General features: G+C 44.9%; 5 protein-coding genes across 7 annotated transcripts; 4 read left to right on the forward strand and 1 right to left on the reverse strand.

The window, feature by feature from the left end:
• The first annotated feature begins 5,528 nt into the window (after positions 1 to 5,528).
• On the forward strand, positions 5,529 to 48,730 carry EMCN (endomucin). 2 transcript variants are annotated; one of them, XM_084285923.1, is made up of 12 exons: positions 5,529 to 5,637; positions 18,535 to 18,594; positions 20,091 to 20,204; positions 20,590 to 20,712; positions 25,327 to 25,446; positions 30,499 to 30,531; positions 32,602 to 32,667; positions 34,075 to 34,170; positions 35,850 to 35,874; positions 36,742 to 36,803; positions 45,794 to 45,867; positions 47,048 to 48,730. In XM_084285923.1, the coding sequence occupies exons 1-12, from the start codon at positions 5,577 to 5,579 to the stop codon at positions 47,051 to 47,053; spliced, it is 840 nt and encodes a 279-aa protein (XP_084142049.1). In that variant the 5' UTR covers positions 5,529 to 5,576; the 3' UTR covers positions 47,054 to 48,730. The 2 variants fall into 2 exon arrangements, with proteins under 2 accessions (XP_084142049.1, XP_084142050.1); XM_084285924.1 differs by lacking the exons at positions 45,794 to 45,867; positions 47,048 to 48,730 and adding an exon at positions 37,627 to 37,952.
• A 30,310-nt stretch (positions 48,731 to 79,040) lies between these two features.
• H2AZ1 (H2A.Z variant histone 1) lies at positions 79,041 to 81,216 on the forward strand. Its single transcript, XM_084285934.1, has 5 exons — positions 79,041 to 79,199; positions 79,568 to 79,645; positions 80,027 to 80,140; positions 80,554 to 80,683; positions 80,801 to 81,216. Exons 1-5 carry the CDS (start codon positions 79,197 to 79,199, stop codon positions 80,860 to 80,862), a joined length of 387 nt encoding a protein of 128 aa, XP_084142060.1. The 5' UTR covers positions 79,041 to 79,196; the 3' UTR covers positions 80,863 to 81,216.
• Positions 81,217 to 81,651: 435 nt separating this feature from the next.
• DNAJB14 (DnaJ heat shock protein family (Hsp40) member B14) lies at positions 81,652 to 107,177 on the forward strand. The gene is made up of 8 exons (XM_084285849.1): positions 81,652 to 81,889; positions 86,756 to 86,930; positions 95,382 to 95,527; positions 98,716 to 98,901; positions 99,312 to 99,406; positions 100,048 to 100,157; positions 101,363 to 101,535; positions 103,841 to 107,177. Exons 1-8 carry the CDS (start codon positions 81,757 to 81,759, stop codon positions 103,963 to 103,965), a joined length of 1,143 nt encoding a protein of 380 aa, XP_084141975.1. The 5' UTR covers positions 81,652 to 81,756; the 3' UTR covers positions 103,966 to 107,177.
• Positions 107,178 to 108,570: 1,393 nt separating this feature from the next.
• On the forward strand, positions 108,571 to 111,955 carry LAMTOR3 (late endosomal/lysosomal adaptor, MAPK and MTOR activator 3). Its single transcript, XM_084285747.1, has 7 exons — positions 108,571 to 108,621; positions 108,791 to 108,838; positions 108,955 to 108,989; positions 109,088 to 109,146; positions 109,907 to 110,040; positions 110,949 to 111,012; positions 111,150 to 111,955. The coding sequence occupies exons 2-7, from the start codon at positions 108,830 to 108,832 to the stop codon at positions 111,221 to 111,223; spliced, it is 375 nt and encodes a 124-aa protein (XP_084141873.1). The 5' UTR covers positions 108,571 to 108,621; positions 108,791 to 108,829; the 3' UTR covers positions 111,224 to 111,955.
• Positions 111,956 to 112,416: 461 nt separating this feature from the next.
• DAPP1 (dual adaptor of phosphotyrosine and 3-phosphoinositides 1) lies at positions 112,417 to 136,029 on the reverse strand. Of its 2 annotated transcripts, XM_084286748.1 has the most exons (9): positions 135,912 to 136,029; positions 126,671 to 126,793; positions 123,911 to 124,044; positions 119,894 to 120,024; positions 117,788 to 117,835; positions 117,542 to 117,604; positions 115,999 to 116,084; positions 113,818 to 113,905; positions 112,417 to 113,400 (listed from the first exon to the last, which is right to left on the reverse strand). In XM_084286748.1, exons 1-9 carry the CDS (start codon positions 135,971 to 135,973, stop codon positions 113,350 to 113,352), a joined length of 786 nt encoding a protein of 261 aa, XP_084142874.1. In that variant the 5' UTR covers positions 135,974 to 136,029; the 3' UTR covers positions 112,417 to 113,349. The 2 variants fall into 2 exon arrangements, with proteins under 2 accessions (XP_084142874.1, XP_084142875.1); XM_084286749.1 differs by lacking the exon at positions 117,542 to 117,604.
• Between the last annotated feature and the right edge of the window lie 5,422 nt (positions 136,030 to 141,451).

Here is a 141,451-nt window from a genome sequence, read left to right on the forward strand (position 1 = left end):
GCAGAGGAAGGCAAATGGAAAAAGGGAAGCCGCAGAAACTCAGCTCGGCAGAAGGTTAATGTCCTTCAGCATCATGCCCAGGAAGGCTGACGAGTGCAGCTGGAACAGAAGGCACTGCTCGCTTCTCAGCACTGAGGACCACTGCAGCCTTGTTCTGCTGAGTATTTTCTAGCCGGGCCCAAGCAGGATGAGCTCGTGGCAGTTTACCGCAGTGAAGGCGAGGTATGCATCTGGAGAGATAGCGGCTGGATTTATTCAGGCTCTTGGAAAATTAAGGCATGGTTCAAAAGCATATTTCTGTTTTGTTTCCTCTGAGACAGCCAACAGTGTAATCACTCCATGCGTTTCAAATAACATGAGAACCTGGGACTGACTCACTGTTTCCCATTTCTCTAGCTTGGGACAGGATGCAAAGCTTATAAACATATTCCGTGTGAGTCTTTACATGACATGAAGTTCCTTGCTCAAGTTTGCAAGCCCACATTTTATTTTTTTTTATCCCTAGAATGACTGTTTGTGGTCTGTCCTCCAGCTCTCCTCCAGCCCATACGTAAGGACTTGGGGCAGCAGTACGTTTCCCCCCCTAGCTTTCTTCTCTCTATTTCTACAGTTATGCCTAAGCGTCTCTCTGACCCACAAGATGGAAATACCTGTACCTCAGTAACTCACAAAAAGAGAAGGAATGGACCTAGAACTGGACCATCAGAAGGACCCTTGTTGTTAAGGAGCACACTGCATCTCCAGGTAGGGACCTCACAAAGTTAAGGGACAACCACAGCCAAAGGAAACAGCCAGGTATAGCCTTCAGGCACGCTGGTGGGATCTTAGTAACTCCTGAAGCCAGTGAACCTGGTCAGCAGGTGTAGGGTAAATTGCTGCCCTAATAAAATTGCATTGTCTGCTGGCTTAGGAAAATAAGGACTGGGCACAAAAATTGGACTGTTTTCAGTGATACTCATGATTCACAAGACTGTGAAATAAACATGGCTCAGGATGGAAGTACGGTTTTCAGGGACAGGATGGTGAACAGCGTAAGTGCAGAGCCTTCTTTCTATCTCAGGCTTGTCTGGCAGCAGCAATGCGAGTGCAGAATAAGAGAGAGATGCACAGGGGTAGCTCAGGAGCACAGATCTGCTGTGCCCACTGACAGTGACGTGTATCCACATCACACATACAGCATCCTTTGAAATCTGGCACTCAAACAGAGTGGCAACTGCATTCGTTCAAATATGTTCCTGACCTGAATCAACTGCAAGTGAATAAACATTGAGCTAGTTCCTTCAAGCACATTTTCACTCCCTGTAGTACATCAGTAGAGTTCCAGGTATGAAAGAAGAGAAAAAACACGCTCAGCAGTAACAGATATCCTTACAGAGGCTGTTGGTATTGGAAAAAAAAATTCACACACACAGAAACAAACAAAATTCATCCCGCAATACTCAAGTGTGATAGCTAGTAATTATATTAGCTCTGGTCTTGAACATATCTTCTGTGGAAAGAGTACTGAAGGCTAAATGTGTTTTGGTCTTTAGTGCCTACATAAAGGGATCCAGGCACTTAGAGATTTAGTGGAATTTTTCACATTATTGGCTGGCTCTGAATCAAATCAATGACATTTAAACATTTCTGTGCTACAAAGGAAAGGTGGCTATCTTGGTTCTTAAGTACTTAAATATATTTGCAAGCCTGATCTTTAATACTTGGCAGTTGGGCACTGACATTTCTATTCGCCGATATGTTCCAGTGCTTTCATAAAAGATTCAGAGCAAAATATCTACATTTTAAAATGTCCCCTGGCATGAATTTTCTGAGTAACTTCTATATATGACCATCAAAATATCTTGGTTTAGTACAGCTATATTCAAGATCTTTAAAGTTCTACTCTATATTCAAATATTAATACATGTAATAGACTAAAACAAGTACTGTCCAAAATGATTTTTAAAAGAATGGAGGCTAAGTAATGCATTGAATGGAACTAAGTATCTTTATACTGTTTACAACTGCATTTTTCAGTGTAAATTAATCCTGCTTATGGGAGTATAAACAAACACAAAGGTAAGTAATAGGCAAGTCATAGGTAATTTCTGATAAAATATCATTTTAAATATATTTGCTGATGTGTAGCAAAGCAAAAAAAAAAAAAAAGTGATTATCTTACTTTTTTCAGTGGAAGGAATAATAAGCATTAGTGAGAAAGGCTGGCAAATTTGGTCACTGTGTTTGTTTCTTCACTTTAGAAAATCATTGAAGGCTGTGTATCTTTTTATTTTTGCTTGCGTAAAAACTTTGACAAATTTACTCTTCGTACTCACATTGGAAATTGCTCATAGCCCAGAGCAATGCAGCATGGCTGTCCATATTATTTCCTGTTCTACGCAGCCGTGCTTGGAGAATATTGAACAATATGTAAAACTTTTACATTCTCTAAATCTGAAGGGGATTATTTGAACCTCGTAGGAGAACTGTGCAGAAGAAGGCAATGTTTTGCTCCAAGCAATGTGAACTAAGAAAGAATATATAAATACAGCCTGAGACCAATAAATCTCTAACTGCAAATCCACTGTGGCAGTAAATGGTTTCCCTTTAATAATGAAATACCACACTGGCAAAAATAAATATATAACGTAGGCTACCCAACCATTACTGGACTACAAAATAAAGAGACTTTAAAACAGAGAGTCCTTTCATTCTCTAGAGTACTCTGTGGTCATGTTTCAAGTTTTCTTCTGCAACTATGAGGGCTAAAATCTTACTTGAAAAAGTGTGGAAACTGAGACTGTCACACAGACACTTGTACTGGGGCTCTAAGTGAAACTCCAGATAGTCCAAAACTGGCAGTAATAGCACAGTTGGCAGCATTACCGATGACCAAATTTCTCTTTATAAAACAAAGCACACATTGGCACTGAAGCTAAATTTCTCAGTTTGAGCAAAGAAAGAAAAACATTTATTCAATCAAGGAAAACTTATTTGCTGTTAGGGAGGAAAATAGAAGTTTTTTTCACTGTACACAAAGAGGAATAATTTTTTTGCTACAAAGATCTCTGGAAGATTTTTAAAACCTTTGAAAAAAATAAAAAGTGTTCCTTTTTCAAGAAAAAAAAATATGTTTCCATTGACAAGAGTAGTGAGAATCTCTCTTCTACACGCCAGATACTTCAAGACAGAAGCTGCAACTCAGCTTGGCCAGAGTTTTTCTTTTGGTGATTTCTTTCATCTGCTCCCTTTCTATTCCTATTATTGCTCCTTCATGTTCGTGCCAATGCTCGTCCTACCAAGTCTGACCTTGCAAATGCTGTCTGCCTTTGCTGTTGATGTCAGGGGGTCTCTGAGGGGGCCACACAGTGCTCTTGAAGCTGCCTTAGGATCTTCTGAGGTCCAATTCAGGTTTCTTGACTCAGCGGAAGACAGCTGTGGTCCTTTCTCTCCCATTCCCTTGCATGAGTTTGGGGAGCTTGCTCCACTCTGATATGTGCAGTACCTACTGCAGAGATGCAACACTTTTTGCCCTCATTGAGTTGCAGGTAACCACCACCATCAGCATCAGCTTTGAGGACTCCTTTGGATGCTGCTACTCAACATGAACACCACTGAAGCAAATCAACACTCAGCTTCTTTGTTCTCAAAAAACAGGGGAGGCATCCTGTCCTCAAGCCTCTTAGATTTTGCTAAGGAAGTTTCATTACAGCCACTAAAATTCCTTTCTGTATCATTCCTTAGAACGAACATTTCAGGTTCTATTTTGGCAGTGGAGTAAGTCGAAGGTTAGAGCTCCTCTTACCACATCAGAAACATCACTACCCTGGGATGAGTTCCATCTCCAAGTTCAGATTTACCTTCTTGGTTGAAGGCTTTCTGCTGCAGTGGTTACTGTTTTCTGGGCCATCCAAATTCACGTCCTGTGTTGGCACAAAAAGAGTATAAAAACAGCATGCTGGCTCTAGCTCCCTGCCATGTGCTCCGACCCACTTGAGAAGTGTCATTGTGTGCCCACCTCTGCTCTTAGTCAAATCTGTATTACGGTGAGATCCTTTCCAGTGATGGAGAAAGCTCAGCCTTGCTAAGGACAACTTGCAGATTTTCATTTCTCCTAGAAGCAAATACGTATCCAGATGAATTGCCAGAAATTCAGTATCTACCATCGGATTTCTACTGAGCACCAGCTTCTGCCACCTGCAATAGGCAGGGGATGTGTCACAGTCTTACGATGTAGAAATGTAATTTCTTTAACTAAACAAAAGTTATTCCATACACGAGGCTGATCTGCTACTGTTTTCCTCATCACATGAATAAAACAGCACCACTGTTGGAAGTACTGGCTTAGCTCCTGGGAGTTCCTGCATGTGAAACAGTTCCAAAACTTCCCCTTATAGTGAGCAACAATCATGAGGAAAAAAAAAAAAAAAACACACAAACAAAACACTTAATTACTACAGTAAGTAGAGTTAGTAGAGCTGAGTATTAACAAGTCAGGCTGTTTGTGAGGTCAGGTTTTCCTCTTAATTTTCCTGAGAGCTGACAGAGAGGGAGATGAGCACACATGCTGCATGGTGTTCTCATTGGGTTTGAAGTTTTGTCAGTAATTATCGTCAGCTGCAGAAAGTCATTAAGGCACAGTATATAAGAGCACTGCAAGATGATGTTTTGATAGCTATTGACTCCAGAGCTCTGCTGAGGACTCTTCTATGTCCTCTAGAGAAGAAAAAGGGCTGCCACAGTTTCCTGGGTCAGGTGGACCTGAGGAGAAGACATAGATCCTACGTGGGTTCCCTAGGGAACCCAGCTGGGAGCCACCTTTGAGGACTTTATTTTCACCACATGGCACAGCAAGTCAGCATTGCAGGTACCTCTGCAGAAAATTAAATATATATATATCTTTCCTTTGCTAACAAACCAGGATCTGTTACAGCTAGTTGAAATTTTTACACTTTATAAAGTTGTTCAAAGAGGCGTGTGCAGGCCTGGAGCCTGTCCCTCACGGGGCACGTTGCTCAGTGCCCGGCCTCGGCCTGGGCCGGTGTCCCCTCAGGGCTGGCACACATCCTCTGCTGGCTGTGTTGTTGCCCAAGGCCACTTAAAATGACACGAAGAGGAGGCAGATGGGGGCTCTTGCAGCCAGCTTTGCCCCTCCATCCCCAGCATGTTATCCCCTATGAACCAGGCTCCTTCGCTGCTCCTAAATGTCCCCTGTGACAGTGCCCCCAGGTGCAGTACGCAAGGCGGTGATGTATAGCCTCTTCTAAAGAAAGTTCTGCCTCTGAGAAACTTTCCTGACCTCTTGGCCGAAGAAGAACAAAATAATGTATTAACAAAAACACAGCCGGCTGCCAAAGAAAAGGAGTTCCTGTAAGGACTGAAACAATAAATCTCCTCCGTGCTGAACTCCCAGAGGGAGTATGCTGTGTTTCCTCCTGTTCTTTATCAAAGTCCCCAAAATAAGCAGGAATGGGCAGTGACTAGGCACAGGCTCTACACACCTTTTTCCATGGAGTAATTAAGGCCCGCCTCAGAGCGAGGGAGCACTCCCTGCCCAGCTGTGTGCGAGGGCGCTGCCCACACCGCCACCACCAAGCATGAACCTCCTGAGGACCGCCTGCCTTCTCCTAGCTGCGCTCTGCGTCTGCACCCTGGGACGTAAGTTTTTGGCTGTTTTCAGCTCAGCAGGCTGTTTTGTGAGCCAAAGCTTTTCTTTCATTAGATGGGTGTTCTCTTCTTTCTTTTTTTTTTTTTTTTTGAGGTGTAGTCATTGAAAGACTGCATGCTGGAGGAGGAGAAGGTCCGAGCTAGGACCTTCTAGTTGAGCTGTGTTCTAGGAAAAACTTCCTTGCCATTGTGCTTTTTGCTGTAGCCCTCTTTCTGGACATTGTGAAGCTCCTCTATCTGAGACGAGTTAAAAGAGCTGTATTTACAAAGCTTTTCTGTTCTATGTGTGTGTGTGTTTTTTTTTGTTGTTGTTGTTTTTTTTTGTTTTTTTTTATTCATTGAACTAAAGCATCTGTTGGAGAGAGAGGGCTTTAAGGGGAAAACTGAAACGTCTGTCAGGTTTTGTGAGCATTTGGAAATCAGACCTGTCCTGATGGATGTCCCTGGCTCTGTGCCAGCAGTAAGTTTGGCTGGGGGTGTCTCTGAGAAACAAGCTTGGGTTTGCCCCAAAAAGATAGGGGGACTTAAGGCATTTATCAAGTGCCAGATCATGAGGGATGCAAGCCTGGGGGCAATGTTGCTTACTGAGTGCGGTATCTTTTTTTAAGTGATTCTGAGATTCACAGATGTAATCAAGCTTCACTGTGTTCACATGGTCATTGAACTGCTGTTTTCATTATTCATCGGCCTGGGAGATCCTGCTTTTAAAGGGGAATTAGCTAGAAAATCCTGAGAGGGTGAGAAAATCTGTAATAAGGACCAGAATCTATCATCACCTTTGTCAAAAGATGCATTTGAAGTCAAATCTGCTTTTTATCTGCACTTTAATTTGCTGGTCCTCTGGTGTGCACACTCAGAACCAGAGCTTCCATAAATGCCTATGGATTGCCTGTAAATGATTTTATGAGTCAGAAGTAAAAATAAATAAGTAAAATACCAGGTTAAGTGATCAATTAATGAACCTTTGCTTAGATTATGTGGTAAAATCTGGACACATCTTTTGTGATGTAGTTTATGTGAGCCTGGGCTCACAACTTTTTGAAAAGAAATATCAATACAGGAGATTAAAAATAACGTTGTGCCAGAGAAAGAACTGCTTTTAAAACTATGTTAAGTAAGTACGAGCCACAAAAGTCTGTGTTGAGGTACTATTTATTCCCTGTCTGCTACTCCTAGTAAAAATAGCCTTCCTGTCATTGTTGAACCTCTAATTTCACAACTTCTGAAAAGCGAAGTGGAGTTGGATCAAAAGGAGCATATTTAACACAGAAGCCCATAGAGCTTATCAGAAGGCAGCATGCGGGGTGGGAGGAATTCTGTCGGTTTTCCACTACCCTTCCTTTAAAAAGGGTTTTCCCCTCCTCTGCGTGATGTGAATGGGGCAGAACTGATGACAGAGAATAAGCGAATTGCACATAGGATACGTTTGCTCTGAACAATTTTGGCTCTGTAGAAGTATTTTTGAAAACGCTTTATCGAAAGGTAAACATGGTAGTGAAATTCTGTTGGCAAATTTACGTTAGGAAATGAAGAATAGTTGCTTGTATTATGTGTCTCTGTCTACGTTGCCCAAGTAAAAGAGCATCATCGGGTCAAGCTCCTGTCTTTCTGTGCCGTCTCTAAAAATGAGTAATTAAAAGCAGGTTACCTGGACTTTTCCCACGCATCACCTGTTAAAGCAGGAGCAGTTTTACTGTCTGATAAATGAGGCTGGACCAAAGTCTTCGGATTTCCACTATTTGTGATCGTTGCAGTGTTCTGTATGTCTGGGCTGTAACAACAGGCTCTGATCCTCTGAAGACCACAAGGAGGCTGATATCAGCCTCCTGCGTGTTCAGGCTCTCTGTTTTGAACACTGGAGACAGCAGCAAGGCATTTCTCTGGTTGCTTGGAAACACCTTTAGTATTTTAATATTAAGCTCAGTAAAATATAGAGAAGGTCAAATCACACCCCAGTGTTTTAATACTCCCTCTGCCAGGTTTTGGGGTACTTTGTCTCTGTCTTCAAAGTTTCCCAAGACAAGTAATAATGTGGGTTTGCAGCCTTATCATGTAATGCACACAAACTGCCTGACCCTGCTTTTTTTTTTTTCTTTTCAAAGCATGCAGAGGGGTGTTTCTAGTAGTAGTACTACTGCTCTGGTAGTTTTCTAGCTTGTCTTGGGATCTTGCATCCTCAGAGTCCCTACTTTTTGGTGGGATCTGCCCTCTGCCAGCAAGTTACCGGAGGCCAGTACAGACCAGTATGTACTGGAGACCAGCCTCCAGTATATGTGGAGGCTGATGACCTCCTGACAACCTGCCTCAGCTCTCCAGGCTTTTCTCCACCCTTTTAGAGCTAAATGATGTGCTGAGTGTAGGAGTTCCCTCGTGCTCATCTCAGGGCTCTCAGTTCCAGCATATTGCCCTCTGTTCTTCACTACGAAATAAAACCAGGGTTCTTTTCACTTTTTTGGGAGCAAGACTTGGCATTGAGAGCCTGGTCCAAATGCCATGATTTGGAGCTGCTCCATTACAGCATGGAGCAACCTGAAGTGAGGCACTTCCCAACCCCTTCCTCATTAGGGGCTTGCTGTAGCACCTGGGCCATCATCCCAGCCCTACAACACTGTGGTTTATGATAGCCTGAGGGAATGTTTCACCAAAGCAGGGTTCCTGTAGTGATCATATACATTTGCAATCACCCTAACTCTGCTATTGTCAATGTTAACTAGAGGAGATGGATAGTCTTTCCCTTTCCTGCCTCCCGTGCTCTCAGCTTACAAGTCTTCAAGTCCTTTAAAGAAATAAATTTTAAAATTAAGCACTAACTTAACCTTTCTGAGCAGTTAAAACTTGCTTGTGGTCTCCCCTCACTCTGGGTTATTATTCATGGCTGTGCTCTGGGAGACACCAGCAATGCACAGGCTCTCGTAGTTGGATCGCTCTCATCTCTGAAAATTTGGGAAACGTCAATAGGGTTTAGATAACCACCTGCCTTTTTGTGCTTTTAGCTTGCTTGAACCCAAACTCTGAATGTCTTGAGAGTTTTCCTGTTGTGAAAAAAAAAAAAAACACTTTTGGATGTTCCCACCACTCCTAGCAGTTTGCAAGCCCAGCTTTCTCAGAAATCAAATTGTGGTGCTGGAGCTTATTGTAGCCTTTAATCGAGTTTTTGTTCCAGTACAGACTTTTTCTCCTCCCTTCAATCCCTCCTTTTTCCCCCCCCCCTCCTCCCTGCTGCCACATCTATTTCATTTCTTTGGGCTGTCTCATGGTGGGCCAATTTTGCCTAATGGGTTTTAAAGGTGTATTTGCTACTGGACAAAAGAAAACCATTTATTTTAGCCCCACACCCAAATGCAACTTTACTGCATTTACTGAGGTTAGGAGCAGATGGCTTAATACCTGCTTGATAAGGAGATGATGATTTGCAGCCAAAATAAATAGAAACTGAATTTGAAGGGCATGTTGCCTGCAGCTCCAGACCTAAGGATGCATAATGCCATATAACAGCACCAACAAATGGTCGTCTCATCTGAAAACTTACCAGCCTATTTTTTTTTAATTTATCTTTTTATTTCATCTGGTTTAAAACCAAAATTTCTTATTAATCTTCAGTCTTTTACAAGTTAGGATAAAAGATCCACTGAGGCTTATATTGTGTTTTGTTTTCCTAAACAGGAAAGGACCTTGATTACGGTGTCCAGTCACTTCTGTATCTGTCTGATCTGTGTGAAAAACCTGCAACAATACACATGAAAATAATCTTTAAGAAACTTTCAACCTGAGGAAGAGAGCAATTTTAACTGGTACCCTTTGGTAGCCAAGCTAACACACCAGGCCAAAGGTGAGTCCCCAAAATCACGTGGGGACAGCATCATCATTTGTATTGCTCATGATGGGGGCTCTGTCTGGTACAGGTGAAAATCCTGGTCTATTTATCAACAGAGAATTTTTACAACAACTCTTAATCTCTTTTTCTAGTGGCACTACGTGCACCTGGGTGTTAGCTGTGCCTTGTAGATAGCACCGTGTCTCAGGTTGCTGAAACCACAGAGCTGGTGGCACGTGGTCGTGCATCATATTTATCTGCTGCAACCTTTCTGCCTCGTCTTGTCTCTCTAATGAAATTAAACGTTTTGCCAGGATAGGAGCACTACGCCAGCCTTGCTCTCTGAAGACTTCTCCGAGATATATGATCATTTCAAAAAGCACATCCAGCCCGTCTTAATGCCTTGAGTGCTCAGGGTCGTACTTGGTTTGAGGAATGTCAGTGTAATCAAAACTTTAGGGTTAAATTAATTAAATCCCTGATTATATTAATGAGATGCTTGTGCTTCCTGCAGATTTCTTCTTTCATAATCCTTAGCAGGAGATTAATATCATATTTGGGCTTGACAGGCTTGGTGACTGAAGCAACAACTGATAAGAAAAGCAAAAGGTTTGGATTTTAGTTAGTCTGAGGAAAACAGTGCCAGCATGTTTACTAACCTTTCTGGTCAAGAATTTGCATTATTTTCCTCTATAAACACACTACTTTTTGTTGAGGCATGTATTCATTGCATGATAATTATTTGCAGTGACCAGGGTAATTTTTTTTACTAGTTTTCCCACTTCTTCACAATCTCAACATCGAGCCTAGGCTTTTATTTGAAATACAGCATTGATAACCTTCTAAATGTTAATATGCAAGCTGTTGTTTATCCCAGTGTGAGGACACTCTGAAGTCATCTTTCTTTGATAGATGAATTACCCGTCCTCATCTCAGCATGGATTATATATCACACCAATATAGGTGAGGTAAATATCAGTGTGAACTCATTCAAAGGCTGTGGAAGCAAAAACACCACCAAGCATTGCGAGATGAAATGGGGAACAAGTCGGGGATTGCTCTGACAAAGTGAAAAATTCAAGCGTTTTCACCCCAGATTCTAAGCTGTGTCACATCTGGGAACGAGCAGTGGCTTTGGGCAGGATTCATGATTGATCTTCCACTGTTATTCAGGGTCCCCAGCAGCCAAAATACTGCCCTAGATGCTCTGAAACTCCTACCCAGCCATCCAAAACTCATCTCACCTTGACATCTACAGACAGTCATAAAGGCAGAAGTCTGTGGCACGACGAAGGAAACAGTTGGGGCCAGCATACAACTTGGTAAAATTTACTCATTTATGCACCTGACTGTTGAAATTTCTTTCTGGAAGATGCTTAATTCTTTCAGTTATGGAGCTTTTTGGGCATTCTGCAGAATTAAACTCTGCCTTGCCAAAAACCACACAGGTTTTGGAAGTGATAGATGTCTGGCTGTAAGGCTGCTACAGTAGAGCAGCTTCAGGTTCACTTTAGGAAGCTTTTTCTTACTTGAGCAAGTACTTACAGTCTATGAAGGTCTTTGCTGTGGTGCAGAAGGCAGCAATGTATTTACCAGACTGCGGGCTTCACTTGGAACAAGTGACCAGTGTAGTTTTCAGCACATAACAAGAGGAGGAACTCATTGAAGATGAATGCCAAATAACCCTACCCATGAGATGTGCCGATGACAGAGAGGGAAATGCACAGCACAGGTACTAGAGGTGAGAGCTGCCCAGTGCAGGACTGTTTTTCTTTGTTCTCAGCCCATTTTATCTGCTCTGGTTCCAGTGGCTCCAGAGGAACCCATCATTTCCCTTGCATGCTGCTCCCAGTGCGAATGGAGTCGTGTGGCTGGTGCATCCCGGTGCTGCTGGACTTGTGAACTAGTGTACAGTTTGTCTTACAGCAACGCTTCCTTGTAGTGCGCTGCATCCTCCCTAGCTGCTTTCACCTTGCCTTTCCGTGAACTGGCAGAAAGCATCATTTTCAAGGGCAAATCCTGGAAAATGAGGATTGGTTATTTACGGAAGCCAAAGGAGAAGACCAGAAGGATCTGAGTAGGAAGCGCACAATGATTTGCAATAATCATAATCTTCAGAGGGAACTAAATTGCACTATTTGCCCATAAAAGTGCAAGAGACACCTGCAGATGTTCAACACCATGAGGTGATCAGCTCCCGGCTCTCTGTGACTTCCCAGTGCATTGACTGGGACCCAGAGTTTGGACAAGCCTGAGCACCCCAAATAAGCTGTACCAGGAAGCTGGTTGTAGGTGTGGGTGCTGGTGGGGCTGCCGGTGCAGTTCCTGATGCTCTTTGATAGCATAAGTCCTTGGTGTTGAGCCCTGCCTCAGGTGTTCTCCTACTAATAACTTAATTTCTGAGGTCCTGCTTTGGAAACTAAAGCACGTGAGAAAAACAACTGGGTTTCATATCCAGATTGTATCAGATTAAATGCCCGTGTTATTTTGGATTTCTATCAGTCAGCTTTGTGAGGTGCTTGCAGATGAAGGGCTCTTCCTCATCTGTGTGTGCACCAGTTACAGAAACCAGATCTTTCCGAAGCACATCTTTCATCCTTCCCTGTGATGTGACTCCTGTGAGACCGTACTGCCATCCCCATTTTGGGCTTTCCTTTTGGGGTATTTCATACATCTGGTACCGCCCAGCCTGCCTGCTGGGCGTTGTGGTAAAGGTGAGGGAGGGCTCAGCTGAGCGTGGAGTTACATTAGCGACTGAAGCAACTCACCAGTTTCCACAGGGGCTTTCTGACAGGAATGGGTTTTTGATGCTCCGGATGTTTTTGGACCTTTGTCAGGACCGGGTGCGGCTGGAGCGAGTGCATGGGCTGGGCCCGGATGTGCTAAAAATGAGTCCGTGGCAGCAGAGGCATTTTCAGTTCCTGAATTACACCATTAGTCACGCTGCTGGGGATGAGCTGGGATCTTAGCACAGGGCTAAGAAACCACGGAGCCATGGCTTTTCCGATGGCCGCACCACCGGCACATCACAAAGGAGAGCTGCCCGTTGACCTGGGCTCAGCTTCCCCTCGTGCTCTTTGACATCTGCTCTGCCCAAGCACGCTCTGTTCTGGAAAACAAAAATAGGTTTGCAGATGGCATGGTAAGGAAAAAGCACCGTGAGCATTGCCCAGAGGACAACATCACTTGCTCTCCGCTCTCTGGGCGGGGGTGGCTCGCACCGACGCTCCTGCTCTCTCCTTTTATCCATTTTCCTTCTCTCCTCAGCAGTGCACAACATGCAAAAAGCTCTTTCTTATATAAAACTGCGCCCATTAAAGACGTTTTCAAATTGATTTGGCATGACTAACGCAAGGGGGGTGGCAGCTGGGTTTTCATCCTGTAACACAACCCCTAGGAACTCCTACCTTTTATCTCGCACACGGACAGGCAAGCGTATCACCATCAAAGGGTGACAATCTGGTGGTTTAAATAGCTTTAAAGAGTTTAATTAAAACCTACTAAATAGGTTTAACAGGTTTAAATAGAGGCACAGAGCTTGGAGCCTTTGTCCAAGGCAGGCTGGGGTGCCGGTGATCACGCTGAGCACAGTTATTACTTTATGGAGTGCAAACAACATGCTCATCCCTCGTTAGCACACAATAATGAAGACATCCACCAGGTTTCTTTGCAGGAGCAGAAAGCGCCATGAGGAAAACTGCAGTTAGGTGGGCTTGGCTGGGAGCCTGCAGTTCTTCTGAGCTTATGGAAGAAGCGATGAGATGAAACTGGAGCGGAGTTTGGTGGCCGCATGTTTGGGGAGGTAAAGCTGGGTGTGTTTGGATTACAGGTGCTAGGTGAAACACGGGGGCACTCAGTCAGACCCCTGCCACCACGGCGTAGCCATAGCTTGGTGCTGGGTCGTGCTTGGTGCCTCATTCGGGGGAGCGGAGGAGCACCGGGGCAGCGCCGGCACCAAAGTTTCGTTTCCTGCCTTCGTCCTGTTCCCGGTGGGAGAAATTGTGGCGGCTCCCTCCCTTTCCTTCCTCTCCTGTGGTCTTGCTGCCAGCCGGCCATACCAGCCTGCAGCCCAGGGGTCAGCAGCAAGCCCGACTTGGGGCAGCGTTGTGTCAGGGCAGCATGAGGCTGTTCATCAGGGACACGGCTTTTCCTTCACCAGGTGCTGTTGTGGTGGGGATGGTTGTGTGCAGGTACCTTTACAAACACGTCCTGTGTCGTGTATTGCTTTAACACACCGAAGAAATAAAAAAAGCCGTGAAGGCTGTGCGTTTTTCTCAGGGCTTACTTCAATTTCACAAAATTTGCAAATGGTTTTGTTAAATTGAAGACCACCTTCGTCGCACACTGTTACCGGCTCTGGCCATCCCCTGGATTGCATCAGAACCGGAATTCCTACAAAGAAAATAGCTGACGTGGTCATAGGGGAAAGATGTGAGGTATGAGTCATGAAGAGCTGTGTATATGAAAAGGGAATTAGCTATACCAAATGAATTACTTTTAAAAAACAGGTTTGCATTTTCTGTGTTTTTAATATTTGTTTTTAATTCTCGAATGTTTAAGTTACAGGTTTTCTTAATCTTGGTCTTAATGGTACTGAATAGGAATGATTGAATTGATGTCTTCAAACCATACTGTTAAAATTGCCCCTAAATCTCTTCCAAGGGAAGGTTTTGTGTTATGGAAGCACCTATGTTTCTGCTAAAATCTCTGCTTGCTGTTTTCTTTTAGTTAGCATAGTATGGCCTAGCCATTTATAGAAAACCCACAACTAACCCATGGCCACAATTCAGCGCTGTTGTTTGATTTGGGGGAAGTTTTGTGTCCTAATTTCAATCTTAACTTCTTAACTTCAATCTTACTTCTGATAAATTTGGAAGTACTGCAGGGAGGACTCTTCTTAGGATTTATCCAAACAGAGCAGGTAAAATTCTCTGTTCATAAACCCGTGCCCGACCTGAACCTGCAATTTTCCTGGCAATGCATTTCTCTTGGTACTGGGTAGCTCTTATTTGTGCCATTTGAGTGGGGGTTGGACTGCATCTAGTGGAGTTAAAATAATTTCCAGAAACGGTGAGGGAGGACTGAAATAACAGCAGTTACTGGAAATGAATCCCTTTCCTTGCACTGTCCTCGGTTACAGCTTTCTGCAGTGTTTTCAGAGGCTTGACTCTGCACTGAACACGTGCTCCAAACAAAGCCAAATACTGAGGAAGCTGTAAATGCAAACCGTGAGGCTTGCATCCACGTTCTTGCTGTCTGTTCAGGAAGATCCACAGATGCAGCTGAAATCTTGAAGTGCAGATCTCCCCGTTTCTTGCAGAACTCCTTTAATGATAGCACATGGTGCCACTGTGTGATGCAGCTTGTAGGGCTCTAGGACAGAATTGATTGGAAAATGGGGACACTTTTGGTGTATCTTGGCAGAACACTACCCTGAAATGTGCAGGAAGATGTGCTCAGGATTCCTAAAAACCACTTGCAGTACTCGGTCTGAACCCCTGGACATTCCTGAGGAGGAAAGCCCCAAACGGTGTAGCTGCTGAACCAGATAGAAGGCCCGTGTTGAAGGCCTTGTGGTAAACCAAGAATTAAAGCCTAAGTTTGACCCCCAAATTAATACATTTAGGTGCACTTGAGTCTGTTTGGAGGGGTTGAGCAGTACCCAAAACTTGTTTTGGCTGTGGTGTTTGTGCAATGGATGGTTGGCAGAAGATGAGCTACTCGTTTGGGCAAAGCACTTTTTTTTCTTTGGAGGATGACACAAAAAAAATTCATTACAGAAGAAGAAAGAAATTTATCTCAAGATTTAGGGTAGAAGGCAGCGAAGGAGGAAAGAGAAATGGGTAGGAGTGGAAAGAGAAATAAGAAGTGCAAGAACCACGCCAGGCCCGGGGAAATACCAGGTAAAAGAATGAAGAGATGAGGATTATTGTTTGCTTTCTGGAAAAGTCTTTTTTTTATTTTTATTTTTTATTTTTTTTTATTATTTCTAGCCTCCTGGTGACTTTTGTGGTCCTCTGTAACACCCCCACCTCCAGGCATTCATGCTCTTCTCAGCATGCTCCCCGAGGTGCACCGAGTGCTTCAGCTGTGGCCTCGCCAGGGCTCATCTGCATGGAGGGGGTTCAATAGCAACATCTCCTCCTGCCTGCCTACTGCAAGGTCAAGCTAAAAAATGTTTAAAAGTTAAAAGTCAAGTTAAAGAGGGGCCATTTCACTGTTTCTGTGCTTATAGCTTCTTTTCCAGTAAAAATCATTTATTTTCAAAATCAGATACTGATACCGAAGTGGCCAGCATTCGTTAATTCCTATAATAAATAAAATCAAGATGTATATTGAGCAATCCATCTATCTCTAAAGATGTTTACACTTTTTTTTTGGCATTCACTTCTGTATTAGCTGTTGTATGTGGTGTTTTAAACTCACTCAGTGCTCTGTGCTAGTCTGTAACACACAAACAGAGCTGCTGGTGTAGTATCATGCAGTCCTTTCTGCCTTTTTTTTTTTTTTTTTTCCTGTCTTGATTGCAGCAGTAGCAGGCACCTAATTAACACAAGGTCAAAACCCTCTTATCTCAGTCTTCCCGGTGTAAAGTTTAAAATAATGAGATAGAGGGAGGGAAGAGATGGTGAGAGCTCCAGGCTTGGAGATTGAAGCCTACATCAAAAACTTGCAGATTTAGGACAACTGTGGCTGTCGGTCAGTTCTGGCTGAACTCAGGGATTCCAGTGGAATTTTTAAAGAAAGAAACTTCATTTAGTGTTTTAGTTGGATGGTTCTTAAATCATGCCTGAAGATCAGATACAATTGAATTTACTATTGTTTTAATTTTAGTACAAATGAACCATTTAAATCCGAGCCAGGGAAGACAATAAAGGCACATCCTGTGAACCTGAAAGGAAGAGAAAAAATAATTTAGTTTCTCTTTTCTCATTTTGGCCTCATGGCCAGGGGTCAAATGCTTATCTGCTCTTCTTCATTCATTTGTATCTTCCCCTGCTCCCCTTATTGTCTCCCTGTCTCTGGGCCTTCCTGCCCAGACCTCTCATCTTCTTCCCATCCTGTTATCTTTCTTGCCCTTCTGACTTCTCACTCTATCTACTTTTAGACATGTTTTTCCTTTTCTTTGCGGATCTCCCACCTGGCAGCACCACCAGCACCCTCCTTCATTCAGCCCAGTGTCGTGCCTTAGCACCTCCCGGCTCCAGGCGTGTTCTCCAGGCACAGGGATGCTGCACCCCAGCTCATCCACGCTATTTTGGCCGAAAAAATAGGTTTAAGTGAAGGAACCATTGCCAAATAGATTTTGCGTTCTCCCACAGCAGAGTGGCTCTCTCATATCAGAGGAATCACTGCATCGAAATTTGCCCAAAACAGCGCAGTTGTAGCTTTGGTTGGTTGTCCTTCATCTTACACAGCAGTCAATCTGACACGAACAGAAAAACAAATCTTTTTTTTCCTCTTTTTTTCATCAGCCTATAGTAGGTCAGAGTTTTGTTCTCAATCTCTTTTCATCTCCTTCTTCTGTGCCCCCCCCATCCCTCTTTAGTCACAACTTAACATTGCAAATAAGAGCATAATAAGCCACCAGCTGTATCGCTGCTTTTAATCAACCAATTCTCCCAAAATCTTGGCTAGTTTTAAGCATTTTTGCATGTTGCTTTCAACTTGTTTTTAAAGTGTACTTAATTATCCATCATTTTAAGGCAACAATTAATTCATAAAACTCCACTTTATTCTACTCTGCTAATCCAATTTATCTTAGTTTATCTCTAGACTGGGATAAAATCAGCAACTTGTGATTCATAACAAAACTGCGACTTAATTTATCACTTTTATTTTTTATTTTTTTTAGTTTTGAGGAAATCCCAGCCCATCAACGTGGTTATTAACTGGAACGTCTTTAAAGGATGAATAATGAACGTATTACAATGGGCTTTCTGCAAAGTTTTGCCGGCTTAGGGCGCGAGCTAATTGGGCAAGCGGTGCGTTTAGCTGGTGTTAGACATCGTGGTTGCTGGGAGATGTTACAACAAACCCTATGAAATGTAGGCACTGTGGAAAAAACATTCTGTTTTCGTGCTGTGGCCTTGTGGCACGGGGAATTACACGAGCTGAGCTTTGTCACCGGATCTTATGAGAACGGAAAAATGTTCAATGTTTAGGGAGGCTCCCCAAGCAAGGCTGCTTGGGGAAGCCCATGAAGGGACAAAGATGTGCCCTGGCACATCTCTCTCTCTCTCTCTCTCTCTCTCTCTTTATATATATATATATATATATATATTTATTTTTTTCTGCACAGCCAGGAGGTCTAGAAATTGTTTTGCTTTTGTTATGATGATTTTTTTGTCTGTTTTGTAATACTGGAGATTTTCATCTGTTAACTTGACCTAGGATTTTTCAAAGTGCCATCATTTATTGCAATAATAAAATCCCTGGAGCTGGAGCACTGCCCGGAGGGTAATGTAGAAAATCAGTCGTTGCTCAGCCTGGTGCTTCCTGAACCATGTTCTGTGAATTCTCCTCTTACCCTCACATACAGGGATTGCTTTGATGCTGAAGACCCCTCCTGAAGTGTTGTCATTAGCCAGGGAACTACTAATGACATTTAATTGCTTACAGCAGCAGTTCTCCTGCTCTAGGACAAGAGACTGGGTGCTCACGCCAGCAACTAGTTATTTTTGTTAACCCTCCACCCTGAAGGCTCAGAGCAACCGTGGTGGTACTCAAGGAGAAGAGGAGATCAAAACCCTTCAGTTGCTCCAGTGTTCTCCACACCACTCTTAAGAGATGCTAACACTTGTTAAAAAAGCAACCTGTGGCCCAAGGAGGGAGGCCGTAGTAGATGCTTCATATTGGAGCAGCGAGGGCAAAGCCAAGAGCCTGAGGATACAGCTTGTAGAGGTTGCAAGCAGAGTTGTATGACTGGGTTGTTTCTGCTACCAAGCTTCTGGACTTGATTTCCAATGAGGTCCCATGCTGCTCTCTGCCTTGTACGCCTGTGTCATGCTAAATAGATCCAGATGATGACTAAACTAATGTTTCTTTTTTTTGTGTGTGTGTGTTTGTTTCAGAAACTGAAATTCCACAGGGTAACGTCGGTGTCAGTACTCCTGTAACAACATTAACCTCTGGTAAGAGTCCAAATTCTCTGTTATCTGGTATTCTGAAGGTCCCATTGCCTCTCTAGCTTTCATCTTTTCCAGCTGCTGGGACAAATCAGGCAGATTGTTTCCTCTGCGGTGATTGCAGAGCCGTGTATTTCCATGGGGCTCTTACATAAGCCTGTCGAGAAGAAAAAAGGATTGAGGAATCTTAGCGAGGAGGGGGTTAACTGGGGCTGGGGCAGGTTGTATTTCTTTTTTCTTTTTTTTTTTTTTTCACATAAAAAAGGCTTTAATTCTGTGAGCCTGTATGCTTAGGGAGTGGTTAAAACATGATCAGACATTAGCAAATGAGCTAAATATTCATAGTTCAAAAAGTTGCCAGAACAATTTGGGAAATAGCATCAGTTTGGGATATGGTACCGGGGAGTATTCAGTTTGATGGGTGTAGACTGAAGAGGACATGGACTTTAAGAGTAAAGAACTAGACAGTCTGTGTCTGTGTTGGGCCTCGGTTAAAAGATAATATATGTGCATAAAGCTGTCACTTCCAGAAAAAGTTATCGGTAACTTCTTGAAACTATTAATGTCAAGGTTGACGTTTTGGGGTGAGGCAGTGGAACCAGTGCCCTCAGTTTCAAAAGACTGACTCTCTTGCAATTATTTTTTTTAGCTAGGTCAACCATAAAGTCCTAAAGCTATGAATTAACAGAGAAAAAACTGGTTCAGAAGGTGAAGCCTGGCTTAACATCTTCAACTACCACATTAAATTCTCTTTACTCTGTAGTTATGAAAGTAAACTACTGACTACGTTGCATTCATGTGGGCCAAATACCAACTCTTTCATAAGTTCAGCTGTCAAAGATTGCTGTGTTGAAAGTGATGCACATGAGGAAGAAAAGTTGGAAATGGGACTACGTTTCTTGCTAACTAAACATGCAAAATAATCTGTTTTGGAGCTGAGAGTACTGATATAATCAAGATGAATATACTCAAAGTGCTAGTAATGGAAGTGAGTAAGGTGCAGCCAGAGGAATTGTGAATGTTCTGTTCATTACACGAATTAGTCCTGCTCAAATTGTGCTGTAGTTCTTTCATGTTTCTAAAACCCTGATGTTTGTGCCTGTTCTAAAAACATTTAATAAACGCCCAACGCCTCTCGGTGAATGAGCTCTTCAAACGTTTCACTGAAATTTCTCCTACAGCTTTTTGCCACAGAGGAGAAAGCAGTAATGCTATTTATGCCTCTGGGGAAAAGCATCAGAAGCCCACTGTGAGGGCACCTCTGTGTCCCTCCCACAGGGGTTGACTGGTGGGCACCGCTGCTGATTGTGTGGGCACGGGCCAAACCCTCCCTCTGACCCAAACCAAGTGTGCTCTGAGCCCTCCTGAAACACTCAGGGGCAAGAAAGGTCTCTGAGGGCCAGACCCCAAAGATAAATTGACTGCCTTTGTGAGAGTCGGCAGCTGGAGGTATGCGATGCTTATTTAAACGTGATAAATCAATAAAAATGCTTCTCTTGCAGTGTCAGAAGCTGTGTCAGAAGCTGTGTCCATGTCCTCTTCACAAGTGACATCACTGCAACCGTCAGTGTTAGCGAACACTGCAGCCAAAGCTACAACTACGTCTGTCACAACTGGTGAGTGACAATTACTTTGTGCTAATAGCTGAGGCTGTTCCAGAGGTCAATCAAGGGACTGAGCAGCAGTGCCTCATGGCCTGGGGACTGACTTACACGTAGTCCCTTCTTTGGTGAAGCCTTGAGAACCGTCAGGCTCCAGGAAGCTCCAAGCCTTGTCTCGTAATTGTGTTATCGCAGATTTATGTTCAGGGGGGGTTTCCCTTAGAGGGAAGGGGGATTTCCCTTAGAGGGAATGAAGACCCCATTGATCTTCAATTTAAAATCAGTATTTAAAGCTAGACTGCAGGCAAGGCAGGATGTGCGTTTTGTGTGTTTGTGCATGTGTGTGTATTTAAAAAAAAAAAAAAAAAAGGAACTATTTTGAATGTCCTTCCTTTCGTAGGCTCCATGCCTTCTTCAACTACAGCTAAACAAGTAACAACAGAAGGTACAACAGTGACAACAGTGCAGCAGACTACAGCACCAACCCTTGCAGCAAGAAATGAAGATGACAACACAACAAGCAGTAAGTGATGGTTTCACAGAGCCATTTCTGATTCGTCATACGCTACGTTTCTGTAAAAGTGTGGAGCAATAAAAAAAAGAGATCACAAACAAGTAGCTTGTGTAATGGGTTTGGATCTTTGGAGAAGTAGAGCTCTTCATCCTGCCCACGGATTGCATATCCTAATGAATCTTTCCCCAGAATCTTACATGCAGAATATTAGACCTTTAATTTGTAGTGGAGATTATATGAAACTATGACACAAGATTTAAATCTCCCTGTACTTGGCAGAGATGTGCTTGGAAGGGTTTGCAGTTTTATTTATTTTTATTTTTTTTATTTTTATTTTTTTTAAATGTTATTTCATCAAAAATAAATGATTCAATGTGATTGGTAGTGTCAGAACAGCCCCTCAGTTTTTTATTTTATATATGTGTATTCAGCGTTACAAATAAGTCTGCTCTGTATTATTATGAGTCATCATACTGAAAGCAGCGAGGTGTTACTAATTACCCTGCATCAATCTTCCCCATAAATCTTTAGAATAATGTGTGTGTTGAGCCAGTACATCACGTAGGGTTCTAGGGAAGGGGGGGAAAAAAGAAAAAGAAAAAAGAAAGAAATCCTCTGCATCCAGCAAGTAGCTGGAATAATTTAAGCAAATATAATAACATGCAAAAGGAGCTCAGTAAAAAATAAACTGAAATTGAATCTCCCTTTTTTGTCTGTGAACTACACTGTAAATGTTTGCTCAAGCCTTTTGCTGAACCAGAGCTCTGAAATACTCCATTTTTTGTATTTAATTGAATCAAGCTAAATTTAAAAATAATTGCAGAAAGTATTTAACTCAGCAGTCAGTGATACAGTGATGTTCTCCTAGCTGATGTTTAGAGCGGAGTGAAGCCTGTGACAACTGGTTAAACCTTTGCTTCTCTTCCTGGGGTTGCCTCCTGGTGCCACTCTGGCCCAGACACTGCTCTGAACCCCAAAAAAATCCCAAAGCAGGTCATATTGCAACCCTCCCCTGAATAGTGTAAGAAAGAAAAGGTTTTCCTGTGGGTGGAATAGGCCACCATGAAAATACACAGGTGTCTGGAGCACCAACACGTCTTCTCTGTTCCTCTCCTCTTCTCTTTCCAGCAGCTAGCCTTCAGTCTCTAGCATCTTGGATTGAATTGTTTTGAAAACTCCCCATGTAACCAAAATAATAATTAAAAAAACAAAACGAAACAAAAAAAACCTTGAAGCTTGCAACAAAAATAGTTAATGGACCTAAAAGCAAGGCCTACTTGATTCTAACTCCCCTTATGTAAACAGGAAAATTAAAGACACTGATTAAAGCACCTCCTCACAGCAGGACTGGGAAGTTGCTCTCCCTGGAAAGAGCAAGATTTTGCTGTGAAAAATTGGTAGAATGTAAAATTTGGCTGCTATCTCCTTTTTTGTTGTTGTTATTGTGGTGGTTTTTTTTCATTGTGTTATTATTTAGCAGTCAGCTTTCCCCCCCTCTTTTATTGGCCTCAGAGAACTGAGGCAGGAATTGATGGTGCCTCTAAGAAATTTCAAATCTTCCTTTTGCTGCACCTGGTTTCTAATGAAAACCAAGCATCTCTGGTGTTCTGTAATGCAGGCCATCACTTTATCTACTTCAATCCTGGCTAAAAGCTTCAGCAAATGATTGCATCCTCACAGCAGGGGTTTGACAGGGCTTCCTGTTCCTGCTGCAATTTCTGTGGCTGTCACCTTCCATTGCAGATTCGGAGAAATACCCCAGTGCTCCATAAACTGTGAAGTCACGCACAGGAGTTTGTCTTTTATTCTTTTTCTTAAGTCTTCAGTATTTTTTCCTCTGCAGGACATAAATACAATCTCCCCTCTTTCTTTCCGTGCTCTCTTACCCTGTGTATTATATAGGAAGCCAACAATTAGACTTGCCTCCTTAGTTTTCTAGTACGAGGGGTCAAATCCAACAGTTCCCATTTAGTCAAAAGAGTGACCTCACTTGTGCAGTCCAGGCTCAAACCAGGAATTTTAAGTGGTGTCACGCTACATCAAGTCACACCTGCATGCAGGATTTCACGTCCTGGGACACTGGCTCTGTCGAAGAGAATATGAAATGAAAGGCAACGCAGGATTGTGTTCTTCCTTCCCTGGCCGTGGAGCAAGTGTCGTGGGCAAGGTCAGCACTCAAGTTATTAAATTACGAAGTCAGAGTGGGTTTTTGGCTGTTGTGTTTCTGATTTATCTCGTGCCACTCTCCTGGAGGATGATACATCACACTGCAATGAAATAGGAAACATTAAAAAGAGAGAAAAGGAATGAATGGAAGGAAGACTCTTTCTCTTCGTCATATCAAGCTGCTGGTAATTGAGAGGGAAGCTTTACGAGGAGGGATAAGCCAACAACATGTTGCTTGGCTGTCCTCAGGTCCCCGCTGCATGCTGCAGGTGCTCTCTGTATTTCTAAGACATGTGGCGTAGTTGGCTGTGGGGATGTGATGGTCAGAGGGGGGAAGGTTTCCTTTGGAATTCGTGCTCTGCAATTTTTCAACACTTCCATTAATGCAGTCGCCAATGCAAGCGGTTTCTCAGGCTGCTGATTTCAGGCAGAGACTTGCATGTGAGTTTATATTCAAGACGTGAGCTCTAGGGGAAGGTTTGGCTTTCCCACATTTAGCAATGTGGGTTGTAATGTGGTCAGTGTGCCCTGTAGAGGTGTATCCTGGGCTCGCTGACTGGCTGAGTGGTGCTTGTACACCCGTGCAGATGGCTGCACTCTCTGTGCTGCCCGCCTGCTGCTTGTTGGAAGCATCACACGATGCCAAAGCTTGTTAGGCAGCAGCCTGCTGCAAGGAAGATTTAGAGCACTGTTGGGAGATGCTGAAATGCTTGTGGATTATATAGAGGTTAAGCAGAAAATCCTGCGAAGATCAAGTGAGGATGCGCGTCAAATATCAGTTGGTTAGAGAAAAGGAAGGGCTCTGGGAGGACAAAAGCAGGGCAGTAGCTGAGGCTCAGGCAGCAGCTCTGCAGAGCAGCTCCAACCTGTTTGGATAAGCCCTGGTGTTGCTTATCCCTTTGACCACTGCATGTTAGGCACCGTCATTTATCTCATCACAGCACCCGAGGGGAGAGTGGTGTCACCTCTGGGGAGCTCTGCCACGCCGCTGGACAGCCACGTTATGATCTTTACCCTTTTATTTTTACTTTACCCTTTTATCCATCATCAGCTGATGGCAGCAAACACGCTACCAGGTGATGTGAGTGCTTTCCCTTGTGCCGAAGCACAATGGGTCGCTGCAGGGACCTGCCTGCCTCCCTCAGCTCTTCCTCATGCACGATGAGCTTTGCATGGCTGGCAGAGCGTGTTCGTGTACCCGCCTCCCTGCATGGGAAGGATCGCTGCTATTCTAGGTTGCTAGAGGTTCATTCATCACTTCTTCAATGAGAATGCGGAAACGATTCAGGCTGGTAGATCTTTGCTTTACACCGTGGTCAAAAATGGTGTACAAGTTGTGTTTTTCACTCATTTCTGCTGCTGGTTAGACTTACATATTGAAGGTGCACAGCGCTGAGGTTTCTGAAGGGAGCTGACAGAGAAATTATGCCTCTCCTCACTAGAATGCCAGCAAAACTTTTAGATATTTAAGCTTGTTCTGCATGAAATTCATTAGTTTCCTTCCCTTCCCAATTCCCATATTTGCACTGAACCCCCAGGCTCCTGTGGCTTCAGCTCACTCTTCCTCAGCACGTTGATCTTTGAAGCCTGCCTCTCCAAGCTATTGCACTTGCTGAACAAGAGGGGAAGGGAAGGGGTGAGTTAAAGGTGTATGGTGCTAGGAAAGGGAGCTTTGGGTGTTGGTTTTGTTTTCCCTGAGTAAAGGGCTCTCTGGGAATGCCTAGTTCTGGTCCTGCTGTGTGCCATCCAGGCTCACCCTGGACTGTGAGTCTCATGACACAGATGGCCTCTATCCTCACAGAATTTCTAGGTTGGAAGAGACCTCAAGATCATCGAGTCCAACCTCTGACCTAACACTAACAGTCCCCACTAAACCATATCCCTAAGCTCCACATCTAAACGTCTTTTAAAGACTTCCAGGGATGGGCTTCCTCTGTTGACTCTGCAAGAGCAGCAATAAGGCTCTTCAATTTTTCATATGTTCATTCTCGTGGCTATGTTATTTCCCAGACCTTAACAACACAGGATGAAGTAATTAACTCTGCACTTAATTGCAATACCTAAAACTTGCCCAAATATCCCATTATGTGACTGTTGCAGCTAAAGCTTTATTTATTTATTTTGTTATTAACTATTTTTTTTTTAATGAAGGTAAGAGAGAGAGGGCAGTAAGCCATCTTCTGCTCATGTTGCCATTGCCATGACTGCCCTGGGCTCCCTGGCCAGTGCTCTCAGCTGTCTTCTGGCACAGGCTGTGTTGGACGTGAAGGATGTGCTTTAAAGATGCCCCAGCTGTGCCAGTAGTAACAACCCCATAGGGATTGCTTGCTGTTTGAATGCGTTGTGCTTTCTGACCTGAGATCTGTGATGGAGAGTGCATTTGTCTGCAGAATGGCCGGGGATCTAAGGCAGCACTTCTCCTGCTGTACCTTACCCAAATGTTTGTCTCGTTTCCAGCTGCTCAAGTGAATGGAACGCAAGCGACACAAAACGAGAGTGTGGGTGCTCCGTCTACTAAGAGATGGCCTTTGCCTCCAACAACCTCTCCACAAAAAAACGCTTCTTCTGAAACCTCAAGTAAGTCTTGAAAATATACACTCCGTTTTCCTATGCAACGTGTTCAAAAGATCTTGAATCTCTCCTTCATTTGTTGTTCGTTGTCCCAGAATGAGGGCCACCTCCTTATTCATGCAGGGTACAAAGTGTTCGTGCCATCCAACTATGAAGTTCTGATAAGTGATGAGCGAACTTCAAAAGATTCCGTTAGAAAACTCGATGTCATTACAGGAGGATATAAATTAAGCTAATAGAAATCTTTATATATGCTGGATGTGGTCATTGTGTAGCACTGACTGCCAGAGGAGGTCACCAAGATAAATTCTCTGGCTGCAAAGCAAAGGAGAAAACAGCTATAATTTTTACAATTGTTAATAAATCTAGAGGGCAAGCTAAGGCATATCACCAATTAAATGGCATTGTTCAAAGTACAACGTGGTCACACGCAAGGTCAGAAAGATATCAATCCTTCCCAATGCCTGGCTAGCTATAATGTTTTTCAGGGTGTGTTTTGGTGTATTTAACCACTAAGCAACTCTGTGGCAAACGTAGATGCTGGGTTGTGAGAGTGATCATTTATTATGTGTCTACCAGGCTTAATTTTACCCGGATTTTGAAGAATTGCTTACTTAGGTCTTCTTAAAGTTCCCTGAGCTTTCACTCAATACTATGTAAGCCTAATAGGGACACTGACTTTGTTTGCATTTCCCTATTAATATTAATGTTTAACATTTCTAGAGGAATAAGACTCTTTACAGCACCCTGGATTATGTTTGTAGGAGATAACTGTGAGTGCTCAATAATGGTTTTTTTTGTGGTACAACAGCACAGTGAACGGGATTCTTCTTATGGAGGGTGGGACTGGATATAAAAGTGTAGTAATATCATATCCTCAGTACACACTGAAATGCTTAAAAGCATGCAGAAAGACATAATAATAAGCATTTTAGGGAAGTTGGGATTTTCTCATTTTTAAGTCATGGCCACTGATCTAGAGAGGAATCTCTCATTATTTTAATAAGCTTACGCCCCATAATGCACACACTGTGAGCTGTAGTTACTTGACTGTCCTGTCACATTTTGTGTCTTTTGGCAGACACGTGGACAGTGAGGAAGCCTTACCATTGGCACCCTGCAATAAACCAAGAAATTGCAATGCTTTTAGAGAGAGGTTCTCACAGGGAAATTCTCCAGGTTAAAATGAAATCATAACACATACACGGCCGTGGATCCTATGCATTGAATTACCCGTTACATTAGTTGTGCAATTACACTTTCTGCTTAAACCTTGCCCTGAAAGGTTTACATTTTTCCTTGGGTCTGTTTGTGAAAGTCATCGTCTTACTCAGCTCGCTCTGCTGGAAAGCCAATAAATCTTCTTTAGCTCAGGGACTACCCAAGGTGCCAGGGCTGTAATTGCCTGGCTGAGGAAGAAAGGGCCCATCTGTCCTGGGGGATTCAGCCTCGGTCCTTGGCATAGCCGCTGCTTCGAGTTCCCATAAAACTGCCCTGTCAAAATCATTTCCTCCCTCACCAGGGCTTCATCCTTGCACCTTCCCTGCCTCCTTGCAGGACCAGCTCCTTGCTGCTTTCTTCCAGCTTAAATACACAAAAAAAAATCCCATTACTCACCCTGCTGAGTTAGGTAGCTCATCCCTAATGGGTGCACCCTTACGACACCCTTACTCCCTGATCCACGTGCAATTGCTCAGGGCTGAGGAAAGCCACAGGCTGCACCCTAGTTACTTTTGAGCCATCAAAAGCCTGAAGCCAGTTGTTTCAGGCTGTACTGAGACTAGAAGAAACGCAGACTCTTGCTGCCATTGGACTCCTTCTTTGCAACACGGAAATTTCATCTTCCATGGGGGCCTCCCGTAGGGTCTGGATGCCTTTTGTTCGCCAGAGCAGAGGCTGGTACACGCGGTGTGGCTCATGCTGCAGCCCACAGGGGATCACAGAGCTAAAAAGCTGAAGGCACCCAAGCCACAGCTTCTGTGTGGGAAGACAAATTAATGTGAAATTCATCCAGAACAGAACGTTTCTGTTTGGTGTGCTGAACCAAAATAATTCAGATGGCTAATCTCAATCCAAAACAATATGGGAAATGGTCTCAAAACTAAGCATAAAAAAAAAAAAAAAAGCCATTTTTTTTGTGAAAAACTCTTGCTGCAGGAAAAGAGGGGAAAAAAAGAAAAAAAGAAAAGAAACATTTTGAAGAGAAATTTGCAATCAGCCATATCAAAAGATCAGGGTGTGGGAGGAGTGCCACAGAGAGCTGGAGAGCAACTGAAAGGAGTGCGGGGGGGAGCCTGGGAAGGAGCTTGGAGAAACATCAGAGAGCAGCAGCGCTGTGTTGGGGAGGCTCGCAGCCAGCAGCTGCAGAGGAGGGGCTGCGTGGTGCTCACCCAGGCTAGCGGAGGGAATTGGGGCTGTTTTTAGCAAAGAGAGCAACCGGCATGCGTGCCACTGACACGTACACGTCTTCAACTTTGGCTGTCATGTATAATACGCCTCCTGCTCCACCTCTGCAAAGGATCGCTGGCTAATATTTAATTTTTTTCTCCTTCTGTTTAATTGATGAAGAACTGGAGATTTCGTGGATCAGTCTAAATACCTCAGAGAAAGTGCAGGTATCATAGCTTCTTATTCTCTGACCTGAACAACAAGAATCCAGAAGGCAGCGTGAGCTGAAGTCCATCCAGCAGGCTGGTGAGATCAAATGACCTGCTGCAATAAGCTGACAGGTGAATCAACCTGCTGCAGATGTTGATGCCTTTATTGCACTCCTCAAATTGCAAGTCCTACTCACTTGATTCACAGGAGGAATCTTCCTAAGAAAAATTGCTAGGAGTAAGACGGGGAGGGTATGACTCTTGCCGTGCACAAACTGTATAGGAACACTGGATAGTGATATTAAGTAAAAATTGCCCTTCAGCTTCTTCACAGAGAGAGAGACAGAAATTGAAGCACTGGGGAGATGGAAAATACCATGAAGCCTCAGTTAACACAATTTTAGAACCACAGCACAGTCAGGGCAAGGAGGGTGTTTTTTAAGGTTCTTAATTTCGCTGTGATTTATTTCGTGGTATCCCCTCTGAGTAATCAGCCAAATTTATTCGCTTGTTTTGCCAGCGAGCGCAGTTCCACGTGGCTGCCCTCCAAAAGCAGAAGCAGCAAGCCGCGGGGTGTCCCGGCTGTTCAGGTAGCGGAGGTTTGGGAGAGGTGAGCTCTCGGGGCCTCTCTCCATCTGCCAGGCTCCTCACCAGCGCTGCCTTGACTTGGGCAGGTATTGTCAGCTCACCTGGGCGTACACCAGGCTCTTTATCCTTGCCTTCTGTCTGTGCAGCCAGCGCTGTACACCTCGAGATCCTCTTGATGGATCTGGAAATCTTCCTGGATTATCTACGCTGAGCATCTGCCCTCCAGCTCACAGCCCCAGGGGACGTGGCGGGGGCCAAGCAGAGAGCCAGAACAACACGATAAAGGTGTTAGCAAGCAAAAGGCCGCCTGCCTTTCTGTCCTCTTTCCCTAGAGAAGCAGTGCATGGCCCTGCCACCAGAAAGGGTGCTGTGGATGGCTATGTGGGAAATGCAAGCTGCAAGCACCTGCTGAACAGCTCCAATGAGCACAGCTGCGTTTGGGTGGCAGGGCTGAGCAATCTGAGCAGAGGAGAGCTGGCACCTGGCTTGCTTACTGGAGACCAGGGGGGAGAGAGAAGGGTGTGTAGCTTTCTTTCACTGGCCATTTGATTTTTCACACTCTAGCAGAACCCCAGTGAGATATCTTTTATCGTTTATCTCCATAAACATGCACACACGTGTCTTTGCATTTGCTTGTTCGACCATTGCTGTGTGCTCACGTGGCACTTGTCCCACTCACAATAAGAAAGGCGGGATTCAGGTAAAAAATCCTGTCACATTTGAATGTTCCCTGAATGCCAGGTGGGTGTCCTGCTGCTTTCTGTGCTTTTCACCGTTCTTTGACAGGAGAGTTGTGAACTTCCTGAGCGCTTTTCCTTGGCTTGTGTCATTAATGCTGCTCAAACATGCCATAAACATCAGCTAACGAGACATCACAGAGATCCTCTCTGAGCAAGGTGATGCTGCTTTGCAGCCGGACGGATGAGATTGTAAATAGCTTAGGAAAAACATCTCCTCTGCGTTTTGGGAAGCCAGTATGAAATAACTGTGTACCCTCAGAGTACTTAGCATGGCTAATATTTACTATGTTCAAGAGCAGCTCTTGCTGCTGACTTTCAAGTACTTGCCTTGTCAGCCTGAACATGCTTTTCACGCCCGTTTGTGATTAAAACGTCGTTAAAGCTCCGTCACGTAGATCACTGGCAAAAGTGGCTGTTTGCACGCCAGCGGCTCAAGTGATCCGTGCTTTTAATTGCTTGTAGAGAGGAGGGGAAACAACAGCAGCTGTTCCTGTTCCCAAAACAGCTCTCACGGCAGTAGGACAATGTGTTTAACTCTGCTGCAGCTCCTTGTGCAGGAGCTGTCCCGACCAAGCACAGAAAGCACCATGGTGGGTCACGGCCTCCTGAGGAGCTCTTAGGGCAGGGCTGGATGAGCCCCACTCCTCGCGGACACCACAAGACAAGCCAGTCCTGTATGGACCCACAGAAAGGTTTTTTATGGTGCTATCCATCCTGGAGGACGCTGACCAGAAGCTGTGAGGTACACCTCAAAATAAGGAGGCAGTGCTGAGGATGTAGCACGAAGATTCACGAAGATTTATTTTTGAGAGGTTTCATGGCACTTGAAGACGTGTCTCAATTAGGCACTTGAGTTTCTTTTATTACCATACTTAGTTGTCAGCTGAACGCCAGCTATTTGCCCCAGGGCAATTGCTTGTTTTTGGCAGGCAGATTTTTATTCATTAATTTATCTTTCTGCGTACCAATTAATTCAGGATTTTCTGCCCTGCCCCATCCTGGGGACAGTTTCTTGCACAGTTACTGAGCCCATTTCTGGAGTCTCAAGACCCCTCTTGCTTTCCCCTCCAGTAAGCAAGGATCTCTAGCCCTAAACCAGTTCCTAACAACCCTGCTCTTCTGTTTTATTGCAGGCCTTCACATGATCACCCTGACAGAGCCATCAAGTAAGAGCAATGGCCAAGCTTGCTCTTTGCATGCTGGCTGAAGGGCTGGGGTGGTGAGGGGAAATATTTGGGGGACAAAGGGGCTGGTGGGGGTAGAATGAACCTGATGTGTGGTATGGAGAAGCAGGTAAGTGATGCTCAAGTCATGGCAATAAGTAACTTTGCTGTGGACGCAGGAGATGCTGCAAAGCAAACAGGATGGGAGCGTACTGCGTGATGCCATGGGCAGCTGATACCAAAATAGTGCTCACCAAGGAGCTAGTCCTTGTCAGCGGCTCCCCTGCCTCGTCCTGTGGTTGGAAGCAGCAGGTCCTGGGCTAAGTCAAGGTCTTCCTGTGCTGGTGAACCAGCATTGTCTTATTTCCCTTCCTCTGGGCTTGTCAGGAAGCAGTGGCTTCTGTGCAGCTCGCTGCAGCCCTTGTGTCTGCCACCAGCAGCCTGTTCCTCGTGTCACCACAAGGTCTATTGCTCCAATTAATTGTTATCTGGATCCCAGATCATTCCCTAGCTGGAAAATGTCTTCCAGATCCAATTTTCAGATCCAGAGAAAGCAGACAGGATGGGCTGGCTTGTGAGAAAACTTCAGTGGATAACTGAGTTGATGTTTTTAATTCCTCAATCCATTTCACTCCTTCAGCAGTGCTTCCTTTCAGCTCTTGGGTTTCTCATTGATGGTTTCACGTAGTTAAAACAATAACCTGTGGATTTGTCTTTCCTGCATTATTCTCATCTTGGCCATTTAATAGACAGCTAGGGAGATAACCAGTGCATTTGAATCCTCAGTTTTATTCTCCTGGGGAGACACTGCACAAGTGTAGAGATTCACATTTTTCAGAGCAATTTGTTTCTGTTGACATTTTCGGCCAGTATGCAGGATAAGTCATTGCTGTGATAACTGTCTGCCTTCCCTTTGTATCCTGTATTCGATCAGGGAAGGCAGAGAAAAGGGCAGTAGGATTTCTTTGAAAAATACAAAGCGATCACATGGACGTGGAGTCATGAATTCATGAGGATTATTTCAGTCATGTTATGATGGCTCACGGTTTCCACCCTCACGTTGTCGCCCCTCAGCAGACAGGCACCATGGAAGAGAGAACTTGACAGAGACATGGTGATTTTTCAGGGGCAGGGGTCACAAGCAGTGATGGTTTCGATGCTTGGATGCATCCAGTGCCGTGGTTGCATTGAGCAGGCCCCATCCAGTAAGTAGTACGTGAACGTTTCTCCTTGTGAGGCCAGTCTTTGGCTGAAAGAACAAAACAAAACAAAACAAAAAACAAACAAACAAACAAAAAAAACACAAAAAAAGGAAAGGAAACAGAAGCTAAACAACTTGTCCAAAATTCACACAGCTTTGCAAAAGCAGAACAAATTGAGAACACAGCTCTCAAAACCTTTCCCTTTCCCTTAAAGCACACAGTGTTTTAAGTAGGACCATGTGGCTTCTCGTTATCTGGAAAACCAGTAAGCTGGCATAGCTGGGGGAGAAGCTGGCCCCTGGCTTTTCTCTGCTTTGCTTCTTTTGCAGCAGGAGACAACTTACTCTTACACAGCAGAGCTGAGCAGGATGTTGTGAGACTGGGAATAGGGGCAAAAGAAGAATAACAGAGAAAAAACAATCACCAAAATATTTTTCAGGACATCCCTGCGGGTGCAAGGGGTGTAAACGTGTACTGGAGCAGTGGGTCAGAGCCTCCCTGCCTGCTGCTGTGCTATTGCAGCTTGTACACAGAGCTCTACCCCTGCTGGTACCCCTGCTCGGCAGGCCTTCTGCCTTTACCTCCTAAAAGTGAAAATGTTAGCGAGAAAGCAGATGATCCCAGAAAAAATGGCTGTAGGGGAGCAAGTGCAAAGCATGCGTTTCTCTTAGGCCACAGCAGAAAAGCTTTTCCCCCCCCTTGTGCCAAATTTTTCAGGTGTTAACTGAGGACGCACCATGGCTCCAGAACTGGGGACTCCAAAGTTGCTTAGGGAAGGTTATTTTGGGGAGGCTGAGAAGGGTAAATTTTTGGGGAAGTGCTGGCACTTTTATATGTTGACCTGAAAACAATATTTCTTTTGCACATCCAGATGTTGTCGTCACCGAAAGCAGTCCTGGAAACACAAAAATGCAAGAGGGTATTATCCGTTACTCCAGTGAGTATTGCTACTTTGTTGTCTGTCCTCTGAGTTTTCAGTAGATCAGCGTGGTTTTAGATGAGCGATTGGAGTAGCAGAGAAGTAAAACTGGCAACGTGATTTCTGTCCATACCAGGCTGTGCACCCTCTTACAAACCCAATTTAACTGCATGTTGTTAACCTCATCCCAGAGAGAAAGAGAACTTGGCAGGTTGACACTTTTCTCTCACTGGAGAGTGGTGCGATTATTCCCAAGGACTGAAGTCAAAGTGATAAAATAGGAAAAAAAAAAAGTGAACAGAGTCATCCCCTGTGAGAGGAGACAAAAGGAAACATGTGAAAATGTCATTCACATACCAGTATGAATACTTATTACACAAATATGTTGTTATGACTATGCTACATGAATGTATTGCCCATTTTGTCACGGGAGGTTGGGTGGAAAGAGAAGGACTGGAAGTCCTCTGCAAAGTCCTCGAGCACTCAGTATTTACATGGTGCATGTCACTTAGTTTTTTATTTTACAGTTATGTACCTCTGCGGCAAGAGTGTTACTGCAGATCCGATATTTCCTACCAAAAGCACTGGCTCAGCAAAATACGTTTGATGTTTTTCTACTCTGAGCTTGTCTCCAGGTTCTCCCTCTGGTTCCAGGGACACCCTTCTGTGTGAATGTTAAATATTAATTGCATCAAGAGCCAGTGGAGATGCCACTTCAAAACAGGGGGGCCAGCAGGAGGGATGGTGCTAAGGCTTTGCAGCTTCCCCAGCATGGGGCGGAGGCCACCAGGCTAAATACAAACGTGGTCGATGGCTGCCAGGAAAAAAAAAAAAAAAAGAAAAGACAAATGGGGAGAAACTGGGCTTTGATATTTCCCCAGGAAAGCTTGTCTTCATGACATAATTCTTTCCTTTTTGCTTCTTGGCTGGGAAACACCTGTCAGGAAATGGCAGATGGTGGGAAATAATAAAAGGGAAGAAATGTCCTCATTTGAAAAGGAGATCTTGCATTTTCTCTCCCTGGAAGTGAGTGCTGTGGGGAACGTTGCTGAATTATGTAACTCCTTGGTCTCTTTCTGGGCGCACGATGCTAAAAGAGAAATAATAGCTTTAGTCGCTGAATTTCAGATCAGTCTTGCTTTCCAAAACAAAAAAAAAAAGAACGCCAAAAACCTTTGCATGCATCCAAAAATTGTTCCTGCAGCAGGGCAGTTTCACTCACTCTCCTACCTGGAGCTCACCCAAATCCTCCCCTGGGTGAAACCAGCACCCTGGGGTGTGGAGTGGATGCTGGGGGTGGGCCGAGGAAATCAGTGGGGTTTGGTGAAGGGGATGCAGCAGAAGGTGCGGGTGGTACCTCTCCCCCAGGTGCACAAACGCCAGGGCAGAGGCGAGCAGCAAAATGATGTTCTCCTTCTTTTGCAGACGTTATCTTGCCAGTCGTCATCACGTTGATAGTCATCACCTTCTCTGTCTTCTCTCTGGTGGCTTTGTACAGAATCTGCCACAAGAAAGCTCCAGGTATTTGGTTTGCTTTCTCTCAGCAGTAGGAGGAGAAAAAATAAAAGAAAAAAAAAAAAAAAGCAGCATGCTTCGAATTACTCTAAGATCTCTGGGGGCTTTTTAGATTACTGTAACCATAGATGCTGCAGCAGTCTGACAGGAAATCTTGTATTTCAAAGTATTTTGCCTAAAGTGGGAAAGTAGCACTTTATTTTCCAAATCACTAGGAATAACAGAGGGAGCAAAAATGTCTGTGATTTTCTGGAGAATATATAATGCTGTAAAGCTTTTTGTTCGGCCCTTTGCAGCTGCGAAGAGCTAACAAACAGCTGTGCTAACACAATCAGTCAATCAGGTAGAGAAAGAGGGTGAAAATAAGTTTGGAGATACTGTTCAGCAAAATCACCTTATGTTCATTTTATCTCTGTTGCAAATACAGGCAAAGAAACATCAGTGCTTTCTTTTAGGAAATACCTGATATACAAGTATAATTTTTTAGTTACGGTATATGCATGGGTACAAAATTGCTGAGCAAGCAGTACTCTCAGAAATAGTCATTTTTGACAGATAGCTAACACCAGCACAGGCTTTGCTGCTGTCCATGAAACGTTTAAGGTAATGGGGACATAATCCCATTAAATTCCAGTTGCCAAGTTTTTCAAATTGTTGCCAGAGTGGGCCACAGGAGAGTGCAATTTTCTATTAAGTGGGGGGAAAAATAAAGAAGAAAAAAAAAAGGCAAGCGTGTCTGAATTCAGACTGTGAGCTGGCATGAGTTAGGAGATCTGTGCAGAGCCTCAACAGTGAAATCACTGGGGCCTGGAAATACAAAATCACGATGGGGTGTGGAAGCTGCAGAGCAAGGTAAGCAGCGTGCTGCCGCCAGTTTAGCCAATGGCAGGGGAAACCAGAGCCAAGCAGAAAGCAGAAGGTGTGATGCCCACTGAGGAAATTACCGAATATTCCGAGGGAAGGGGTGAAGACATGAGGAGGTGAAGGAGGTTTCCTTGCCAGCCTCCCCCACGCACAGCCGCTAGTGCTTGCAGTGCTAGCAAATTTGCCTGAAAAGGAGAGGAGGAGGCAGCTATGGCTCTCTGCCGTCCTGCCCACGGGGCTCGCTCAGCCTGGCTGGTGTGCAGCCCCCCGTGCCTGGGGATTAGAGCTAGCTCCACGCCTCCCGTGCAACCCCTGGCCCCATCCATCTGCCCACATTCGGGTGTAAGAAGAAAAACTGCTTGGTGGGCGCTTCATTTTGGGGAGAAACGCGTTGCTTGCTGGCTGGGATGACAGACTGCCCTCCCAGGGGTGAGAACAACCAGGGCGGGCATCCCCCCTCACCCTCTGCCTTTTAGCTGGGTTGTTACATGCTCGAGAGCTGCTGCCTGCTCACCTCCTCCGTGCCTGCAGATTTGGGAGCTGCAGGGAAAAACGTGATTTCTGCAGCTCCTCCGCCTGCACCGAGGGGTTTTCCTCTCCCTGCACAGTCACCACACTGATGACACGTGGGGCATGGTGGTCTTTTGGGAGGGTGCAAATTGCCATCCAGGCTGGCTGATCGGGTTAATGCGCTTAAAGAAAGCAACACTGCAAAATCACAGCTAAGCCTTCTGCCAGCAACAGCAATAGCTACGTCTAAGTGTTTTGTTTAATCGAGTCCTATCAGCCACAATGACCCTAACTCTTTTTTCTTCTTCCAGAGAGACAAGAGAACGGCACTGAACAGTAGGTTGAATCCTGTCTCTGCCTTGCTGTGGGGTGCTTGTGAACGCAGCAAATTCTGCATGCGATTCTCTTTGGTCTTCTTCTGCTTAACCATAATAAGCAGTTGCTGTCCAAAGAGAAATATGCTGTTGAAAGGGATGTGCTTGTAGTTGCTGTACACCTGTACGCATGATAAGTGGCTGTTCCAGCATGGACAGAAATTGCAAGGGATTCCTTTGAAATGGATAAACGTACCTCGTGTTGTGCCATCTTTTTTTTTTTTTTTTTTCCCCTTTCTCTTGCTTTATTCTGGATTATTTTTCACTTTCTTTCTCTTCTGTTCCCCATCATTTCATATTCCTCTGTCCCATCTTCTCTCCACCTGTCCATTTGCGCAGGCTCAGTTAAAATGAAATTGGCATTATCAGTTTTAGGGGAGTGAAGCTGAGGAAGACCCATTAGAAGGTATATACCAGAGGCCATTGGGTCTGGATGTGGCCTCTCTCTTTTGTATGACTAAAAGCATTTGTGCTGGCAATTTGCTTGCTGACCCTGACTCCCTGGACCTCTGAGGTGGTCCTTCTTGCAGTGTGACGTGGCTAAAAGCCTTGCATGGGCAGAGGAAAAAGATGACTCTCTCTCTTTTCCCACAGCTGTACTTCTGTGGAGCACTAGATTGAACGCAGAGCCATACAATCTATCACCTATTTTAAGAGAAATGTCCTTTCAAAGAGATTGGTGTGCATTATTTGCCATCTATAAGATTCACGCATGATCCCAGGGAAAGGCCGTTTCAGGCCTCCAGATCGTGATCTTAGAGTTGTGTTTAGCTGACCAGCTTCCCAGAGCTGCACACTCACTGTGTCTAAATGTCTCTGACTCCAACAGGGCCCAGTTGGATAAAGAAGGTGTCAAACTTCTGTCTGTGAAGATAACCACTCCCGAGACCGGTGAGTGTTTCTTCTGTTTGTCCGTGTGTGTGCCTCAGGGCCTGGAGAGGAGCAGTTCTGGGGTGTCATTTGCGATAGCAAAACCATCTTCAGTTCCTCTCAAGCCAAAGTCACTCAAAACAATTCCTCCACAGTGCAAAAACGAAACAAAACAGGCTGGGAGCCTGCCGAGCTGCAGTGCAGCTGCACTGTGTGTGGTGTCAGTATTTGGGAGTGAGAATACTGCCATTATAGGGAAAATCATTTTATTAACTCTTCTATGGTAAGTGACCTACAGCTGTGCACGTTGAGGAGTAACTGAGATTGTGACATTTATCGGCTGGATCTGGCTAGAGAAGGGCGTCTGGGGACTGTTAATGTTCCTGTGGCCAAAAAGTTTGGGAGCGAGTGCTGCCATCCTGCACCCAGCCACCCTGTGTATTCAAAATCCTACTCTTATTACAAATTCCTCTCTTCCGTGCTCAACCAATCCAGTTTCTTACAAAATGTGTGTGTGATAAAATAAAGGGAATAGAGGTTATAGTTAACATACACAAAGGAAATCAAAATCTCATCTCTGGTATCTAAGAGAAGGAGATAGATATTGGTTCTGAAAGAAAGAAAGAAAGAAAGAAACACAAAATAGGACTGAGGCAGAACAAACTTCTGACTAATCTGATTCACAGCTATCTAAATAACAAATCTGAAACTTCTCATGGTAATTCTTCTCATGGTAAAACCCATGGCAGCTTGCTTCCTCAGCTGCGTAGTCCACCCTTGCTCCCACTTGACCTGTAGAAGTCCTCCGGGAAAAACAGTCTCTTACTTTATCCATCTTTTTAAGGTTTCTGCTCCCCCGGTGACATTTCAGAAGTTGCTCCATAGATGCTCTCCTCTTCCTCTAAATCCTCAAGAAGTCTGCTGAAACACAAATGTAAATGAGTCTGGTGGATGCACTCTGTAGTTTTATGATTTGGGAAACTAAATATTTTTTCAGTATACATCTTTGGGAACGGATGTTTAGCTCTGTTTTAAGGGGCATGAAGTGGGCACATTTACTCTAAAGTCATGATATGTCTTCTGAAAGCTGAATGTAGTCTGAGACTAGAATTCAGAGACATTTTTGGACTGATACTGCCCTCATACAGCTTTCAACAACAAAGTAACTTCACTGGCAGCAAGAAAGTTACTGTGTTTTGCAGCAGTGTAAATGAGAGAGCGCCCAGGCACAGTTTTTCACAAGATGAGGTCTGGTGCCTGTTAATCAGCTGCTGGTTCACCAAGTATCTGAATTTCTTCCATCCAGAGGATGCTTGATATTCTTCTTTACAGAAGTGTGATGTATGCATGCTATAATTGGAAGGTATGAGTCAGAGCCACTTACAAGACAAGATTCTTGCCCTCTTCTCATTAATACAATTCATATTTAAAACAGCTACCATTTTCTCTTGAATTCTTACATCTTTACAGATTTCAAAATTAAACATGCTTTCACTGAGTCCTGCTTTTCCACAGCTTTTGAGAGACACTCGGCTTCTTAAATTAAAAACACTCTGAAAGAAAGGCCTGTTTCCTTCCAGAAATATCCCTCTCTCATCCAGATATTTTCAAGTTATATTAGGGTGCCTGCCCGTTTGACTAAGATTTACTTGCTTCGTTAAAAGCTCAGGGAGAAAAGTAATCATTTATTAATGGTACAGGTGCACCACAACATGGGAGATGTCCAACTCATCTGGTCTCTCTTGCAACTAGTGAAACAACCACTTCTCTACGTATGCTCCTCTTTTTCCTTTTTAGATATATAAAAACCAGCTCAACTGAAGGGTGAATTCATAGCCTAACTATTTTGGAAGTGTTACAGCTGCCTCTGGTTGTATGTACAAACAAAATTCTAAAAGGTTTTGGCTAAATTGAGTAATTTCTTAAGAAAAGCCTCACCTTCACAGCTAGACCTTCATCATCCTCTTGCCATCACTAGGCTGCTCCTGTTTCCTGAAGATGAACACACACACAACAAAGGTCTGCACTGTCATGTACTCAACTGAAACTTTATTAACCAAAGTCGTATTTTTTTTTAATTTTTACTTTTATTATTTCAACAGAAGGTTTTGTTCTTGTATGAATGTTCCAAAAATATTGAGAAAAGACTTATGTACAAAACATGCAAGGACGTAATCAGCAACTATGCTCAGACAGGTAACCTAGAAATACCTTGTGCCAGTGATGTGTGTGGCATAGCTTGATCAAAGCTTGTGGCAAGTTTAGTCTTGCCTCACCTAAAAACTGATTTAGCTGCAGATAGTTGAAGGAGATGTGTGTGTCCGAAGGGCTATTTATCCCACCTGTCTGGGACGTGTACCTTGAACTGGAATGAGGTGACCTATGGAGGTCCATTGCCTACTAAAGGATCCTATTTCAGGACTTCTAAAATTAGGTTCTGACTATAAATTAAAAGAAAAAGGCTCCTTTTTCAGAAGCATAGTTGAATTGAATTTAATCGAGGATATTATTTCAAATACCCACAATTAATGTGAAAGAATACAGGAAAAGAACAGGGCCGATTAAGGCTGGGCCAAAGTAATGTATTTTAATGGAGCAATATCGGCAGGCACATCACTAGGTAAAAGTGAGCTTTGTTATTCTCATTGCTTAAAGCTCTCGTTAGAAAGATGAACTTCCTGATGGCTATGAGTTCTAAGGCACTACTGGTTAAGAAGTGATGTAAAGCAAATAAAACAGAGAGACAAAACTAAACATTTTGATTTTTATTTTTAATTCATTTACTTTTGCCAGTGAACTTCAGCACCCGATGCAAGTGCCTGTACGTTCATCGTATGTGAAAACTCAGCTTGGATAAAAATGCTTAGGATTTTTTCTCAAAAGTTTTACACTAATATGCAATTATAGGGCTTATTACAGCCATTCCGTGTTGACTATATAGGCAAATTTAGGGTGGCTCTTTCTGGGGAAAATAAATGGTCTTCTACAATACAGAACTCCCAAAAAAAATCTACCTGAAAAAATAGTTCTTATTAGGGATTCATTATAGCCCACAGTCCTGTGTGTTTGGCTTACAAGTGGTAGATATACTTGCTGTGAATGTAGGATGAAGGATTTGACGTGATGACTAAGAGATCAATGTCACGTCCATGATGTTAATGATAAAGTATTGCCTATCACAGAAACGTACCTAGCTTTTGCTGTAATGGTTTTTGCATATTTCACTGAAAAACAGAGTAGGTATTGACTACCTTTTGGGACTTACACAAAATGAGGAACAGAAATGAGGCTGAGGAGTGAAATTGGGGTAAAGCTACTCCTTACATATGAATTATGCACAACAGAAATATTGCTACCGGAGTAATGATTTGACAGTTTTCTTTTCTGGCCCTTACCTGGAGTACCCATTCTGAAATGTAGCAAGGGCAGTATAACAGTTCAACATAAAATCTCACAGGAATGTGGCAGGTGACATATTTTGGAGTTGTTAGGTCTGATCCCTGGTGTCTTTGTATAAGGTGATTCATTAGGACATGTTTCATAATCGATGTGAGTTTGTTTGTTGTAAGATGTGGCTCACGTGGCTTGTAGGGATATCATCTGTTCTGTGTTGAACTTGCTGGAAGGATATTAATAGTGTGCCAAAGACGATGTGGCACTTTTGGTGACACACCTGCAATGGAAGTGATCTGTGCCTCTTCCAAACGGTGCTGCTGGTTAACAGTAATACCACTTCAGATCTGTTTCTGTTGCTTCAGCTGGGTGTACTCCCTGCCTGGAGCTTTTCATAACATGTCTTGGGTGCGTTCCGTGCACAAGACGAGCTACCCACCGTGAAGATGGTGGAACCCATGACATAGATTAACTGGACCCCATTGCTTCAGCCACTTTTGAGATGACCCTGCATGTGCCTGCAGCTGTTCAGTGTTCCCCTGCACTCCCTGAATTTCCAAATCCCCCTCTGCCAAAGCTTTGAGGATTCCTAACCTTCCATGTCAGCAGATGATGGCTGTGACCGAGCACCAAAATCATCAGAAAACAAGGAAAAAACCCTTGTTCTCATTCAGCACAAGAACTTGCCTTTGCCACGGGAATACACGTGAAGTTCAGCACCTGATGAGACACCCCGCTGTGTTGCTGGGGTTTGGGCCTGGAAAATCCCATGCTCTTCTGATGATGAGGATGAATGATGACATCTTCATCAGCGTTCTCCACTGAGCCCACCAGAGTTCAAGAAGCTTTTGGGCAATGCTCTCAGACACAGGGTCTGATTTTTTGGGTGGTCCTTTGAGGACCCAGGAGTTGGACTCGATGATCCTCTTGGGTCCCTCCCAACTGAGATATTCTATGACTCTGTGAACTTCTGAATGCTGAGACTGTTTAATCATGCTATCTCACACATCAAACCATACTTCTGGCTGTGGTAGAACAGGAAAAATCTCGTCAGGGAATTATTCCTCCTTGGTTTCTGATATGCTGAGTACATCAGAGCATGGACTGTGGCTTCTAAGAAGGTAAGAAACCTATTTTTGCCTCATCAGTGACTCAGCCCAGGGAAACTTACTCCTGCCAGAGGGAGTAGGGCATGTGTAGGGTATGGCTCCGCAGGGGACTGTGGGGCTTTTCTGCATGCATTGGTAGTTTCATCTCTCTCTCTTTTTGTCTAAGATCCAGGTGGATGCACCTAGGAGCAGGTGAAGAAGCCAGGTCTCTAGGTCACAGAAGCTTCCCTTGCCACCTCCTCTCACTTGCCAGATAAACGAAGCAGGTCAGCAGAGAGCAACCTGCTGGTATGCTGTGTGCTTGGAAGTGGTAAGAGCTGATGTTTCTTCTCATTTGGGGATAAAATATTGATTATTTCTTTGTCATATTATCAGCAGTACTCTGTGTCCTATCTTTTCCCTGCAGGTAGAAAACCTAGAAGCTGCTTCATAGAAAAAGGTCCCCTCAGAACAAAAAAAATAGAGCAAGTATCTGCTTCACTTTCCTTCTCTTTCTCATTTTCTCACACTTGACTTTTTAAACCTTAAATTGTGCAATGACCTGAAGTTGTGATTTCTTTCTTTATAGAAATGGAAGAACAAACTTCCCCAGCTCCTTACTACTCATGGCTTGACTCAATGTGTGTTTATTTGCACCACAAAGCTCCGACTGCACACAATTCCAGCTGAGACTTTTGGGCAAAACTGTCTGTAGTCAGAAACATTAAATACCATATCTTTCCTTCTCTGGTTACACTTCTAACCCAGTTTGCGAGCTATGTATATTTGCAAGAGTTTTCCAGGCAGCTTCTTACAGTCAGAGGATGCTGAGGGTCTGACTATATTTGTGTCTGTGGAGCATTTACTAGCTTTGCATGTTGCTTTCCAAGATTATTCCCCAGCAGGGGAACATCTCTCGCCCCTTCCAATCGCACAGACCCCTCTGTCCTGCTGAATGTGGCCAGGACAGCTTGCAGGTAGCAATGGGGGGCCCTGCCTGCCCTCCTGCACCACGACTGCACCCCAACTCCTCTTAGTTCTGCATGGTCAAGACAAACATCTCGATTACTGGATCTATTGAGGTAGTTTCCTACTTCCACATGTATGAAAAATAGGATGCTTCAATCAAATTTTCTTCAAAATGAAAAGCAGGCTTTAATTCTTTGCTCCAAACCAGATTGTCACTTAGAAGAGATTTCTCAGCAGCAGAAATTACAATGAAATTGCGGTGTAACTCATTTTTTTTCATACAACGTAATCTGAGATGCAGTGCAACCTATTTTTTATGTCAAAGCCTATTTTTTTTATATCCTTTCTTCCAGCTTTCAGAAGTCAGAGGGGCCTTTGCCCAGGTCAAAGTACTTCTGTACTCATGAAGATATGACCTGTTAGCTCTCATTTTATATCACCCTGCTCCGTGGTGTATGTGTATTCTGAATATTGCGTTCAGTTTCTGAATCTAATGGGAATAATTTTAAAAGTGTGGGATTAATTAAACAGCCTGTCACAAAGGTGAGAGAGAGAAATGTTTTTTTTCAGGGTTTTAAAGCTGCATGCAATCTGTGATTTCAGCCCAGTAGTTTATCACATATACTGGCATCAGGAAACAACATAATGAGAAATCAGTACGTTTGTGAGAGTAAATAAAAAATAATAATAATTAAAAAAAAAAAGAAACAAAACTAAAACAATTATGCATAAGTGAAATTTTAATTTATCAGAAAGTCTTGCATTTTCATTGGAGTGCTATTACTTTGCTGGTTAAAAATTTAGCCTTGCAGAGGCCCAAGTATCTGTGTAGTCAGTCATCTTCCCATGGTTAGGGGTGACTCCTTGGAGGAGGATGTATGCAGAGTGCATCTGGTTGTGCCCACTGATGAGACTGTCAGCTTGCCTTGGTGTCAGGTCTCCAGGAGAAATACCTAATGGGTGCCACCATGGGAGGTTGTGTGTCTGCAAACCCCATCTCTGACAACAGCTAGCATGAGATGTCCAAGGAAGATAAGGAACAGAGCAGAGGCACATTGACACATCCTCTGCTGCATCCTTGCAGCAATCTGCAGCTTGGGAACGTCCCGAATCAGAGGCTGTATCTCTTGTCCTTAATAGTTCTCAGTGGCTTTTACTTCCATGAATTTATCTTATCCCCTTTGGCATCTACAGCATCCTGTGGCAATAAGTTGGACAGTTTAACTACAGATCTGTCTGTGTTATATTATAGTAATGTTTAGAGACTTCGCTGTACCTATGTCTTTGTGTTTACAATCCAATTTCAGACAAAACTGTACAAACAGATGTAACGTTGGAGGATGAGAGGGAGAATAAAAGGTTTAATAGAAGGGTTCATTTCTCACTTGTCAACAGAAACTTCCATGTCGGTATCGGTATAATTTCGTTTTCCAAAATATTCTGTTGGGGGCCTCTTTCTCAACCTGTGTATCATGTCTTTCAGTTTTTGTAGAAGCGCGTGATATATTTGAGGTTGGCTTCTCACTGCCCTCAGCCAACCTCTCTGAGCTCACAGCTCCTCCGGCAGGAGAGGTCTCACAAGGCAGGACTGCAGGTAAAGGGGGTCACGCGGGGCTTGCAGCTCCGCAGCTGCCAGCACATGGTTTACTGCACCAACCTCTTTCTGAGGGGTCCCTTCATCTCTCAGTTACTCGGTGGCTTAGCAGAGTTGACAAACGTGCAGTGTCTTTTGCAACCTGTTATCATAAATTATTGACCTAATACGTATCAAATTGCATCAAGTGTCTCTAGGCTACCTTTTATGCAAGATACTGTATAACAATATCGTGAGAAGCTGGTGGTTCGTGTCTCTCTTGATACCTTCCATCCCCTGATGTGCAACACTGCAGTTTGGGGGTGTCACCCTCCCCTCAATGCATAACCCTCAATCAACAATGCCGGCTTTCCACTGATTTTGGTGTCCAGCAATTATGCTCTTGTTGGAGTATTTCGTGCAATTCTACTCTTTGCCTCTCAGCAACAACCTTCAAAGTGTGCAGGCAATCTGCTAAGACTAGTTGAGCACCCTCACTGTGCTGCGCATTTTCTCCATCAGCCACAATTTGGTGTGAACTAATTCCTTTGGTCGATTTAAGTATCATCTGTTCTAGCAAAACACTGAACGCAAATGTTTGCTTTTGCTTTCCCTTGTGGGAAACAAGGTCTAATCTGTTGTTTTTAGTGGGTGATGGTTTGGGGTCAAGTTTGTTTTTCAGCAGTCTTGGAATTTATTTCTGTCACTTAAGGCTATTTTGAGATCAATAAAAACGTCTTCCCACACGCAACTAACCTGAATGTTGTTCTTAATTTGCTCTTTGTGCTGCGGCTGGATATTTAGCACAGCATTGAACTGCTGAGCCATTAGACTCCAAAGTTGTCCTAGACAGCTCTCCGCACAGTCTCAAGGTGTACTGCAGTCCTGTATCGAACACAGTTTGTTATCTTCGTTACTCTTGATCAGGGAGCATTTGTGTGACCAGTTTCACCCCTCTACATCGCCATTCTGTCCTGATCACTGAGCTGTCTGTTGGCACTAATTGTTGTAGACACCACAATGCAAATATATTCAGACACATTGACATCAGGCAAGCCCTGATAATACGTGGAGACACTGACCCCAGCACTAGCTGATGGTGTTTCACCCTTTCCATGGACTACGCATATAGCACTACCAAATCCAGATGGGATGTCGTAGCCATCCCTGCCTCACGTATTTTATACTCTGGTCTGTTGACATTGATGGGAAGTTATCCAGGGAGTTGAGCTGGCTCTGGAGCCTGTCCTTAGATGTGTTGCTTGTGGCTCAAAGTACACATCTTCCATGGACGACTACCTGCTTACAGCCCAGGCAGAGCAACCAGGGTGGGGCTGATACCAGCTTACTGATATTTATTACAGCTATTGAATATTATCTTCCCCGTGGTGATATATTTCCAACTGGTTTCCCCTGCACGCTTTTAAAAAGAAATTTCGCTAATTTCTCCTTTTTGCTCCCTATTAAATACTCTGCATCTTTATATTGAACACGAAAGGTTCAAGCATGCAGAAGGAAAAACTAACAGACAAAAAATATTTAAAATGAAATAGAAAATATAATTTCTATTTTACTACAAAACATTACAATAATTGGAACCGGTTCACTTTGTTTTAGCTTTTCAAAATAAGATATTTTTTTTCTAATAAAAAAAACTTTTCACCTTCCAAAAACGTATCAACTTCTTGAAATGTTTCTTTTTTTTTTTCTACCAGAAACTTATACTTTCTTGTTCTCTGAAAATCTGTTAGGAATTCTTGAAGTAGTTGCTGAATGCCTTTTTACCTGAAATTTAACATCATCAAAACTTCTGAAACACTAATTTAGCAGCACTTTATAATGTGTTTTGAAATAATTGTATCCAAAATGTAAACGTGACAAGGAGACGGGTTAGTTTGTGCAGTGGCCAGTGATGTGCTGGTGCTGGACTCGCGTATCCTCTCTTCATGTTTGACCGAAGCACGATGTATTTTGTTTTTTTTTTTTAGGAGAATATTCATCTCAGGGGAAGAATAGAACTCAGCAGTGCAATGATTCCTCTTCACACCTCAGCAATAATTATGTAAGTTGATTACTTTTGTCTCGTGTCGTGTAATGTTAGTCCTTGTTAGTCTCAGTACCACTTGTTAGTCTCAGTATTTTGCCATGTAAAGGGGTTAAAAACACAAAACAAAGTGAGCAATAATCTCAGCTGAGGAAGCCTCAAGGAGCAATGGCTTAAACAAAGCTCAGCTTGAACCAGTCTCAGGCAATCCGAGGCTGCAGAAGCCCGTGGCAGATGAAGGAGCTGCCACCTTGCAAAGGCAGACTTTTACAGATTTAGCATTTGGCTTTAACTGTTCAGTATTCATTTCCTGGATGTAATTCCCTTGGCAAATTTCTTTTTTTTTTGTTTGTGTTAGAAGTAAGAGATTTCTTAAGAGAGTTGTCTATAAGAAGGAACTTGATACTCACAAGCGTTCAGCTCCTTTTGTTTCCTGAAAAGGATTTGTCTGTTCCACCTCATGCAAAAGCAAACACTCTTATTGAGATGGTTTAGCATGGCTTCAATTTATTGATTGCCAGCATGCAAAACTAGCAGGTGTCGCACAAAGTTTTTATATGTTCAAGGGCAGGGACCATCAGAGCACCTAGGAAATGCACTGTTTGAGGTAAGGGTGTTGCATTTTCCTGCACGCGTGAAGCTTTCTCAGGCACCACAATCTGTCCATAGAGTTGCTTCTCCTGTAGAGGAGGTAGAGGAGAAAGATGGCTTGAAGAAACAGGTATCAGATCATACTGTGGGATGGACTGGACAGAGGCAGATATGCTGGGCCCAGACTTGCACCACCTTTGTGGGGTGAAGTCCCCCTAGAACAGGTCCCATCACTGTCTACTGAGAGAGATGCGGTTGAACAGAAACATGGAGAGACCCTTTTGCAAAACATCTTTGAAGTTTTCGGCCTGTTCTTATTTCCCCTGGGAATGCCCAAAACGCTCTTCCTGGATGCAAACAACAAGGAAAAAATAAACTAATTTGTCCCTTGAATTAGAGCATCAGAATCCAACTCTGCCTACATTACCAGAAACTCAGAGCTTGCTCTGTTTGTGTGAATGCAGGACAGTGTCCTGGATGATGGATTTACTCCTTGTTGTCTGCTCCGCATAGGATTTACTCTGTCTGTCATCTATTTCAGTTTAGTATTGTGTTTTTGAGCAGCCTTACCTGGAATAATAATCTTGAGGTATTTTTGTCATTTCAGGTGTGAAGCAGCCTGTTTTATCACAACGTGCAGGAACATCCCATGAAGGTTGCAGTGCTGCAGGAAATGTGGAGTAGCTGAAGCTTTTTACCAGGCAGGACACTTGTGTTAATGACCAGCCCTTGACTTCTAAACCTTGAGTGTCTCCTGTCCCTTCTGGAATGACATGTGCTTTTTTGGTGGCTTATTAACTGATATATCATATGTATTTATTATTTTCTTATATAGTAAAGGCAGGGAAGCTTTCAAGAAGGTTCAAGAAGAGCATGTTTGCGTAGTAATTATTAAAAATGTTTTCTGCACATACAGGAAGGAACATGTTAGCATACTTTGTTGAACTAACGGTAGGTAAGGTTCTTTTAATTGTATGTAGCAAAATACAAACAGGGCCTGACCCTTGAAACAGTACTGGGCATATTGCCACGATGAAAGTTAATTCAGTGATTTCCATGAGACTCCTCACTGTAGCACACACTTTACTTGTCATAAATGTTTACAGGATGGGATGCCTGGGTGAAATCCTGAAGTGTGTGCTTTATTTCTGTGAAGGGGGGGAATATACCTTGCACTGAGGGGTTTTTGTTTTCATTTTTTAGTTTATCTTTTATTTTTTTAAAGATCTGTAAATTGCTGAATATGGTCCTTCTAATGTAGCAGGCAACATAGTTTATTTTCTCCTGTTCCTTGGCTAATCACTGCATTATGCATGCTATAAATGTCTCTCCTACAAGCTGCGGTGCACAGTGGGGATCAGCAGGATAAGAAATTTTGCAGCCGAACCCTGTGTTCAGAGTAATGCGTGGGATTCCTGTTGGCTATTGAATAACTCCGGAAGTTTAAAGAGTGTTTCAAGTGATAATTACAGACACTTGATTTGTACAGAGCTGGCACTTCAAAAATATCAAGTAGTGCTTCTACCTGCATGTATCCTATTTTGCTAGAACTATAAATGTTTGGAAATTATATTCTTTTGAGCGTCTGCTCAGCCTCAATCCACTGACTCTGGCAGTGTGCTGAGAAGCTCCATGGTTTTATTGGGGAATGAAAGGGAGACAATTAGTGGTGTAAGTGCAGGACCAAGAGCTAGGACAGTAATCTGAGTTTTAATACCTACCGATACAGTGCTTTTGAGGAACTTCTCTCTCCAGTTTCCTTCTCTGGGGTAAGAAAACTTACCTAGCAATATGTTAAGAAATTGAGCAGATTTCTTAGGTCATGTTTATACACAAAGATAAAGTGTTTTATTCCCTGTGTTTGACCATTGCTCTTATTTCATCTGTGATGGATCTGATCCTCTGTCTTAGCAGCACCAAGATAAACTTTTGATGAAGTTTTGTAAAAGATGGGGAACCAGCCAGGGTGCTCCATGATGCAGCTGAACTTCTATGGTTTGTTCAGGTGTTCCTGAATCACTTGGGTTGCTCTGGAGCAGAGGAGTCTTGAATGCCTGCTTTGGAAAAGTCAGGCCACCTAACACATGCCGTTTAGCATCTGCACCTATTCAGATTCTTGATTGCTGAAGTTTCCTATGAAAAAAGCAATCATTGTGGATTTTCATATTGGTAAAAAAAAAAAAAAAAAAAAGCATTTCATAGAATATTGTGTCCTACTGAGAGTATAAAAGAGCAGAGAAACATTGTGAAAAAAAATGTATGTATAAAATTTGTTAAGAAACTACCATGATGTGTCAAAAAAAATAATAACAAACACTTCCTATTAAAAGTTATTCTCTTTATTAAAAGGCTCTTCTTTTTCTCTTTGCAGAAAGGCAATTCATTATGCATACCTAGTGCCAGTATCAGCCATTACACTGCACTGCTGTAGCAAAGGGTGAGCTGAACTCATTCTGGAGAGCCCAGAGAGCAGGTTAGATGTTTGGGGCACTGCGGTGGTGGGGGAAGCATCAGGCCTTGCAGAAGACTTGCTGGGGGTGGAGTGGAGTACAGAAATCTTCTTACACAAGTTGACAGGGAGAGAGAAGGGCTTGCTGCAAATCCAGGTATTAGGAAAGTGAAAAACACAATGGGAGGGGAAGGTGCTCGAGCTTTTCATGATGCAGGGCACAACAGGTGACCAAGCTCTTGCCAGAAGGCTGGGAAATGTGCCACAAGGTGACTGGCTTGTGTGAGCCCATGTGAGGCAAAAGAGGTGGATTTAGTGGAGAGCAGAAACGAAGAACTTGTGAGCCTCCTAACCCCTGAGGTGACAAAATTAAACTTGAAACCCAAAACGTTTCTACAGCTGCTGCTACTGATAGTGTTAGAGTTAAGCTAAGAAAATATTTAAACATGGGCTACACTTGGAAGAAAAAGATTTTCTATGCCTGTGATGCAAGAAAAGTGCTTGCAGTGTGCCAGTAATTTTTTTCTCTATGCAAGCTCCTAATAATGTTCCAATGGAGATGAAGACTCTCGTACAGTTAATTCAAACTTGATGACAGGGGCCTTACTTTCTTCTCTTTAATTCACTAGAAACAGTCCATGGTACCTTTAGGGTCCGCAATTCCAGGCTGTAAAAGCATTCTACTGTGTCATTGTCAGAAGGGAGCACAGAAGTCTAATGATTATCCTTATCTCAGAGGCATTACAGAAGTCTTGTCAGTTCATTAGGTTGCCAAACCAACTAGAAGGGGGGGAGAAGGGACAAACAGGGACCATGTCAGTACTCACTAAACAATAGCCTGGAAAAATCTTAAGCAAATAATCTGTTATCCCTCCTGAGTAGAAGATCTGGTGGTGAAATGACTCTTACTGAAGTTTTTATAGCTCAGCTGTATTCAGTGAAACAGGAAATTGTAATACAATGTAATACAAATAACTATCCTTCCAGTCCCAGATTTCTTTTGTTAATAGGAGCAAAAACCATGCTGGTACTGAAATAGCACGCACCAGGTGGCAAAGGCTGCCCGGGAAGGCTGAGCCTTGGGCCAGGCGAGGCTCCATAGCACATCTAGAGCCCTGTGGCCGAGGGCAAAGCCTCTCCAGCACCATCAATCACAGCTCTTCAATTTCTTCACATTAGGACACTATATCTAATAAAATAAATAAGCTTAGAGATTACTCTATCGATTCCCAATTGAGGCTTCTTTTTTTTTTTTCCACGTCTGGCCAAGGGCAATCCATAAAGCACAGGCTTTAATTCACCTCGGCAAATGCAGTGGACGTGAAACTGGTGCTCATAAGATACACGCCACGCACGGCTGAAGAATCTTCTCAGCTCCCTCTTGTCCACCCTGCAGGATCGCCAGTGCCAAGAAGAGCAGTAAGAAACCTTTTCTGAGGTCAACAACGATGGAGCTGCCAGCTCTACACTGCAAGCCTCTTTTAGCTCCTCCACATAAAAGTTATTCTTTTCACAGCTTTAATGCACGTGAGCACGTTGCCCGACTGCAGCTGGTCAGCTCTGCCCTGAAAATAACCCGTGGGAGAGACAAATCCATCACCAACCTTCATTCCCCAGGTACAGGGGGTCAGCATGAGCCAAATACCACCACAGCCCCCAGCACTACATGCTGCTTGGTCTGGTCACCCTCGGGTGCATTTGAGCTGTTTCCACGAGCCCCATGAAGGCACAACTGCATCTTTCCAAAGAGGACGTAGGCCAAGGGAGTGCAGCAAAGAGCTGCTACTATCCACAGAACAACAGTAATAATAATAATGTACAACTGGAATCTGGGATCTAATGGGTTCCCTCAATATTACCTGACAGAAAGGGCAGAGAGGAGGTTGTCCAGCCTGCCATCACCCCCTGATCTTCTTTCAGTAGGAGGACCACGCTTGGCCCCAGTGCTTCACAGGGACACTTCCTACTGCTGTGGCTGGTTTTGCTCCCTCTTGCACTGATATTTCAGTGTATTTCAGTGATATTTCAGCACATGCCAGGTCACCAGGAGGAAGAAAGCAGACCGATCAGCTGTGGAAGGATGCTTTCCCTCAATTCCCAGGTCTAAGGTGTGCCCTCAGGGCTCCCGGTTCCAGGCCTACCAGCAGAGTCTGTGGCAGGCAGACGCAATTAGGGAGGATGTAAAGCAGCTGGGCATGCACAGGTCCAAGGAATTAAAGGGGGACGCATTCAAGGGTGCTGAGGGAGGTGGTGGAATTCACCATGAGGGCTTCCATCTGTCTTCTTGGAGAGGTTATGATGATCAAGGAAAGCTTTGCACCTATCTTCAAGCCAGACAAATAAGAGGATCCAAGAGGCAACCAGCTGCTCACCCTCCCGTCATTATCTGGGAAGACCTGGGCCCCCGTCTGCCAGGGGAATCAGCTGAGGGGATCCTCACACTCAGAGCCTCCTGGAGGGCTGCGTTCAGCTCTGGGGGCCCCAGCACAGTTAGGACATGGATGTATTAGAGTGAGTCCAGGGCAGGGCCACGAAACAGAGCAAAGGGCTGGAGCACCTCTCCTGTGAAAGCAGGCTGAAGGAATTGGGGTTGTTCAACTGGAGAAGGATCTGGGGAGACCTCCGAGCTAGCGCCCTTCTAGTACCTATCAGGGACCTCCAGGAGAGCTGGGGAGGGATGCTTTGTCAGGGGCTGGAGGGGTAGGACCAGGGGAAATGGTTTAAAACTAAACGAGGGGAGATTCAGAGTAGATACAAGGAAGACATTCTTTACTCTGAGGGTGCTGAAGCAGCAGGATTGCGTCAGGTACGGTGACATTTTCTGTCCTGAGAGAGGCCGTAAATCCAAACAGAAGAATGAGGAGGAGGAATCCGGGCACCGAAAAAAAATCAGTGGGATTGCTGCCTCCTTGGGGAAGGTGTGTGCGTATTTATGTACCCATATGTAGCCAGAACAAAAGTAATGCATGTGGCCCTGTATATTTTCTTGGTGACATTGCAACCATCTCTCCCAGTTGGAAGTGCAGATACCATTGCAAGGACAGAGGTGTGATTTGGGAAGAGGAGAGAAGGACCATTGTTTCCTTGCACTCGAAAAAAAAATCAATGTCCTAAAAGCTTCAGCTTTCTGAGACTTGCCATGGTCTGCAGGATGAAGGTGACTTCAGATCCAGAAGTATTTGATAAAAATATTCTGGGTGCTTTTTTTTTTTTTTTTTTTTTAATTAAATGAGGGCACCTAACCAGCTGGTTTACTGTGCCAGTTTTAGGAACATGATCATTAGGATTCAGCTGCAGTGCTGAGGCAGTGCACTAACTTTAGCTGAGCCTCAGTCATTAAGCACATAGGGGTTTTTTATTTATTTTCTGTAGCTGGGTCTGACATACAAAACAAGTTATTTTGCCCGTGTGTGTTGGAAGCAGCAGGAATTAATGCGGAGCATAAACAGCCGATCTGACAGAGCAAAATAAGGAAAAGTTAATGGATGTAATTACCAGAGAGAGCATTCCAGGTATTCAAGGTGGCATTCGGGGAAGAAGAAGAAGCCCTAATTGCAGTGGATAAAATAGTTTCCAGGCAGAGATCCCTTTCACGCATCTCATGTGGCCCTGAGAAACACTTGAGCAGCACCTGGGTGATGCCCAGAGCAGAAGCTGACCTGTGAATGTGTTGTGCCAAATGCCATGCCTGTTTGTTCAAAAGAAAAAAAACGAAGAAGGCCATGAAAGGAAAACGGGAAAACAAAATCCAGCCTAATGGTGGAGAGGGGAATTTGGGAGAATTCATCTCTCTTCTTGACTTTGCAGGAAATGAATCTGCTTTGCCCTCCCATCGGCAATTTTTATCTCCCTCTCCTTCAGGAGAACTGATCAGAAGCAGTCTCTGGCAGCCTCCACGCACTTGCATGGGAAAAACATTTCCCCATCAGCATCTGCTAGCGATGGCCCCAAAACCCTAGCAGCTGAGCCTGCAGCTTGTCAGGTCTGGACTCTCCGTCAGATTGATTTTTCTTAATTATGTGTTGGGTGTTAAGCAACACGCAACCCATAGCTATGAAATACTCTGTTGCTAAACACCCGCTGCATAACGAGGACCTCAGGAGCAAGTCACAAACCCGGGCACCCTCCGTCCTCCAGCAGACAGAGGGGAGGGAGGGCACAGCACTGCAGTGTTTTTAACACGAACCAGAGCATTTCCAGCAATACTTCCCTCGGCATGCCAGTGGCGATGCACGGGTCCCAGGGATGCTGGTTCCAAATACGGATGCTTGATGAACCAAAAAGTTCTTGCCTTGGTGTCACTGCGCTGTAGGAAAAGGCAGCCAGGGCAGGATTTCATCGTTGCAGGTAGAGACCAAGAGCAGTCCCTTGCCAACGTGCTGTCAGGTTGTACAGGGCCAAAAACCAGTGCTGTTCACTTTGGCAATGCGAGGCATGTGTTGCAGCAGGTGCATTCGGGTTTTCCCAGCCTGTAAGCTGCTTTGGAAAGGCTTTAGGAAAGACTCTACACCAGGAAGCACCGGGACACCCGGAGTGGAGGGAGCACCAGTCTTGATATTCTCCATCAGTCTGGGTGTTGAGCACCGCAGGGTGCTCAACATACCCTTGTATAACCGCAAGTCTAAGAAAACCAGAATTCTTGTGTCTTGCAAAGGAATGTTTTAGCAAGTTGTGTCAATAGAGAGCTTGAAGGGAAATGTATTTGTAGGCTTTTCCTTGGAGTCTCTGATATCCGGGGGGGGTTCAGAATAACTGCTAGCTATTATGACTATTGCATGGGACACTATGCAAGTCTCTGCTATCTGGCCAGGAGATTAAGGAGACGGGGAGAGCTGAAAAACAACTAAAAGACAAAGCTTGCAGGGGATGTTGCGCAAGTCTCTGACATACAGCCAAGTTGGACAAAGGAGAAGGACAAGAGGGAGGAAGACTATGAGCCTTCAGCACGAGAGACCCCCAGAGCGACCACCGGAGACTGATGTGCATGCTCCAGTAGGAGGGTTTGGATTCCAGAAACTAATTATAATAACCCTGGGTTTTTTTAGAAGTAGTAATGAATATGTATCAGCCTAGGAGCATAAAAATCAGCTGCTTGATGTAGGTGGTGTGCGTCCTGGTGGAGCAGAAACTCCCAGCGCACCCAGCGCTGTTTGCTTACCTCTCTTCCTTTAATAAATTGTAAACTTTGATTATAGTCCTATTTTGAAGACTGGACATCCACCAGGCCTCACAGGCCATTCACAGGGACAGTCACACCTATAGCAGTGCTAAATCAACCACAAAGAAGACAAAAAAGGCTGTAACTGTTAGGAATAAGAGTTCGGAATAACAAAAGCAAATAGGCTCATGGATTTGAGGAATATTTCTGAAGGTTTGATAATTTGACTATAATGAGGGGGAGACTGGGACACTGGGAGGAAAGGGAAGAAACCACATCTGTGGAAGAATTAAATTGCCAGTGCAGGACCCAGAGACAGACAGAACTGCTCTCTATTGACACGAATTCCTTTGCAAGGTACAAGAACTATATACATTAACCATTCTGTTTTTCTTAGCCTTGTTGTTATACAAGGGTCTGTAGAACAGAAGGTCACATTCATCATACCAAGCTGCCCTAGCACTGTTCCATACTGACACGCATCCGATGAACGTATATAACAACCAGAAACATCAATGTAACCTTACAACCATCCTCCATTTATGTTTCCATCAAAGCAGAGAGAAATTTGGCGTCCTGATTGCAAGTGCCCTTTATGCCAGCCCTCATCGTGGTGCATCCAGGAGCGGTGGGTAGGTAACAGCTTCTGAAGGCCGTGTTGGTTTATTTTTTCCTGAGAACAAATGCATCCATCCCCAGTACAGGAAAACCCTATTGATGTAACAGAAAAAAAAATAAAATTAAATTAAAGGAGAAATGAAAAATGTAAAGTGAAGCCAAAGGCTCCCAGACAGGAAGGCTATTGCAGCAGCGACAGCCCCTGAGCTGCAAAGTGCCATGGCCAGCTAACAGATGGAGATGTTCACAAGCAGCTAAACCAGATCTTGTGAAATGTGTAGGTCTCGCTTAGCCCTGCAGGCAATTGGAGATAAGACCTCTGCTTTCAGTGTGGTGTTTCCTTCCAAAAATACGGACCAGTAGATGCTGCGGTAGCTGTGGCTCCCTGTGACTGATGGGACAGCTTGCTGCCAGCCCACGTTATGAGCACCCTGGGTTGTGAAGCTCCTGCTGGCTCCTTGTTCCCTCTGGAAATAATTCCCTGTTTCAGTAAGGAAGGTAGCTAATGGAAATATCTAACCCTAGAGGGAAAGCTCTGGAGAAAGGTGCGCCTTGTTGCCATTTGGCTTGGTTTAAATCTCAGGCAATGCCATCTTCCTACCTAACAAAGCCCCCCAGGTCTTTTCAGCCTCAAGATCCTCCACATTCCCCTTCAATAGGAGAAATCAGGGGTGAGTTTTTAGCAGGAAGCTCACAGCCCAGCTCTTCACCCTGCCGTGCTCCCTCATGGATTGCTTGAGGCTTGCCCTGCTCCAAGTTTCCTCTGTTTGGCATCCTAAGTGTTGAGCACACCAGTTCATATCGTTATAACCTTGTGACTGCCTTTAAGGTTATAGGCTTTTTTGATGGGGAAGAGCTTCAGGGGAGCTGGCTGCACTGTCTCAAGGTAAGCTCACGGTTTCTGTATTTACACAGATTTTGTTTTGGTAGCTAAAAGGAAAAAAAAAAGTAAAAAAAAAAAAAAAAAAAAAAAAGCCCTTCCCTATCCCTTCTTCTGGATATTTTTTCTTCTATATTCATTATTTTCTTCTGGATATTATTAGAGTCTGGTGCTGGAAACTCTTATGAGACTGTTCTAACTTTCACCCTACTAAATAGCAATTAAAATGAAATCAAAGGATTTGATATTTTATTTATTTTTTCCTAACTGGTGAAAAACTAACACTATGTTCTTACTGAGAGTCTGGCACCCTGAAGAGCATCATTTCCAGCTGGAAGGCCACTCCTCTGCCCATGCACTGTGGCTTGCCTTCCCCCAGCTCTTCCAAGGGTGTTGGAGGAGTTTGTATGCCCCTGTGGGGACAGTGCCCTTCCTTCTGCCTGTAACCCTTCCCCAAATCTGCCCATTGGGTCAGAAAAAAGGGGACGGAGACCCTCCAGGGACCCTCAACCCAGGAATGTATACATTCAGGCTGATGTTATTCTATAGAAATGGGATAGGGCAGGAAGAAGTATTGTGAAAGTCCTTGTGTGGTTACTCGTGACCTGCAGTGGCTTGATTTACTAAGACAAAGATCAAATATTTCAATATAATTAATTGTAATTAGCACTCAGTGGCTTTAGGAGTTCATTTCCAGCCCCAGTGATCAATCAGCAGTCACTGGGACTCAGCGGGGCTGCCACAAGACGTCCTTTGAAGCCTTTCCAAGCAACAGCTCCAACCCCCTTGCACAGACCGTTCAGTAATGGCCTTCTCTTTTCAGTGCGGGCAATACGCTTTGTTTGAAGGAGCTCCTCTGCCATGCTTTTTGTGGGATTTTTCATGGAAAAACGCTCCACAACACATTTAGGGAGGAGGCCTACAGGCGCTGTCTTTCACGGTGAAATTTCTGGAGGGTGGCTGAGAATTTTTTCTTCCCTTTTTCACATCCCTCTGTGGGTTGCATGCCGACACAGGTGAACTGCAGATCTCACTGCCAACAGCTGAAAACACTTGGTGGTTGGTGCTTCCAGCAGCTCAGAAAGGAGCTCCGTTTGGTGATGGAGGCCCATGAGGTGGTGGAGGAGGTCCAGAGAAGTAGCCCAGTCCTTCATCCCCACAGCCTTGCCTGTGGTTGCCCCAGGGAGCCTGGCTAAAGACAAGTTGGTTGGACTACAACGGGGACCCAAACAAGAAAGTTCTGTGTGGCCGACAGAGAAGTATCTACTAGGAATGGTTAAAGTAGAATGAGACTCTTTTAAGGCCCTCTGATTGTAGGCAATAGTGGGTTGATTGGTCTGCAGGACTGTTATGTCTCAGATCTCTTCTTTTTTTCTTTTTTTTTTTCCAATTCTACATAGGAGCTTGAAGTATTTCTATGGAGTCTACATCAGCTCAGAAGCCATGCAAAATCTGCAGTATGCACCAGATCAGAGACAACTTCTGTGAGTACACTTGCAGAGAAACGTGTGTAAAAGGCTCTTTGGGCAGTAACCAAAATTGTATTATTTTTCTGTAAAGCCTATATTGCTTTTTCATACACAAAGCCTAGTGTTTGGAAAACTCATCTTCCCTAAATTGCTTTCTGTGAACGCAGGTATCATACAGTGTTTTATGCAGCGCTGGGCAAAATATATTTTTAAGGATCAGGTCACTATGGTAACCACTTCTTATCTCAGAATCAAAAAGCAGTTATGATTGTAATTAAAAAAAAATGTATGCTGTCTACCAAGAATTACTCTGAATTATAATTCATTTTCTGTCACATATTGGAGTTATTTTTATTGCTCCCAAAGGCATCGATTTTTATTATAATTCAGCAATGCAACCCTTTATACAGATAGACTATACCCTGCTTCGAGCAGACTACCAGAAATCATGGTCAAAGGCTTCAGCCTCGGAAATATTTCAGCAAAACACCAGGAACACTTTGTGCCCTTACGAAGGGGAAACTGTGAGAAAAATACAGCCTCCCTGAAAGCTCATGCTTCATTGCGAGTGGCCGCATGTCCCAAGACCAGTGATGATGAGTTACAGACGTGAAAACTATGAAGTAAGAGCTCCCGCCTAGTTATTGATGTCTCCTGTTGCTGGCAGCTGGCGGAGAATTTCCTTCAGCTTGCTCAGAAGAGTTCTCCTTTTTCTAAAAAAAAAAAAAAAAAGAAAAAAAGAGAAAAAAGAAAAAAATAATAAAAAAGATACATGAAGAAACCCTTTTTCTGCTTTTCTTCCTCAGGCATTTGTGCCCTTCACTTCTGTTCCCAGCACCAGGGCCACGTGTGGAAGTCTTGGTGAAATCGCTGCGGCTGCCTTTAACAGCCATAAAGTAAGTAACACAAGCATCGTGCTCCAAATGGTCCCGAAGGAGCTGCCTGGGAGTTCAAAAGTGCGTCTTGAATTCGACAGGAGCAAAACTGGGCTCGTGAGTAGGTGACCTGCTCCAGCTGGCTCTCGCAGGGCTCAGCCCCACGCTGCTTTGTGGAGGAGAAAATTACATTTTTTTTATTAGATTATTTTAACCATTTTCAAATAGCACCAGGGTGGCCCCATGGCTTCCTCCCCAGTTTGGGTCTGCTCGTGGCTGGGAAGCCAAGAGATTGTTAGCGGGATCTCTGGCACTCACCCCAGTATTTCATTTTTTTGGACTACAACCTATTCATCCTTCAGCTAATATGCTACAGAGCAAATATCTGCTACATTTTATGTAAGCAGTAATAGAATTGTTTACCTAAATTGTTTTCTTTTCTTTTTTTTTTTTTTTTTTCCCTTTCCAAGAGGGAGGCAGAACAAATGTTTATCTTCCCCAGACCTGTACCTTTAGACGCTTTTTTTTGGTCTCATTTCTCCATGATACAGTCAAGTGTCCCCACAGATGACCAAGCACTTTCCCTGAGAAATGGATTTACTGCTTGGTGACTGCAATTCCTCTAGAAGCACACCCTGGAAAGCCTTTTTAGTGCCTAAAGTGTGGGATTTACTCATCCTCGTGTGGGGAAGCGTGACGGGGCAGCCTCCCGATTAGGAGTAATCAGTCAGGTTAATGAGCCAGGAACTAATCCTTTGTATTCCTCTGGAGCTGCTCCAGCACCCCAAACGATGTGAGGTGAATGGGAGGTTTGAATGAACTAAGGCCCCCCTTTCTCCTTCTTCTTCCTCCATCTCTTCATCCTCCTTTTCCCACTCCTCCTCCTCCTCACCAGGCCCTTGCTTCATGGTGAGAGCAGAAGAGCTTTAACTCCCCCCTAAATCCCTGATGCCCTAAATCCCTCCCAGAGCTGGCAGTGGCAGGGAAAGGTTTGGGAGTGGTGATGGGAGAGGGTGTGGAGGACCTGCACAGGTGGGCAACGAGGGTGGCAGGGTATAAGGAGCCATGGCTGCAGGGTGGTGGTGATGCTTGCTGTGTGCTTTATCTTCATGGGTTTTGTGTGTTTATTTTTTCTCTGTTAAAATAGCTTCCTTCCACCAGAGCAGAAAGCGACTGTTTCTATTTCCCTGTATTGCAGCAGTGCTTCTGCAAAGTTTTGGGTGTTTTTTCCCTCCAGCAGGTAAGATGAAACCATACGCTTTTTCTAGGCAGGATTAACCCACTCTTAACTGCTCTGGAAGGTTTGTCTGTGTAAAGGGAGCGATGTGCTTTCCTTTTAGTAACCCAGAAGAGCACAAAGACCTCCTCACCAACACCATGGCTTCCTCGGGTGGACACTGAGAGAAGAGGAATACTTCACAGTGGCTATAATGTAGTTGAGTGGCAAATGACTTCATTAAGCCAGCAGTGATAATTAGTTTAATCAGCTGAAGTGCGGCTCAGCACAGCACACTTCAGAGGTGCGTGGTGTGGCAGGGGCTGCTGCTGCTGGCTGGGAAACCATCCTCGGCCCGATGCGTCTTCAGGCAGGGGGCCAAGCAGGGGGTCTTCCTGCTCCTTCCGTCATCTTTGCAATTAATTTCCTGCTTTAATTAATTCCCTGATGCCACTCAGTGAGGCCAGGCTGAGCTTCTGGGAAGAAATTGCAGCTTAGCTGTGATTCAAGCTACAGGAAAATGTCCCATTCACCCCCAAACACCAGTGACTTCTCTGCCTGAAATCCCACCGTGCTGTGAGCCCATCCCAGGCACCTGGTGTCCCTGAGCCCCACCAGGGAACAGCATGGGTCTGTGGTTGCCTTTCTCTTGAAGGTAGAAAAAATACAGAATAACAAACGCTGTTCTTCTCTTACTTCTTTTGGGACCAGACCCAAAGGAAACGTGCTGCTTTGGGAGCGGCTGAGGCAGGTGCCCTTCTTCTGCATGAGAACTAAAGGGGTCCCCTCATGTTGATGGTCAGATCTTTATGAAAACTGCTTCAGTACCAGATGTCACAACTGCATTAACGTGTCAATGTAAGTTTTTTGACCTCTTGCACCTATCCTGTTTGTCTTTTATTTTTTTAAATTTATATTTATTTTTATTTCACTTCTTGTTTGTAAAGGATGGAGGGTGTGTACAATGCAACCCTCGGGTTTGCAGCACCTCCCTAGCACCCAAGTCTGTCTTGCTGGGATCTGGCTGTTGTAACCTGCCTTGGGTTTTGTACCTGTGATGGTTTTAATGTCCGTCATCGCCTTCTAGTCTGGCAGTGCTTGTGGAGGTCAGTTTCCAGCACCACCGTGGGAGGCTGACCTCCTCTGCTGCCCTTTTGTCTTTCTAGATCCATGACAGCAATCGCTTGCTGTCGTAGCACTACCCCTAAACAGACAATTTTATAGAATGAAAGGGGCTTGTCTGTGTCAAGGATAAGGATCCTATTTTTGTCTTTCGTTGTACTGAGCCTGCTGTGAAATGCTCCTCGCCATGAAGGCCGCGCATTGTAGTCCCAGCCAGTGGGGATCTCAACTCCTCCCTTCGTGAACCGCTTGGTGAGCAGTGGAGACGAGATGTGCTGCAGATGAGGGCAGAAATGTGCCTCAGCACCACAGCCTCAAAACAGGAGGGCCGGCTGGGCTGCTTTCATGAAGGAAAAGCTGGATCTCAAGCGAGTGTAACTCCCTTTGCTCTTGAGCAAACTCACCTGGCAGTGCCTGTGCCACCTCACCCCAAAGAGCCCACCATTTTGGGCGGCCTGCTCCTTCTTGGAGCCACCGCAGTAGGTGACCCACAGCAAATTCTCCTACTCGGAGGCAGGACGCCCCAAGGCAGCTGCACCAGGCCCACATGGTGTCACACAGACTGGATGGAGCCCAGGGACCTCCCTTTTACCCACCACCCCCTCTCCTTCAGCAGGAGCCTTGTGCAGTACGGTGGCTCCAGCCGTCCTCACGCTAAGCCCAGAGGAGCGCTTGTGACTGATAATTATTCAAGATTAGAGGCTACAGCAATCAGAGTGATGCTGAGCTTACAAGAGCCTACTTCAGCTTGAAGTACGCTGACGTGCCTAGTGCTGGAGAGCAGAAACCAGCGTGAAGCGCCCAGCCTCGCTTCGCAATACGAAGAGCAAATCCTGCTGCTGGAGCTGGCTACTGCAATAATCAGGCCATCCATCTGTTTTCTCAGCCTTGAATTCATTTCCTCATCCTCTGGAGAGGGTAGGATGTGATCATCTTTGCCCATGAGACCTCAGAAAGAAAATGACCTCACGGAAATGGAAGGGATTCACTCACACGACAGAAATAGCGTGTTGCTAAGGTAAGACCAGAGCTCCCTCCAACCCATCTGTTCTCCTCCAGCGAACAGAACAAATAAAAACCCTCCTGGAGCTCCACATCCACTGCTTGCATCCTCTACCTATGGCTCTGAAGCTAAGTATGTATCCTTAAGAGCTTCTGTGTGCAGGAGGACCTGCCCTGCAGCCTGCTGGTGGAGTAGCTCAGGAGGCCGGGGCGTCACGCTGCTTGGACTTCACACAACTGCCTCCTGCCATGCCACTGCCTTGTGGAGCAAGCTGGTTAGTGGAGTCAGGGGAGAGGAACCAGGCTGAAAGAGGTGGTCAGGAGATCCAGGCAATGAAGCGTTGTATCAGCAAAGTCTTTCAAACAGGAGCCCTCGTGGATGAGAATGGAGGTGTGGAAGCCCTGGATGCAAATGCCTCCAGCAGATGTTGCATGTGAGCTGATTACTTGCCCCAAAAGGCAAACACCTGAAAGAAACAGGCTTTCGTGGTTCCCTGGATAAGTTCAGTTTTCCATCCCTGTAAATCCACCCTGTGAATAAAAATGAGGCAGAAATCCTGTGAGGCCATGAGCTTCGTGGTAGAGCTGGCCAAGGAAAAGCAATGCTCACACAAAGCGGGGACAAACCAGTCCCACCTCCCTGCTGCTCCCACCAAGTGCTGTGACATGGGATCCCACGTTGATAGGCTTCATCTTTTCTTTATTTTAACCCTGCCCTTCCTTCAGAGGATCACAAACGTGGAAGAAGAAGGTTTTCCAGAGCTCAGGACAAAACTGTTGAAAAATAACAGTTGTACTGCTGACCACAAGGGCTTCCTGTGTAATGGAAACCTCCGCTCCAGAAACTCACTGGGCACCTTCTTTGCAATAAAAGAACAACCCCACCCATCACCAGAGCCATGGAGCACCTAGGTGATGGAGCTGTGATGTAGAAAGAGGGATGCATGCATGTCTTGGAAATAGTTTCAGGAAGCTTCTCTCTGCTGGGCTCCCCACACCTCATAAGAAGGGAAATGTGTGTGCTTTTTTTTTTTTTTCCCCTCTAAGATGTGAGCTGTATGATGGCTGTGGCTGCTGTTTTGTGACCAGGCTGTGGGCATCCCACCTGAGCACAGCTGGAGGTGCTCTGCAGACCAAAGATCGCAAGTCAGTCACTTGTCCTGCTTTATAAAGTAATTTAATACGAAGTAATTCAGGCAGGAACTCAAGTCCTTTGCTGAATTGGGGCTTCGGGGGAGAACGTGCTGGATTTTTTTTTCTTGTGATAAAATCCCACTTATCTTAAGCGGGTATTTATAAGAGCTTGGGCAAAACCGCTGACATGTTGCTTGGAAGTCTTTCACAAAGATCTCATTGGTGATAACCTGGACACCAGCATGCGGGCGTTTGGGGGAAAAAAAGAGCATAAACCAGCGCTGTGTGGGTGAGTTAAATGGGAGAGGGAGAAATCATCCAGTTTAGCTATTTTTAGGCAGACAACTGTGCAGATGTGAGACACAAATAGAGGAGAGCCGGGTGAGAGCCAGCCACGGTGGAGACCTTGATGGCCAGCTATTCATTTCAGAAGAAAATTGGCAGTGAAAGGGATCTGGTCAGCATTAAGCTCTGGCAGCATTTGCTCTAATCCTGTTGAGCTGACTTCTTGCTGCCACTCAATTAAATGGCTGCTTTACAGGGAGCAGCAGATAACCCAACAGTGGGACAGCCGCCTCCACCTGGTGTTTCTTTTGAACACCAAGATTGGTTTTCAGTAGCACCCAGGCAGTAACCTTTTGCTAAATAAGAACTGAGTTCTGGACCCATCTTGGGTCTTCAGAAGATCTCATGGCAATCAACTTCTCAGTTAAACTCCATGCAGTGCAAAAAAAAAAAAAAATAAATATATATATATTCTATATATATTTTTTTATATATATATATATGCTTGCAGATTGGCAGCCTGATTATTTCATTGCATGCTCCTCACTTCAACAAGAGTCACCGACTGACTGCTTCAGGCAATAGGTGAAGATTATCTTTTAAATACAAGCAATGAAGTTGCAACTGTTTATGTCTCTACCTATTTTTGGAGGAGACTTGGATGGTGTATGTGTATGTTAATGCCTCTCGTTAACCCCGTATCAAAAGGCAAACATAGTAAAGCTGTGGACAAAAGTGGTAGTTTAATCACTTTTTCCCTGAGTTTCTGTTTTCCTGTGCCTGGATTTTTCATAGGGTCTCAACCCATTATGTTCTCCATCTCACAGTGCTCTTTCGAAAGGATTAAAAGAAACTTGAGAAGTATGAGAAATGTGGCTGTTCCCATCTTTACACCATTAACTAAGATGCAACGTTGGCTCTACAGCACTTAAAAGCAATGTGTTGGTAAGTCACGTCTATGGTTGTGGTGTCAATGGGGCTGGAAAGGCAGCGCTGGAAGGTGGGTCAGCAGCTAGATGTGAGTGCCTGGGCACCAGTCACAGCCATTCTGGATCTCCGTGTTTGTCTCTGCCTTTAAAATAAATTAAATATCTCTTCATTGTGGCTGGCAAGCAGCCAAGGATGGCTCAGCTGCGATGCTCCCCAGGATGAGCTGTGCGCGCTGCGTGTGGATGGTTTTGCTCAATAACCCCTAGGCAGAGGAAGACAAAATTGCCAAAGCCTGGAAAAACGGGACTTGTTATCCATAAGACCCCTGAGCTAAAACATTGTCTTAGCTCAGCAGAGGAGACTCATTGCTTTAAAGCAGGATCTCCTCAGCCCTAGGCGATGAGGGAGGACGGATGGCCTCTTGTCGGCAGTGACGGGTTACTTTTTGCCACGGGATTACTTTATTGGGAGGCTCAACCCTCAGCAGAGGTTGAGTGTGTGTGTGTCCGGGAGGCAATAATGCTGTGCTGATGTTCTCCCACGCCGCCAGCCCCTGGTGCAGTGAGGTGTTACAGGCAGCATTCATCTTTCCTGAATCACTGACAACACGTCCTCGCACCGGGAGCCGTCTCTCTCTGTATTTCTTCAGTATGACCAAAGAAATTTCAGTCATACTCCATGAGATACTGCTCTAGCTTCCCCCAAATCTACCACTAACCTTCATAACAGAATCCCATGTGGATGGACCTGTAAAACATTCCCCACGTTGGAAGCTTTCCATTAAACCTTTCCCATGTTTCCTTCGTACTGCACACGTTGCATCTCCTTGGTGCTCTGCTGGCCAGTGAAAACCGTGGGGCTTCAGCCAGATTGCAGTAGAGGGAAAGGAGCAGGATTAGATGCGTTCGGGTAATGACTTGTATATGCATTAAATATTTTCCTGATTATGGTTTTGGATAATTGGGGGAAATTTCAAAGTAATTAGAAGCCACTAAAGGGACATGATGTTGTTTCATGTAGTAAGCTCTGATTAACTGAAGTGTGGAAAATCTGCGCTGAAGGAAACAGCCGAAAACTTAGGGGATGTCTTTCATACTGAGTGGGCCATTACAGCACTCACACAACCAGAGGTCATCTGGAAGAAAACCTCAGTGCTGGAGACCCTGCTGTCACCCTTGGGAAGTCACTGCTAGGGCTGCAATTCACCCCCGGTCCTCCACGTCTGATTTTTGTCTTAGTCCTGCTGCCACCAGCTTGATTTTTGTCACGCCCCTGAGGCTTGTGGAGGTCTTCCCTTGGGTTTGTGCGTTGCCCTGACTCCTTCAGGGAGATGCCAGCTGCTGCCCTGGGTCTGCATGCACACGTTGGCTGAGTAGCTGCTGGCATCGTCCCTGGATTTGTTTATGGGATGTGTGGATGTGGCACTTATGGACGTGGTTTAGTGGTGGACTGGGGGATCTTAAGGGTCTTTTCCAACCTGATTCTACGGGTCTAGGTGTCAGCGCTGTCTCCAGAGCCACAGCCTCGCTCCCTGAATGTTGGAGGTGAGATCCAAATGACCCCAAACCGAATTTATCCCCAAGCTGTGCTGGCAGTATGAACTGCTGTGCTGCTGATCACCACGTGGCTTTTTAGCTGTGCCTGTTCCTAAGGCTTCCAGCTGTGGTCACCCATTTTCCCTGTCCCTATGCCCAAAGCAAACCACAGAAATCTCCCAGAGAGAGTCTGGACCCAGACCATCCCAAAAGCACTGGGGTTTTCCCTGAAAACCCTGAAGACCAAGCTGAAATAAGTAGCTCTATGCAGAACATGCACAAAGCACAAACATGGCGCTCACCTTGTGTCTGTCTCACGTTAAGCATTTCTTAAATACTACAGGTACAACATCGTATTCTTTTTCCCCTTTTTAATCCACTGGGGAAGGGACGTGGCTTATCACACGAGATAATCTGCGAGCTGAGTATAGAGCTGTCAGGCGCAGCACGTGGAGGTGGCAGCCCTTTAGGGTGCTGTGATGGTTATGTTGGATACCTGCATCAAGCAGCGTTCATTTCAGCCTCAAAAAGCCAAATCCACCTTGTCTCCCCTCCCTAGGGGGCTCAATAATTCAAATCATTGATATGCAGCAGTGGGATATGTGGCAAAAGGGTTTTCCTGACACTGTGCTGTAGGTAAAATTAACTCCCCACATGACCTGAATCACCCTGGCACGATACCCAGCGGTGTGAAGCTGTTTCTAAGGCTTTTTTTTTTTTTTTTTGAAGGGTTTTTGCAGGCTCCGTGCCCTCCATAAGATGCTGATCCTGTAGGATCCTCGTGGGATGCCCTGCGCAGACCAGCTTGGCTTTGCATCTCCTGCCAGCCCAACCCCGCAGCATCCCAGCCCTTCCCAGCACCTGCTGGAGGTCCTGGGGGAAAATTACAGCAGGAGGAAAGCCCCGGTGCCAGCTCCCATCGCCTCGCACCTCTCGTGGTCCCCAGCCCTGCCCTGTGCCCTTGGCAAGGCACGGTGGCTTCTGCTGGGCTCTGTGTCACTGCGTCCCTGCTGCTTCTTGCCTCTGGTATCAACAGAGCCTGCCTGGCGGGTGGGTGGGTGTGAGATTTATGTTGCAAGGAAATTCAGGGAAGCTTGAGAGTTTCTTTTTATTTGTTTCTTTTTTCTTCTTTTTTTCTTTTTTTCTTTTTCCTACAAAGCTTTTGAAAGTCCGCTGGGGACCCCTAATGTTTGCCTGCCGCAGAAGCACGCGCCTCCGAGCTGAAGCTGCAGGAGCCTCTTTGGGTACCCCTGGGTTCGGTTGTTTTGGGCTTTCCAAGGTCCTGGAATGCTTTGGGGTGCAGAAATCTTCGTGTTGCCCACGTAACGTGTGGGAATCCCCTGTGCCCTGAGCCATGACAGCAGAAACGTGTAACGTGTCCAGCAGGAAAGTCAGTCAGTCAGCAGAAGGAAAATAGCACTTGTCTTGCTTGCTCCCTAGCAAGACATCGTCCATTCAAGTGAGCAACCATTAAAGGGGAAAATACATTCATAAAGTGGGTGGTATGGCAACAGGAATTATGGTCCTTGTCAAAGGCAGTGGAAGGAATAACCCTATCAGTGTTGTGTTTTTTTTTTTTTTTTTTTAAGGCCGCTCCGCAGCCCCGAGATCAGCTTTATTCTCAGCTCTCTGAGTGCCACCTCATCCAAAAATGCTGCTGTCATCTTTCCCAGACCAGAAGCATCGTTGTTGCCTCCCGCCCTCAGTGTTACAGAGGAACCAAACCCATCCGAAGCGTCACACAGAGCAACACTGTGCTTGCAACGGGGATAAATTGCCCTTCGCTCTTTCCAGCCTCCAGCCCCAAAGCCAAGTAAATCAGCAAAACCTGGGCTTTAAGTGGCTTCTAACGTACTGAAAGTCAATTAGAGTGATTAAAATGGAGCTGCTAACCACAGGTCTTCATCACCGATGCTGTGCTCAACATCTATGCTGTGTGGTTTGCAAGTAAAAGTGCATGGAGAGGAAAGGATTTTTTTTTTTTTAAAGCAGCCAAATTGCCTCTAATTAGCAACACAACTGTAGTCAAAACATAATGTGAGGATAATAAATTGATATTTGCATAATGGAGACACTACCCAAATGTACTTCAAATAAGCTGAATTGGATTATAATTAGAGCTGCGTTTTGGGAAAGAAAATCCTCCTAATTGCCTCCGTACCGACAGCATCAAGGAGGAGAGGGCTGCAGGCACAGGGCATGGCCCCGAAACAGCACGGCAGGGCTGGGGGCCTGTGGGAGTGGCTCCAAAAGGCAAGGCAGCCTGCCTCTTTCCCTTTTTTCCTTTTTTTTTGTTTTCCTATGTTGGGAAACACTCCCAAAGCAGCTGCTGATGCTGGGAAAACCCCAGGAAGCTCCTGGCTTATTTTCTACAGCCAAAGCAGCAGAGCTGAGCTGCGGGGCGCGAGGCGTCGCATGCCTCAGCAAATGAGGATGAGTTGAGGAGCCTGTGGCTGGGCGGGTAGCAGCAGCAAGGCATCCTCCTCCCTCAGCACTGTGCTTCTTGTGGTTGTGCTGACAGAAAACCTGGGGGAAGGCGTGTGGGAAAACAAGCTGGGTGGGAGAAACGTGCCTCTCTGGGGAGGCTGTGCTGGGATAACAGTGCAAGTGCTACTTCTGTGCCTCGCGTGGAGCCTGTGGACCAGGGGAAGCATTGGTGCTGCATCAGGTTGCCACAGCCTTCTACCAGCATTAGTCAATCAGCAGTTACTTGTCTCTGTTGGTATGTGTGCACGTTGGCTCTTATTTCCCAAAAATTCAGTTTAATTACGTTCCCCCCAAACTGGTGCAGTGATGGTGAGCTTGTTAAGGAAAGGCAGCTACGCAGTGAGGGCATTATTTATATTTGCTATGAAGCCACAGTTATTTCTATTACAAATGACACCACGCGCGTGTGTCCTGCTGATTTATGATGGCAAAGATAAGCTGTGATCATTCTTTGCAGCACACGAAATACACACGGCACATCTGCACCTACACGCTCAGGTCAGCGTCTGGATCCAGCTTAACAGAGCAGACGAGTTGGTGCAAGATGTGATTACCAGCTGGCAATTAATTATTGGTAAAGGTGCAGAAGAAGGCAAAGCTGGAAGAACATTTGTGCAGGCATTCAGGGCAGGTTTCGGCTCTTGAGGATGTTCTCCAAAAGCTCCTGAGCTTCTTGGAGCCCGTGGGCTGCAGCCACACTGAGGAGTTTCTCCACTTCCCTGAAGGACATGAAATCTTCGTTAAAAAAAAAAAAAAATCTAGAAAAAGGTCTGGTTGGTTCCTATCTGACTTTTATTTACCCAGATTTTTATTAGAGGACCACGACTACTCGATCTGAAAGAATCTGTGATGCCAACTCTAATATTCAGAAAACAATCTGGTTTTCTCTTTGCTTTTCCCTGTGGTCTGGGCATGCGTGTTTGGGGTTTGGTGATTTTTCCAGCCTAATTAAACTGAAGCAGAAATGATTTGGAGGTCTTACATACACCTTATAAAACTGAAAAATGGAGTCTGCCTGTCTCGGGAGGAATGGGGCCCTCCTCTGCAGTGGAAAGGGACAGGAGCAGCTGGGGTTACCCTTCCTCCAGCGCCGCCGTCATGTTTCGGAGAGCTCCCAGCGCCAGGTTGAAGGAGGAGTGAGGGTGGCCCTGTCCTGCTGCCTGCCTGAAGGGAGGAGAGGGGGCAAGGAAGGCATAAAGGAAAATACAAAACAAAAACTTAATTCAACTATTTCCCCCGTGCACCTGAGGTCTCGATCTCAAGATATTTTTTTGGCCTCCCCCTGGCTTAAAATAAGAGGACGGGGAAGGCAGAGTGAAGTGTCTTGACCCCAGGCGAGACTCAGGGAGGGCTGGGCACGCACCGTGGTGCAGCACATCTCTCCCCAGAAAAATATCACCAGTTCTTTTTCCTCCTCCCACACCCCGACAGGCTTTCCCAGAAAAGAGCCAGGCACCGTGTCAGGAGTTGTTTGTTTTTTTTTTGCACCTCACCTGAACCAGTGCATGGCCAGGTCCTCGCTTTTCGCCACTCCAGCTCCTGAGAGGGAAACAAAGCAGCAGAGTCGGGGCAAGGACGTAAAATAGGGTGCCCAAAGGCCGGGGTGCAGAGCCACGTTTGTGTTCCCTGTGCACAAACGTCCTCTGGCAGGGAAGATTTACCTTGCAGATACCTCTGCCCCACGATGTGCTGGGCGTGGGGGTACCCCAGGCGAGCGTACGCCTGAGCCACGTGGAAATGGAAGCCCTGGTAGCACAGCGCCATGTACAGCAGCAGCAGGGCGGCCGCAGCCACAGCCACCAGCTGCAAAAGAGAAGGTGCGAGGAGAGAAAGGAGCTGACGACCAGCTGCAGCGAACGCTTCACCCCAGCTGTGAAGCCTCCCAAAGCTGTTCCCCGAAGAGGAATGGGCGGAAAGCTTCATGGACCCGCAGAAAATCAAAGCAACCTTTGATGCAGAGCCGCTTCCAGCACCCATTGAAGCCAGCAGGAAAGGCTCTGCTGGCTCCAGGTGGGTCCCAAGTCAAGATCAGTTCGTTTTCCAGCAACCCTCTTGAAGTAAAGAAGTAAAAAATAAAAATTCATAAGCTGGGCACAAGACACTGATCATTGAAACTAACATCAGAGGCAAGAGCTCCTTGAATTTTTGGGGGCAAGCCTGCACCAAAAGGCACCACAACGATGCTGGTCGCTGCTCAGACCTCATCCGTGAGTTACAATGCTGCAAGTCACAGGAAGGCTGAACTTCGGGATCCCACCTCAACATCCAAGCCAGGAACCGAAGCAAGCCCTTGTCCTGGCCCCCACCTGCATGACCAGGACAAATCTAGTTTTTTTCTTTGTGTATTATTTATTGCTAGGTGGTGGCGGTGCTTTTCTTCTCCGTTGTCTCACTCTAAAAGCCCCCCAAGCTCTGCCCGTGTTGCAAAATCTTCTGCAAGCCCTTCATCGTGCTCCCCATGCCCGTGAGCACAAAGCCCCGGGGGCTTTGCAGAGGCTGTGCTGATGCTGCCAGACTCAGCGCTGCCTCCCCGAGCCCCTCGCTTACCTCCCAGGTGCTCCACGCCACGCTGGGGGGCTCCTCACCTCGTGGGGAAGGATTTTCCTCATGGGAGCCAGCGCTGCCCCTTCCCACCCATCGCCGCCGTGCCGGGGGCTCGGTGTCCCCCATGGCTCCCCGCTGCTGAGGTTCTGAGAGCTGCAGGTCCCCATGGTCGCCTTCTCCCAGCTTTGCTCCTGATTTATGGTGGTCGCAGCCCAGCTGCTAGGCTGAGATAAGAGGGATCATGGAAAAGGCAACCATCCTCCGCCAGCATCCTTTGAAACTGCTACCATTCAACCCCGTGCTGGATGCTCCTCCGCCTTCAGACTGTGCCAGGGTGGGTAAACAGCTAAATCTGACAAAGTTGAGGAAGAAATTAAAAGTAAAACGTTTGCTTTTCCTGCTTTTCCCACAGGAAGGCAAGTGCTTGGCGAGGATGCTACTCAGAGCCACAGATGTTGAGCAGTTTGTTAGCTCAGTTGTTTGGGCTCCACAGGGTCCTGTCGGGCTTTCAGTGAGCAAAATAAGATGTGGGCCCACCCCCAGGTGAGAAAATCAGAAAGGGTGCAGTGAGGTATAACCAGGGAATTATTTACATTTATATAATATATGTAAAATATATAATTAATAACCCCTGCTCTCCCCCAAAGTTCAATGGGATGGGATTATTCTTATTTTTTTAAGCTGGAAAAGGGTTTACATGCTAAAGGCGGGCATTTTCTAGCTGTGTAGTCGTGCCTTTATTCATCTGCAGTGACTCCACCTAGTGAATTTCAGACGGTAAATCATGTTTTGCCTTCACAGCTCAGCACACGGCTGCTTTTAACACCAGGTACTGCCTCCTGCCTCTTACCTTTTCTGCTCTGGAGCCCTAGCCAAGGACCTTCAGAGTGGCAAAGTAGATGACACCCATCCCATGCAAAGGGCTGACCTTGCCTGGTTGCCTAAGAGTAAAAAAATTAGAAGTTTTTTTTTCTTTTCTTTCCAGTTTTACAGCAAGGGGAGTGCCATGCTGTGGTTTTGAAGGCAGTGATGACTCAGCCTAAAACCCCTACCGAAGAGGAAACCCTTCATCCATCTGCATTGAGGTAAAGTTCTCATTTCTGGTGTTGTGCTGCCATCGTGGGGCCGACCTCATTTGCTTGGTCACGGCCACACTACAGTCTGAGGCCCGTCTTCATGCTCCTCATCCTCTTGATCAAAATGCAAAGCATTTTCAGGGTATATGAAGCGAATGGGACATGGACAGTCATATTGTAGGGTCAGCTGCTTCTAAAGCAAACCCAGAGGAGAAGGACCTAGGCTGCAGTGTCCTTATGCTCATTTACCCTTTTTTTAAAGCTACAATTACTGGAATTTAAAGTTAAAGACAAAAAACAAAACAAAACAAAACAACAACAACAACCTCATGGAGTCATTCTGCTTGGGAATGAACCAATCTGTAGCTGCAGATCCCAAATTTTGGCAAAAGTAAGCTCCTGAGTTACTGTTACCATTGCTCATAAAGGAATATCTGCAGTAGATTCACCCTGACACCTGACCTAGCTCAATGAAATTATACTTTTCGCTGCACAGTCAGGTCCTGGTGCTTGCAGTTCTTCATTGCAGGTGACTGCAGTGACACATGGGAAGGTGTTATTACTTGCACATTAATTCATGGCACGTTACCAGTGAGGGGCATGCTTGTGCTATAAGCCAGATGTGGTTGTGGTTCTCATGCCTGCAGTGAGCTTGAGCTGCTTCTCTGCAAAAATCAGCCTTCAGCACAAGGAAAAAGTAAATTGGGTTGTCGATGCAGCAGCCAGTGCTGGCTGTAGTAGCTGCCTCCTACCAGCACAGAGGAGTTGGATCACTTCTCTCTGCCATGGCTCTGGCAAGGAAAGGACAAGGGGCAGCTGGCGTTTCTATTTCCCCTTTCATCTACAGCAAACAAGTTTTGAAGAACGACTTCCATCTCGCACAAATGAGCATTTTGATTGAAAACCTGGAGCCAGCCACGTTCAGGAAAACACAATTTTCCCCGCGTTTCTTTTTCACTTGAAGGGTTTTGCTAATCATGTGGTTTCTCTTTTCCTCCTTGCTGTGTCGGTGTGGTTAGGGCTGGAAGCACTTAAATGCCCCATTTCAGTTGAAAGGTGGATGCCGAGTGCTGGAAGGAGAATAAGGTGGCTGTGACTGGAAGGAATTAATAGGACAACATCAGTGTTCGGGAGACCTGGTGCCTAGACTGAGTCCCAGGGAGACAAGAAAGGAAAGAATAATAATGGATTGCGCCGAAACCCGTATGTGAATATTGTGTTTGTCCCTTCTCATTTGTTTTCCTAAGGTTTGCTACGCTTTGTCCTGAATGAAGAAACATACAATTGTTGAAAGAATGGTACATGAAGGATATGAAATAAGCCGTGCCCCTAGCACATTGCCAGTTCAAAGCAAACACATCGACCTTGCCACCTCAGACAGAGAGTCCAGGCGCTGCCTCGGAGTGTCCCTGTCTGATTAGCCTCAAGGAGTTTTTCCGATTCACTTTGTTAGGAAAAGAAACGGGTATAACCCAACTGATACAACTGGCACGAGCCTATTTAATCAAAGCCTCCCCTAGGCACCGGCAACATGGGGCAGATGGGATTCCCCCTCCCTGTTCGCCAGCTTGAAGGTGGTTGAGTGCGTGCTCACACATGGCTTTAGAGCACAACACCAAACAGTGTGAATGCTCCTCACCTCAGTTACCCTGCAGATGGAGGTAGCAAGGGGGACCGAGGTGTGCAGCAGGAAGGCCTTCCTTGCAGGGCAATGGGCAGGAGGTGGGCAAGGACGTGTAGCTGGCATGGTCCCTGACAGGCTCTGGTTTCATTTTGCCTCCACAACCTCCCTTCACAGCTGGCTAAACAAGAAGGAGATAAAAATCTATTCAGACCAGCCATTCTGGCACAATTAATAGCAGACAGAAGGGTGTACAAGAAGCAGGACCGTAGCTATAAGGGGAGCTCGAGTCTCTCCGATAATCAGCATGCACACGTTGCCTGCAGATCTATTACGGAGACGTGTGAAGCTGTTTCCAGATACCAGATTATCAAACGTATCTGTTAAACCCAGCAATTGTCCCCATTCATCACCACACACAGCACCACAGAGCAGGTGATCCTCCTGAACCCAGGCACGGCAGCCAGCAGGGAGACCTGAGGGAGACCTCAGGTGCAGCTGTGGGCACCTGTACTGCTTCTTAGTCCATTTTAAATGGCAATTAACTCTGTTAACAAGGTCATAGACTTGTGATGTATCCAGACAACACCACATTCACGGCCTGATGGTCAGGGAAGGGTGGGAAGGGGTCCCTGCTTTACAGGATGAGTCCATCCAAGTTGCCTAAACGTGCCTTACGGGCTCCTGTCCTTTACTGCGCTGGACACGCTACACAACAGGATAAAGAAACGCTTCCCTTGTGCCCTGGTGTGCCACAGCTAGGTGGTATATTCTGCAACTGCACGCACTGCTGCCAGGGGGTCGTCTCTGATCCTCTGGTGGTCGGGAAGATGAAGGCCGTAGTCTTCCTCGGCGTTGTGGTTCAACTTCTGGTTTTATTTGGTCATGTTGGCCCAGCGTGAGACAGGAGGGCAGGATGTTGATTAATTTAGCAACTTATCAGGAGATGGTTACATGAGCTTTGCAGCAGGGTCTTTGAACAAAAGAGGCAACTGAGATGCAGAAGGAGAGAAGGGGAGGGGGCTCTCCTCTCTTTTTTGTTACATGAAGCAAAGGAATTTTCATAGTGTCTAGCCAAGCATTATACAGCTCCTTACTTCAGCAGGGAGCTTTCCCAACTCCCACTCCTCCAACGGGACTCCTTGTTTTTATACTACTAAAGACAACGAACAAACATTTTTTGTGGCATCCAGCACCTTCCCCATCATTCCCAGCCCCCCGGCGACTGTTTTGGTTGGGATCCAACCAGCCCTCTAGACCCTGCCTGGTCATCCCATCCCCACCATGGTGGGTTTGGTGTGCTGGGTCTGCCTGGGATGGACTCAACCTTCCCCACAGCAGCCCCTACAGCACTGTGCTCTGTACTCGTAGCTAGAACTGACTTGATACTGCACCCACGTGTTTTGTCTACTGCTGAGCACAGCACCAGGACTCCCGCAGCACCCTCCCTCTGCCACCCCCCAAGCCCCAAATCCAGTCGGCTGGCCGTGGGCAAGAGGTGGGGAGGGGGCATTGCTGGGACAGCTGACCCCAAAAGACCAAAGGGAGAGTCCATACGGAGACGTCACACTCAGCAGTAAAAGCTGTGGAAGGGGAGGGAGAAGGGGGGAGACCAAAGAGACACAGATTCTTTGGTTAAGACTCTTTATTTTTGTTTTGTTTCGTCCACTTCTGCTGCAGAAACTCATCATCATCGCTATCCTGCAGGAGATCGCGTAGCTCTGGAGGCACGTTTGTCACCGGCTCGTCGTCTGAAACTTCTTGCACAAAATTAGAGGGGATAAATCCCCGTTTGCCATGCGGCAGCTCTCCCACAAACCAGCCGTCCTCATCCATGTCTCCAATTACATAGACGTATTCTCCTGCAGTCAGAGGAAGCTCTGCTTCGGGGTGCTCGTTAGGACCCTCGAAAGGATTGTAGCTATAGAGAGCTATAAATCTTCGAAGTTTTGGCAATTCTTGTTCCAGGGACGGCAGTTCGAAGGACACATGCTCTGCTCCTGAGTCTCCGGTCTCACCCACAGGGCCCTCGTCTGAAAGAAGGCTGCAACCAGGACTGTTGTGTGCGGCATCCGACGTTGAGGTACTTGTGTGGGATGCCAACACTTCGGTTGCCTTCTCAGAAGCATCATAGCAGTCTTCATGGTTGCAGAGGTCGTGGCACTGCTCTGCAGAGGCCTGTGCTGTGGGAGGAGACGTCACCTGGAGTAGTTCTGAGGTGATACGGTTGGATTTTTTTCTTTTTTCTTGCTCAAGTTGCTGAGAGAGCAGCTCACATCGTTGATTTTGCTGCTGATACTGCTTCTCTAATTCTCTCAGCTGCGCCTGAGCCACTTGCATGTCTTCCTCATGTGTCCTTCTTTGCTCTGCCCAAGCCCTCTGGAAATGCTCAACTTCCTCTGCTTTGTTCTGCAGCAGTCGCTTTGTTTCCTCGAGGTCTTTCTCCTGTCGTTGCCTTTCTTCCGCCAGTTGACGCATGGCATTCAGTTCACAGCCCAGATCTTTCAGTTGTGTTTGAAGACGTTTGACCTCTCCAATGGCAGAATTTCGCTGCTCTGTCACTTGCACGAGTTTCGCCTTCAGAGCAGCGTTTTCAGATTGGACCTCCTCTATCCAATCCTTCTGCCCGCGGAGCTGAGAGGTTTCTTCTGCGCGTCTGGCATTTTCATTTGTCATCTCTGCTAGACGCACTTTCAGGTCCTCGTACCTTTTCCGCAGTCTTGAGCGTTCCTGATCCAGGTTCATGTGAGGCGTAAGTTTTTTCCCAGCCTCGCTTTCCAATTGCCCCTTCTGCTGCTGGTCGACCCGCTCTGTCTTTGCAACCTCTTTCAGTTGCCTGGCTTTTTCTTGCAGAAGCTTGGTAAGGAGGCCCAGCGTACAGGTGTTCTTCTGGAGCCACTCCACCTCCTCCGTCACTTCCAGAGAGCTTTCTTCCATCAGGCAGCGGGTCTCCTGCTGAAGGGCACTGCATTGCCTCCGCAGGTCCTCCACAGCACGCTGCAGCTGAACTTTCAGCTCCAGGAGCTGGCTGTCTCCGCTGCCAGGTGGACAGGCCTCTTCTTGCGCTGAGACCTGCACACCCACGTCTGCGACAGAGCGCCCGCTGCTCTTCCCATCTCCCTGGAGGCGAGCGTCTTTTAAGCTGGAGGGGGTTGTCTGCTGCCCTCCTCCACCAGCAGCACCAGATGCACCGGGGCACTTTGAAATGCAGGGCCCGGTGGCTCCTACGCCCAGGAGAGTCTGCAGGTGGTGCCAGGCCTTGTCCCCTTCGTGGGAGGCAGGCGACCCACCCTTACCCTGCTCCAGGATGTACTGCAGGAAGAGTCTCCTCTGCGCTTGCAGTTCATTTTGGAGGCTCAGGATCTGGGTGGCCTGCTTGCTATCCGCCCGCCCGCTAAGCTGCCTGTGGACCTCCTGCAGCTTGCCGCGGACCTCGCTGCTTCCTCTCCAGCCTCTCCTCACCACCTCCTCAGCCAGCTGCCGCTGCAGCTCCCGTGCCTGGCGGATGGAGTCGTCCCGCTGCTGCTGGAGCAGCTCGTGCGCCTGGCACCGCTCGGCGTCCTTCTCGCGCAGCAGTTGACGGATCTCCGCCGCCCGCTGCCTCTGGCTCTGCTCCTTGAGCTGCTGCAGCTCCCGCACCCGCTCCTGCTCCCATTTGGAGCGGAGCTTCTCAGCCAGAAGCTGCCGCTCCTGCTCTGCCCGCTTCTTTATCTCACGGGCTTCATCAGCAAAGCGGCGCTGCAGCTCCTGGGTCTGGAGACGCTCGGCCTCCAGCTGGGCCCGCAGTTCCTCCAGCTCCTGCCCGTGCTCCTTCTGCTGCACAGGGCTGCTGGGGCGTCGCGCTGGGCCCCGACGGGATGAGGAGTGACCAGACACCATGGGTCCCTGGCCAACACCACCCCGGGTCATCGTTGAAGGAATGACGAATTGGTGAACGGTCACCAAACGCTGCCAGCAAAAGCTACCAGCAATCGCACGGCCTGGGCCTGAGAGGGACAGCAGGCTCTGAGCCCTCAGCAAACACCAGCACCGCACAGCAGCAGAGGCAATCTCTACTGCTGGCCCCGCGGGCGCGAGCGCGGCCTTATATACTGTGCCCTGGTTGTGACACCATAAAGGAGGGATGACGCCATATGACCTCATATGGCGTGTGCTGGCCCCAAATACACCCCGACAGCCTCAGCACAAGGGGTGCAGAGGAGGGAGGTGAGGGGTTGGGAACCAGTGCAGACAGAGCCCCCGCACAGGTGCACAACGAGAATTTATTGCCAATTTATTCCTAAAAAAATGCATTTCCAGTGCACATCCTTTCACCTTACTCTGTTTAACGTGAAAAAAAGCAGCCATCCAATTTTTTATTATTTTCTCCCCTTTCTCAAAAGCACCCTCTCCTGGGTTGCCCCACACGATGATGTCTTCAACGTACATCCACGGGTCCTGAGGGAACCGGTGGACTTGCTAAGCCACTGTCCCTCATACCTGTGAAGTTGTGGAAGTATGTTTAAGGAGTTCCCACTGACTGGAGTGTTATTTATAAGTTGCCCCCTTAATTTTTCAGAGAGCATTGTATTAACCATAGAAAGGAATTTATTGAGTAAGCCAACAGCAAGCAAAACAGCGCTGGGCGGCCGGGGAGTCTCGGCTCCGCCAACGGCGCGCACCTCATCCCCACCAGGGTCCCTTTTTATATTTTGGTAATTCCAGGATTACGCAGCACGTCCTGGTATATTCTGAGACTGCGCGCACTGCTGCCAGGGGGTCGTCTCTGTCCCTCTGGTGGTCGGGAAGATGAAGGCCGTAGTCTTCCTCGGCGTTGTGGTTCAACTTCTGGTTTTATTTGGTCATGTTGGCCCAGCGTGAGACAGGAGGGCAGGATGTTGATAAGTTTAGCAGCTTATCAGGAGATGGTTACATGAGCTTTGCAGCAGGGTCTTTGAACAAACGAGGCAACTGAGATGCAGAAGGAGAGAAGGGGAGGGGGCTCTCTTTTTTGTTACATTAAGCAAAGGAATTTTCATAGTGTTTGGCAAGCATTATACATCTCCTTACTTCAGCAGGGAGCTTTCCCAACTCCCGCTCCTCAGACGGGACCCCTTGTTTTCATAATACAAAAGGCAACGAACAAACATTTATTGTGTATGACACCTAACCCTACATATACTGCATTCAGTACACAGACACCTCAGCATTAGCTTCGTAGCTACGTGCCCTGCTCTTTGGTGCGTGCTGAACGGGGCTGTGCTTGCTGCAAGGCCAGAGCAAAGCAGAACCTTGGGTGTTTTGCTGATTTCCTCAGGCTGTAAGGGACACAGGGGGCTGAGAGCACACGGCCACGTGAGAGGCCTGTGTTGGGGATCATCTCCGGCTGGTAGGAGACGGACTCTTTCATCTGCTTTGTAGCACTTTCCTGGACAGAAAATGGAGAAAATCGGCTTTCTCCTCACATCTCTGTTGCCAGAGGGCCGTGTGACCGGGAACATGGCTTCTCTCGTACCTAAGTGCCTAATAGGAACCTCACAGGAGGCTGTAGCGAGGCGGGGGTTGGCCTGTTCTCCCACGTGCCTGGTGACAGGACGAGGGGGAATGGGCTTAAGTTGCGCCAGGGGAGGTTTAGGTTAGATGTTAGGAAGAACTTCTTCACTGAAAGGGTTGTGAGGCATTGGAACAGGCTGCCCAGGGAAGTGGTGGAGTCACCATCCCTGGAAGTCTTTAAAAGACGTTTAGATGTAGAGCTTAGGGATATGGTTTAGCGGGGACTGCTAGCGTTAGGTCAGAGGTTGGACTGGGTGAGCCTGAGGTGTTTCCAACCTAGAAAATTCCGTGGTTCTGTGAGATTCTGAGGGAAAGGAACGAGACCTCGACCAACTCCCGCAACCTTCTGTAAAACCTGGATTTTATTTTTATTTTCATTTTTATTTTCATATTTATTTTTATTTTCAAACTCAAAACCAACTCCTGCTGACAGAGAGCACCGCCAGCTCCGAGCAGCGTGACACAAACCCGCAGCGCCAACCCCCCCCCAACCCCTCAGGCGATGGCGGGCGCCTGTCCCTTTAAGCGGGGGGCGGGGCCTGAACCGCAGCGCCGCAGAGCGCCGCAGAGCGCGGCCGGCCCCGCCCCGCGCCGCCATTGGCTGTCGCTAGGGGATCTCCCCGCCCCCGAGCGCTGCGATTGGCCGGCGGCCGGGCCGGGGTTCCCGGATGCGGGCGGCCGGGCGGTTATAAAGGGCCGGGGGAAGGCGGGAGCGGGCGCAGTTTGAATCGCGGCGGGTCGGGGCCGGTTGGTGCTGCGGGCCGGGCTCCTCGTCCTCTTTCTCCTTCTCTTCCTCCGACAGCACCCGCGCTGCTGCTCCGCCATGGTGAGGGGACGGGGAGGTGATGGTGGGGATGGGGCGGGGAGCTGGGTGTACGTGCGGCGGCGCCGCCGGCCCATGGCGGCGGCTGAGGGGCTGAGGGGAGGCGGCCGTTGGCGGGCGGCGCGGGCCGTTACCTGCCGGTAGGCGGCAAACGAGGGGGGGGGGGGTGGGGAGGGGGAGGGGGAGCCGCATGCGCAGTGGCGACACCGGGGAGAGGGAGGGGCGGCCGCGCATGCGCTGTGGGGCCGGCCGCGGCCGCTGGATGTGGAGGGCAGTGCGCAGGCGTAACGCGGAGGGGAGGGGGGGGAGGAGGGGGGCGCATGCGCGGTGCAGCGCCGCGGCCGCCCTCAGGCCTCTGGTGTCGTCGTCAGGCTGGAGGCAAAGCCGGGAAGGACTCCGGGAAGACCAAGACCAAAGCCGTGTCCCGCTCGCAGCGCGCTGGGCTGCAGGTGAGGAGCCGGGGCGGGGTGGGCAGGGCGTGGAGAAGCGGGGTGGGCCTCGTGTCTGCCCGCTTGTGATGTTTTAACGGTCTGTAGGGTGCACGGGGTGGTGTCAGGAGCCCGCACCCGCTGGTCTTGTAGGTCTGGTGTGTGGTAGCACGGCCTTGCTGCTGGCACAGAGCGGGGCATCTAGCTACGGGCACTAAGCAAAGCATCGAAATTGTGTTATGTCCAATGATGCATGTCTCATGTTACAACTCAAATCCCTTCAGTCACACGTCTCTTACTAGGGCTCCGTTGCCCAGCATCTGTTTCAGAGCACTGTATTTCTTATATTTCTTCTGTTATCCCTGCGGTCACAGCCTGCTCATGTTTTTGTTACTTTTCTAGTTCCCTGTAGGCCGCATCCACAGGCACCTGAAGTCTAGGACTACCAGCCATGGGCGCGTGGGAGCCACAGCTGCTGTGTATAGCGCTGCCATCCTGGAGTACTTGACAGCTGAGGTAAAGCACCTGCCAGGGGTGCACGCACGCTGCTCAGGTCCAAAATGGCACAGTGACCACAGCCTCCCGTCTCTGGCAAATTTGGACAGGGGTGTGAACTCTTCACTCGCTTTGCGCCAATTTTAGCTGTGTGCTTCCTCGGGGAGTTGCCAAGTATGCATGGAATTTCTGGCTTGGCATTTTCTGTGGATCAAATAGCTGCGATTTACAGCCGGGGTGGGAGTGTGAAGGACTTAATAAAACGTGTAGCTGCGGCACCTTGTGTCTGCTGTAAAATATTTTGTTCCTGGGGAGAACTAAAGCCACACCTTGAAAGGAGGAGCCCTTAAAGATGCATCCTGTGCTGTCACTGACATGTTCAGGCCATGCAGTTGGTCTCACTTGATTTGTGTTAATTTGATTCTTGTCTCAAGGTTCTTGAGCTGGCAGGAAATGCATCCAAAGACCTGAAGGTGAAGCGTATCACTCCCCGCCACCTGCAGCTCGCGATTAGAGGAGATGAGGAGTTGGACTCCCTCATTAAGGCAACGATTGCTGGTGGTGGTACGTAACCTGCCTGTGGCAAGGCCTCTACAAGGTGTGGAGGTGGCTGTTCATGAAGTGTGAAAACGAGCAAAACAGTTGAAAAGAAATAATATCTTAACTGTTGCTCTCCCGTAGGTGTAATACCGCATATCCACAAATCTCTGATTGGGAAGAAAGGACAACAGAAAACTGTCTAAAGGCTGCGAGGATCCCTTGTTATCTCAGGACTCTAAGTACTTCTTGTCCAGTGTTGGTGGTTCCAGTGGACTGTATCTGTGAAACACAATTTTGCCTTTTTGTAACTTTAAGAAGCTGAAGCTCGCCTGAGCTTTCTAACAAACCAAATTTCTGCATTGAAGTCTTAACCGTATTTAAGTGTTACCATGGCTTCAGAGAAGCTATTGTATTTGCGGTGGGTTTTTTTGAGTGAGCTGGCTGTTTTTAGATTGGTTCGGCGAGGTAAATGGAATTCGGCGGAGTAAATGTTTTGGTTTTGTACAGACTTTTCATCCACTAGAGTGGAAAAATGTTCAATAAATGTTATATGAGTACCGGCCGTGTCCTGTCCAGTAAGTGAAAGAGGGTTGGTTTGTACAAAGCATGTGTGGGAGACAGCATCCTTGGGGAGTAAGTGTGCTTAGGAAATATCAGTGGGAAAAAGGGTGAAGCTGAAGGGTTGGATGTCAGTAATTAGGGGGTGTCAGCCAGTTTTTAGGGGAAATCCTGCTCTTTTTTGCCACTTTTTGTAAAAAGCCATGAAGCCATCCCTAAAACCACACCTCCTGCAGCAGCACCTGCAGAATCTGAACACATAACCCCGGAGGAAACCCAAAACCGAGGCAGCCCTAAAAAAAACCCCGGTGCTGAGCGCTGAGCACCGCGGCCCCATCCCCACCCCGCTGGGGGCGGCCCCGACCCCGGCTCCGCCCGCCCCTTCCCCCGCGGCGGGCGCATGCGCGGCGCTGCCCGGAAGCAGGCGCCGGGCCGGGCCGCGGGGTGAGGCGGCAGCACCGGGAGGAGGGGACGGGACGGGACTGGGGGGGGGCCCCGCCGCCGCCGCTGCCCCGCGCCCTGCAGCCGAGGAGGAGCCGATGGAGGGGAACCGCGACGAGGCGGAGAAGTGCATCGGCATCGCCAGGGAGGCGCTGGAGGCCGGAGACCGCGACCGCGCCCTCCGCTTCCTCGGCAAGGCCCAGAAGCTCTACCCCACCGACACGGCCCGAGGTGAGCGGGCGGCCCTGGGGGGGGGGGGGTCACCCCGCACCGCGCTCCAAAAACGGCGAACGCCAGGCCTGGGCGCCAAGTAAAGGCGTTCAGCAAACGTTTTCCACCCCCTCCAACCCCCCAGCTCTCATACACAACCCCAGGTGCCATCAGGGCTCTTCTTTTTTTCACAGCACGCAGGGTTGGTTTCTTTTCCCCGCAGGAGTGGATGGCCGTGGCTGGTAAATCAGCAGGAAGGAGGTAACTCCGCTGCCTGGCTCGTATCAGGCGTGTGGCACTGTTTGTGTTCTTGCCGCTTCCTCGGAAATGCAAGCAAACAGAAGCCGGCTGCATTCCCCTCAATTTCTGTAGTGTGGGGTGACGGCATGCTTGGAAACGTGTGCAGCTTTTTGGGATCTGTGTGGGCCAGGAAGGCTGAGCGTTTCAGTTCACCCTTAGCCTCCAAAATCAGTTAGAGCAGCTCTCAGGAAAGCCAAAAGACATCTCCATGTGATTTGTTTTGAGCTCTTGTGCTTTGTTTTTTATTTTAAGTAGGACCGCTGCTGCGTAACCACCATTGCCAAGTATTCAGAGCAAGGAGCAGACGGCTAATTAGGCTATTGTCTGTAGGATGCTTCTGTTATTCACTGTGGAAATTAGCAAAGTGTGTCACGAACGAGGTGCGGGTCTGGTGAGAAGAGGATGGCCCTGCGGTTGTGGTGGCCTGTGAGCTGGGAGCTGTGCGCTGACACCGAGTGCCTCCCAGCATTTCTCTGTTTCCATCCATCAGCGGCAGCTGATTGTTTGTGCTTCGTTTTCCAGGTATTATTCACCTTGAAACAAGGGCCTGATGTGTGGAACTGGCAGGCAGTTAAAGCTCCATCTGAGGCTAGTGAGAATTGCAGATGCCCTAATGCCACTGAAACAATCAGGCCCTAGGCCTGGTTCGAACTAGGCACTTCGAAATTAGGGGACTCTGTAAACCTGTAATATCCCCGTGCTTCAGTTCGCTAGCCGTGGAGGTTGGTGATTCCTTTTGAGCCATCCCATTTCCTCCCAAAATAACAGCAGCTCCTTGAGTTTATTTAAGCTTGTCAGGCACTGCAACTGTCCTGTTAATCTGCGCAGAAAGCTGCAAAGACACCGAATATCCTGTTCTCAGGACAGGGACTGGGAATTGTGTAGTAAATCGGGGCTGGAATTTTACAGGGAGAAAGAATAAATGAAACGGCTGCTTCGTTATCTCGTTGTCCTTTTAAATAAATTACGTTAGGGGTCTGCCTGGAAAAAAAAATAAATAAACCAGTAATTCATTAGATAATTAAAAATCGTGTCACAGCGTATACACAGGATAAGAAAATAGTTGAGGTTTCTGACTTAATTCTAACACAAATTGTTATTTTACAGATGTAAAACCCCATAAAGGGTTGGTTTTCTGTGGTGGAAGGATGATATGACAGCCCTGGGTGCCCTTGTGCTCGCTTGTTCTCTCTTTGGGATGTGCATTAGGAGGTACATTAGGAGGTTCCTTCTTTCCAGTCTCTCTCTGAAGTCACAAATTCACCATAGGGCATACCTGTAGTGTAAGTTTGGTGTCCCATCAGCAATAAAAGCAGCGAGAATGGTGGTGCTGAGTTGGTTTTGGGTTTGTTTTTTACTGGCAGGACCTTCCTCCTCCTCCTTCTCGTGTTGCAGCTGCTTACAAAGGGAGCAGAGCAGCTTTTAACTGTTACCTCCGAAATGACGTGGCTTATTTTTGGCAGCATTTGCGTTGAAAGTTCGGTCACCAGTGAAGTTTGGTTTTGCTAAAAAAAAAAAAAGCCTGAAAGCCTGAAATGCGCTGCCTGCAGCGGTGCTGTTTGAAGGCTTTACTGGTGCGAAGCGGGAGCTCGGCGTGGCACTTGGCTGATGACTTCAGGGGAACTGCTCGCGTTGACGTCGCTCTTTGCTAGAAAACTGTTGTACAGTTCAGCTGCTCCATCAACCTATTCAGTTTGGTTGTGATTTTGATTCATCTTGCAACTGAGTGGGAACTAATTGCTTGTCTGGAAAGGATTTGGAAGAGTGGATGCGAAGATAACAGAGGACGGTCTCCTTTTCAAACATGTGCGCCGTTCTGCTTGGAGCTGGAGGCACCAGAGGACGTTACGGGCAGCTTTATTCTTCAGGGCTTCTCGAGATTGCCTGCACTGCTTCTGATGCTGCCTTTAAAAGCAAGCGTTTCGTTTCAGGAGTATGTGAGCTTCATTTTTTGGAGGGTGATGCTCTCGTATGAGTTCAGCTGGTCTTCCCAGTAGTGAAATGGGAGTCGTGTTCGACCCGCAGTGGAATCAGATGCAGTGCGAGGATCTTTCATTCAGGAATGAGAAAAGGTGCACGCAGGAGAGCCTTCGTGTGCTTGGAGGTGAGACTCATCGTCCTAACCTGCTGAGAAAATAACTCATTGACTCCTTGCATATCCTATTTTAAAACATCTGTGTGCACTCTGGGATTTCTCTTTAATACTGTCAGTAGCGCCGTTCTAACACCTGCTTTTACCACCACCACTTCACGGATGAGTCAAAATCTGTTGTGGCTGTATGAGCTGGGTACTTTCACCTGGAGGAAGCAGCAGCTCCAGACCCTTTGTAGGACGTTCCTATTCAGCGCCGAGCAGTCGCGTGTCTGTGTGTGCTGCGTCCTGCTCGCTTGCAAAGTTAAACGCTTACGGATATGACCGAACAACGCTCGCTCTCTGCGAGTGCCCCAGATTGTCTCCTCGGCACTGCAGCTCCGTTAGGCAGGCGGGAGCGTTGGCAGGGGTTTTAGGAAGTAGTGGTGTTGGAAGCGTAGCGCAGGCAAGGCAGCTCCCGGACAGACTTACTGCCTCGGTTTGCTCCGAGGAGTTGCTGGCGGTTAGAAATGCGAATTGCTGCCTGTAGCTGTGTTTCTGCCACTTTTGGTGCTGCACAAGTGTAGGGATGGGGATTTTCTAGAGGAATACAGGTACAAAGGCAGGCTTTGCAAAGCTGTTCATTAAGCATCGTTTACGGAGAGTAAGTCAGGGTGGCGTGATCGATAGCATCCCACATTACACCATTATTAAATACTGAAGGTCACGAAACAGAAAAAGAATAATTCTGTTTTCTCTTTTCGCTTATCTGGAGCAAATCTGGTCTGCAAACGCTTCATTTTGAGGGCACTCGTGTTCACATCTCTCTTCTCGATTAGTTATTACTCCATGGACCTGAAGACTTCAACTGCTGTACCAGATGGTACTGGCAGCAGCTTGCAGCTACTCGGATGCGTGCTTCAGTTACAACCCTTCACGCAGCTACAGCTTTCCCGTTCTCAAGAACCTCACTTCGTTTGTAGTGAAAACACCCCCCGAGTGTACAAACCAGCACATAAACGTGAGCCTCGTCTTTGTTTCCGCAGTGAAAAGCCTGACCTGACCACCGAGGAATCGTGCTGAGGCGGGCACGAACGCGAGAGCAGCGCTGAAACCATCGGACTGTTTTGGTCAGGCTGCCTGGGGCTGCCTGCCCGCAGGTAGTGGGCAAAGCCTGGAGTAAAAGCAAACTGGGGAGCTCCAGGAAGCACCTCTCAGAAAAGTGCTTCTCTTCCTTTTAAACAAAGCTCTGCTTCCTTTTCCTTCCTGTGCTGCTCTGAGGTACAAGCTGGAAATGTGGAGGAGCCTGGTTCGCTGCTGCTGTGGGAGAGACCGTGCTGGTCAGAGGAGAGATTTTAAATTAGATTTAGGGGAAAGTCCTTCAGGCTGCTTCTCATTAGCTTCTAGAAGAAAATGCTTTTTCACAGTAAAGTGACAACGTGCCTTCACGGTGAGTGGGATCTTCTTTAATGACTCTAAATCCTGCTTGTTTATGAAATGCTACAGAGTTTGCTCAGTGTAGTTTGCCGTCTTGCTCTGAAAGGCTGTCTCCTCAGTAAAGAGAGGCTGTTTAATAAGAGCTGGGTGCAGCTGACTGGTCCCAATTTACCCGGGGCAAACAATCGTTGAGATTTCAGCTCGTGCTGTCTGAAGGGGGTACAGAACATCAGCTTGTGGCCACCGATGGCTCAGGCTACAAAACTTCAGCTGACGTGCTGCAGAACCCCCTAGCAGGGTGTGTTGCAGTTTTCCAGCCTGACACAAATGTGGCTTCATCTTTCTGGTTCTCACCCCTCTTGCCACGACGAGACGTTACCGGTGCTGTTCCGAGGTGTAGGGCTTCTCGTGCACCTCCCCAGGTGAGCGTGGGCTCGGTTGTGACACTTGCCAAGTCATTTATCAGGAAGCCTCTTGTTCGTGACCTTGTTTTTTAAAGAAACAACGGAAATGAATGGTCAGTTTTGCTGTCGAGTCCATAACTCTTGGTTCAAAAGCCTGTTAACCAGATGAATATCATATAAAAAGTATCGTTGTGTCATAATTATCAATAAATCTGTTGCCAGGACAAGTTTGCCTGCTTAGGCAAACCAGGAGCTGGGTTTGGGCTCTGGGTGGAGCAACTGTCAGGTTCTTTAGGGTGTTAGCTTCGTTCCTCTTTTCTTTTTGCAGTTGCTTATTCAGGTACTTTGACGTTTTCACCCTAAAGAATGTGTTCAGTGCCTCTGAAACACATGGAGATGGAGTACCTGGACATATTCTCTGTGGTATTAAGTTACCTTGATGGAGATTGAGAGAATTCCAACCACGAATTTTGAAATGCTTTTCCACAGTTGTGCCATACAAAGGAGTTGCAGAAGGGCCTCAGATACGTTTGCGGTACAAAGTGATGAGTGAAAAGAAAGGGGAATACAGCAGCTAGTCTCTTACGGTGCAGTGCTCCCATTTAAGGCACTTGAGAGCCCTGACTTAATTACTAATGCCCGTAATGATGCTACGATATCCTGTTGTTTTTGCAGTTTTGTTGGAAGCTATTACGAAGAATGGAAGTGCTGCTGGGGGAGGCGCCTACTGCCGAAAGCCAGCCAGTGGCAGTGATCAGAGTAAGCCCAGCAGCACGAAGGAGAGCAATGCCTCTGCTGGGAGCGAGAGTGGGAAAGGCTACACCAAAGACCAAATGGAAGGAGTATTCAGGTACGGCCTTGCTTAAATACACCGCTGGTTTTCATTCTGTGTGTTGCGTGCTTACGTTTTCAGAGGTAGCATCAAGAGAAGCAACAGAAAATTCGAAATACAACTTGCAGGACAGTGTTTCTATTAAATATTTTTATACTCAGCTATCTAAGTTTGCATTGCATACTTACTCTTTAAAAGTCTAAAGCTGTTCAGGCTGGCCTGAGCCCAGCGTTAGAAACTATTTTGTTCTGGAAGTACAGATATATGAGAAACATGGAAGCACATAGCCTAAACACCGTTTGTAAACTGTCTGGAACTTCATGTAGCATGATACCATTAAGACGGGACAACAGCAGAAAAGGAGGATGTGAGAAAAGAAACAAAGACCAACAGAAATGTCCTTTTGAGGCAAGTAACTCGTAGGTTATGTGATCATTACATGCTCGTTGTCAGTAGCAGTGAGAAAAATACTGTTTGAGATGTGCTCTTTTTTTTTTTTTTCCTTTGCTAAAGAAATACTGACGTGGCCACTCTAAAACTGCACACCTCCAAACCCACCCTTTATTTTCAGATAAACAGAGCCCGGATATTTTCAAGGGAGTTCAAAGAAGGGAAATGAAAAGGCCCTCATCTCCTAGTTTGTGTAGGTTGACCTGTTGTGCAGAACACAAATCTGTGTGTTAATTTTTTGCTGTGAAACGTCCGTCGCTCTTAATATTGTCTTGGGATCTTTTCCTGAGGTTCAGCAATCTGTTCAGCTGCGCTGCCAGTGAGGAAAAACTCGCCTTTCTGTGCTGATACAGCAGCGCTGTATTCAGGCAGGTAGAAAACAGCATCTCTCGTGGTTATCCTCTTCTTGTGGCTATTTACTAAAACTTTTCATTTACCATCATCTCCCTGGTTGATTGATGCAGTTGACCTTCATGGGGCATCTAAAGTAAACTCTGAATTAACACATAGAGTTTCAGCCACCTTGAGATACCAGCTGCGGTACGTGTGTGTGCAGGTGAGGCCGTGGGCACGTTTGTGAGCCAAAATATCCAGAAAGTAAATCCTCCATAAAACGAGGCTTAGATCAGATGAAGACATGTAACACGTTTCCAGAGAGCTGCTACAAGTAAGGCTGTGTTTCTGCCAGCGTTCACTCACCCGTGACGCGCCATTCTGAGCTGCAGTCTGCTTTGACATCAGGCTGCCTGCAAGTTCTTTCTTGTTTGCTTCTTTGTTTTACGAGAAAGTAACATTCTCCGCTTCTTCTTGCCTAAAATGATGCTACAGAGCCAGCTTTTCTCCACGGTGTGCTTTTATGGGATTGCTTCCTTGAAGGGCCTTACTAGACACCAGACAAAATTATTCCAGGGTGGGGAGATCAGAACCAGAGGTATTCACCCAAGTCACACACTGAGGATAATATTGATGCAACACTGCCTTTCAGTGACTATTTCAACGATTTATTTTGTGAATATAAAATTTGGGGTTATAATCCCTCTGGAGGGGGTTGCAAATAAGCATTTGTACTAGCTTGCAGAGTAGCCCAAGTTTGTTTATTTTCTACATACAACTTAGAAAATCAGCTGTTAAAACAGTATCTTGACCTTAGTCCGAGTGATGCATCCTTTAGCATAGCAGATCTTAAACCTTTGGAGAAAGACTGCCTGTTAGTTTAGATGTGCAGTAATCAGCAGAGCAAATCTCTGGCCTTGCTGGAACGTTTGAAGAGTTTGTCATGTTGTCTGTTAGTGACATCAACGCGCCACTTAAAAAAATTTGTGGTGAAGAAGGAGAAAAGAATGTTTTCCTTGCCCAGGAGAACAGTATTAAATCCAAACAGTGGGCTAAAACCTAATGGAAAAATAGAACACATTCAGTGATGATAGCTGAGGGGAAGCTCGTATTTAAACCACAGTGAGAATGAGCTTTTTAGTTGGAAACATGACAGGCTGCATATGTTATTGCTTCAGTCGGGCCCCAGACTTTTCCAGTTAAATGAAACATGCCCCTCTGGGAAGGGTATTCTTTAGAGAGTCAAGCTTGTCACCACCATATGCTGCTGCCTTACCACAGCTGAACAGTTTTCAGGGCGTTGAATTGGTTATAGAAATGCTGTGTGAAAAAAAAAAAGGTGGGTTTAATTTTGTTTCATGCTTGATTTCTATTTTTTCCTGTGAAAAAAATACATTTTTAAATAGCAAGGTAAGAAATCTTCAATTCTCTGTTAATTCTGAGTCTTACCATGAATTTGAGTCCATCAAACTAAATTGTTCTGTATGTTTGTGATTTGAAAGATGCTCATTATCCTCAGGTATTCTTCTCTCTAGGAATTTTTGGTTCTGTGTTAGTAACTCAGTGTAGACTTGAGAGGAGGTGTTCCAGATGTAACTACACGTGCCACGTACAACCCTTTCTTATAGGCAGTGGTAAGCAGTAGGACAGGGATGGCTCTGAGCTCTCCAGCTTGAATCACTGAGTGGTATGCCTGGAGTTGCCCAGAAATCTTAAATTTGCTTTAGGTTTAAGAAGCTTAGTGAAGAAACTTGGATCAGTAGAACTAATTAAACTGCATTGCTTTTCTGGGTTACTCTAAAGGAGTACAAACAAACACCTCAGTGCTGTTTTTATTTTTTCCACATACACAGGGGACGCTGCTCACTAGCAAGCTATCATAACACTTTTCTAGAGCATTGCATGAGCTTGCAAACAAGTTACTCGACAGGGAGAAGCCTAAGGTGCAATACATTTCCACTGATTGCATAAGTGCTGGGTGATGCTCGGATCTGTGTAAGAAACGAGAGGTGAAACATCTGTGTAAGAAAGAAAATGGAAACTTATTTTTCTTTTACTTAACTGGAAAAGTGTTAATTCTTACAGATTACAGTCGTCAAAGAGCTGTTAATTACTTTCAAGCAAATTCTGTTCGTAGTATCTGCCTTCTTATACCACGTGTGCAGATACTTTGGAAAGGTTTTGTGAACTAGCATGAAATTAAAAATAAAAGAATCAGTTGCCTGCTGTGCATTAATCTTTCCCATTTCTTTTTATGCTGTCAAATGTGTGTTATATTTTACTGCATAATTTGAAGAAAAATGTTTCTGAGCTGTCAATAGGTTGTACACTTTATAAAGATTCCCTTTAAGTGATCTTAAAACTCATGGCATGTCCAATGCCTCTTTAGTAAAGAAGCTAAAGCATACATTCCAGATTACCTTTTTGAGAACTGCAAAAATAACTGCTGTGAGTAGTAATATATAATGTGTTAGACTTGGTTTGCTGTCTTGTGAAAGCTTTGTTGGAGTATTGCTTCTCCTGCACTGCTAGCACCTGCCCCTTGGAAGAGAGCACAGGAAAGGTTTATTTTTTTATTATTTTTTTTTTGGATCTTTGAGCTAGAACCAACACAGACTGCTCGAGGCATGAGCTCTGTAAGGAACCTTGCAAGGCAGGATTAAATTTCATCCAGTAGTGGTCAACTGTTAATCAGCAACTTGACTTGAATTCATCGAGCAAACCAAAAATTGTCTCTGTGCATTTCACGTAAGGAATGCAAGCTATGTGCAGGCCTTCTGCACACTCAGCAAAAAGATACAGCGTTACTTTTTTTAACGTGGGGTCACGAAGATAATTAAAATAGAATAATAGGAGCAGTCAACAAGTCTTTAAAAAGAAAGAAATCAGGGCATGCCTTTAATTAGGCTTCTAGGACTGCTGTGAATCATTGAAACACGCAGTTGAATGGTTGGGAAAGTCAAGGTAGAAATCATAGTTACAAGGTCTGTCAGGGAGAAGTGGCACAAAAGATACAGTGGCAGAAAGCTTTAATCTACACTTTTTACAATTAAGCTACACTTTACAGTTAAGAAAAGAACTTAAGATCTGGAGGAAAGTATGCTAATGCGAGCATAAAGTTGAATATTTAATTTAATACAAACAGGAGAAACAAACGGAGGGAGTGCATCTGAGACCAAGTACCAAGAGATGCACCCTAACGTGGTGTCGCATCTGTAAGAAAAACAGTGACCTGAAACGTCTGGGACATAGCAGGGGTACGCTGGTAACAGCTTGAGCTCTGCAACAACAGCGTGGAGATGCCCCTCTTTCCAACCCAGAACACCTGTTGCAGACCACTTTTTTTCATCCAAACCATGACAGGCACATTCCCAATTCAGCTGCAAGATGCTGTTTGCTTCATGCTCTCTGTCATCATTGGAAACTTGTGCCTAGGTAGAAAACTGGTTTGTGCTTCAGTACATTTTTCTGCTAAACGCTGGGATCAGCGTAGCTTCCTTTCGCATAATTCTTTATCTCTGGCATTCACATTGCTGCACGCTGTGCTGCTCGGTTTAGATTACCATCGGGAGAAATAACTGTGGCTCCCAGCAGGAGCTTTTGGAGATTGTCATCCAAGTATTTGTCTTTTGGGCCATCCCTGTGTGTGCACACAGAGGTTTTGGAAGGCCCTTTGAAATAATGTAATGGTAATCAAAATCCATAGCTATTGATCACTGCAGGTATTTGATGCAGAAGCGCAAGCAGGTTTGGTTAACCTGATACAAGCTGTTGACCTAATCCGAATTGTAGATTCGAGCAGTGGAACAAGGAGCAAAGCAATAGGATCACATTGTTTTGTAAGCACAGGAGAAGCAGTGGTGGTAGCCCCAGAACTTGTGCAGGTGAAAGCAAACATCACTGCTTTTCTCTGCTCAAACAATTCAGCAAGGGCAGAAATCAGCTAAAGAGCAGAAGGAACTTCAGAGTGATTCTGAAATAGAAGCAATCCAGCCAGGAATGAAAAATGCAAGAATCGCAGCTCACAAAAATAAATTGGTGCTGAAAGCAACAACTTTGAAATAAGCCAGAAATAAACAAACAAACAAAAACCAGTTCAATACGAACAGCTAACATCAGTGATCAGCATTTTCTAAAACATCCACTGGTTTTCCTCTAACTCTGCCCAGCCTCTGCTGGCCTGTGTTGCGTGACTGGGAACAGGAGACAAGTGGACGAGTGCTCCCTCCATCCCTCATGAGACAAATTTCCACAGGACAGCTCAAAGTTCAGGCAAGGGATGGTGGCAGAGTGGGGATTGGGGTGCATCAGCCTACGATATCAGTTGGCTCGGAGACGAGGTGAGGAGTAGGCCGAGAAGGCCGGCTTCTACTAAGGAGCAGGGATCAGAAGCAGGCCATGGCTCCAACAGCTCCCAGCAGCTGGAGAGAAGTTTCTGCTAAAGATGGTGGCAGGCTGAGGGAAGAGGACTTAAGACACCACAAACACTGATGAATTTGTTTAATTGGAAAGCACCTTCTGATCATCTTTGCTTGTGCTGCCTTCCCCAGTGCGAAGCTGCTGTGGAAGGAGTTTGGGTGCAGAACTACCCGGACTTTGCTGAGGGGGCAAGAACCGAGCCATTACCCTGTAAGGATTGCTTTTTGCCTTGAAGTGACAAAAGACAAGACAAAATTAAAGACAAATGTAAGACAAAATTAGGCAAGACTCTCGTCTAATGTCAGGGTGTAGTGAGGGTTTCATAGCACGAAGTCACTGCTGACTTCGATATAGATACAGGTGCAGTTTTTGGCCTCTGTGTATTTACACGATCATTTGATGTACTTTAGCTTTAAAGTTTGATCTGCCTAATCCAAAGTCCTGCTGAACTCTGCAAAATTGCCTTGCGTGGGCCACGTGCTTCACTACGAAGTGGCACGCAGCAGCGCTCCTGGGGCTGTCTGGCAGAGTGTGGTTGCTGCTGGGGTTTGTAAGAGCCAGCACTGAGCTGCTTGAGATCTGAAGATGAAGAGCTGAAGATCTGTTCACTGAGGCAGTGAACAGGAGTCACGTTATCTCGGGGTTCATCCTGTGCAGCAGGACATACCTGGTCTGGAGGCTCAGTGACAGGTCTGTGGCAGGCAGCATTCCTGTGAGTAGGCCGGGCCCATCCAGACATTAACGCACAAGGAAGAATAAAAGTCAGGGGTGGCCATCACAGTCTCACAAAAGCTTCTTTGTTCAAGGCTGGTTGTTTAGCCTAGGCTAGCCAGTCAAGGTATGAGGGCAATTTGGAATAAGGTGTGCTTGAAATGCTAAGTCATAGCTTCATACAAAATCAGCAATGTCGCAATGGAAATATCTGTGCATTTGCATATTTTGTTTGACAAAGCAGACATTAACAAAGATATGCAAAGAGAAAACAGAAATGTGTTATACCTTGGCAGAACTTTTATTTCTTGACACGTAACAGCTCATTGGTGTGCCAGGCTCAGGATAGCAGTTTCATGCACCTCTTCTGAGGGCAAGCTCTGTATGAGCCACGCAGCAGGTTCCTGCCCGCACATCCTCATCAACACGTAGCTCTGCTTTGGTGCACTGGCTCTAAGCAGTTTGTGGGCTCAGAAACTGGTGAGTCATGTACTGACCTGCTCATATTCTGATCAGTAACAGCCATTCCTACTGTCCCCGTCAGGGTTGGCCACCACGGGACTTCCACTGGCCGCGCATGGGAGGAAAGTCTGGGGCAAGTTTTGGAGGATTAGAACAGGCTGACATTCCTTGGGCTGGTTGTTGTTGTTTTTCCTCTGCTTTTCTCTTCATCCTACAGTGTTATGAAGTTAATTTTTATTTTTTTCCATGTTTGTTACTACCAGGAGAAATGAACATATGCTTTTGGGGAAAAGTTGAGGTGAAGAACTTGGACCAGATGCAGAGATAGCAATTTCTTGAAATAAATCTTAACCTGATACTACTAGACCTTCAAATAAAGCTGTTTGTTCTTGATACAGTTCATAAGTAATCCAGATCTTGAGGCTAGAGATGAAGGGATCTGTGTATGCTACCAGAATTTTTGCCAGATGTACAAATTAACAAACACAAGTTTCCAGTACTCAGAGTGAATTTAATGTATTTTCTTTCCATTACTTCTTGTTGACGGATTTACTCTATTCTTTTTAATTAGCTTTATCAGCTTCCTAACTGCAGCTTATTAAACACTACTTCAATATAATGAGCTATATTTGTGTCACAGGATGTTTGTGCATGCATTCGATGCAGTGCTCTTGTGAGCACTGCACCGAGACAGCCGTGAAAGCTCGCGTTGTTCCATTACACCACAAAAAGGATCCCTCAGATGAAACCTGAGTTGATCAATCTGAGAGCTACGGAGGACCACACACGATGGTGTGGGTGTACTCCTAATGCTAGCATTCCCTTAATTACAGGGTCCCCATTCTTCATTCACCAAACTGCCAAAGGCTTGCTTACTCCCTTTTTTTTCCACTTGGCTACTCTGTGTATATTCTTTGTAACACTAAACCCATATTTACCTAGAAATGTGTGCAATTAAAGGAATGTGGACACAGTTATAGCCATGTGAAGAGACTCGCATTAAGCTTTTAAAGTATTTCTGGATGTAATTTCTATTTCTTGCTCAGACCAGCTCTTTTCTTTTGGTATTCTCCAAATGTTAGCGTGCCTCGTTTCTGCCATGCAGTTCTGTTGTTCAGCCTTATTTTTCTCTGTTTCTCATCTCTTATGATGAACTCTTAACTTTTTATTAAAAAAAAAATAAAACAAAACTTAGCAGGATTGATTTTAAGGTGTATTTATCGGATTGATGAGTTCTTCCTACCTACATAGAATTAACGTTCTCTCAGTCCCTTGTGACTGCAGTTTCTCTCTTTTGGGTATTGTAAAGTATACAAATCATCAAATCATTTCCAGATTTTGCTGTTCATCTCCGCGTGAGACTGCTTGTAGTATAGACTGCTATATATAAAATAGACTGCTTATACTGAATATTTCCAGGTTTTCAGTGTCTTCACTGAACATTTGTGATGAGTCGAATCTGTAATTGCAGGAACCGTTTATGTTTTTTTAACTTATATTAACACTTAGAGAAAGTTTCTTAAGATCCAGGTGCATTCCCAGCAGCAGAGGTGTTCTCACATACCTTATTTCCCTCAGAAGTGAATGTTTGAATGAATTGTGAGTTGACTTTTGTTTGGAGAAAGGAAGGTATTGTTTGTTTTGGTTTATATCCTGCATAACGAAATGCATTTGCTGTTGACAGTCAAAACTGGTCTTTCTACCTGCTAGCTCTGCAAAGTAAATTTGAAATCCTCATTTTATGCATTATTAACAGCAATATTCACATAATTGGAGATAAGGAAATTCTGTAAAAACTGCAAACAGAAACCTTTTCTTACAACGGTGGTAGTTTTACAATACAAGTAGAGCAAAATAAATGTATGCAGTAAGTAATTTTGAGTACAGTAGTTTATTGTGCGCGGTTTTGAGCTTACTGTGAACAATGGCTTTCTTATTTGTTTGTAGGGTGGAATTTTTTGTTTATTTTGTATTAAAAGTGAGAGTTGTAATGTATTCCGTCAGTACAACATGTTAGCTCATTTGCAGCTGTGTTCTAACATACTACTGTTACATCTTTTTGGTTACAATATTTTATTTCCTTTTCTTTTGCAGTATAAAGAAATGTAAAAATTATTACGAAGTCCTTGGGGTGTCAAAGGATGCAGGTGAAGAAGACCTAAAGAAGGCTTACCGAAAACTTGCTTTGAAATTCCATCCGGACAAAAACCATGCACCGGGAGCAACAGAGGCTTTTAAAAGTAAAGTTTTTACTTAAACTTTCTTTTATGATTGAACTCTGTCCGTTTAAAAGCAACTCATCTGCATTGTTTGATTGTCATTCTATAAAATTGTCAGTGTGGTATTTTGTAGCTAATATTATACTGACCTTTTTTAGCCAAAGAAACGTTTGACCTTTATTATTTTGGCATATACCTAAAAGTTGAGATGAATAATGTGGACTTCTGGAGAGGGTTCATTTTCAGAGGATTGACTGTAATTTTCAGGTACAGAGAGGGAATGCTAATGCTTGCTTTGTGAACTCCAGTTGCGCTTCTTTGCTGTCATCCATTTTGACTGAATGTAAGTCTATCAGCTGAAGCTGGTTCAATGTAATATCGGTACATACGATATGATTATTCAGATTTTTGAGGCGGGGGGGTTATAGCATTTGCCATTACTTTGGCTTCTGGAAAACCTGTGTCAAGAATGGTGATTTGAATGAAGAGTAGTAGTTACATGGAGTAAATATTAACAGTCCTCATAAATATGCTACTTTTTAGGATGGGAGTAGTACACTTAAAAGGACAAGTGACACTGGTTGGTGCATTGCTTTTACTGGATATGCAGCTTGTAGTGGATGGTATTATATTACATTATAAGTAAATTGATTTCTAGTTTAAGCATTGATGTAGCCCTCTAAAACATCCTGACCGAATACACAAAATTGCCATGAGCATATTCATTTTTATATTGCTGAAATTAATAGAATTTTACTAGGTAAGCATTTGAATCCATGACATTTGCGTTTATTTCAAGTTCAAATAGCAAAGTAACAATAGCAAAAGGCAGTTTTTACTGAATCATGTGTTTTGCTGAGTTACCTTTTTGTTAGAATTCCTCCCATGTGTGTACTTTTGTTACTTTTTCCATACAAAAAAGCATTTATTGAGAAACGCCCATTCATAGTTGCCTTTGCCTGTTTCTTTGATCAAGATTTACAATCTGATCTGACCTCAGGCTGCCAGGCTTTGCCCACTGCAAGGAGAACTGTTTTGAAGAAAACTACTGCTTCATCTCTGACATAGATGAATAGAAACACGAATCTGTCTGAAATGATCATGCAGAAAGAAACGATCTGTGGTATTTCTGTATTTTTTCCTGCATGAGGTTTATATTCAGACATTTGAAAAAAAATTATCTTTTACAATGCTTACATTGGGGAAAAAAAATGCCAACAAGATTTCTCATACGGATTTTAAGAGGTAATTATAATAGCTTGTTAGCAATTACAGAGAAAAGCAGATGTACCATAGCAGGAAAGCTTATCAGTGATTGTTGTTTAAATAAAGCTATGTGATGGCTTTATTCTAAAAAAGGTGTTCTTATGAAATTGTCTCCAGCCCTATAAATTAGATAATTCCTCCATGTTAATAGCATTTTAAATAATCTTTGAAATATTGGAAATCAGCATCTTATTATTTAATCTTTGATTTAAAATGAGCCCTTTGGTCAAGTTGGATTTCTTGGACTTAATTTCACTTTCTGTTTTTTAACTAGATGAGTGCTTGAACAGCAAATCTTGCTGACTATAAAAACATAAATAATTTTGAAATAATTATTTTAAAATGTTTAAATAATTTAGATTTTTAATCTTTAAAGAAAGGTGTTTTTCTTGCATTGAAATGGTTGCCATCTCTTTGTACAGCTCAGTAAATGCATCATTTAGTTTGCCTTTAAAGGTGCCTGATGAATTTCTGACATACAGTTGAGAAAAGGAGTTTCATAACAAAATGTTAAGAAAATGTACTTTATTTTAAGGAAAAGTTACATTAGAAAACAGGATTGAGTTTGGTGTCAGGCAAGGTACTTGGATCTTTAAACTACCTGGTACTACCCTTTGTTATATTAAGCAATCTTCCTTGAGGTTTTATTTTAGGTTAGAAGTTTGTGATTTCTTCAGATATAATCACTTTTAATCTCTTGGAATCTCTTTCATTTTTATGTCCTTTATTTAAAGATAACTCTATTTGGATCGAATCTGTTTTGAATTAGCATCAACTAATCAAAAGCAAATAGTAAACGAATAGTCAAGAAAGCTTGCTGACCATACTGTGACGGTATGGTGTCCTCATTTTATATGCTCACCTGATTAATGTCACCTTAAATTTTAAATTGTTGAAAAAAAAATCTAAGTTTTTACTACTAGTTTTATCATTGGCTGAGTAACAGAGTAATCTTGTGGCAGCATTTGCTGTCCTTAGTGTGTATCACATACTCCCAGGCTTAATTTCTTTGAGTTTTCTTCTCCACTTAAAGTCATTCTTAATTCTTATTGTTTCTAAGGGCATCTTAGGTTTAGTGAAGATGTGACTGAGTGAAAACTGTGCATTAAGTGTCAGCAGAAGTTTTCCTTAAACCTGCAAGAGCTGTGTGTGTGCACAGCAGCTGGGGTCAAAGCTCATAAAGCCAGCAGGCCTCGTGGTCTTTTCACACTGCCTCTTTCCATGCACACCTAGCTGAGTTTTTCCCTTTCTGCTTTTGAAATTGAAGTTGTTCGTTCGTGGCAATGTAGCGTGAAGTGGGACAGGCAGCCAGGCCAGACTCTAAATGTTAAGGTTGTGTCAACAGCCTTAGGAGCACACAGGTTCCTGTCGGGCACGCACGTACACCTCTAACGTTACGTCGTGCAAAACTTCCTGTTATTAATGTACTCCATAAGGAATCTTCAGAATCGTGAGGAAAAATTTCATCTACAAGAGCAGGGACGTAAAGTTAACACACTGAAAAACGTTTCCGCTTACCACATGAAACCAAAGAAACCTGCTGAATCTATGACGATTTCGAGTTAAGCTGCTGGAGCTGACTGAACTTTGCGATTGCCCAGCTTCAGAGCTTTTCTTGCAGTGCTTGATTCTGTTTTCTCAGTTGCAGTGAGAAAGAAAATTTCCACAGAGGTAGGTTTTCCCCTAAAAAAAGGAAGAAAACTGCCCCACCTTCTGCCCAGTTCAACAGGTTAAAAGGCCTGGGAATGGTGTTGTTGGGAAACCTGGTAAAAACCGTGCTACAAACAGTAGAGATGTTTCTGGACCCTGTTGTACTATAGGTGATTTGTAACACAGCAAAGGACATCAGTCTCTGCCTGTTCTTGACTTTGAAATTGCAATTTTCATGCTGGAATAGCTCCTATCTTTCATTTATGAAAGTTGTCTTTTATTCCTTGCTTCAGAAATCGGAAATGCCTATGCCGTGCTGAGTAATCCAGAAAAACGAAAGCAGTATGACCTTACAGGCAGCGAAGAGCAAACGTGCAATCACCCTAGCAATGGTAGATTCAACTTCCACAGAGGCTGTGAGGCAGATATTACTCCAGAAGATCTATTCAACATGTTTTTTGGAGGGGCATTTCCAACAGGTATTTGTATTTGTCGGCATAATCATGGGAGTGGTAAACTCTGAGCAGTAGTACTCAGAGTGGGATTAAAGTTTGGCATTGGAAAACGACAAAATTACTCCAAACACCCTCCATCCCCAACTCTAATCCATGTCACATTTTAAATTTCCTCTAAGTGTTGCTAAATCGCTAAAATGCGAGTTTGGTTGTTTGGGGTTTCTGTGGTGATCCTACGGTACATGAAATAGTAAATCAGTTGGTTTAAAGCTTAAAATATTTATTTTAAACGGCTTTGGAATTGTGAGTTACCTTAAAGCTGGGTTATTTTATGCATCATCATGTGGTAACGTTAAATTCTCCACGTTGTTGCTCCTGTTTTGACCTCTAAACAGTTTCTTTTAGATTTTAAATGTGGATATTTCTTTTCCTAGGTAGTGTACACTCATTTTCTAATGGTCGTGCTGGCTACAGTCATCCCAATCAGCACCGTCAGAGTGGACACGAGAGGGAGGAAGAGAGGGGTGATGTATGTTTAAGCACCGTTGACGTTAAACTCCGGATTGTGAATTTTTTTTGTAGTCATTTTCAGTGATGTGATTGTACAGCAGCTCTGTACTGTAGGGGAAGATTTATACTTGCCCGTTACATATTTTAAAACTTTGGCAGGTGGTAGTCTTACTGAGGTGGTAGACGGACATGCAGATTTGAGAAGATAATAGCACGTTTTTGTAAATCCATTGTTGTATGCCACTGTCATGCCAGTGCCTGGTCACTAATTCTTGCTTGCATTTAAAAGTTGATTTGGGCTGAAGTAAGAATTGTACTTATGAATTATACATAGTCCTATGTAATTGCACATGACTGTATTGATGAGACTAAAACACGGAGTCCTGTGTGACTGAATTCAGCTATTAATTTAATAGTGGCTTGTGGCTACGTGCTAACTTAGGAACGCTTGCAGCTTCAGCATGCTACAGATATTGTGCATGCATTGGAAAGTTAAGATAACACTACAGTGTTTGCGAATTTGTAGTTATAGTTTCAAAGTAGCTTTTGAATCTTGAAGTAGAAAGTCATGCTTAGAATTAAATTATGTCAAATGTACCTGCTAAATTGATGCTGTTTTATGAGATACCTGAATCTGTTGTGTTTTTTTTTTCCCCTTAGGGAGGTTTCTCTATGTTCATTCAGCTGATGCCCGTTATTGTGCTGATCCTTGTCTCCTTGTTGAGCCAGCTGATGGTATCTAACCCTCCTTATGCCTTATACCCAAGATCGTAAGTAATTTTCAATCGCATTAGTTTAAAGCAGAGGGAAGGATGTTGTAATCACCGTTTCCCAGTTAGAAGCTTTTAAAGAGCCTTCCATTAGTTGGTCCGTGATTTCCCACAGTGAGGAAAGGGAGAGAAAGTGTAGATGAAATGAAGCCAAACACAACTTTTAAGGTGTGTACTAAGAATATGCTGTGCGAATGTAACAGAGAAAAGAGATTAACAATACTTGAGTTTAGGAGACCTTTTAATAAGACACAAAGGTGTTTATGTATCTCCAATGTATTTAATCAAATGCTGAAACCTGCTAAGGCTCATCATTATTTGTGATTATCATCATCTGTGCTTATAGCCAGCAAAGTGCCCGAAGGCAAACTCATCCTTATCAACTAGATAAGGGCAACAGAAACTGCCTGTTCTGTATGATGATAGTCTATCTCTGTTTTCTTGCAAGGGATTTTGATAGTGAAACTTATGTGTTTTGCACAGAAGGATCCTTTTTTTTTTTTTTTTTTTCCTTAAGAGAAAGAACTTTTTAAAATACCAAGCATGCAACTACCTAACACACTTGTGCCACTCGTCACAACTATTTTAACAATCCTCAGTTCCATCTAGAGCTCTCAGCTCCACAGCAGAAAGGCTTTTTTTCTCCTTTATTATTTTTCCAGAGTTCTTTATTTCCGAAGTGTGTTGTTGTTCTTTTCTGCATCTAAGTTATTGTGATATGTATAAATGCTTACCTGCCAAAATGTTTGTGCACACTCCTTGATTTTTAATCTGCAGAATGCCAGCAGGAAAGCGGATTTGTCAAGGGTCGCAGAAAGCAATTTAGAATGGAGGTGCCCGTACTGGGCTGTCACAACAGTGACCCGTTTTGTTTTTTCTTCTGTTGTGTTTAAATGTAATTTGCTATTATCAAAGCTTATATGTGGCTAAAGAGGTATGAAACAAGTGTCTTACTAAAGTGTTTTTTTTAAAGATTAAGGATGAAAACAGCAAAAGTTTAATGTTCTCTATTTAATGTAATAATGAAGGTAGTATTTTCTTCTCTGGCAGATGGTACAGCCATCCATTTCACTGCTTGTCTTGAAATGGCAAATTCAGTGATGTGCTGTTCTTCCATAATAACAACATTTTTAGAAGTATGTTTGTGTTATAAAAAAGATCAAATAAACATCTAGTCTCTCACCCACCTCTTTTTTTTCTTGCAGAAGTACAGGTCAGACAATTAAAATGCAGACAGAAAATTTGGGTGTTGTTTATTACGTCAACAAGGACTTTAGAAATGAATACAAAGGAGTGTCATTACAGAAAGTGGAAAAGAGCGTGGAAGAGGATTATGTGTCCAACATTCGTAATAACTGTTGGAAGGAGAGGCAGCAAAGTAAGTTTGTTAATATCTTTAATTTCATAAACACATGCATTACTAAAAAAAAAAAAAAATCACAGGCAAGAATGAAGTTCTTATATTATTAATAAAACTGAATGAGAAAGCAAGGGTAAGGTTCCCCGCCGTTTCTCACTTCTTCAGACTGTCCTAGATAGTGTCACTTAATTTTGCTGTGACCTAACCACCATCTGAACGTCCTCAGCAATTTTAATCTATCATTTTGTTATCTGTGACCATTTCTTAGAAAATGACTACATTGAATTGGTAGTGAGAAAGGAGTTGCTCTAAGTTCAGGACGAAAGCTGAAAATTTTAATCTCTTCCACATTATTTTATCATGGCATCATCTTTTGTATTGTGTATCATCTTCAGGTGCTTTAATATAAATAAAACAAAAGCCCAGATGGATGTTTCCAGCGAGAGAAAAGATAATCTGCCTGGGACTACAGTACCAATGGCACTGCTTTTCCAGGCAACCAAGGACACCCAACATGACGTGTTAGAACACCATAAGCTAGAAATCAGTGCTTAGCCTTTTGCCAGTGCTGAGTGATTTTTTTTTTCCTCCCTGGACTTGGTTCCTTGGCTACATCAGACTTTGAAAACAATCTTTTTAGTTCACTGGCTATGTTTCCAGCCTAGCTTAATATAATACAAAGAACTATTTCCTTGAAGGAAGTGTTAAAGCGTAAGAGTACTGAGTAGCATCTGCCATCTCCAAATTATCACCCTGCTATTCTATTACCTGTGACCAAATGGTTTGAACTTTCAGCAGGTAAACTTCGGTAGTATCCTACCAGAGAAAAAAGGCATTCGTGAACTGTCAGTTGCTTACTGAAAGCAAATTTCACTCATTATCTGAGTGTAACTGTCTGTTCCTGCAGAACTTCACCCTCTGCAGACCAGCTGCCCAGCCTTTCTACTGAGATGGCCCCTTAGCTCCTCCCAGCTGTAAAAGCCAGACAGACCTCACAGTTAGTCAGATGCCTGCACAGGACTGCATGCATTCATTACAGTTGACCTCTGTGTATACAAATACAAATCACTGCCCATGCACAGCAAGCCCACTGCTTCCCAGAGGCGTTATCCTCCGTATTCATTGCGTATGCCCAAGTAAATCTCTAGAGGTTTACAAATTGCCCAAAGGGAAGCAGAACTGTTGGCAGAAAACTGTGCCAATCAGTCACATGTACGCAAGAGAAACACCTGTCCTTCTGGGGGAGAACTACCAGATGGCTGCCCTGACTACTCGATTTGATCAGAATAATGTTTTCCAGGTTTTTCAAGTACAGGAAATCATCAGAGTATGTTTGGCTATAAAACAAATAAATATCAAAATCTCTTGTATGTTTTCCAACTGTACTGTCCTTTGGTTATCTTGAAATGATTGAATATGCCCCCTCTTCAAGAAATTTACATCCCATTTGCCTTCTACAAGTGGCTGCTAGATGAATGATTGGTAGTCATATCTTATGAAATGCTTTGCAATAATGAGAGATGGTTGTTAACAAAAATGAAACACGAGAGAGAAGCCAGCACAATGAAAAGGGTAGATATTCTTTGTACATTTTTTTTCAGCAAAATGTGGATTGGGTAGAACAGTCATGTTGTTTGCTATCTGCAAGTTATCAGATTGTGTAAACTACCCTAACTGACATTCAAGAAAGCAGACCCTAATCGATTTTCTCTACCTATAGAAACAGCTGACTTATATTTTTAGAGATTTAAAACACCTGTTGTAATTTTGATTTTTTTTTGACAGTTAAAATCTTCTTTCCAACATTGATTGACATTTAAGAATGAATTAAAATGCCGTTGTACACCAGTACAACACAGAGAGCTCTTTTAATAATTCCTCTGAACACCAGCAGGCTGAAGCAGCATCAGCTGAAGTAATGAGCTTAACCTTCAGAATGGATTTTTGGCACAGAGAAGATGCTAGAGCTTTCAATAATGTGCAAAATGAGTGTTGCATATATCCGTTTTGTTTAACGAGACCTGATGCAAGTAGTAGCTTTTGCTTTTGTTTTGTAATCAGGTACTGCTGTATGAAATGTGAGGGTGCTGGAAGGCTGTCACCACTTTCCCTGCTGAAAATGATGAAATGTTTGGGAAGACCCAGTGAAGGGAAGCCTGTAGCGGTGCCGTTTAGGTGGTGTCTGTGCATAGTTAGAATAGACAGAAAGAGAACAGGGTGAGGATTAAACCTGAGGTGTTTCAGACAGCTCAGAAGAGGAATGCATCACGTGCAAAGCGTTCAGTTTCTAACCTGAAAAATCTTCTTTCTTCTTTTCTTCAAGAAACAGACTTGCTTTATGCAGCAAAAGTTTATCGAGATGACCGTCTCCGAAAGAAAGCAGATTCCATGTCCATGGACAACTGCAAAGAACTAGAACGGTTGACCAGCCTCTATCGAGGAGGATGAGCAGCAATTGTACACATACATCTTTATGTATGCCGTTATTTCTCTTGTAAATTAAGAAGAGATTTAGTTTCACCATGAATGCTGGAAAAGAGGGGTGGATGTAAAACTCTACTGTGTAGCTGTTTCCAGAAACCTTATACTGAAATATCATTTAATGGCTTCTTTACCTACTGTGAAATATAGATAACTTTAATTGTCTAGATTTTACTTCAAAGCTTCTGTGAATTCTTTCAGCAGAGAGAATAGCTCAGAAAGGATGCTATACTTGTAGAGACTTAGTCATAGTGGTTCTCCTCTACCATATTTGCCATGTAAATATCTGTGGAAAGAACACTTTGTGTATATACGAGTTAAATGACTTTCTATTTAAAATCTCAGAAATTTAGTTCCATACAACATTTTGTCTCACTGATGGAATAAATAGTATGATTACATCACTCCTATTCAGATGTCAAGCGTGTGGAGTTGAAACAAGATTTTTTAATATTTTATCTCTAACTCTATGTAAAATCTTTAAGGTTTGTCAGCTTAGAAGAACTTGGTATTTTTAAATATAATAGCATATATTCCTAATTATCTGTTGGGGTGTATTGATCTGGTGTAGAGTAGCAGTTCGCTGTTGTAGTTTTTTAGTGTTTCTAAGCAATGCAGAGAAAACTAAGAAAAACACTAATCTCTTTTCAAAGTAAGTATTTGCAAATTCTGTACAGACCATTGAAAGCATTGCTTTTAGTACTTGCAACAGTTTACAGCAGCTCTCCCGTTTGGTATTCCAGCAGCAGTGAATCCGTATGTCTGGCTAACACGCATCTATAGCTTCCTTAATTTTCACTGGAAAGGTAGAAAACACGCAATAGTAAATCTCAAAAGCTTTTTTTTAAAAAAAAGGCAACCTTTTTTTTTTTTTTTGCTGGGAGACTTCCATTTTCTTACTCTTTTTTTATTTCAAGCTAGGTCCTAACAGTGATTCCTCAATGGGCACCACAAGTGGAGCATGGAAATACTGCTCAGGACAAGCTTTGTGCCTTTCTACACTTTTGCCAACTGTTTAAATGCTTGCTGGCTTGCAGTATGCTCCTGTGGTCGGAGCCATGTCACTTGTCCCGGGCCACGAACTAGAGGAGGAGGTAGCGTATGCGTTTTTCTGGACCAGAATATTGCTGGGTTGACTTCTTAGAGATGAACAAACACCGATTGGTTTCTACATCCAATGTAACTCTGTACTTGGAAGCTATGTGTAGCCACACCTGACAATGAAACAAAGGTGTTTTGAAGCAGCTATGTACAATGCACTTAAAGCTTGTTGAAAGTGGGTTGAAAATGTATTTTTACTTTATTTTTTACGTTTTAACAGTGCTATGCAGGAGAATGTTTTCTTGTATTTGAGAATGCCAGGTGGCTTGTAACAAGGGCAGTATTTTTTTGCTTGAGAAAACTGCCATCTTTGAACAGTGCTCTCAGTTTATGTGGAGCCAAATTCTCATCCTAAATTGAAAGTTTAAAGACTTGACTGACTTCACTGGAATTCCTTCTGATCTAGTCTTGCCATTTGAGAGCAGGATTTGACTTCAGAAGTACACTATATGCCATTGCTCTTGGTGATCCAGAAATCAATTTGCATGTGTACCTTTTCTAAACTGTCCCACTGGAAATGCCTTCTATTGAATTAGTTGGTGTAACGTGAGAAAGACTAGCTGCAGACTTTTGACTAAGCAGCTAAAAGCGCGACGTTCAAGGTAGACATCAAAGCTTGAGGTACAAAGCAGAAATAAAAGCTGTTGAAATAAATAAAGGGTTGCTGTACCGGATATTCTTACCATGATGACAGGAAAAGGGAGAAGAAATGGAAGGAAACCCAAATGTTTGAAGTTTGCAAAAGAAATTTACATAGAAAACATGAATTCCCGGATTTTGCAACTGCCCAGAATGTATTGTAATTCTACTAGGGAAAACAAAACAAACTATCAAATTACATACTGGCACTCCTGTGTCATCTTAATAGCAAATAATTGTTCCAGAGGCAATAAGTAGTAAGTACTTACACCTTCTGGTCCACAAATGGGTCTGAGGTTGCAGGCAATCTCTCAGTTAACAGAGGAAAAAAGATGGGCCGTGCATTTGTCAAATACTGGAAGGATGAAGGCAGAGTTAAGAGATGGTCGTAGCAAAGCTGCCGATGGGTATAATCTGCCCTGCTCTTACTGCTGCTGCGGCTGAGAAGCGGGTAAATGCAGAGTTATGCATTAGGATGGCTAGATTGCTATCAGCATCTCAGCCAACTGCAATAATGCGGTGCCTGCGTGTGGCGTAACGACCACACGGACACCAGGGTTCTTTCAGGATCAGTAACCGCTGCTACTTTTATTGATGACTTTACTTCATTATTCTGTCTTACTGAGGACAGGCTCCCTTCTTACACCATTCCCCCACAGCAGTCCTTTTCCACTCACTATTCATTGGTGAAATGACTTTGCTCAGCAACCAGCAAACCCCCAGCAACTTCCATGCCTTGACGGCTGGAGAACAAGCAACCCGAGAAAACAAGGGTCTCCTGAATCACCCTTCTGTGTTCCCTCTAAACTCTACATTCCTGATGGCCTCATCATTAAGTCTGATGCTATCACCAACCATGGGGCTGGTCGACCCCCATGGCCACACTCCCACATCTGTGTCCTATGGCGGTGCAGGTGTCCCGGGAGTTCAAAAGGGAGACCTAAGTTGTTACGTTTCCTCGGATTACCTATTGTAATTGCCACTTAAAAAAAAATAATGAAAAACTGTCAATATATTTATACTTGTGGAAAAATGCTACTTAGCATCTAACAGATTAAATAGCTGCGCACTTTGAAATACGCGGAATGACGCTATTACTTTCAGAAGCATAAAGATTAACCTGCTCTAAATACGGCCTGCAAACATTCTTTCAATATTTCAAGTGGGTGTTTCTCTCCTCGTGATTTTCTCAAGTCTTTCTTCTCAAGTCTGAAGGTTTTTTTTTCTTCAGAAATGTTGTTGTCTTCCCTGGTCTTGCTAAATGGAACCTGCTGGAAAATTCAGAACAAGTTTTCTTGTGAGCAAGATGCTAACTGAAGAGCGTGGAGTACTGGAATCTTTACAGATGACCTTTCCTCAGAAGGCGAAGTTCTCACTAAAATAAGATACTGGCAAGAAAAGGGAAAAACTAAATTGTGTTTTTGAAAATCCCTCAAGTTTGCTAGCTACTAAGAATTAACTTCTTACTCTTTTTATTTTGTTATGACCTGTGTTGAATCTGGAATTAAAGATAGCACAAGCATGGGTTCTTGATCTCTTCTTTAAAAGAGCAAGCAGGAAGGTCCTGCAAAAAGTAAAAATCCTGGCATGACGTTTTGACATACCATGGTGAAAATGAGAGATGATTTGCATCTGCTGAAATGCAACATTGGTATCTATTGTGTTTATGGAGCATCCTGAGTCACAAGCAAGTTCAGTGTCCACATCTGATCAATGTTTCCCTGCAAGTTCTCTAAGTGTTTAGGAAAAACGATTAAATTTGGGTTTTGACTTTTTTAAACAGTCTTGATTCTTTTTCAAGAAAAGGTTAAAAAAAAAAGTCATCACTAAAATGTAATAGGTGCATTTGAAAAGGCAGCAGAGACAACTTTAACTTATAGATGTTTTTAATATAATTTTATAGTGAATGCCATAAAGGGATTAAAGCGGGTGGGCGAGAATGTGTTTTGTAAGGCCGCTTGATCCACGGATTTCCTTTCATCCCCTAAGCAGTTGTAACCCTTCCTTCTGGTAGACCTGTTGGAGAGAGCAGAGGGAAAGCGCAACGGTAAAACCAAATGCCTGGTTTTAGGAAATGCTTTTAGTTTATGTGAATTCCTGAAACGATACCTGAGGTGGGTTACTTGAGGTACCTCAGGTGCCGCCTCAGGTGCAGCAGCGGAGGAAGCTCGGTGGCTCCTGCAGGCTGGCTGGCAGAGGCCTCCTTGAGAAGCCTACCGAGATGTAATGGATGTAAATATCTGCACTACGTTTGGCGTATGGTCAAAATGCTTTGGGGAGGCAATAAACACTGGAATAAACACACCCGAATTTCTCTTCTCCAGGTTGACCGCGCGGCCCCTTGGTGTGGCAGCAGCTCGGTGTGGGTGCCAGGTTTCTCGGCGTTTGTAGAGGGGACACGGGAGCGCCCTTGGTGCCAAACACACCTGGAGAGGTGTCAGTGGGGTGTGCTGCGTGTGGCGGGGCTGCTGGCTCTGCAGGCAAAACCCCTGTCAGCCTCACAGCCTGCGGTCGTGCTCAGGGTGATGGAGAAAGGGGCAAAACGCAGCATTAGATGCGGAGCTTAGGGATATGGTTTAGTGGGGACTGTTAGCGTTAGGTCAGAGGTTGGACTCGATGATCTTGAGGTCTCTTCCAACCTAGAAATTCTGTGATTCTGTGATTTAGCGTCGTGCTTGCACACTGTGAAACATTCACACACTCTTTGGGGACTAAAACAGGCCGGGGTTTGAGGAGGAGCCCCAGAGAGCCGAGGGGCAGCGCCTCCCTCAGGCGCCCTCCCCTCCCCTCCCCTCCCCTCCCGCCCCTTTTCGGCCCCGCCGCCTCCCCGTAGCGGGGCGGCGCTCCCGGCCGCCAGCACGTCAGAGGCGCTGGGAGCGGCAGGTAGGGCGGGGTGGCTCCGTCCCCGTCCCCCCCCCGCGGGTCGCGGTGGTCCCGCCCGGCCGCCACCGCCCGTGCCGTGAGGGGAGCGCACCACGGCGGCGGGGCGGGGGGGGGTAGGGGGGGGGGGGAAAGGAGCGCGGCGTTGACCGCTCCGCCTCTCGTCCCGCAGGCCGGCCGAGGTGGCAGCAGCGCCGGGAGGCCGCCCAACATGGCCGACGTAAGCGGGGCGGCCGTTGGGGCCGTTGGGGGTGGCCGTTGAGGGGCGGTGAGGGAAGGTTGGGAGGGGGGGGGGTGGCGGTGCCGGTCCTGTCACGCCGCTCTCTGTCCCCGCAGGACCTGAAGAGGTTCCTCTACAAGAAGCTGCCCAGGTACGTTGAGGGTGTTTCTCCTCCCCCTTCCCCTTTTTTTGGTTAAAAATACGCTTTTTTTGTGGTAATCTTTGTGTTTCTGACGTCGCGTCCCGCAGCGTGGAAGGCCTTCACGCCATCGTGGTGTCGGACAGGGACGGGGTGCCCGTCATCAAAGGTAACGGCTCGCGCCTCCTCTCCCTCAGAAGCTCCTTACCCGTGTGTTTAAACTTACTCCAGGCTCCCCTCAGCAGCTGTAGGCTGGGGGAGCTTTCCTCTTGTGCCTCTTTACTGAATAGAGTTGATGTGGCGCGAGGCGCTCACATCTTTATGTCACCCCCCCACAGACACAGGGCTCTTACCAGGGCCTTGTTGGTGCTGAGGGGCACCTCAATCCACCTTTTACACACCGTACAGTATACTTGATCTTTTAGTCACCTCATTTCTATCATATCTCAGCAGTCTTTGCTTCAGGCATTTTTACACCGCAGGCAAAATGACTTAAGAACACAAAGATTCAAGTGTTTTTTGTTGGTGGTTGATTGGTTTGTTGTTTGTTTTTTTTTTTTTTTGTGTCCCAAATTATGTAAGCAACTAGCAGCGCTTGCACGTTTCCATCCACTTCCATTCAGGTGACTGGAATTTGCCATTAATCTCTTCATTTACCACGTGGCTGTGCGGGATGTGGAACTGAAGTGCCACCAGCACAGGCTGTGCGTTGTGAGGGATGAGGCAGGCAGGGAAGGGCGCTGCGTAGCGACTGTAGGTCACTTAGAGAGCGCTGAGCAATGCGCTGCTCCTGAGGATTTTCCTGTACTTGTTGCGGAGGCAGAGATGATGTGCACATGTGCACAGATCTGCTTTTTGCACTGAGAAAGACAAGGATTTGAGATGCAGTCACAGAGTATAAAAGCAAAAATGTTCCTGTTCTGTTCCAGTTGCCAATGATAATGCTCCAGAACACGCCCTGCGACCTGGCTTTTTGTCCACGTTTGCCCTTGCGACAGATCAGGGCAGTAAACTGGGACTTTCTAAAAACAAAAGCATCATCTGTTACTACAACACGTATCAGGTGAGTAACCTCAGCACGGCTTGTTCTCGGCGACTAGAGCTCCTTGTATGTTCCTCTGAGTAAGGGGGAGAGCGTGGTTTGAAGCACGCTAGGCTTCCACTTGGCTGCTATTTCTGTTTTCCTTGTCACACTGCTTAAAGCTGACTAAGCTAAACTTCTGCAGTGTTTGTTGAACTTCTCAGTTTTGAGAAACACTTAAGAGAAGACCGGTCACTGGTCGAAAAGGGTGAAGTTTCCGAACAGACAGCAACCAGGTATAAGCAGCAGGTGCTACTGATGTGGCAGAGTCTGCTGTGAAGGGTTCATGTTCTTTTGCAAAGGGTATTTCTTTATAATTAGTGATGCCTACACTTAAATAAGCACGAGCGGCCTGCTTCATAGTTAATCTTGCTGCTGCAAATATGACTTCAGGAAAGGTTTGAAATACTCCTAACTTCCACAAACTGGTTATTTGTGTCCTGGAATCTGTCACCTACCACGCTTCTGTTCTGGTGGCCTTGAGAGCTTGAAGTTTTGGCTGCAGTAAGCCAGCCTGCTGTTTAGCCCCTCGTGTCTTGTTTTGTTTGGAGGATAAATGGTTGAATGAATTAGTTTGCATACACGAGTGCGTTGCAACGATTCTCTTGACACTACTGGATTGTTGGTGTGCTTAAGATTGAAATTCCCTATCAATGGAAGAAAAAAACATTCCTATATTGAATCATACTGCAAAACAACAGCCCTGCCAGCCCTCCTGTCATCTCCTGTTAGAGAGTTGGCGTGGTTCCCACAGAGAACTCAGCTGGGGGGATTGCCAGGCCTTCCCCGCAGCTTCCTGCACTGCGCTGTAAGCCCCGCGGGTGCTTGTGACTGTGGCATCCATCAGGTGAACCCTGCTGCTGAACACTGCTCTCTCTCTGTCCCTGCAGGTGGTGCAGTTCAACCGCTTGCCCTTGGTGGTGAGTTTCATCGCCAGCAGCAACGCCAACACAGGTACGCGCTGCCCAGCAAGGGGACAGCTCCAGTGGAACCCCTCCTGTCACCTGGCAGGGCAGGGAGCCGCAGGTTTTGGAGAGGGGTTTCTCCGTTACGCCACCTGATGGGATGTTCCATTTATCTTCTTTTCCCAGGGCTGATTGTAAGCCTGGAGAAGGAGCTCACGCCCCTGTTTGAAGAACTGAGGCAAGTCGTGGAGGTTTCGTAGCCCGGCGGTACAGCCGGAGCGCAGCATCCCTCTGCAGCCCGGTGGGCAGGAAGATCCAACGACCCTCAGCGAAATAACACGTCTCGGAAGAAATACCACAGCTCCTTAGTATACTAAGTAAGAGTAAATTGTACATAGTACTGAATCTGAAACGATCTGCTAGTGTCTTGTCGGTGGGTGTTACTTTAGACCACGCTTCTCGCGTCGCGCCGTACCGGAGGGGCCACGACGCAGCTCCCATGGAGTTGAGCCCAGCCGGCGAGGCGCTGCTGGCTTGGACGCGTGGCCCCCAGGCCCCTGCCTTACAGGGAGCCAGGCGCGCGGCGGTTTGTCCTCAGGTGCCATCAGAGATGTGGCTGAAAGCGTTGCGAGGGCCGGCGTGCTGGTATCAGTACAATCAGTACAATCAGCCAATGCCCCATCTGTCTGACGGTGGTGACGCTTCGGTAAAAGAATCTTGCTAACCTGGGTGCCGGCTGCATCCTGCTTTCCTTAGGAACGCTGATTCCATGAAAAGTGTTGCTTTAAGGGGCTTTCCTGTTGCCCACATAAAAGCACCTGAGCAGTGATTCACTTCTTCTTTTTTTTTTTTTTTGTTCTGTGTGTAATACGTCTGTGAAGTTCTCATGTCTCTTAGTTTTGTGTGGGTTCATCACTGGTGACACTCTCAGCTCATTCACCCTTAGGTTTTCCTAAGTAAATATAAATAAAAATCAGTATTTTTAAATGACAGAGCCTGGTCTGCTCTTCTTTTGCACCGTAATACTCTACAGCATCTTGCATCACTTGTTCTGTGCCGGGAACAGGTCTCTTAGTTGTGCCAGGAGTTTACAGGCTGAAAGCTCCGCTCAGCTGGGCTGTGTGGGTGTAGAAGTTCTTGGGTGCAGAAGTTCTGTGTTTGTAAGACCACAGGGGCTCCATCCCATGCCTTCACCTCCCCCCTTCTCTCCTTCATGATGACTTCAGGGGAGACGTTCAGCTCCAAATCCCACCTGGTGGTTGCACTTCCAGCCACAAGCAAAGTCACCACAGCTTGGTAGCTGAATTGGAGGTGCCAGGGCATTAGCTGAATTCTTCACAGCAGGAAGGAGGACAGGTGTATTCTGAGAGCTTTAACAATACGGTACAGAAATACGGAAGACCTGTGGTAGTTTTATAGTGACGTTTTATTCAGAAAACAGTCTGTATAAAAATATTTACAAACACTTTGAATTTCTAAGTTGAAATAAAATACTATTCCTATGCCCAAAGCTGCATTTTCTTTTTTTCTTCCAGCGTGTTTTCCCCCTCTTCAGGTTTCTGACATTACAGGCAGCTGCTGAACGCTGCCGCCCCGTTGCATGAGCAATGCCCAGCACAGGAGGTTTGCAGTGGTGTTTCAGCAGCACCTTTAATTCTGGAACACAGCTCTGGACAAAACCTCCTGTCCTGCGTGCTGAGTTCTCTGCCTGAGGGAAACGTACAAAATGCAGCCCATTTTCAGAGCGGCAGCACAAGGGACCAAACTGCAGGTGGCGTTCCATTGCTGTGGGATAAATCTAAACTGTACAAAAATACATTTGACTGGAAGTGCTACTCATCCATCACCTTGAAAAGGGCCTTGAAATATTAGGTTTAATTGTTTGGATTGTAATCTGGGTATTATTTACAGAAATGTAATGAGTTCTGCTGTTCTTCTTTTGATTTAGGCCCTAAACAGGCCATACAAAAGAAGCCTTTAATGTTTCCAGGAGGCCTGGTTTTAAGTAGCAGGCTCAAGGTTACAGACCGTGCTGCTGAGGGTTAGTAGTGATGGAACTTGGAATAAATTCTCAAGAGTGCTCCGAATCACCACAGGGTTTTGAAGTGACCGCCTAGTTAGCGGGTGTCTGAACCAAGTGTGCACCACGGATGTAAACCGCACGTACCAAACCGACTGTGATTTTGCAGCAGTCTCCACGTGTGACTCAACAGCCTGGAAGCGCTGGGCTGTAAAATCTGTGTGCAAACACCTGTGTGTGGCAGGCACACGTGCACAGGCCCTCAGGAAGTCAGGCAGGCGTTTGAAGCTGTCCCCTCGTAGCCAGGCGCCTTTTCCCTTTGGCACAGAGGCGACTGCTGCCCAGGGCGCGGTGCTGGAGGTGCAGCTAGGAGCTGAGGGCGGAGTTACGCTGCTCCAGTTGCCTCCGTATCTGCGACTAGAACAGAAGAACAACCCATTACCATTTGTCTGCAAAAATAAATCCAAATACTACATTTTTTTTAAAGGACGTAACATTGTCAAGCCTTTAGGTTGTCGTGTCATTGCTTCCTTCAGGACCAGCACACGCAGTCTGTGCTGACGCTCAGTACCGTCCACTATCTACAATATGACATTTTTGAAGATGGAAGTCATTTCTTCTCTGTAACAAGTATCCAAAGGGCATCCCAAAAATGTAAAGTGGGTTTGCAGACGTGTACATTACATGAAAACTACGTATTTTGGTCTAGTTGGCCCGGAAGCCAGAGCAAGCACCCCTCGCTGCTCCTAGCAGGCTGTAATATTGGGGCTTACTGCAGCAGTACCGAGGGCACTGCTTCCCGAGGCGCAGTCGCTTAGCACCACATCACCTTACCAGCTTCCATCGCAGGATTTTAATCCACTCATCCGCTTCTATCCCGGTTTTGGCGCACAGGTAGTATGTCCTTAGCGGGAACACCAGGCTGTAAGCAAACAATCAGAAATATTTCTTAAATTTCTGGAACAACCAGCGGGTCCTCCAAAAACCAAACCCGTCTGGCCTGTATATTGTGTGTGCATGTTACGACAGAGCAGGGCAGTGATGCTGAGAGGCGAGCCAGTGGTGGCTCACAGTCCTTTCACAGAATCACAGAATTTCTAGGTTGGAAGAGACCTCAAGGTCATCGAGTCCAACCTCTGACCTAACGCTAACAGTCCCCACTAAACCATATCCCTAAGCTCTACATCTAAACGTCTTTTGAAGACTTCCAGGGATGGTGACTCCACCACTTCCCTGGGCAGCCTGTTCCAGTGCCTCACAACCCTTTCAGTGAAGAAGTTCTTCCTAACATCTAACCTAAAACTCCCCTGGCTCAACTTAAGCCCATTCCCCCTCGTCCTGTCACCAGGCACGTGGGAGAACAGACCAACCCCCACCTCGCTACAGCCTCCCTTGAGGTACCTGTAGAGAGCAATAAGGTCGCCCCTGAGCCTCCTCTTCTCCAGGCTGAACAAGCCCAGCTCCCTCAGCCGCTCCTCGTAGGACTTGTTCTCCAGGCCCCTCACCAGCTTCGTTGCCCTTCTCTGGACCCGCTCAAGCACCTCGATGTCCTTCTTGTAGCGAGGGGCCCAAAACTGAACACAGTACTCGAGGTGCAGCCTCACCAGAGCTGAGTACAGGGGGACGATCACCTCCCTAGCCCTGCTGGTCACGCTGTTCCTGATACAAGCCAGGATGCCGTTGGCCTTCTTGGCCACCTGAGCGCACTGCTGGCTCATATTCAGCCGACTATCCACCATCACTCCCAGGTCCTTCTCTGCCTGGCAGCTCTCCAACCACTCCTCTCCCAGCCTGTAGCTCTGCTTGGGGTTATTGCGCCCCAGGTGCAGGACCCGGCACTTGGCCTTGTTGAACTTCATGCAGTTGACCTCAGCCCATCAGTGCAGCCTATCCAGATCCTCCTGCAGAGCTTTCCTACCCTCAAGCAGATCGACACACGCACCTAACTTGGTGTCATCTGCGAACTTACTGAGGGTGCACTCGATGCCCTCGTCCAGATCATCGATGAAGATATTAAAGAGGACCGGCCCCAGCACCGAGCCCTGGGGGACGCCACTAGTGACTGGCCTCCAACTGGACTTGGCTCCATTCACCACGACTCTTTGGGCCCGGCTATCCAGCCAGTTTCTAACCCAACGAAGCATGCGCCAGTCCAAGCCAAGAGCAGCCAGTTTCTTGAGGAGAATGCTGTGGGAGACGGTGTCAAAAGCCTTGCTGAAGTCAAGGTAGACCACATCCACAGCCTTTCCCTCATCCACCCAGCGCGTCACTCTGTCATAGAAGGAGATCAGGTTCGTCAGGCATGACCTGCCTTTCATAAAGCCATGCTGACTGGGCCTGATCGCCTGCTTGCCCTGCAAGTGCTGCATGATGACTCTCAGGAGGATCTGCTCCATGAGCTTCCCTGGCACTGAGGTCAAACTGACAGGCCTGTAGTTTCCCGGGTCTGCCCTCCGGCCCTTCTTGTAGATGGGCGTCACGTTTGCTAGCTGCCAGTCAACTGGGACCTCCTCCGATAGCCAGGACTGCTGATAAATGATGGATAGTGGCTTGGCCAGCTCCTCTGCCAGTTCTCTCAGTACCCTTGGGTGGATCCCATCCGGCCCCATCAACTTGTGCACATCCAAGTGCCATGGCAGGTCACCAACCAGTTCTTCATGGATAGTGAGGGCCACACCCTGCTCCCCATCCCCTTCCACCAGTTCAGGGTACTCGGGGACGTGCTGGCCTCGGCCCACATGCACCCAAACCACACTCAGGCACAGAAGCAATTACGGTGTGACCTGTAGCAATATCTGAACCAGCAGCTGGGCCCTCCCTCGCTGAGCTCCACGAGTCTAGGTGGTGATTATACACGCTCACAGGATTAGGAAAAGAAGTGCCCGCAATATACAGGCCTACCCTCTTCCTCCTCACCAACCAAAGAACCTCTTGCCACTGGCACCCAGCGGCTACATTTAACACCCCCGGCTATTTGGGCCTGCCCAGCAAGGTGCAGAAAGAACAGCGACTTACCAGAAACAATTGACTCTTTCTTGGGAATAGTCAAATTGCACAGCTGAGCATTCCGTTAAGTCAAGTGCCCGAATTGGTTCTGTGGCCTTGAAAATAAAGTGGTTTTAAAATGGGAGCACATGGAAACAGAATATAAGGCTAGTTCAGTTCCTCTTCAATGCACGTGGACCCTTATACACGCTCCAGGTTTCTCTGGGTGTGGGGGCAACAGGTACAGCACTGGAAACCCAAACTAAAGCAAAATGAACGTCGGTGCTAACGTCAGATGAATGCAGCTGAATGTAAGATACTGGGCAGTAAGCTCAAAGCTGGACAAACAGCAAACTACTGCTGCAGGAAGTCAGAATTATATTAAATTAAATTAAATTCAGTAACAAATCAGGTGTCCAGCTGAGGCTCACAAGAAGGAGGTAGTTGTAGGTCTTACCAGGCTTAGCCAGCTGCTGGAGATTTAATTAATGCCAAAGTGCTCTGAAAGGCTGAAGCTGAGCAGGGAGAAAGGCACAAGGAGAGCTCAAGCTGTGTGTGTTTAGCTTTCTGGGGATAGGCCTGGAGGTGCTAAGGTGCGGGGATGCAGTGATGTGTGTGACTGCAGCCCCACACCCTTCAGAGTTCCCTTCTCTCCAGGTGTGAGTCCTTTTGACTCGTTTCTCTCAACCTCACCCTGCTGAGCATCTCATCAGAGGTGGCTGAAGTGAGAGGGCAGCTGCTCTCTGCTCAAACACCCTCAGCAGCTCCCACAAGTGGGGTGCTGCCCTTACAAATGTTACGCTGGAAGCCGAATTCAACATGATTTAACTGAAAGGAACACTGATGGCAAATCCCACAAATACTACATCATTGTTCATAAATGGGAATTTCAGGATGAGAGGGCAGGTGCATGCTGTTGTTTTAAAACCTGTTAGGCCCTTGAAATAGGGCTGGGCAGAGGTAAACTATTTGGCTGCACTTCTGGAGGAACTCACCCTGGAGGTCTTGCAAGGGTAGAGAAACTCTACCTGCATTTTCACTCGGTTTAAGACGAAAATGGAACAGCAACAGAAAGGGTGAACATTTTCCCAGATGCAATAGGTGAAACTATGTGCTAGGTGGAGTGCTAACAAAGAGGTTTTTTAAATGAGCAGTTTATGTAAACTGTGCAACCTTTTGAACTCAAAGGATGAAATCAAGGAATGCAAAACATACTTCTGGTATTTGCAGAAATATTTTAATAGCACTGCTCTCTGCTAGGCTGTATGTCAAAACTAACCAGTGAAAGCTGAGCTGGTAGCTTGAAAGCCACTAATAAAAATGCCCTGTAAAGAGCAACTCTAGCTAGGAGGTAAGACTGACAGAGCACAGGAGATGTTTCCTAGCTGTAAAACTTAATAACTTGCTCGTTAAGGTCATCAGCAAAACTCTGACTGAAAGGTCTGACCCCTCTGACAGCATGGGAAGCTGTAGCTTGGTAAGCCGTGATAGATACGCAAGAAGACAGAGGTAGGAGGAGGTTGCAGCTGCCTCTCCAGAGATTTGAAGAGTGGAACTGGTGTTGGCTACTTACTGTCTGGTCTTTGAAATATTTAAGTTCGTTCCTATGCAATGTAAACCACCTCGTCTTCCAGTTCTGAAAGATTAAGAATGGATGGTAATTGCCTTGGGAGAATTTAGCGCACCGCTTCTTGGGAAAGCAAAACACAAATTGTTCCTCTCTGTAGGAGAATTGAAACCGAGCCATTTCAGCTCTTCATTCACTATCTATTGTGTGTGTGGTTATAGAGTAGAAGCAAGGAGTAAGAGGTTTTCTTACCTTGACTATTTTGCCTTGTTTTATCAAATAGCCTTCTTTCGTACCAAGCTGTGAAGTGAGAAGGAAAGGGATCGGGGTTAGAGACAGCTCTGCTTCCATTTCCCACGTCCTCCTCTTTGCCTACATCCATGAGGTGGAGGAGCAGCCTATTCTCAGCAACCTTTCCCTTGCTGTTTGCACTATCCTCATCCTGTGTGCCCTGCTCCCCTTGTGAGGCTGGATCCAACACCGGGATAAACACGGACCTGTGCTGGCTCTAGAGGCAAAAACTTACAACGTGCCTCCCCATTCAAGCCTCTGGCCTACATTTCGCCAGCCAAACGAAACAAAATACTTGCAGTTATGGTTGATTTTTATTTAGTACACTTGGTTGGCTGTCCCTGTGCATGTTATAACCAGAAGTACCCAGGGTTTACCAGACAGTGGAATTACCCACAAAAATCGCTGTTGAAATTCAATAAATTTCTTCTTTCAAGCAGCCACAGGTTTTAGAGGAAAGACCTGTTACATTCCATGTGCTTACTGAAAAATTAGTTTTTGAACTGTTTTACTGGTACCATGAGTGACTTGAGGAGCTTGTGATTTCTCAGACAGTCACTGAAACTTTCTGTAGAGACCTCATGTCAGACTGCTGACCTCTAGAAACCAGATTCTTGCAGAGTTGGTTACTATTTGCTCTTGGAAAAAACAATGCCTTTTATATGCAAGCCAAGTTTCTTTGAAGGCTAAGTGGAAGTCAGACATGAATAGTTAGTTGTAGGATACAAAGCATTTCTTTCATGGACTTAATAAGCCTGTATTAATGCAACTCTTCCTCTTTTACTCTCAAGAGTTAGTTATTAATATACTTTCCTCTGTGTTTTGAGCAATACAGTTCTGGACAAACCACCTGTCTCACTTAGATGTGAGTTACTAGGGATTTAAAGTTTCTAATTACTGTCCAAGTGAGTCACAGATGTCAGAGCAGATGGCCCAAGTGGATATGAAGATGCTCTCTTGTTTCTCACACCAGCAAGGCATGGCTTCTAACATGACACAGCTTTTTACTAGGGCTGAAAGGGTGGAGGCTCTCCTCTGTCATATTGCTCTTTCTATTTTGGGTGCAAGTCTGTGTTAGAATATAGTAAGCCATCTTCCTTCTTACCATAGAGTAAGATAAGATGATTCTCAAGTAGTAATAAATTCAAATGAGAAAATGCTAAAAAAATTCTTTCAAATAATGTACCTATCAGCACCCAGATACTATTAATTTGGTTGTACCACACTTCAGTTTGGAGTTTCCTTTTCCACATGTGTCCCCACCTGTCTTTTTAATGTTTTGTTGTTGTTGTTGTTTGTTTGTTTGTTTTCAAAAGCTCCCTTTTTTAAGTGAATTAGAAAGTCAGAGGAGCTATCTTCCTTCCTTCCAGTTAGGAAAGGGTCTTGCTAACTAAGGAAAAGAATTCTGCCAAACCAAGAAGGCTACTAAAATAATGAGCAATGAGCTTCTGTCTAATCGGGTCCACTGCTTCCTGTTAATTAATCAGGTCCACTCCTCTCTGTCATTTAATCCTCATGTTCACTGAGTGAGACTAAATGTCACAGATCCTGAAGCTATTACTTGTTTTAGTTGTTGTGTGCTCCTCCCCTCACCTGTGGAGAGAGGAACTTCTCACTGACTGTAAAGGAGGTTTGCCAAAACTAGGGCTTAGAGTGCAACCTGACAAAGGTATTGTAACATACAGCCTGACAGGTTTGTCAGAAAGACTTGAGAAGTGCTCATCTTCTGTGTTGTTTTTAAATTCCTGACAATGTTAGTGATAAGGTGGCATTTTAAAGTCGTTAGTGCAGAACTAAAACCCTCTTATGTACTTTGTTTGGACGGCCAGACTCACCTAGACCAGCTGCAGACAATGTTTTCCCACTGACAGCATCGAGGGTCTCAGAGAAAACAGTTGTGAAAGGCTTTGTCTGTACCTAGCAAATCTGTTTTGCCTTGTTTGGCAAAGACTTCCTTTTATTTCAGAACCCATAGAGGGATGAATTATTGGTGTTATTCCACAGCTCGCTCCAGCAATCATACTAAGCTCAGGCCACCAAACATCCCTCACACCAGACGTGACTTACTGAGGGAGCACTTGGAACAAGATCACTCTCTGTCCTTCCCGTCTGCATGGCCGTGTGAACTCGGACAGACTCATAGATGGATGGTTCCTCCACTTTGCATGGATAGGGATGCTTCAACACAATTAAAGTTCCTGGAGAGAAAAAGAGCAGGAGTGAGTAATCTGGCAAGACGGTCTTAGAAAATAACTGGCGGTAGCTGCCTGCTTGTGGAATGGTGAACTCGACCTTTTCTTAAAAATGGAAAAGGAATAATGGCTCTCTCATGTTGATAAATCTGGTCAAATATTTCAAATCTGCACCACTTGAATAGTTGAGACTTTGTGGAGGACGTCTTCTACAAGAATTCACCCGTGCTACAGAGACGCACTTGTTGCTGGATTTACTTGCCCAGTGTCACCATCTTGGCTCTACTGTGTTGCTCAAACAGACTCAACAATGACTTTTGGGCACCTGGATCTGGCTTAAATACATTCTCTCATCCCTGTACATATCCCTTGGTGTGGATTTTTTCACGAAAACCCTCTTCAGTTCTTCTAAGTAGTAGATAATTAAAACCATCCCGCAATGCATCAAAAAAAAAAAAAAAAAAAAAAGTGGGGAAAAAACAGATGGCAATCCTCAGAGGTAAGTGTCTCACCCTGCCTGAACCTTCTTTCCAGTCACGGAGTAACTAGGTAGTAGAGAATAAATGAATTGAATCACAGATTTCATAGTTACTGAATGCTTACAGATGAAATGCTGACAAAGATTTGCCTTGTGACTTTCTTCAAAGTACAGGCATCTCTTTCAGGGCATGCATGAAGTTACGACTACAGCCATTATCACAGCTGTTTGTAAGCATCCGTGAAAATTGTAAATAAATGGTGTCTCTAAAACTTTTAAACTTACTGGTGTTCGCCCTAGGACATATTATATTCCTTTCCTGTGCATGAGGCTGGGTGGGTAGGCAGGACGCTATATTAGATATGAGGTCATAAATCGTCCTGGTTTTGCCAACTCCCCACACTTGGATGCTGCACAAATCCTTTAATCTGTCAGATAGACTTCAAAACAGTAAGCCTGCATTACCATCACCTTTTATTATTTTGCCATAGTTCTTCCTAGTTAGAAACATTTTGATTATAGCAATTCTTTATTCTCCAAATAAGTTCTTTTTTTTTTCTTTCTTTCTTTCTTTTTTTTTTTCCCATTTTCTGCAAAAAGCTGTGTTCACAGGAGTGAATCCATCTCACTATTCACCATGGTGAAGAACTTCCTCAAATCAGGATCTGCTCTACCTTCTAATCTCCTTGTTTAAAAACAACGTCGCAGAGTACCACATGCTGCTGCATTTCCATTTCGTGCTGGAATTGTTAGCTGTTGAGGAGGAGGGACTTGAAAGCCAGAGGTGATTTGAGCAACTTAAATCTGAAATGAGGTTTAAATTATGTTTTGTAATGTGAAGAGCTGCACAGGGAAGCGGAACCATGACAGCTGAAGTAGCCAACTGAAATCTGTGCACGGGTGTATGTATGGGTGTATGCAAATACATTATGTTCAGCTTGCAACAGGTAAAAAGTCAAGATCAGTTTAATTCTCTCTGACCTTACAGGAAGAAAATGCTGTGCATAACAAAAGGAAATTGAGACACACCCCATCACCAGCCTACAGCAACTACTCCTCAGCACAGGCTCCGAGTATTACCATACGTACATCGTAGACGGAGATCCCCGTGGCAGAACTGGCAGGGCTAGTTTAACATTTCACACAATGCTTGTTTTCTAGTAAGCTCTCCATGTTTCTTCTCCACAAAAGATACTTGTACAGAGTCATTTGGCAAACACATAAAAGAACTAGTAAAGGCTGTACTGCAGCAAGATTCTGCTGTTTGTGCACAGTATCTGTTTCTAAGGAGGAAGATAAATTAGCCACGTTGTTGGAAATGCTAGGTTTGAATGGCTTTTGCTTTCTTGCCTGAGTAATGACTCTATGTTTCTGTATGTTTTCAAAATAATATAAAGGAAAAAATGATAAACAAAACAGGTAGGAATAACGTTTTGACCTTGTCCCTTTGAATAAAGACAGAAATATGGAAATATTCTCTTCAGCATTAATAAATAGTTTCAGCTTGCCTATTCAAGAAACAATCTCACAGAACACAGCAGCCTCAACTTCCTTTTCATTATCTGTAGCTCAGGAGGAAGTGTACACATTACACTGCAGAAAAATATGTTAATCCATGCAGCAAGCTGAAGTGGCAAATGAAGCTGTAGCGAGACAAAGTTTGTTGGCCTTGGAGCACAATCCTGCAGCTGTCCCAGTACGAAAGATCCACTGTGCTCCACTGACCAGTTTGCAGGGCTGCAGCCCTCCACGTTCAAGTAGTGATCAAAGAGCCTGGTGTAGCTCTTCAGACACACAGCTAGCTCCAGTGAGACAAAACTTGAGTGGAAAACAGAGGAAACCATCACATACTCTTCTGTATTCTCCTGGAGAAGCTGGCAGCCCATGGCTTGGACAGGTACACGCTTTGCTGTGTTATAAACTGGCTGGTGATGTAAGTGATGTAAGCCCCTGCTCTCTGTTCTAGTAGAGATTGGTTGTCATCCCAGAGAGTTTCAACATCTGCATCTGAAGGAGTGTTGTCTGAATGCCAGCTCTCTCTTCCTCTCTACTGCTATCCATTGTAAAAAAAAAAAGGCAAAGGATTTTTTGATGTGATGTTCAAGTGTTTTTTTCCTGCACTGTATCATGTTCAACTTAAATAAATCAAAGAGGCTTCACAGAGCCAGCAGAATCTGATGCGGGGGCCTTAAGGCGACAAGTGAGCCCATCCTTCAGCACTGTTGAGTCTGTCCACAGAGATCACGTAACATCAGAGCCTGAATTCCTACTGTCTGCAACACGTGTACTGAAGGAATGGGGAAATACAAGCTTTATGTCATCTGAACTCTTTACAGCTAGGCCTGTGGGTGCATGTCCGACTTCACAGGAAAAACTGCTTATTGGCAAAAAAGGTACCACCAGAAACTCTGTTCTAAATGCAATACTGAGTTTACTACTGCATTGCTTTGTAAAATATTTTGCAAAGCGACCCTTGAATTTAATGCCTGTGATCTGCTTCTGTTAACAGAGCACCGATGTGTATTTGTGTGATGTATCACAGCCACTGCATGTGGCAGCTATTATTTAATTGGTCACTTGCATATCTGATCAATGCGACTCAGAGTTATTTACATACACTTTCTACGCAGGATATGAAAATTTTTGGCACTTATCTGTTTTGACTCATCTTCTACTCTTACATCTGCAGCTTATTGTTAAAACTGTCACTTTCATGCTAACACACAGCTGTTTGTTGTGGGATTCCAGTCTGGTAGTGCTCATCTCACTTGTAGGAATAGAGTTTAATGTTTTGACTCTTAATTCAGATAGTATGCTGGCTGCTGAAGAAGCCTGTGTTTTTCTCCTTTCTTAAAAGCCACACCAATCACGGTGATAGCGAATGAAAGCAGCAGACTGATCTACTGTAGACAGAAAGAGGGAGACGTCATACAGGGCACAGTTCCTACAAAAAGAGGAGCATATCACTGTAGGCTTGTTTGGATGAGGAATTATGAAGCTAAACAATTTCAGGTCCTTTTTCTACTTACTTTTACTGGGGGATTTCAACTTCATATATGAGCACTCATTTCCTCACTAGGTAAAATCTCTGCTTTGGTTTTGCCCTTTTTTCAGAAGGTTCTGCTCCTCCCATTACATGCATATTTTGAAATGCTGCCTTCTCTGGGAGGCCAAAAAGAGCTCGTGTCCCTAGATAGCAAAAACCCAGTAAGTTTACGTGTAGTTTGTCTTCATCATAACTTGAGTTTTTGAAGAGGCATATTTTGGATACCTCAGGTTAACACAAACGTAAATTTCTGAAGAGGAGCACTTCAGCAATAGATCTACCTTTTAACATATCAAAAGTTCCTTTGGCTCAGATCTGTGTGAAGCCTGACTATAAGCACGTTGATACAAACATACGTCTCTCCTTACCTGTTTCACTTCCAATTAAAGGCTGATTTGCAAAGTGCATGACTAATTCCTTCAAGCTAGCAAATTCGTTAAATCCAAATTTGAATGAACTTCCTGTGTGTTCAACATGGAAGTGCTTCACAGAATCTTTTCCCCTAAAACAGAAAAGAAAAGTTGTCAAGGCAGAAATACCAAGGGCATTTGGCATGTAAAATCCCTAAGCAGCAGCTTCCACTACAGGAAATCAGATCATAGGCTGAAAATCATTGTCCTGGCAGTAATAATGCTGCTATTACTAACAGGTGCTAATAGTCAACATATCTGAGAATCGGATTTATTAAGGAAATTTAATTGCTGCTTTACAGATGAGGGATAGTGAGAGCCTGGAAAGGCCAGGTAAGTTAAACTAATTATTGTTGCCAATAGGAAAAAAGACTTATAAACAAGGTTTCCAGCCTTCTGTCAAAGCAGGATGACACTCTTCGTTCATCTGGCTTTGGTCATGATGCTGTGCCCGTATCACTCAATGTACCTTACTTTTCAGGTGTCATCCCAATCTCACCGAAAACACTTTGTTGCTTTTTCAGTCGTAGGCTGCATCCTTTTTGCACCCCTATTAAGCCTAACTTCAGACAACTAAGGCTTTAAAATTCATCTGCTTTGTCTCTGTCCTCAGGCAAAGGGCTCCTTTGTGGAGCTGACAGTGGGTGCTGTCAATCAAGAGCCAGGGTCCTTTTCCTGTCAGGGAAGCAACATTATTTGTTTATGAAAGCTGGTGATATTTAGAGAAGTGTGCAAGGCCTCACTTCCTGGATGGGTACTTATTTTGACTTCAGAAGTCAGTGAAGCACTTAGAGTGAGTATCTCTTCTCTGAAAAAGTTACTTCTGTTAGTATTACCAGCATCCAAAGGAGTTCGGAGAAAAATCTGGCTCAGGGAAACTATATGTAGCAAATACACAGACAAATTTTGCAGAAGAAAGGGATTTGCCTTTTCTGTTGTTTATTGCCACTTCCACAGGAGACTGAACATGACATGATATTGTAGAACATGCCTCTGTCAATCCTTTACACGCTTTGCCCTACAGCTCAGATACAAAACATGCAAGTCAAGTGCAGAGGCTCTATCTACCAAATAGCCACTACAGCCCTTTGCTATAATGACAGTTCTTATCTTTTCATTTAATTTCACAATAAATACCATGTTGCAATGAGAGTAACTTCTACTCTATTTCATTGTTCCTTTCTGGGGTTGGCTAATTTAGCTGGGGAAGGGAGTGTCAGGCAGCATGTAGTCTCTCTCCCTGTTCTTCTTACAGCTGTCAGTTAAAACCCCAAGGGACGTTTGAGCACGGTTTCCTTTCACAAATTACTATAACGACTGGTGAAGTTTCTTCAGAGGCAGAAAGTAAAGTAGAAGCTGTAGAAATAATTTTAGGAGAGAAGAAAATGGCAGCTATAACTTCCAAAATAACTCTACAAAATAAATCAGAATGAAATAAATCAGAACAAAAATGAATTACTTCTGCCAAAATGAAGTTTTAGTATTAGTCAAAAAATGCAAAGGAAAACTTAGAGTAGAAAATGGATAAATGAAGTATTTTAAAATCAATATAAGTATTTCAAGGGAGTTGTACCACCACAAAACTGATGTAACAGAGTAAAAGACCAAGCTTCAGGCTCAGATCTGGAACACTCCATACATACAGGGATGTACTAAGTGACTTTTATGTCAAAAGATGAGTAGAAGAAGATTGGAACTGGCCTGAAGTAGACTTTTCTAGGTGTCATAAGCCTAGAATTTGTTAAAATGGCAAATATATTTTCATTAACACTTTAGCTTCCATTTCAAATTAGAACAACTACTTAAATTTCATTTTGTTATGATGAGTTGTTTCCTGAGTGCCTTTGAAAACTAGTTTCATGATTATTTTTTTTAAACTGGGGTAGATTATTCCAAATAATGTTTGGTTGCATTTTACAGTCAAAAAATACTAACTAGCAAGATACAGGTTCTTCTGAAATTACTTCTTTAAGGCAGGCTGTTATACACACATGCTACCATTCTCCTTTCCAACACTTGCACTCAATTCAGACATTCCTACTCTGAGTATCTGTTCTGTAACATCAGCTTCAGACCTCAGTCTGTCACCCTTCAAGCTCCCTCTATAAATGGCTGTCTATAGCAGGAATAACTCGAGCAGTGTGTGTACAGTCATGCTTGCTTCAGTGTCTTCTATCAGAAGTCAGCGACACAGCTGATATTTACTTTTCACACCTCAGGGGATCAGGACATGGGCAAAGTGCACTTTCCTCGGGTTCTGAGTGACTACACTCCCAAGTCATAAAAGCTCCTTGTACTACACATAGAAAGTCACAATTTCAAGGGAGAATGCTCTGTTCCTACCTGCCAGGGTCATGAATAACTAGCACCCTTGTATCTATTAGAGTGACTTCAGCTTAAAAAGTTACTGTGATTCAGCTGAGCTGTGGTTCAGAGGCTCAATCTGAGGCAGAAATGAGCATGAATGCAATAGCTTAAATGTTCACTAGAGACTGATAAGAACAGATACTACATTTGATCTTTTTTTTTTTTTTTTTAATTCTAATAGAGTGTCATTCAACAGGATTACGTCATTAGGAATATATATTCAAACAGTCTGGGCCTTAGAAAGAAATCTAAAGGTCATATCAAGGCATGAGATGCAAACACAGAGCAAGTGAAGACTGAAAAATGCCAGTTATGCAGCAGTAGATGAACTCACTTCTGCCTGTACCTTACCTTACAGAGAGGGAATACAAATCTTCCCTTTCATTACTCTTCCTCAAGAGATAGCTTCCATCCTGCCCGTTGGAAAGAAGCAGGGCTTCTGCTGCGTGTCGGGTAAGATTATCATGATACCACCTGGGAAGACAAAAGGGGTTAAAGCATCATTCCCTTTGCTCTTAGTTAACAGCTTCTGCAGAGTTATGGAGCTGAGTTAAGAGAAAAAGGAAGCCCTGTGACTAACACTGCTACAATTCTACATTATTCTTCTCACAGGCTCACACAGATTGCTCAAAACTCGGCCTCTTAAGGAACCTCCTTTTGACAAGCTCAGAAAATCATTTTTGTTTTAATAATGAAAATGTGTTATTCCACAATTTACAGTTGATAGCTTGCTCAATCTTTCTAAGAAGCCTGCAAATTCTACGTGTGTAAGCAACCAGAAATATCCAGACCTATTCTGAGAAGGTGAAAGCAATTCCAGGGGGTATGCAGGATTCCTTCTCTAATTTCAATATCTGTACTTCCTGCTGTATCTACACACTTGGGTATAGTTTCTCTTTTGGGGCAAACACACAGCACTTTAAAATAAAAACTCCTCCCAAACTCAGTATTTCTCACAACTCAGTTCATCTGTACTGCTACAATCTGCAATTTAGCAGATTCGCCCAAACTTCAATTTTTAATTTGAAGCATGACCTTTATTGGAGGACAGAGCAGGGGGAAGGAGCAAGATTAACCAACAGAATTTGATAAGAAAATTTAGACAATATTGCCATCACTGCTGCTCGGCCATATGTGGTTTGAGGAATGCAGTGATGTTTCTGAACACTTGCTGCATTTAAATTCAGTGAATATTCATTAATTTTTCAACACAAAAACAATCCACAAGGAATCCACATGGAATTCTGTGGAAAAAAATCCTGCGATGAAGACCACGAAATGCTGTTCACAGCCTCGTTTCTGCCCAGAATGAGTCAAGATAGAAACACATGATTTGTTTCAACAGAAAAGGATGTCATTGGAAACATTCCCCAGACAGAAGACAGAAAAAGGACCACAGCTATAAAAGGCTGGAGTGCCAACCCTGTAAGAGATGCTGTATGCAGATAGGAAAATGTCTATATACACACACCAGGACTTCTGGTGCAGAAGAAGGAGAGAATACAGGGTCTCTGGTACTTCTCCCCTCCTTTGTATGGGGGTGGTGCTGTTTCTCCTTCCCCTTCCTCTAAAGAAGGCTCTTAGTGTGTGCCTGTGGTTTTGGGGTCAAAGTCCGTAACTATTTCAGCTATTGAAATAAAATTTGTTTGACAGCAGAAGGTTGGATCACAGCATTTTCTGGCATTTGTATCACGACAGTCTTCAAGCTGAAGACTATACACTCTTTCTCCTTATCTGTTCATCACAAGTTGCCACTGAACTTGGCATCTCCCACGAAGTTTTAACTCTGAATTTAGCTGGCTGCCTACTTGAAAGGCCAGCTGGTTGATAAATTGCTTTATGAGAGACCTCAGACTGTTAACCCTGTGCAAGACAAGTTCCACGTGAAACTCAATACAGGCAGAGTATCGCTGCTTTGGCTCTAGGACGTGCTCTGTGGACCATCTACACAGTAGAATAAAATAATGAGTATTTAAAGATCAAAGTGTCATCCTCTGAAACACCTGTCAGCCACAATCTGCTTTGGGATTAACTGCCCAAGTAACAGTCAAAGGTCAGATCTGTTCTGATGGGATGAGGATCACAGCAGCTTGCAGGGTTGGCTGGATCTACAGCTGAGAAGACAACGCTGTGTTTTGGGTAGGATGTGTCATCATGCCTTTTCTTTCACGTCCGTGCAAAAGAAATATATTCAGAAAACGTCACAAAAGTGGTCATTTTCATAAAGAAGGCATGTTCGGTTTGAGGTTGCTCATAAGCGTGCTGTTACCTTATTTCCAAAAAGCCTTTTATTTGGATTTTAAAACAGATGTCACCTAAGTTCATAAAATGTTCAGCTTAAACCTCTTTACACACAAGAGCAACTAGTGAAATTCTGCCCCTATGGTAGCAGAGCCTGGGGGGAGCACTTGGGAAAGTAACTTTGGCATAAAGTGGATATTTAAATCAGCTGCAAAGGTTGCACCACTCTTCTCACATAAATATGCTATCTCAGACAAAAATCCCTCAAATATTACCACGGTCATCTTGTTCAGCTTAAAAAATAGAAGTGAATGTGAAGCAATAATGCAGCTTTCACTGCCGAAGTGGCTGTGTTACACAGCTATTTTTTCCCCTCTGTTGTCACAGATGGCTCAGTCAGTAACAACTGCCAGGTTACTTGGCTATTCCACTCTGAAAATGGTCATTCAAAATTCGTTTCAATAACATAAAAGCAGGTCCCATTTAAAAATCCCACAGAAAAATTAGCATTTGAACACGGATCACCAGTAAATACACACCCATGGAAATGTCTGAAGGTCCTTCTGATCTCCTCACCCAGTCTATCTGATGACACAAATAAAAGTAAACAAGGCTAAAAAGAAACCTTAAAAACCTTGTAGTTGGATACTGCTAGATGCACTTCAATTGAATTTAAGTATTTTTTGGCGGGGTAGAAATCCTTTTTTTTTTTTTTCTTTTTTGGAAAAAAATCTTGAAGGCAGTTCCTTGAAATTTGCAGTCAAAATGCAAGATTAAAAAATAAATACAATCGTGGTAATTTGATGAATTAGCTGTTGTATGCCAACTGATACCAAATGAACTTTTAAGATAGCAGCCTGAAGCTCAGTCTTTGTGGGTATCAAGGAGGGGAGACGTGGCTCATTCAGCAGCACGTTACAAAGGGCCACCACCCTTACCTTAAGTTTTGTTCTTCTGAGTGATAACTGCAAGAGGAAACTGTAGATAGAAAACATATTGTATCTACTTCCCTGACTCCTTAAATCAATAAATTAGTTCAAGTTGAAAGACACTACAACTACCCATCTATCTGAGGTCATTAGGAAGCTCTACTTCAAAAAGCTGAATTATCTGGTCCATATTTTCATTTTGAACGACAGCCTTACATATTGGGATCTCCCTAAAGGTCCTTCGAAAAGTCAGCTCTATTTGACATAACTTAAAGAGCTTGCATTTACTGCAAAAATCCTGGAAATATGCTCAGTACTCTGACACGTGCCAGACTGAAAATCACCAGGAGAGCAGAAATTGTCTGGGACTCCTGACACAGACCTCTCTGAAGAATATGGGGGGAAAGAGAGAAAAGTCCTTCCCTGCCTCTGAGCCTCTTCTGCCCTTGGCCTTGCATGTGCTCGTGTTTCAAGTACAAACTTCTGGGAGGTGTTTTGTTTGTTTGTTTGTTTTCCCACTTACTTTATTTCTCCTATAAAAAACTCCTGTACACTCCACAATGCTATTCCTCCTGCTCTTCAGGGTGGAAGCATCTGCTGGGCCCATCGACAGCATGTCTTAAGGCAGGCGCACATGATACTGACATTACCTTTGTTTCTCTCTGGAAAATAACACTTTTTTCAGAAATCAGACCACCCTTTAGATGAGATTTCATCAGTGACAGCACAGGACGGGCTCTGCTGTTGTCACTGTTACGATGAGGAGGTTACGAAGAGAGACGGTGCCCCAGGAAGCCAAAAGCCGTCACAGCACACGGCCTTCTCCTCAGGATCTGCGCACCAGCGGGACTTCCCCGTGGTGGCTGACACACCACAAACCACATCTGTACCAGCCATCTGTGCCATTAGAGATACGCCAGTCGGTACAGGCCCAGGATAGGGCACTTTGGCATGAAAACTTACTTATTTTTTGAAGATCTCTGCGTAGTTAATGCAATGAGTAGATCTCTCACCACAGCAGTGTTTGGGGTGGGAAGCTCCCTCTTCAGGTAAGAACAGCATCCCCAAAGCATGCATTTGTTCTTTAATAAGCCAAAATACTTCAAAGAAAAATGCTACTGAAACATCATGTCTAGGTCCCCTACAGATCAGGCATGTCATCTGCCATTTCCAATAATGCTGTTGGCAAAGAAATGGCATGGGTATTTTTCCAAAATGTTTCTTTTCCACCCATGGGGCTGGTGAATAAAACTGCAGTTGGCATCAGATGGATTAACTTTCTATTAGTATTGTATTGGAATACACAAGAAACACAAAATCCATGGTTGACATAAGTGCTGAGAAACGTGGCTAATTCTCTTCTCAGACATTTCTACATGCAACTGCTTCATGTCCAGCGGCAAAGCTCGCTCCTCTTCATAAAAACAACAGGTAGCTAGCAGCTGCACAGAGCACAGCAAGTTTTGACTGTCGTTTGCTTCTCATGTCTGAAGCGATGCTTAACTCTGAAGTATGCCTCGCTATCAGAAAAATGCAGTAGGGCTTATATTTTGCGTCCTTATCAGATTATGTTCCCAGGTAGTTACAGCCTGGATTGAGTCAGATACTCTTCGTACTTTTGGGTCACTTCTGTAAACGCTCAGGCAATTTCAAGTTCCTTCTCTGAAACGGGAAGGAGAGTCTCAATATTCAGCTGAATTTCAGCTGAAGCTCCCTCCCCTGCTGCAGTAGGTGCACTACTGCTTGCTCTCCGTGGGCGAGCGTCCCTGCAGACAGCACTGTGGCTGCCTGAGCTGCAGGAGCCAAGCAGAAACGCCACAAACCAGGTCACCTCTCATCCAGCTCTGAAAGGGAACGGAGATACACGTCAAGGGGAGACGGTCTAGAAGTGCTCTCAGTAGGACTTCATTCCTAAATTATACAGAGCAGCTATTTACCCTGGTTGCTGTTTGTTGTTATGGTGGTGTTGATAGATCTTGGCCGGTTTTGCACCTTTTTATGTATAAAAGGTATCTTCTACCACAGCAAGTTCAATTACTTTATACTTTGAAATTATATACTAGCCTCAAAGATGTATTCCAGTCCTTAGTTTAAAGAAGTAGTGTACTGCAGTGCTTAATTTATCTCCTTTGGCTGGACATGATGCTCTTCATGTGCATTTACCCCGAAAATGACTACAAAATGGCCTCGCTGGTTTCTCTAGTCTCTGCATGCTGCATATTAGCAACTTCAAAATCAGACATGTCCATTTCTTTTTCCTATTCAGAAACCCTAGCAATATTACCTATCACCATCACGAAGGGCTCCTTGTATGTCACGTCAGTGAAAGCAATGATCTGGCAATGTTTTAATTGCACGAGTTGACAGAGCTCTAGAGACCCTACAAAAGGGTGAAAATGTTAAGAGAGGAATTATGGGTGGCAGACAACCAAAATGGTATTTAATAGACATCCTTTCAATGTGTCACACCGAAACACTAAGTTTCAATGTGTCACAGTCAAGCACACACCCATGGAAAGTATTTTGCTGGAATACAAGGGTGCCACCTCATAGGAACATTAATTAAAAAATAGAAATATAAGGAAGTGGCTTGAGTTCATCCAACCTTAAAATTCACATCTTCTATCTGCAGGCTTTCACTAGTTCAGCTTCTGCTTCTCACTTCCATTTTCTCTCCTCCTTTTCTCAACTGACTTTGTTCTGTGCTTCACACATTTCTTTGGCCCACTTTCTTGCTGAGTTAATTTTGACCTTGTTTACATTAGAGATATAGATGAAGAAAAAAAAATATTCTGACCATTTCCTCTGCCCTGGTCATATCAGTTCCTCATCGCAGAACCAAATGTTATCATAGTCTGATTCACGTCTGTGGTCTGATTTCTTTTCTGTTACTAAAACTAAGCATGAAGTTGCTCATGCTTAGACTTATTCAGTCTTACAAACACTGTTTGTCACTATATTGTCAATCCTGGAGCAGGAGAAACATAAAAACTGTGCTACAAGAGATGACAACGCTGGAGCTACGAAGGGAAGAACGCTACAAAAACCTGGCTCCTCTTCCCACATTCCTTTCGCCTCTCAAAGACAGAAAATAAATCAGCGTTGCCTAAGCTGTATTATGTTGGGAACAAGGGTGCATTACCAAATCAGTCTGTAATTACTTGAGATGACAAGATATTCCACATTCTCATCACTTGCGCAAATAAAAGAACCACAGCGTGGAGTTCCCCAAACTGACATGATACGTGATCGGCTACTGGAGTTTCACTCTGCAGTACTCAGGCTGTCCTTTTAGCAAGAGTAACAGCAAAAAATGCAACTGGAAAAAGTGCTGACTCCAGGAAGAGCCAGAGAGCTCTTGAGAGAAGAACCTTAATTCAGTTTCCTTTTCCTTTAAACCAAGATACGTCTCTTTTGACAAACTTCAAGGCTCCCTTTCAAATATTTTTGGAAAATTTAGATAAAAAATTAATGAATGTTTTTAACTTCTGTTCTGGTTTTGGTTTTCCTATGCATTCAGCATTAGTTACATCTATAAACACCCCGACAACGGAGCTGACAGGGTTCTGGATGGCCACTTTGAACTCTTGACTGCCTGACCACTGAGCCTATCAAATAGTTTAGATGGCTTCAAATAAACAAGCCTCCATCTTCCCACAGACTGAGCGACCGAAATAAATTGTTTAAAATAACAACAAAAAGCCAAATCCATCACACTTGCTATGATGTAAAGGGCTAGAAAGTTCTTCTTTATAAATACCGAGGCTTTGCAAAACTACTACCCAATCTAATAAACAGCTGTAGATATGCCTAGACCTCTCAGTGCCTATGATTGTCCCTGATAACAATTTGGATTGTTAAATCTCATTTCTTTATTTTTATTTTATTTATTTATTTATTTTTGGTGATGGGTGATACACCTCTAGCAGGAGCAAAATAACGATGAGGTTTGAGTATATTGATTTTTTTTTCCTTCTCCCTTCTGCATTGCTCTTAACAATGCACTAATTACAGTGTAATTACAGGAGCATTAATCTAGACAAGCTCAGTGAATACCAGGTCCTCCAAACCTAGCAGAGTGTCTGATAGGTTTTGTACTGTACACCCAACTGCCCTGTTGTCAACTTTCCATTTTGATAACCAGCTAACCTGGTAAACTCTTAAATTATTCTGGTACCAATCTCCTTTCCCTTAAAAGTTAAAAAAAGTGCTTCCCATTTCACACTTCTTCAAACCTTCTCCAACTTCTTTGATTTTTGCACAGCAAAGCAGAAGCTGTAAAATAATGTGTTTCATTTTTTCCCAAAGCCATGTGAATGTCAAAGTTGCTCCTCATTTGAATGAGCTTTTTCTCTGTTGGTCTTTACTACAGCAATGACATATATTCCTCACCAGAATCGGGGCTCAGCTGTTCGAGATGCTACACTGGGTGTAAGGGAAACTCATCACTGCCATAGCACCAGGGACTAAGGTTAAGGGAAAAAAGTTGCAGTGGCTGAGAATTGGATGTTATGGGCTGGGGAGTGACATGTTTACTTCTTACAACTGAAAAAAGTATTTACATTAAGAAATCTTTTAGACCATGCCACCAGCACGTTTGGTGTGTGACAAATTTTTTCCTCTTTAGGAAAAAAAAAGAAAAAGAAAAAAAAAAAAGTGGACTTAGTACTACCCCCCCAAAAATAAGTGCTTTATTTAATGATTTGAAGGGAGTCTTTGTTTGGCATTGCTTATTGAGCTTTAGTTCATTTAATTCAACACACTGCCCTGAAGGAAATGCGTAGTATTTTGGAGTAGGGTGAGAAGTTTAGATCTTGTCCCTAAAGCAGAAATAAAATAAAGAGGCTACAGCTTTAAAAAAAACATCTTGGTAGCTTTCTCATTTGCAGTCTTCCATTCTCACTTGTACCCAAGCAGACTGCAGTCCTATGGGACCATAGGATGAACTTCTTGCCCACCAGCAAAGTCATTTATGAGCATAGGTCACTGGCATAGATCAGCTCAGGCCATATAGTCTAAAATAGTCTAAATAAATGAAAGTCTGGCAACTTGGAATCATGTTTTCTGCAGCAGCTGAAACTCACTTTTTTATTATTTATTTTTTTTCCTGTAGCCTTTTTTTTAGGATGAGAGTAATCTTACAATTGTACAGGGAAAGCAGATAATGCCCACTCTGGCTACCATTGCAAAAGTGACTTTACTTCATTTTGTAAGTTAGATGCTTCGCTAACAAGGCACTTCATTAATAGGTGCTTCCAAATATGCAAACTTATTAGCTGTATGGAGATAGTAATTCCAAGCCTTTGTATTCCAACCTCTTCACTAAGTGAATTAATCCCTAAAATAAATAGTTATTTTACCCCATCCGTACGTACCCAGCAAGCAGAAGTTTTGCTTTTTTCTTCTTTTTGAATGCAGAGATGACACCAGAGCCTGTTTGCTTTTTCAATATCATCACTTGTCTTTTTTTTTTCTGCTTTGTCTCCCCTCCAGTTTGCTACCACAGCCCCTTCCCTCCCTGGCTTTATGGTTGCCACCTCTGCTGCTCCACCAGCCCCCATTTATCCTATCTACAGCAACGCTGCCCGTGGAAAAAGCAACGCAAGCCTTCCCGGTGTAAAAAGCAAAACTAGCTAGAGCAGACAAAATGGGTGAGACATGTCAGACTGCCAGCAGCAAGGAGGGAGCGGGGTCTGTGGCAACCTGCAGCCTTCCTTTTGCTCCTGGGGCTTTGTTTTGGGGCAAGGAGGGCACCTTCCAGAGGGCTGGCGGCTGTCCACCGCCCACTCCTCTCGCTGCCAAAGCCCGAGGTGCCCAGCAAGGTGTGGAGTTGGGGTGGCCAGGGTCCAAGCCAGGCTGCCCACTGGGGCTGAGGATGCCCAGAGGACAGGCTCCGGGCTTGAGGGGAGTAAACCGCTGGCCAGAAAAACTTCATCCCCTGGTCCTACATGGGGACACCAACACAAAAAGCAGCGTCTTCCTGATGCAGAGGTCTTAACCGACACAGCTCCGCACCACCCTGGAAGAGCTGTAACCCCCTGGTTATATTTGAAGCGCCTGCCTGCACTCTGGATTTTTCTAATTAGGATTTATTCCCCACCTGCTGCGTGCCAGCATCCTCTGTACACCTGTTGCTCTCTTGGACCCCATCACCTGACAGGGTACCAAGCCCCTCCAAGCGGGCTCATTAGCACAACCCACAGCGTTTCTAACTTTCTAACTCCACTTTTTATTAATAAAGTTTTTTTTTCTTAACCCCACGCTTTGTCACCCAAGCGGGCACTGCCACCGCCGCGCTGCCCCCCACCCTACCCCACCCCACCCCACCCCGCCGCCGCCATTTTGCGCGGGGCGCCCCTCGCCCCTCCGCCGCGCCGCGGGCCTGGGGGCCGCCATTTCGCGGCCGGCCCCCCGCCGCTTACCCCAGGGCCTGCAGCTCCTCGTCCAGCCGAGGAGCGGGACGCGGCTCCCCGCGCTCCGTCATCGCCTCCGCCCCGCCGGGGGACGCCGCCGGCCCGCGGTGGCCTCTGCGGGGCGCTGGGGAAGTGCACGGGCGGGGGGCGGCCGCTCGGCGCTTGTCATGAGTGGTGCAGCCCGCAGAGCACCCCGGGGTGGTACTTGCTGTCCTCATGAGCGCCCGCAGTCGGTACCCCGGCGTCTTCCGTGTGCACGACGAATAAACCTTTCTTACTGCGTTTGGTTCCCGTTTCATCTCTGACTTACTTGTGGTGTTCCTTCAGCTGCCCCAGTAATAGGTTGCAACTTGTTTTTTTTTCCTCATGCAGATCAGAACTGCCGGAGATCCAGCATGCGTGAAAGTCAACATGTGTACACACCGCTCACTCCTTATACAGAAACACACTTTTATTATTACTTTCTGAAGCTGCTGTCCCTTTTTTCTTGATCTATTTGCTTTCTCAGCTTCCCGAGCACTCTTTTACACTCATAACTGCAAGTTCAAGTATAAGTGATTTCTCCAGCAATTGTCATCCCTCTCCATGTAAATTTTAAAGAAATCATACCGGTTGCCTCTTGGAAACAGGAATAGGAAAATACTGTAAAAGATTGCAAAAAAAGAAAAAAATAATATCTATCAGGGAATGAAGTTTTATTAGATGATGACTGAGCTCTGTGAAAGAGAAATTTCTTAGTGTTAGCTAGTACCCATCCTTCCAAATGGTTAAAAGACTTTTTGCATACTAGAGGATTTCTGTAATCCCTAATACATCATGGGCAGCAGTTATTACAGTTCTGGCAAATTCTTATCTTCATTAAACTTATTTGCTAAAAAAAAAAAAAAAAAAAGCAGGGCTCTGGGGAGGGAAGACACAATGCTATTTTCCAGTCACACACCAAAGTTTTCACTGAGTATCCAACACTGAAAACAAGTTGTTTCTAGAAGAACTGATATTTCAAGAGGCCAGAACAACTATCTGTTTTCTCATAAGTAGTCATTTGAACAATGTGCTCAGTGTGGAACTAACATTAATTTGGAACAGGCTCATTAAAATCCTACTGCTCCTGATGCTCTCAGTGAATCGGTTTTGGAAAAGTTTTTTCTACCCTCCTAAATAGGAAAAGCTTCACAGACTTGCCATACATCAGATCAGACTGTCCTAATTTTCTTTTTCTTTCTTTTTTTTTTTTTTTTTTTTTTTTTTCTGTCACTAATTGTGCTTTTCCTGGTTGCAAGCTGCTCATCTCCTTTGCTTGACCATTCATCTCAGCAGCCAAGCATTCAACTGCAGACAGATTTCATAAATGAGCTGTTTTTGTTTTCTCCTTCCTAGCTCTGCCTGCTTTTGCCCCTTCCTTTATCACTTATTGATAGCTTGTGACCAGATATTGGCTTTGCTAATCCGGTCCTGAGATCCATGACTTTCAGTTAAATAGTTGGTTTTGACATCTGCACAGTTTGCTTGAATTTATTTATTTTTTCTCCTGATCTGAAAGCTGCTTGGTTTTCAACAATGCTTTTGCTTAGTCCATTTCAGGTTATCACGTTTGCTTGTGTTACTAATATAGGAAGAAAATTAAAGAGACTGGAAAGAAATCAATTAAATTCCAATGACGAGCCACGATTGAATTTTAGCAAATTCTAATTATATCACAAATTGTGGTAAAAGTTCAGCTTTGGAGGCCAGAAGGTAGTTTCCAATCCTCCTTCATGTTTGTGCACCAGTGGGTGCAGTGGGAGAGGGTTCCCATCTCAGAGCAGATGCTTCCTCTTACTCTGCACCTGGGAGTGCACTGTTTCCTCTTCATTTACAGAAAAAAATGAAAGCAGAAACGGAACTCTCTTACAGCCTTTCCTTTAATCAAGTCCATTTAGTAGTTTTTTACACACTTCAGCCACGGAAAAGAAAGGCTACAGATTCCCAGGTCGCATTTCCCAAAAGCCAGCAGGCTCCAGCGACAGGGTATAGGTCCCATTCCCAAAACAAAATCCCCATGGATTTGTGTGTGTTTTGAGCACTGCGCAGAGCAGACCTGTAGGTAGCAGCAGTGCTCCAGCGCTTGCTGTGCAGTCCAGAGTGCTGCTGAGCACAAAGCATCCCTGCAAGGGACAGCAGAATAAGGTGCCTCTTTGGAAATCAGTGTATAGTTTTATTTATTTATTTATTTATTTATTTATTTTGTTGTCTTTTCTTTTTTCCTTTTTTTTTTTTTTCTTTCCCATCTCCTCATATCTTTCAGTGATTGTAAACCAAAAAGTGTGATTTAATTCAAGCCTTGAACTCTTGCTTGAATTGCTGTCCTGCAGGAGAAAGAGAAAAAAAAATAAAAGAAAAACCCATCATTTTAATTTCAGGTCATAATTAAACAAAAAGAAAACTGTGATGAGGAAAATGGGGAGGGGAAAACCTATTTCCCCTATATATAAAAAAGATAGCTGCAACTAATAAAGCTGATAAAGAGAACTATGCTTCTGAGCTGCAGAAGCATAGTTAAAGAACTCCAAATACTTTACAGAACTTGACAGGAAAGAATAGAAAACTTTATTTTTTTCCCCCATTTATTATTTAACCTCACCTTCTAACAATCTGAGTGGACAGCTATGGACCAACCAACACAAATGCTAAAGGGAACTCCAGGAATTACAGGAACTACAGAAATCCTTCCAGTGTGTTCATGGACACACCAATACCTTCTGCAATTAACTTGGTTCTTCCCTTCTGAATGTGTCACAGATTGGCTTGGAGTGCTTATTGAAAAACATTTATTCTGTTTTCTTGGATGGAAGGCACTTGACGCATGAGGCATCGACACATTGATGACTTTTTTTTCACACATTTTGAGATGCCCAAGGCTTATTTATTTAATGTGTTCCCGATGTATGTGGCACATTTATCAAAGGTGCCGACTAACCCAGCTTTGTCTGTGGTGTGTTCAGACAGGAGACGCAGAACAGAGGTGGGAAAAAGGATGAGAAATTACCGAAGTTCTTAGGGAAAAGGGGCTTGAGGAAGTGTTGGGCGTAAGGAGGGGATGTTCTTCCTGCAGTTTTCACTGGCCATCGCCTCTGTACCTGGAGATCACTGTAACCATGTCAGCGTGAGGGCTCCTTAGGTGAGCACTGCATCCACCTAGGTGCAGCAAGGGGTGTTAACAGCCATATCCTCCCAGATCTTTGCAGAGTTCTGTCCCAAGAAGGCTGCGTACAGCCAAATCATCTGTACGTATGATTATGTACGGGATCCCAGAAATAAGTATTTAATAATTCAGCTTTTTAAATGTCTTAGTTCAGCCCTTAGTAAAACAAAACCAAGACCAAACTCACATTCCCCAGCCTCTTGAAGATGCAGCTCTTGGGACCACAACTGGTTAGCGTTTCTAAACATGCCTTCTCTCGTTTGATTAGTTCTAGGAAATACAGCTACCCTCTCAGAGGAGAGTAAAGAATGATATTTTTCTGATCCATGAACTTACACAGGGACATGAAAATCATTACAGGAAATTTCTGATGATGCTTGTTCATTTTTTCTAGTCCTTGCTTGCTGTGTCTATGACCAAGAGCTCGGGCACGTATATTCTGAGATAATTGGAAATTAAATACCTGTACTCAGAACAGCTGTTACTGCACGTGGCTCAGTTTCTAGAGGTTTGATAACGTAGATAACGATGTGAAGATTACATGTTCCCAGTTTCAGTTCTACAAGAAAAACTTTCTAGGACCTTTCTCAATCCACTGTTCAATGCACACGTGTGCTTGAAGCCTTCAGCACATTTTCCAGGTCTCGTCAGAAATGGCCAGAATCTCTTTAAAGCTTCCCGTGTTAGAGCAATATTGTTCTCTCTAAGTAGAAGGTGTGTGTTGCAAATGCTTTTTCTATCCAACCAGTCCCCAAGACAATCTCAAGAAGCAAACTTGGGCTGTGCAGCATTGATCTGGGAGCTGCAGTAGGGTTGGAGACCAAACGTCCTCACACCAGGGGTCCCACCAGGAATGGGATGGGGTGCTTATTTCCAGTGTAAGAGTATCTCCCTGCAGGAGAAAGACAAAACTGATGGAGATTTAGTGTGTGCTTATAGGCTTGGGTAAAAGTATCTTAAAATACAGAATGAAAACTTTTTAAATTACAAAGGAGGTTGGGAAAAAAGACAAGACTAGTTTTGCTTGCCTGTTAAAGGAACTCAGTTTCATGCGCAATCTTACTACATCTCATTTATATAAGTTTTTTCTTTTCATTTTGAAACTTGCCACATTAGCTTTATTTAGCATAAAAGTCTAGGTTCAAATAGCATACAAACTGCACACATGCACTGGCAAACTCACTGGCCTTGCCCCTTTGTGTCTCTACACAGGGATACAGGTACAAACTTTATGAGTAACAACACCAAGAGCTGAGCAGAAAGGAGCTAAAATAAAATTATGTTACATCAGTAGCTCCAAAAGCATTTGAATTTTTTGTAATTTTGTATTTTAGGGTGCCATTACTGAATAGGCAGGGTACTGAGGATCTGGGTCAAAATGGGGATGTGAAGTACTTTTTAAGGATAATGATTGTGATTGTAATGCCTTTTGATTGCTGGGGAAACATGGGTTAATAGGCTGCTCACATCTGTGTAATGGACACCCAGAAGACATCTTGCTGGAGTTACGGATGCCAGGCATTTTCCACAGCCTTGTCAAAAGCTCCGTACATTGCCAGTTGCTAATTTAAAGCTGCATATGCCCTGTGGCAGGACAAATTTATTATTTTTTTTTCTAAAAAGGATAAAAACCTAATCTTAGAAAGGGTGCAGATGCTTTATGATTAATATTTCACGGACTTTAATCAGTTTAGCTGGTGTTTGATGCGGTGCAAATTCTCGCTATCGGTCGCTTCTTCTCTTACTAGCACATGGCATGAATGGCCATTTTCAAGCCAGCAGCGGTTTCATCTTCCATTCTGTGTTGAGGCATTTCAGCTACTCCAAAAACCAATACTTTGTCACATTAACACCCAGGACCAGCCACCTATCAGGGGGTGGGTTATAAATAGAGATCCTCTCCAGAAGCCCGGCCTCACCTGAGGCATCCCTCCATCGAGGCGCGAGGCCTGCGTGTGTATTGCTTGGCAGCCCTGCTAAGGGAGGAGGCCCAGCTCTGGTTCTTGCACACAGCGTGCTCTCCTGCTTCAGTGCTCCTGCTCACAGACACCAGAGCAAGCACTCTGTCAGTTTTACAGAGCAGAAAGTCATGCCCACGTAATCTAGGGAGGGCTGCGTGAAGGCAGGGCAGGGTGGGAGAGGGAGGCAACCACGCCACGTTCTCACCCAAACCTTCAAAACACACCAGCATTGTGCTGGCGTGCACTTACACTGCAGACACGCCTGGTTTTTAGCAAAACGAGCACAGGCAGCCAAGTAGCACAGTAGGTGGTGTTAAAAAATCCCGGGTGGCCGTGCAGCTTCCCCATAGCTATTTATTGTAGCATGGGGCTCCAGCAGCTGCTCTTGGATTCCACGTGACATACAT

This window comes from Netta rufina (genome assembly GCF_964035555.1).
Source record: "Netta rufina genome assembly, chromosome: 4".
Taxonomy (NCBI): domain Eukaryota; kingdom Metazoa; phylum Chordata; class Aves; order Anseriformes; family Anatidae; genus Netta; species Netta rufina.

Coding starts and splice junctions, on each gene's coding strand:
- EMCN (XM_084285923.1), top strand. CDS start 5,577: ATGAACCTCCTGAGGACCGCCTGCCTTCTCCTAGCTGCGCTCTGCGTC. Junction 25,447..30,498: donor CGCTTCTTCTGAAACCTCAA/GTAAGTCTTGAA, acceptor GTTTTATTGCAG/GCCTTCACATGATCACCCTG. Junction 34,171..35,849: donor CTGCCACAAGAAAGCTCCAG/GTATTTGGTTTG, acceptor TTCTTCTTCCAG/AGAGACAAGAGAACGGCACT.
- H2AZ1 (XM_084285934.1), top strand. Junction 79,646..80,026: donor CGCAGCGCGCTGGGCTGCAG/GTGAGGAGCCGG, acceptor TTACTTTTCTAG/TTCCCTGTAGGCCGCATCCA. Junction 80,141..80,553: donor TGGAGTACTTGACAGCTGAG/GTAAAGCACCTG, acceptor TCTTGTCTCAAG/GTTCTTGAGCTGGCAGGAAA.
- DNAJB14 (XM_084285849.1), top strand. CDS start 81,757: ATGGAGGGGAACCGCGACGAGGCGGAGAAGTGCATCGGCATCGCCAGG. Junction 81,890..86,755: donor CCCCACCGACACGGCCCGAG/GTGAGCGGGCGG, acceptor TTGTTTTTGCAG/TTTTGTTGGAAGCTATTACG. Junction 99,407..100,047: donor GGGAGGAAGAGAGGGGTGAT/GTATGTTTAAGC, acceptor TTTTCCCCTTAG/GGAGGTTTCTCTATGTTCAT.
- LAMTOR3 (XM_084285747.1), top strand. Junction 109,147..109,906: donor CGGGGTGCCCGTCATCAAAG/GTAACGGCTCGC, acceptor GTTCTGTTCCAG/TTGCCAATGATAATGCTCCA. Junction 111,013..111,149: donor CAGCAGCAACGCCAACACAG/GTACGCGCTGCC, acceptor TTCTTTTCCCAG/GGCTGATTGTAAGCCTGGAG.
- DAPP1 (XM_084286748.1), bottom strand. CDS start 135,973: ATGACGGAGCGCGGGGAGCCGCGTCCCGCTCCTCGGCTGGACGAGGAG. Junction 117,836..119,893: donor TTGTTCCAAGTGCTCCCTCA/GTAAGTCACGTC, acceptor CTCACTTCACAG/CTTGGTACGAAAGAAGGCTA. Junction 117,605..117,787: donor AACAAGGCAAAATAGTCAAG/GTAAGAAAACCT, acceptor TTAATCTTTCAG/AACTGGAAGACGAGGTGGTT.